General features: G+C 48.9%; 1 protein-coding gene across 2 annotated transcripts; it reads left to right on the top strand.

Moving 5' to 3' along the window:
• The first annotated feature begins 40108 nt into the window (after positions 1 to 40108).
• WNT7A (Wnt family member 7A) lies at positions 40109 to 104602 on the top strand. 2 transcript variants are annotated; one of them, XM_016940526.4, is made up of 4 exons: positions 40109 to 40441; positions 45014 to 45240; positions 66021 to 66292; positions 101335 to 104602. In XM_016940526.4, the coding sequence occupies exons 1-4, from the start codon at positions 40371 to 40373 to the stop codon at positions 101812 to 101814; spliced, it is 1050 nt and encodes a 349-aa protein (XP_016796015.1). In that variant the 5' UTR covers positions 40109 to 40370; the 3' UTR covers positions 101815 to 104602. The 2 variants fall into 2 exon arrangements, with proteins under 2 accessions (XP_016796015.1, XP_016796016.1); XM_016940527.4 differs by lacking the exon at positions 40109 to 40441 and adding an exon at positions 40486 to 40688.
• The last annotated feature ends 23894 nt before the right edge of the window (positions 104603 to 128496 follow it).

Here is a 128496-nt window from a genome sequence, read left to right as displayed (position 1 = left end):
AATCAAACATCCCTTCATGATAAAAACCATCAACAAACTAAGCATCAATGGAAAAATACCTCAAAATAATAAGAGCCATCTATGACAAACCCACAGCCAATATACAGAATGGGCAGAAGCTGGAACTTTTTTCCTTGAGACCTGCAATAAGACAAGGATACCCATTATCACCACTTCTATTTAACCATAGGTCTGGAAGTACTATGTCAGAGCAATCAGGCAAGAGAAATAAATAAAAGGCATCCAAGCAGGAACAGCATCAAACTATCTCTCTTTGCTGATGATGTGATTCCATACCCAGAAAACCCCAAAGACTCCACCAAAAGGCCCCCTAGAACCAATAAACTACTTCAGTAAAGTTTTGGGATACAAAATCAATCTACAAAAATCAGTAGCATTTCCATATACCAGTAACATTCTAGCTGTGAGCCAAATCAAGAACACAATCCTATTTTCAATAGCCACAAAAAAATACCTAGGAGCACAGCTAACCAAGGAGGTGAAAGGTCTCTACAAGGAGAACTACAAAACACTGCTGAAAGAAATCAGAGATGACATAAATAGATGGAAAAATATTCTATGCTCATGGATTGGAAGAATCCACATTGTTAAAATGGCCATACTGCCCAAAGCAATCTATAGACAACAGTATTTCTATCAAACTACCAATGTTATTCTTGACAGAACTAGAAAAAAACTATTTTAAAATTCATATGGAACCAAAATATAGCCTGAATAGCCAAAGAAATCTTAAGCAAAAAGAGCAAAGTTGGAGGCCTCACATTACCCGACTTCAAACTATACTGTAAGGCTACAGTAACCAAAAGAGCATCGTACTAGTATGAAAACAGATACATAGACTAATGGAACAGAATAAAGAACCCAGAAATAAAGCTGCACACCTACAACCATCTGATCCTTGACAAACTCAACAAAAATAAGCAATGGTGAAAGGACTCCTTATTCAATAAATGGTGCTAGGATAACTGGCTATTCATATGTGGAAGAATGAAACTGGACCCCTACCTATTACATAGAAAAATCAACTCAAGATGGATTAAAGACTTAAATTTATGACCTTGAACTATAAAAATCCTAGAAGAAAACCTAGGAAGTACCCTAAATATCCTTGTTGATATCAGCTTTAGCAAAGGATGTACAGCTAAATCCCCAAAAGCAATTGCAACAAAAACAAAAATTGACAAATGGAACCTAATTAAAATAAAGAGCTTCTGCAGAAAAATAAAAGATCCATCAACAGAGTAAACAGACAACATACCAAATGGGAGAAAATATTCATAAAATGTGCATCTGACAAAAGCCTAATATCCAGAATCTATAAGGAACTTTATTTTATTTTATTTTTTTATTATTATACTTTAAGTTTTAGGGTACATGTGCACAATGTGCAGGTTAGTTACATATGTATACATGTCCCATGCTGGTGTGCTGCACCCATTAACTTGTCATTTAGCATTAGTTATATCTCCTAATGCTATCCCTCCCCACTCCCCCCACCCCACAACAGTCCCCAGAGTGTGATGTTCCCCTTCCTGTGTCCATGTGTTCTCATTGTTCAATTCCCACCTATGAGTGAGAGTATGCGGTGTTTGGTTTTTTGTCCTTGTGATAGTTTGCTGAGAATGATGGTTTCTAGTTTCATCCATGTCCCTGCAAAGGACATGAACTCATCATTTCTTATGGCTGCATAGTATTCCATGGTGTATATGTGCCACATTTTCTTAATCCAGTCTATCATTGTTGGACATTTGGGTTGGTTCCAAGTCTTTGCTATTGTGAATAGTGCCGCAATAAACATACGTGTGCATGTGTCTTTATAGCAGCATGATTTATAGTCCTTTGGGTATATACCCAGTAATGGGATGGCTGGGTCAAATGGTATTTCTAGTTCTAGATCCCTGAGGAATCACCACACTGACTTCCACAATGGTTGAACCAGTTTACAGTCCCACCAACAGTGTAAAAGTGTTCCTATTTCTCCACATCCTCTCCAGCACCTGTTGTTTCCTGACTTTTTAATGATTGCCATTCTAACTGTTGTGATATGGTATCTCATTGTGGTTTTGATTTGCATTTCTCTGATGGCCAGTGATGGTGAGCATTTTTTCATGTGTTTTTTGGCTGCATAAATGTCGTCTTTTGAGAAGTGTCTGTTCATGTCCTTCGCCCACTTTTTGATGGGGTTGTTTATTTTTTTCTTGTAAATTTGTTTGAGTTCATTGTAGATTCTGGATATTAGCCCTTTGTCAGATGAGTAGGAACTTTAACAAATCAACAAGCAAAAAAGCAAATAATCCCATTAAAAATTGGGCAAAGGACATGAACAGACACTTTTCAAAAGAAGTCATAGAAATGGCCCCCAAACATATGAAAAATGCTCATCATCTCTAATCAGAGAAATGCAAATCAAAACCACAATGAGATATCATCTCACACCAGAATGGTTTTATTAAAAAGTAAAAAAATAATAATAACAGATGTTGGCAAGGCTGCAGAGAAAAAGGGACATTTATACCCTGTTGGTGGGAGTGTAATTTTAAGACCAGCCACTGTGGAGAGCAATTTGGAGATTTCTCAAAGAAATAAGAGCTGAACTACCATTTGACAAAAACACAGAATCAACCCAGGTGACCATCAATGGTGGACTGGAAAAAGAAAATACGGGACAAATACACCATGGAATATTACACAGCCATAACAAGAATGAAATCATATCCTTTGCATCAACATGGGTGCAGCCAGAGGCCATTACCCTAAGCAAACTAATGCAGAAACAGAAAACCAAATACCACATACTCTCACTTATAGGTGGGAGATAAATATTGAATACATATGGACATAAAGATGGGAACAATAGACACTGGGGCTACTAGAGGAGGTAGTGAGGGAGAAGGCAAGGGCTGAAAAACTACCTTTTGGGTACTATGCTTTCTAGCTGGGTTACAGGTTCAGTCATACCCCAAACCTCAGCATCACACAATATACCTTTGTAGCAAACTTGCACATGTACCCTCTGATTCTAAAATAAAAGTTGAAAATAAAGTATCTCTCAGTAAATTTGGCAGTTTTCAATCTAAATATCTTACATGTTTTGTTAAATTGCCCCTAAGTAGTACATGTTTCTTTGATGCCATTTTAAGAAGGTGTGATGTGTATTTTTATATATTGGTGGGTTCAGTATCCTAAAATATTCACAGAGTTGTACAACCATCACCACAATCAATTTTAGAACATTTTGATAACCTTAAAAAGAAACCACATATCATTCAGCAACCATTCCCCAGTTCCCCTCAACCCTCTAGGCCTCCAACTACTAATCTATTTTACATGTTTATAGATTTTCTTATATGGGACATTTCATATAAATGATATTATACAATAAATGGACTTTTGTGGCTGACTTCTTTCTCATAACGTTATGTTTGCAGGTCTATCTATGTTGTAGCATGTACTTCATTCATTTTTATTACTGAAAAATAATGATTCAGATAGATATGCCACATTTTATTTCTGTATTCATCAATTATTACTTATTTGGGTTGGTTTCACTTTTACTACTATAAATAATGCCACTGTGAACATTCATGTACACTTTTTTTTGAACAACTGTTTTCAGTTTTCATGAGTATATGCTACGTGTGAAATTGTTGGGACATATAGTAACTATTTAACACTTTTGGGGAAATCTCAAGAATGTTTTCCACAGCAGTTGCATTGTACATCCTCATATATGAAAGTTCCAATTTGTTCACATCCTTGCCAACACTTGTTATCTTCCATTTATTTTTATTATAGTCACCTAGTGGTTATGAAGTGGTATCTCATGGTTTTGATTTGAAATTTTCTAATGGCTAATGATATTAAGCATCTTTTTTTGGGCCATTTGTATATATTTTTTGGAGAAATGTCTACTCAGATACATTATAGATTGAATGTTTGTGTCCCACCAAATTTTATATGTTGATATCCTAACCTCTCCTGTGATCGTATTAGGAAGTGGCACCTTTAGTAGGTGATTAGGTCATGAGAGTGGAGCCCTCATGAATGGGATTAGTGTCCTTAGTAAAGAATTCCTAGACAGCTTCCTCACCCCTTCCACTATGTGAAGACACAGTGAGAAGAAAGGGACCAGGAAGTAGACCTTCACCTGTCCCTGAATCTACTGGTGCCTTGATCTTGAACTTCACAGCCTCCACAACTATGAGAAGTAGATTTCTGTTGTTTATAAGCCACCTAGTTTATTGCATTCTGCTATAGCATCCCAAACAGATTAAGATGAGGTTCTTTGCCTATTTTTAAAAACTAGGTTATTTGTCTTTTTATTATTGACTTGTAAGAGCTCTTTGTACACCTTGGATACAAGTCCCTTATCAGATATATGGTGTGCACATATTTTCAGTTATATCTTTGGTTGTCTTTTCACTTTTTAAAATAATGTTCTTTAAAGCACAAAGCTTTCGATTTTTATGAAGTTCAATTTATCTATTATTCTTTTGTTGTTTATACATTTTATATTGTATCTTAGAAGGCTTTTTCTAGCCCAAAGCCATGAAGGTTTACTTCAATAGTTTCTGCTAGAAGGTTTGTGCTTTTAGATTTAACATATCAATTAATGATCCATTTTGAATTCATTTTGCTTATGGTATGATGAAATAGTTCAGCTTTATTCTGTTGCATGTGAATATCCTATTGTTTCAGCACTATTTATTAAAAAGATTTTTTCTCCAAATTAATTATATGTTACACATATTGGATATCCTTAATCATCTCTTAATGATTATAGGATGTCTCCTCTCTTGTTACTGATTGGTGATCTGTGCTTTTCCTTTTTTTCCCCTAATCAGTCTAATTAGAGTTTTATGTATTAATTTATTTATTTCAATAGTTTTTGGGGAACAGGTGGTTTTTTGCTTACTTTAGTGGTGATTTCTGAGATTTTGGTCCACCTGCCACCCTAGCAGTGTATATTGTACCCAATGTGTAGTCTTTTATCCCTCACCCACCTTCCACCCTTCCCCCAAGTCTCCCAAGTCCATTATATCATTCTTATGCCTTTACATCCTCATAGCTTAGCTCCCACTTACAGGTGAGAATATGATATTTGGTTTTCCATTCCTGAGTTACTTCACTTAGAATAACGTTCTCCAACTCCATCCAGTTTTCTGCGAATGCCGTTACTTCATTCCTTTTTACAGCTGAGTAGTATTCCATGGTGTATATATACCATATTTATTTATCTACTCATTGGTTGATGTGCACTCAGGCCAGTTCCATTTTGTTTGCAATTGTGAATTGTGCTGCTATAAATATGTGTGGACAAGTGTCTTTTTCATATAATGACTGCTTTTCCTCTGGTAGATACCCAGCAGTGGGATTGCCGGATCAAATGATAATTCTACTTTTAGTTCTTTAAAGAATCTTTATACTGTTTCCTATAGTGGTTTGTACTATTTTACATTTCCACCAGCAGTGTAAAAGTGTTCCCTTGGCCAGGCGCAGTGGCTCACACCTGTATTCCCAGTACTTTGGGAGGCTGAGGCAGGTGGATCACGAGGTCAAGAGATCAAGACCATCCTGGCCAACATGGTGAAACCGCATCTCTACTAAAAATACAAAAATTAGCTGGGTGTGGTGGCACACGCCTGTAGTCCCAGCTACTGGGGAGGCTGAGGCAGGAGAATCATTTGAACCTGGGAGGTGGAGGTTGCAGTGAGCCAAAATTGTGCCACTGCACTCCAGCCTGGTGACAGAGTAAGACTCTGTCTCAAAAAAAAAAAAAAAAAAAAAAAAGGGTTCCTTTTCACCACATCCACACAAACAACTATTTTTTTTTATTTTTAAATTATGGCCATTCTTGCAGGAGTAAGGTTGTATCTCATTGTGATTTTCATTTGCATTTCCCTGATAATTAGTGATGTTGAGAGTATTTTTTTTTCATATGTCTGTTAGCCATTTGTATATCTTCTTTTGAGAATTGTCTATTCATGTCCTTTGCCCACTTTTTGATGGGATTATTTCTTTTTCTTGCTGATTTTTTTTGAGTTCCTTGTGGATTCTGAATATTTGTCAGATTTTGTGGATTCTGAATCTTTGTCAGATGCATCGTTTGTGAATATTTTCTCCCACTCTGATTGTCTGTTTGCTGATTATTTCTTTTGCTGTGCAGAAGCTTTTTAGTTTAATTAGGTCCCATCTATTTGTCTTCGTTACATTTGCTTTTGGGTTCTTGGTCATGAACTCTGCCTAATCCAATGTCTAGAAGAGTTTTTCCAATGTTATCTTCTAGAATTTTTATGATTTCAGGTCTTAGATTTAAGTCCTTGTTTAATCTTGAGTAGATTTTTGTATAAGGTGAGAGATGAGAATCCAGTTTCATTATTCTACATGTGGCTTGCCAATTATCCAAGCATCATTTGTTGTATAGGGTGTCCTTTCCCCACTTTATGTTTTGTTTGCTTTTTAGAAGATCAGTTGGTTGCAAGTATTTCACTTTATTTCTGGGTTCTCTATTCTGTTCCATTGGTTTACATGCCTATTTTTATACCAGGACTATGCTGTTTTGGAAACTATAGCCTTGTAGTATAGGTTGAAATCAGGTAATGTGATTCCCCCAGATTTGTTCTTTTTGCTTAGGATTGCTTTGAGTATTTAGGCTCTTTTTTGGTTTCATATGAATTTTTGGATTTTTTTCCTAATTCTGTGAAAAATGATGTTGGTATTTTGATGGGAATTGCTTGGATTTGTAGATTGCTTTGGATAGTATGGCCATTTTCACAATATTGATTCTTCCAATCCATGAACATGGGATGTGTTTCCATTTGTTTGTGTCATCAATGACTTCTTTCAGCAGTTTTTTTGTAGTTTTCCTTGTAGAAATCTTTCACATCATTGGTTAGATATATTCCTAAATTTGTTTTGTAAAAGGGATTGAGTTCTTGATTTGTTTCTCAGCTTGGTCACTGTTGGTGCATAGCAGTGCTACTGACTTGTGTACATTTATTTTGTATCCTGAAGCTTTACTGAATTCATTTGTCAGATCTAGGGGGGTTTTGGATGAGTCTTTAGGGTTTTCTAGGTATAGGATCATTTCATCTACAGAGATAGTTTGAGTTCCTCTTTACCAATTTTGATGCCCTTTATTTCTTTCTCTTGTCTGATTGCTCTGGCTAGGACTTCCTGTACTATGTTGAATAGAAGTGGTGAAAGTGGGCATCCTTGTCTTGTTCCAGTTCTGAAGGGGAATGCTTTCAACTTTTCCTCATTCAGTATAATGTTGGCTGTGAGTCTGACATAGATAGCTCCTATTACCTTGAGGTATGTCCCTTCTATGCCAATTTTGCTGAGAGCGTTAATCATAAAGTGATGCTGGATTTTGTCAAATCCTTTTTCTTCATCTATTGAGATGATCATATAATTTTTGTTTTTACTTCTGTTTTTTGTGATGTATCACATTTATTTACTTGTATATGTTAAACCATCCCTGCATCCCTGGTATGGAACCCACTTGATCATGGTGTATTATCTTTTTTATATGCTGTTGGATTTGGTTAGCTAGTATTTTGTTAAGGATTTTTGGCATCTATGCTTATCAGGGATATTATCTTTAGGTTTTTTTTCTTGTTATGTCCTTTCCTGGTTTTGGAATTAGGGTGATACTGACTTCACAGAATGATTTAAGGAGGATTCCCTCTTTATCTTTTGGAATAATTTCAGTAAGATTGGTACCAACTCTTTGAATATCTGATGGAATTCCGCTGTGAATCCATTTGGTCCTGGACTTTTTTTTGTTGGAAATTTATTACTGTTTCAATTTTGCTACTTGTTATCATTTGGTTCAGAGTTCCTATTTCTTCTTGATTTAATCTGGAAGGATTGTATATTTCCAGAAATTTACCCATCTCCTCTACATTTACTAGTTTGTGTGCATAAAGGTGTTCATAGTAGCCTTGAATGATCTTTAGTATTTCTGTGGTATTGGTTGTAATATCTCCCATTTCATTTCTTTTCTTCTTCTTCTTTTGAGATGGAGTCTCACTCTGTCACACAGGCTGGAGTGCAATGGCACGATCTCAGCTCACTGCAACCTCCACCTCCTGGGCTCAAGTGATTCTCCTGCCTCAGCCTCCTGAGTAGCTGGCATGTGCCACTATGCCTGGCTCATTTTTTTGTATTTTTAGTAGAGGCGGGGTTTCACCATGTTGGTCAGGTTGGTCTTGAACTCCTGACCTCAAATGATCCGCCTTCCTCAGCCTCCCAAAGTGCTGGGATTACAGATGTGAGCCACCGTGCCCAGTCTCCCATTTCATTTCTAACTGAGCTTATTTAGTTATTCTTCTTTTCTTGGTTAATCTCGTTAATGATCTATCAATTTTGTTTATCTTTTCAAAGCACCAGCTTCTTGTTTTATTTATCTTTTGTATTTTTTGTTGTTATTTAGTTCTGCTCTAACCTTTGTTATTTCTTTTTTATTCTTTGCAATTTCTTTCTATTCTTTGCTATTTTCTTCGGCTGGATTTGGGTTTGGTTTGTTCTTGTTTCTATAGTTCCTTGAGGTATGACCTTAGATTGTCTATTTTTACTCTTTTCGGACTTTTTAATGTAAGCATTTAATGCTATGAACTTTCCTCTTAACACCACTTTTGCTATAACCCAGAGGTTTTGATGTCACTATTATTGTTCAGCTCAAGAAATTTCTTAATTTCCATCTTGATTCTATTGTTTACTCAAAGATCATTCAAAAGCATTTTATTTAATTTCCATGTATTTGTATAGTTTTGAGGGTTCCTTTTGGAATTAATTTCCTGTTTTATTCCACTGTGGTATGAGAGGATACTTGATATAATTTCAATTTTCTTAAATTTATTGAAACTTGCTTTGTGACCCATCATATGGTCTATCTTGAGAATGTTCCATGACCTGAAGAAAAGAATCTACATTCCGCAGTTGTTGGGTAGAATGTTCTGTAAATATCTAGTAAATCCATTTGTACTAAGGTAAAGTTTAAGTCCATTGTTTCTTTGTTGACTTTCTGTCTTGATTCATGTCTAGTGCTGTCAGTGGAGTACTGAAGTCCCCCACTATTACTGTGTTGATGTCTGTCTCATTTCTTAGGTCTAGTAGTAATTGCTTTATAAATTTGTGAGTGCCAGTGTTAGGTGCATAATATATTTAGGATGGTGATAGGTTCCTGCTGGACTATTCTTTTTATCATTATATCATGTCCCTTTTTGTCTTGTTTTACTGTTGCTTTTTTAAAGTCTCTTTTGTCTGACATAAGAATAGATAATCCTGCTTTTTGGTTTCCATTTGCATGGAATATCTTTTCTCACACCTTTACCTTAAGTTTATGTAAATCCTTATGTGTTAGGTGAGACTCTTTAAGGCAGCAGATACTTGGTTGATGGATGTTTATCCCTTCTGCCATTCTATATCTTTTAAGTGGAGCATTTAGACAATTTACATTCAACATTAGTATTGAGATGTGAGGTACTGTTCTATTCATCATGTTGTTGCCTTAAAACCTTGTTTTTTTTTTAATTGTATTATTGTCTTATAGGCCCTGTGAGATTTATGCTTTAAGGAGGTTCTATTTTGGTGTACTTTGAGGTTTTTGTTCTAGATTTAGAGCTTCTTTTAGCATTTCTTGTAGTGCTGGCTTAGTAGTGACAAATTCTCTCAGAATTTGTTTGAAAAAGACTGCCTTTCCTTTGTCTATGAAGCTTAAGTTTCACTGGATTCAAAATTCTTGGCTGACAATTATTTTGTTTCAGGAGGCTAAAGATGAGACCCCAATCCCTTCTGGCTTGTAATGTTTCTGCTGAGAAGTCTGCTGTTAACCTGATAAGTTTTCCTTTACAGGTTATCCGATGTTTTTGTCTCATAGTTTTTAAGATTCTTTCCTTCATCTTGACTTTAGATAACCTGATGACTATGTGCCTAGGTAATGATCTTTTTGTGAAGAACTTCCCAGGTGTTCTTTGAGCTTCTTGTATTTGGATGTCTAGATCTCTAGCAAGGGCAGAGAAGTTATCCTCAATTATTCCCTCAAGTAAGTTTTCCAAACTTTTCTCTTCTTCCTCAAGAACATGAATTATTCTTAGGTTTGGCCATTTAACATAATCCCAAATTTCTGGAAGGCTGTGTTCATTTTTTTCAATTTTTTTTTCTTTTTGTCTTTGTCTGATTGGATTAATTTCAAAGCTTTGTCTTTGAGCTCTAAAGATTTTTCTTCTACTTGCTCTAGTCTATTATTGAAACTTCCCACTGCATTTTTATATCTCTGAGTGTGTCTTTCATTTCCAGAAGTTGTGATTGTTTTTTCTCTATGATATCTCTTTCTCTGGTGATTTTTTCAACCATATCCTATATTTTTTAAAATTTATTTAAGTTGATTTTCACTTTTTTTTTGGTATCTCCTTGAGTAGTTTAATAATCAACCTTCTGAATTCTTTATCTGGAAATTCAGAGATTTCTTCTTGGTTTGTATCCATTACTGGGTAGCTGGTGTGATTTTTGGAGAGTGTTATAGAACTCTGTTTTGTCATATTACCAGAATTACTTTTCTGGTTCCTTCTCATTTGGGTAGGCTATTTCAGCAGAGAGGTTTGAAACTCAAGGCCTTCTGTTCAGATTCTCTTGTCCCTTTGCGTGTTCTCTTGATGTGGTACTCTCCCCCTTCCCCTAGGAATGGGGCTTCCTGATAGCTGAACTGCAGTGATTATTATTTCTCTTCTGGGTGTAGCCACCCAGGGGGGCTACCAGGCTCCAGGCTGGTGCTGGGAGATGTCTGCAGAGTCCTGTGATGTGATCTGTATTCAGGTCTCCTAGCCATGGATACCAGGTTTCTCAGGTGATGGGTGGGGCCATGAAACTCCCAAGAGTTTCTGTTTTGTGTTCGGCTACCAAGGCAGGTAGGGGCAGGGTTAGGCAGGTCTGGGCTCAGACTCTCCTTGGGCACGGCTTGCCACAACCACTGTAGATAATGGGGTTGGGAGTGGTTATCAGGCCAATGGGGTATGTTCCTGAGGGGATCTTGGCTGCCTCTGCTGTGTCATACAGTTCACCAGGGAAGTTGGGGATAGCCGGTAGCAAGAGGCCTGACCCAGCTCCCATGCAGTTGGTGAGGCTGGTGTCACGCCCACAGTGCCCCACTCAGACCTTGCCCCAGGCCATGAGCTACCCTGCTGAGAAAGCACGCACAACTGTCGGACCTCACCCCTCTCTGTCTGCCCGCTCTGTTGGCAGCAGCTCCTGTGTTCCTGCACGCATTCATACCCACAGCAGCTCCTGCTCATCCCCCAGACTCTGTTCAAGAAAACTTGTGCCCAGTCGAAATCACTACCAATTTAAGTTGAGAACTTCTTTTGCCCCACAACCCCTCCCCAATTCCACTGTCTGCCTTCCCCAAGGGTCCCTGTGAGATATAGTCAGGGATGGCTTCCCTGGGCTTGGCTGCTTCCAAATCTTGGTTATTGTGATGGTGCTGCAACAAACATGGGAGCGCAGATATCTCTTCAAAATACTGATTTCCTTTATTTTATGCATATACCTAGCAGTGGGATTGCTGGATCATATAGTAGCTCTATTGTTAGTTTTTTAAGGAACCTCCAAACTGTTCTTCATAATGATTGTACTAATTTATATAACCACTGACAGTGTACAAGAAGTTAAATCCTTCTCTCATGATCTAGATTTTCAGATTCCCCAATGGGGATGTGTGTTCAGAGGGAGGTTTTCCCCCTCTCACACTTTGGGAACCTATAGGTTTTCACTTGTTGCACAGAATTTGCAGTGGCATGTCACTTCTTTCAAAGGATCTGTGAATTCTTATGGTTTTCCTGATATGTTCCTACAATGGTTCTTGAGCAAAAGATCACAGTGTAAGTCTCCACATGCTGTTCCGTCCATCCATTTGGTAGCTGCCCATTAGCCCTGTCTCCTACCCACCATCTTTGCCTTTGATGTATAATACTTTTCATGTTCTGTTGAAACTGTTTGCTAGTATTTCATTGAGGATTTTTGCATCCACATAAATCATGGATATTGGCTTGTGAGTTTTTTCTTGTGATGTCTTTGGCTGTGGTATCAGGGCAATGGTGGCCTCATAAAATGAGTTTGAAAGGTTCCTGCTTTATTTTTTGAAAGAGTTTCAGAAGCATTGGCATTAATTCCTTTCTGAATGTTTGTTAAAATTTAGCTGTGAAGCCATCTGGCCCTGGGCTTTTCTTTGTTGGGAAGTTTTTCGTTGCTAATTTAATCTTGTTTGTTACTGGTCTGTTCAGGATATCTATTTGTTCTTGATTTGGTTTTGGTAGGTTGCATGTTTCCAGGAATTTATCCATTCCTTCTAGGTTATCCAATTAGTTAGTATATAATTCTTCATAATAGTCAATTATAATATTTTTATTTCTGAGGCATCTGTTGGAATATCTCATTTCTGATTTTTAATAGGATTGTTTGTAACACAGAGATAAATGCTTGAGGTGAGTGATACTACATTCACCCTGGTGTGATTATTATGTATTGCATGCCTGTATCAAAATATCTCATGTACCCTATATAAACTGTAACTATTATGGATACATAGTATATATATTAAAAAACTGAAACTAAAAATATGTTACAAGATGAGTTAGTGCAGTGTATTCAAAATAATTAATCATAGTACACAGGGTATCTCAAGATTTATGTGCCAGGACTGAGGACAAATCACAAAGTCTAACTATAATTCAAAATACTCAATATATGAGAAACCAGGAAAATGTGATCAATTCTTTTTCTTCAAGTTCAAAGGGACATGTTCCAGATGTGCAGGTTTGTTACATAGGTAAATGTGTGCCATGGTGGTTTGCTGCACAGATCATTCCATCACCTAGGTATTAAGCCCAGCATCCGTTAGCTATTTTTCCTGATGTTCTCCTTCCCCCTGTCCCCACGACAGTCCCCACGTGTCCCCAGTGTGTGTTGTTCCCCACACCCCATGTGTCCATGTATTCTCATAATTCAGCTTCCACTTGTAAGTGAGAACATGCAACATTTGGTTTTCTATTCCTGTGTTATTTTGCTGAGGATAATGGCTTCCAATTTCATCTATGTCCTGATCCTTTTCATGGCTGCATAGTGTTCCATGGTGTATATGTATCATATTTTCTTTATCCAGTCTATTGTTGATGGGCATTTACGTTGATTCCATGTCTTTGCTATTGTGAATAGTTCTGTAATGAACATACACGTGCATGTATCTTTACAATTAAATGATTTATATTCCTTTGGGGATAAACCTAATAATAGGGTTGCTAAGTCAAATGGTATTTCCGCCTCTAGATCTTTGAAGAATCCCCACAGTTGAACTAATTTACACTCCTACTAACAGTGTAAAGGCATTCCTTTTTCTCTACAACCTCACAACATCTGTTGTTTTTTGGCTTTTTAGTAATAGCCATTCTGACTAGCATGAGATGGTATCTCATTGTGGTTTTTATGTGCATTTCCCTAACGATCAGTGATGTTCAGCTTCTTTTTCATATGCTTGTTGGCCATGTGTATGTCTTCTTTTGATAAGTGTCTCTTCATGTCTTTGCCCACTTTTTAATGGGGTTTTTTCTTTCTTATAAATTTAAGTTCCTTGTAGACTCTGGATATTAGGACTTTGTCAGATGGATAGATTGCAAAAATTTTCTCCCATTCTGTAGGTTGTCTGTTCACTCTGATGATTGTTTCTTCAGCTGTGCAGAAGTTCTTTGGTTTAATTAGATCCCATTTGTCGATTTTTGCTTTTGCTGCTATTGCTTTTGGCATTTTCATCATGAAATCTTTGTCTGTGCCTATGTCCTGAATGGTATTGCCTAGATTTTCTTCTAGGGTTTTTATACTTTTGTGTTTTACATCAAGTCTTTAATCCACCTTGAGTTAATTTCTGCATATGGTGTAAGGAAGGGTTCCAGTTTCAACTTTCCGCATTTGGAAAGCCAGTTCTCCCAGTATCACTTATAAAATAAAAAATCTTCTCCCATTGCTTGTTTTTGTCAGGTTTGTTGAGGATCAAATCACTGTAGGTGTGTGGTCTTATTTCTGAGTTCTCTATTCTGTTCCATTGGTCTATGTGTCTGCTCTTGTACCAGTACCATGCTGTTTTGGTTACTGTAGCCTTGTAGTATAATCTGAAGTCAGGTAGCATGATACCTCCAGCTTTGTTCTTTTTGCTTAGGATGATTTGGCTTTTCAAGCTCTCTTTTAGTTCCATACAAATTTTAGAATAGTTTTTTGTAATTCTGTGAAGAGTGTCAATGGTAGTTTAATGGGAATAGCATTGATTCCACAAATTACTTTGGGCAGTATGGCCATTTTCACTGTATTGATTCTTCCTATCCATGACCATGGAATGTTTTTCCATTTGTTTGTGTCCTCTCTGATTTCCTTGAGCAGCCGTTTGTAGTTCTCCTTGAAGAGGTCCTTCACTTCCCTTGTTAGCTGTATTCCTAGATATTTTTTTCTTTCTGTAGCAATTGTGAATGGGAGTTCATTCATAATTTGGCTCTCTGCTTGCTTGTTGTTGGTGTATAGAAATGCTAGCAATTTTTACACATTGATTTTATATCCTGAGACTTTGCTGAAGTTGCTTATCAGCTTAGAAGCTTTTGGGCCAAGACAATGGAGTTTTCTAGATATAGGATCATGTCATCTGTAAACAAAGACAATATGACTTCCTCTCTTCCTACTAGAATACTCTTGATTTCTTTATCTTGCAGGCTCATAGCTGTGGCCAGGACTTCTAAACCTCTCTAAAGGAGAGAAACATAACTGGCTATTCTGGTTGTCAGCACCTGTATTGTCTTATCATGATTCCTAGCTTCTTTGCATTGGGTTATAACATGCTCCTTTAGCTCTGTGAAGTTCATTATTACCCACCTTCTAAAGTCTACTTCTGTCAATTCAGCCATCTCAGCTTCAGCCCAGTTCTGTGCCCTTGCTGGATAGGTGTTGTGGTCATTTGGAGGAGAAGACACACTGACTTTTTGAGTTTTCAGTGTTTTTGTGTTGATTTTTTCTCATCTTTGTGGGGTTATCTACCTTCAATCTTTGAGGTTGCTGACTTTTATGAGATCTTTGTGGATGTTGTTATTTTCTGTTTGTTTTAACAGTTAGGCCACTCTTCAGTAAAGCTGTTGTGGTTTGCTGGGGTTCCACTCCAGACCCTAGTTGCCTCGGTTTTTCCCATACCTGGAGGTATCACAAGTGATGCCTGCAAAACAGCAAAGAGGGAAGCCTGCTCCTTCCTCCAGAAACTCCAACTCCGGGGCCACTCACTTGTTGCCAGCCTGAATGTGGCTGCAGGAGGTGGTTGAAGACCCCTGCTAGGAGGTCTCACCCAGTGGGAAAGAACAGGATCAGGGACCTACCTAAAGAAGCAGTCTGACTGCCCTTTGGTAGAACAGGTAAGCTGAGTTGGGGAGGACCATTCCTCATCTGGACCATTTGTATTCTCCAAAGCCAGCAGGCTGGAACAGCTGAGTCTACCAAACTGCAGAGATGGTAGCCACCCCTCCCCCTGGAGCTTTGTGGGACAAAGCTCTCCCTGGGGGAAGAGATCAGAGCTCTGTCTATAGAACACTTGCTGGAGTGGCTGAAGCCCCTGCAGGGAGGTCTCACCCAGTGAGAAGAAATGGTTCAGGGTCCTGCTTAAAAAAGCAGTCTGGCCAAGATCTGGCAAGGCAGCTGTGCTGTCCTGTGGGGATCCCCTCCTTGTTCAGACCACCTGTATTTTTCAAAGCTGGCAGGCTGAAACAACTGAGTCTACCAAACCACAGAGATGGCAGCCACCCCTACCCCTGGGAACTTGGTCCAGACTCAGGCAGACGCCAGCCTACTGCTGCCGGCTGGCTGGAATTCCAAGCCATTGGGTCTCAACCTGTGAGATGCCATGGAAATGGGGCCTGCAGAATGATGCCACTTGGCTCCCCAGACTCAGCCCCCTTCCTAGGGACATGCACAGATGAATCTTCTGCCTTGCCACAGATCCTGGGGCTGGAGTATGCAAAACTCCTGGGTGTCTGTGTGTGCCTGAGTGGCCACTCTGCCAAGACTCCACACAGGCCATGTATCGAGCCCAAGACCCTGGTATTGTGGGCTCATGAGGGGATCTCCTGATCCACAGCTTGCAGAGATCCATGGGATGAGTGTAATTTCTGGGGAAGGGTCACGCATTGACTCACCACTTCCCTTGGCTGGGGGTGGGGGTTCCCTTGGCTTGGTGCTGCTCCCAAGTGGGTCATCACCCCACCCCACTTCTTTTCATTCTCTGTGGGTCAAGCTATTTGCTTAGTCAGTCCCAATATGAGAACCCGAATATCTCAATTGAAGGTGCTGAATTCACTTGCTCCTTTCATTCCTCTCTGTGAGTGCCACAGACTGCAGCTACTTCCAATCAGCCATCCTGGCCCCTCAACAACCAAATGTGATCAATTCTTAGTATACCATCCATACAGATGCTGAAATACCAAAAAAGATTTCTGAAAAGAAAGCAAAATATTACAGAAATAAGTGCAATTACTATTTCAGCACAAGATTTTTGGTAGAGAGGAAAAGATTAGATTTTGTTAATTTGGGCTCAAATCCAATGCATTTTTCCCTCTACCTAATGAAATATTACTGAATTATCATATGGCTTAGAGACTCCATTGTAGGGTTCACTTATACCCCCACATTTCAACACCTCTGAATCATGATGCATCTTATAATCAATGAAATACCATAGTCTAGGAGGTTTTTTAAGTCTTAGTGGTACACAAAATAATGGCATATCTCACAATTCATTACAAGTTTGATTTGATAAAACATGGTACATGACCCTCATAAATAGGTTTCCCTTCTAACTTGTTGGTTTAAAAAATAAAAGTAAGGTACTACGAGAGCAGGGACTCTGAATCATACCCTATCATATTCCTATTCCTTTCCAGTGTATTTGAATTTTTATTCTGCTACCTGAATTAATTTAAATTATGCAAAAAATTATAAACACTATACTGAAGAATCTTAAAGCTTATAAGTTTTTCTTTTTAGTTTGGTATCTGATAATATCAATTTATTAGAATATGTTTACATGAATTCCAAATTTTCCAAATTAATAGAATAATTCAGTATGTACTCAGGATGAATTTAGTGATTTACAAAGTTTCTTTTCCAGGTGATTTTCCCAAACTGGCTTTTCACCTGTATGAGTTCTCACATGTTGTTTATCCACGTGCATGAGTTTTTACATGCCAAGTAATTAATGAACTCTTATACATTCTGATGAATGTAATAAATTGATAATGTTTTCTCCAGTGTAAATTATTTGCTCTCTAAATGAGGTCTTTATAGCTAAAGGCTCTGTGACATAATCATGAGGTTTCTCTTCAATGTGCATTCTCTGTGGTTAATGAGGTATCTAAAGAATTTAATACATTGACTATATTAATGAGATTTAGGAGTATTAGGAGTTTTTACATAAGTAAAAGAGAAGTTATTTTGAAAAGTATTTCCACACTAATTACAGTTTATACTGTATTCTCTCCAGTATGAATTCTCCAATACTAATGAAGGATGATTTATAGTTAAAGAACTGCCCACATTGCTAGCATTCAAAGGACTTCTTACTATTGTTGTACAGAAACTGAGCTACAGGTACAAGGTTACTCACATTTACTACATTCATGGGGTTTGTAGTGGGTTGAATAGTGTCCACCTCCCCCTCAAAATTCACATCCACCCAGAATCTTGGAATGTAACCTTATTTGGAATGGGGTCTTTGCAGATGTAATTATTGAAGATAAAGTCATACTGAAATTAGGATATGCCCTAAATATGATGACTGGTTTCCTTACAAGAAGAGTAGAAGAGACAGAGACACACACAGAGAAGAAAGCCATGTGAGGATGGAGACTGGAGTGATATAGCTACACATCAAGCAATGCCAAAAATTACTGGCAACCAGCAGAATCTAGGAGAAGGGCATAGAACAGTTTCTTCTTGAGAGCCTCCAGAAGGAACAAACTTCCCAAATCCCTTTATTTCTGACTTCTGGCCTCTTAAGCTGTGAGAGAATAAACTTCTGTTGTTTTAAGCCACCCAATTTGTGCTTATCTGTTTTGGCAGCTATAGGAATCTAATTTCCCCTCCTGTGTGATTCTTCTGATATACAATAAAGTATTACCCACTGAAGAAAGCTTTGCCATATTTGTTATATTGATTAGGATTATCATTTCTACAAATTTTGGGTGGCTAAAGAATTTTAACCCCTGGTACTGTGGCTTTTTACTTTAATTAAAATCATAGAAATTCTCTCCAGTATGACTTCTCTGCACAATGAAGTGGAATTTTCTAGTGAAGGCCTTCCTACATTTATTACACTTATAGGAACCTCTACACTATGAACCTCTTGATGTCTTATGAAGTTTGTTATAACTGAAAGTTGTCCCACATTATTATATTAAAAAAAGTTTTACACATGCATAGGTTGAACTAATAATTTCCCACATTTTTATGTTTATAATATTTCTTGCTAGCACAGTTTCTCTCAACTGTATCAAAATTACACTTCAAATGCCCTCAAATAACTATGAGATGCTGCTTTCCTTGGAGGAATTAGCTTTGAGCTCAGATAAAAACTGGCTTCCAATTTTACTATATTCATTTCCTTTCTCCACAGTCAATTCTTTATTGAAGATGAATGTACCTAGCTTCAAGTCTCCCTCCCCTCCTTTTGAAATAAATTTTACAAAGAGCTTTTCCTTGTGAATATTCTTTCAATCAACTTAGGAATACCCTTGTTCAGAATTGTCCTATTGTATGTTTCATGTCTCACCTTCTAGAACTATTGAGAGCTCAATTGCAAATGACCTCTTCCCTAGCTGAAAAAGTACTCATTGTAAGACAGCTGGTGCAGAAATAAACGATTCAGGGAAGATAACATTTGAGTAATTTCAAATATGATCTTGCATTATGCAGAAAGCCAATAAAATAATCAGAAGGAAGATGAAAAGATGAAAGAGAAAGTGTATAGAACAGAGAGTAAGCACAAAGAGGACTGGACAGGAAACGGAGTTACTAGAAATAGCAGCTAGAGTGATGTCAGAAGGGAATGGCAGAATAAGGACCTCCAAAACTCCCCTACTCCATAAAAGCAATGGGAACACAGGCAATAATTATTGAAATCAAGTCTTTCAGAACTCTAGAAATTAACCAAAATCTTATAATAATCCAGAGAGCATTTATTCAAGAAAATGGCTGAATATTGGTAAGGACAGCATTTCTTTTGGCATATAAATTGCTCTATTCTTACTCACTTTATCCCAACTGCACAGCACCTTTGAAAATCAAAAATCAGTAATCACAGTTAAAATCTGCAACCTAGCAGCTACTGGAGAGGAAGAACAGGTTGAAACACATCCAACACCCCAATCCTAGAGAACTGTCCTTATTTAATCTGTCTGGAGCTTCCTAAGAAAGCACCACTCAAAGGTCTTCTCTTTATTTTACCTCACTCAGATTTCCTGCAGTGTGAAAGGCCTTTTCTCCACAGGCATTCATCAAAAATCATCAATGGCAAGTGTTTAATACTGCAGCTGCCTGAGGTAGTGATAAGAGTGGATCAAATAACAAGCTAACCAAAAAAGCTTTTAAAAAGTAAAATCCAGGGAACAAAGTGTCCATGGGGGGCTTTAAGCATGCATAGGAATAGCATGCATACTCAGGACTATAAGTATGCTAGGAAAGACATGACAAGGCCCTAGGTTCTCACCTGAGGCTGTCCAGGAAGCTCTGCACGAGCCAGAAGTAAAATCTAAGACAGGGTCATGAACTGCCTCTCCAAGTGTTGAGAGCATGCCTAGACACACACACACACACACACACACACACACACACACACACACACACAGTGCCCCTCAGCAGTCCAAGAGTCTTAGTTCTATACTTTAAAAAAATATATCTCCAATTCACAGCTGATTTGCATGGTAGCAAAACAGAGAGTTCAGTGGCCACAAATGAGAACAATATACAGACTTTCCTGAATGAGCCTGATCCCATATCTCAGAGCCCACCAGTGTTAATACCCTGGGTGGGTATCCTTTCATCTCATTCTCTTTAGTCATAAAAAGTATCTATCTATGGTTGTTGCCTCCATTTCCTCAACTCCTATTCTCCCAGAACGCATTCAACTGGCTTCTGTTTCCTGCATCTGAAGGAAAGGACACTGGTTCCACTGAGAGCCTCAAGTAACATTCATGGTGCCAAATCTAATGGTTCCCTCTTAGTCACTCTCCTGCTCACTTTCTTAGTGGTCTTCAATGCAAGGTGGCCCCACCTTTCTTCTTGAAATCATCTCTTCTCAGATATCCATGTCATTACATTTACCTCATTTTCCATCTACCTAACTGGATGTTCTTTTCTGTCTCTGTCATAGACTTCTCCTCTGCTCCATCTCTAGATATTGATGTGCCCCAGGACTCACAGAAAGGCTCTCCATGCTTCTCTATCTGCACCCTCTTCCTGGCATTCAATATTGTCCACATGCCTATGCCTCCCAAATGTAGATCTACTTCCCTGTCTTCTCCTGTGGCTTGCAGACCTCTCCACATGAATATCTAATAGGCAATTCAAACTTAACAATGGAAAAATAGAACTCCTCCCACCAAAACAAAACAAAACAAAACAAAAAAAACACCAATAATACTTTTCCTGCTCCAAGTCTCTTTTCCTCTCTGTCAAGAATCCAGTGTTACAAACCCCCATGTTGCACATGCCAAAACTCAGGAATCAGATTTGGTTTCTTTTATCCCTTATCCCCCATGTATATCCATCAGTAAGCCCTGCCTACTCTACAGCCAAAATAATGTATATCCAAAATTCAACCACTTTTATTCTACTGCCTACTCATGCCATCATGTAATACAATATATAACCTATTGATAGGCACGACTATTATGGCAAGATCTGCTTGATGCTCACAAATCTTCCCCACATAAGAATACTACATTTCCCAGTCTCCTTTGCAGTTACTTTAAGACAGTGTGACTGAGTCCTGGCTGTTGGAATATGCAACACTCAGTATATGCTACCTCTAGCTGAGCCCCTAAAATGTCCCACTCAATCTTCCTGCCACAGGTTAGAAGCAAGGGATGAGCATTACTTTGAGCCTAGACCCTGAGACACCTTCTGGAACAGCTGCCCACAGTCACCTCCCGACCACCACTGTGTGTTGAGCAAGAGATAAACTTTTTTGTGTTAAGCAACTGAGATTTGGAAGCTTTTCTGGCACTGCAGCTAGCATGTATACTAATAGACATATAAACCACATGCAGACATTGATCCACTTAGAACAGCAGATACCTCTGTGAAGGCTGGATTTCAGCCTAATCTGCAATTATTTTTATTTTTCACAAGGATAAAGAATACGTGTAGTTCAGGTGTAGATAACAAATTTAAAAGACAATTCCTGCATTCCCCTCCTCTTGCAGCTGGAACACCCTGTCTGTATACCAACTGCTCTTCCCTCACTCACTCCCAGAGTTCCTTCATCTCCACGGCTTTGGTTCACAGCTAGGGCAGGAAGGCAATTATGAGACACAGTCAGTAAATCAGTCCACAGTTACTTACCAGCACCCAACAGTCAGGCCCTGGGCATGGTGCAAGCCAGGCACCAAGAGGTGAATAAATCATGCTGTCTGGCCTTGAGCAGCTCCACAGTCTGGCAATTTCTTCCCAGAGTGACCGCTCTTCACAAGAAACTGCTGTGTTAACAAGCTCACATGCTGAAGATGGACTTACCTGAGATCCAAGGTCATCCAGTCTCTAGATTTGTTTCTTCATCTTTGTCCAAAACTAGCAGAAGAAGCAGAACAGAAACGATAATTGCATCATGGCTAGGATAGAGGAGTGTACTCAGATGGAAGAAGAGGAGGGACATAAAAGGAGGTTATCAAATGAGATAGACTTGAAGACTTGCTTAAGTGGGGTCTTAACGACTGAGTGGGAGTTCACCAAGAGCACCTAGAGTAAGGGAAGGTGCATGCAAGGGCACAGAGGGGTGAAATGATCTTTTGCTTTCAAAACACTGATGGCTTCAGTTTGGTAGAAACACAGGGTGTGGGAAGGGGAGAGGCAGTCAGGGTAGGCTCCTCTGTATGAACTTGGACTTGATCCACAGGGTTGTCACAACCCTGTGCAGACTTTGCCTTAGGGTGCCTGGTCAAATGGGCAAGTGGGACTGAAATCCGGTAAGGCTCAACTCACCAAGTCATGTACCCTGTCACGGGTTTGGATCCACCAGGAGAAAGGGGTGCCATTTCCACCATGCCCAAAGATGGCTGTGTGCTCTAACAGGAGCCCTGTTTATCCTGCCCCGGCATCACAGCTTTCAAAGCCTTTTTACACACAAGATCTCACTGTGTTCTCACAACTCCATGAAGAAGGCATTGTGAGTACCATTTTATAGATGAAGAAACTGAGGCTGAGATGTGAAAAGACAAAACCTACAGAAGACATTCCTAGAGAGGTCCCTTCAGGTTCCAGTGATTCCCCTTTGGCTAGAAGATCCTGGGAAAACCAACAAAGCTCTTGGCATTTGTCCTCTAGCAATCTTTTCGTCATGGAAAAACACAGGTTTGATGTATACAACTGACTCATAGTGTACACTACATTACACGGCCACAAATACAAATTTTAAAAAGTGAGGTGAAATACTAACTACTTCTATCGTTCTAAGAGTTTTCCCCACCCCAACAGATTGTCTTTGTAGGAAACTCATCTATAAAGGATGCCAGCAGAGACCAGGTCACATCTGTTTTAATTTTGGATGAAATTCCATTTCGTGGCCTCTCCTCAGATGGGGAGGTGCCTGCAATCTCACACATTTCAAATAAATTTTGCTGAGAAACCAGGGCAGGTAATATCTGATTTTTACCTAATACTAGCTTGGGGAGAAAATGGGACTTTGGGGAAAATTTCCCCAAATTTTTGGTTTACAAAAATCATTCTTGGTTTAAAAAATCAGAGCCCAACCAAGAGAAGGGAATTTCCCCTACCTTGGCCAAGTTCCCTAAAGCATCCCGGCAACAACACTGTAGGAAGAGATTGTGAGTGAATTAGGAACCTTAATGAGCTTCTGAGTAAAACGGCCTGGCTTGCTCTCTGAGGAGTAGATGATGGTACCGAAACCCTTGGGGCAGTAAGTTTCATAATATTCCCCTTCCTTTTTATATCTAGAAAATTTATTCAATACATAAAATTCATTGAGAATTATACTAAAAAATATATGGGCTGTCTATAAAACAAATGCTAAGGGGCTTTCTAAAGGTTCCAATAACCAAGCCAGTTAACAGGTAGGGGAGTACTCCGCGGCCATTAGAGAAAGCCTTCAGTACAGTTCTGGCGCCATCTCGTGTCTAACATTGAGCTCAGCACTTAGAAAATACACAGCAGAGGAATGTACTGGGAAGAGTGAGTGGCCAGGTGTTCCTGAAAATTTACAGAAGGGATGGGGAGATGCAACTGGAAAAGTAGGCTAGGGCCCGCTCCTGACGGTCTTTATCTCACAGGCGCTGGCAACTAAGCCACATGATCAGATCTGTGTTTTAGAGCAATTCAGCAGTAAGCACAGAGGCACGGTGGGTGACAACGGCTCAGATACCTAAGGGCTCAGTGCTTCATGCCCATGTTCACTGCCTGAAGTCTTGTGCCAAACCACTGGATCAGCAGCTCCTACTAGAATGTATGCAGGCATTACTGGTTGATTTGTTCACGTCTATATCCCCACTGCCTAGAACAGTGCCTGGTACCTAAATGTTTTTATTTTAAAATAAAAGGACATTTTTTTCCATATATGACTACATGATAACACTGTCAAAATACAGAGCCCCCACCCCATCCAGCTGCACAGCAGCCTGAGAGGAAGGCATCGCTTTCCTCATCTTACAGATATAAACAGTGGGGCTCAGTGAGGTTGCCCTGGTAAGGGCAGAGGCGCAGCCCCCCGGGTAAAATTCCTTCACAGCCAGGCTGCAGGGACCTCCAGCCTGTTGCAGGTAAACGAGCTGGACTTCGGGATCCAGACCAGGCTTCCCCGGCGTCCGCTGCGTCACGCACTGACCCTTTCTAGACCTCAAGTGACAGCATCTACACAGGAGGCGCCAGGACCGTTCCCCAAAAGCAAAGTCTTTAAAGTGACATTCCCCAGAACCCCCACCCGCTCCCAGGTGAACTGGAGCCGAGGGACTTCAACGGAAGACACCACATCCGATCCTACCCGAATATACGAAAAGCGGACCCGAGCGGGGGGCCTAAGGCTCCGCACACTCGTCTTCGGCCGCCCTCCCCGCTCTCATTTTATAAAATGCCGACGCCGAGGCCGCCAGTGAAAAAGATTCTCGTCGGTGGTTACAACTCAGGTCAGGGGAATCCAGGAGCCCCAGTTTTCCGTTGGGAAGGAAACGGCGGAATCCAAAAGTGGCAGTATGACAGGATTTCCAGAGCCGACAGACCGGCCCTCAGCAATCCCCACCTCTTCAAGTCGGCCCGGCCCTCTCGGCCTCCGGCTTCTCACTCGCTCGGCTCCGCTCGGCTCCACCCTGCCCCGCTCGGCTCCACCCTGCCCCGCTCGGCTCCACTCATTTCCGCTTGGCACCACCCGACCGGCGCCTCGTCTCTGTTCGGCTTCACTCGGCTACTTTCGGCTGCGCCCCACTCCCTCGGCTCGTCCACTTGGCCCCATCCGCTCCACTTGGCCCCATCCGCTCCGCTTGGCCCGCGCGCTCGCCCTCTTTGGCAGGTGGAACAACGCGGGATGTCCTGTTCGCCCCGCCGGGCTCGGGTTGGGGGTCGTTTGTTCCATCTGGCTTAGCTCCCATTTCGGCCCACAGCGGGTTGCGTCGGGTACAGGTCGGCTCCATCGGGCCTGCTTCCCTCCCCTTCTTCGGTCACCTACGACGTCAGCTCGTGCACCTGTCTCCCCCTCACCTACCCGACAGCTCTAGGGCAGCTCGGTTCGAAACGACCCAGGAGGGGTCTTGCAAAGTCTTCCATTATCGTGGGCACCGCTCAGGCTGAGGAACGAACTGAGCTCCGGGATATCTTGACTTGGCGACGCGTCTCGGGACCCCCACATCACACCTGGATGCCCTGGGGTTGCCCTCGCACATCTGAGTCTCCCCATCTGCAAAATGCAGCTGTTGCTAATTCTGCTCTCCCGGGCCCGGCGGGAGGATTAGGGGCCAGTGAGCACTTGTTGAGAGCCCTTTGTGTGTAAGGCGGAGTGTAGACGCAAGGGACACCCGAGTGAGCGGACAGCGAGGTCAGGACCCTGTGTATGGAGGCGCACACAGAGGATTAAACCAGCATGTTTGCAAAAACGCCTGGCCCTCTGCTTTTTCCGCTGGCTGTGTGGCGTTGAGCACGTGGTCTAGCCTCTGGAGCCGTTTCCCCTCCCTAAGATGGGCAGAGCTCCTTGGCAAGCAAGAACTGTCCGTGTGTGCCTTGCCCTCCAGCTCCAGACATCTCACAGAGGCAGCACAGGTATCTGTCTCCTGCTCCATCCTTCAGGAGGTTGGGTCGCAGGAAGGATGGCCTGTTACAATGACCCTCCGCATGACTTCAATTCATTCCACAAACTTCTGAGGGCCTGGAACTCAATGTTGGGGAGACAGGGCAACAGTTGGGTACTTAAGTTGCAAGCTGCAGAAACTGACTTGGCCACTTTAAATAAAAACAATTTGTTGGAAGGATACCGGGGAGGTGGTGGAATACAGGAAGCCTGAAGACAAGGTTCAATAAAGCAAGAGTTGGGCTGTGCCAGGTAGTCTTGGTGCCAAAGACCTCTGAACAGTTACCCTTGGACACTGCTGCTATGTGAATGCACGCTAACCCTTTCTGCTGTCCCCGTTAAGTCTCCAGAGAGAGGGTCTGATTGGCTGGGTGTAGGTGTCAGGAACTTCTTCACGTTGAACTAGGTCCTGAAGGATGAGTAGAAATTTGCTAAAGGGAGAAGGAAAGAACATTCCAGGTAGAAGGACCAGCATGTACAGGGCATGTACATCACTGGAAAGAAATCTCGGGGCCATCTTGGACTTGTGCTTGCCACAGTGTGCCAGGTGCTTTCCTGGTCATGTCATTCAGTGCTCAAGAGAACCCCATAAAATGGATATGAATAATTTTTTGGAAAAAAGTATTATATTGTCTTTATTAAAATGATAAGTGCTTTTATAAACCATTCAAGCTATATAGCAAAATGTTGCCAAAATGGAGAGAGGAGGGCAATCATTACAAACCCTAGTTCCCCAAACCCTAGAATTAATATTAGGCAACATCATTCCAGATGTTTGTCTAGGTATATATTTGGAAGGTGGAGTGGGAGTGGAAGAAAGGATGGGAGACGTAAGAGAGGGAGGATGGGTAACAGGAAGGAAAGAAGAGAGGCAGTGTGCAAGGAAGGAAGGAAAGGAATTTTATTAAAATGAGATTATACTGTATATGTCAATTTAAAAAATAAAATACATGAAGCATATTTCCATATGAATTTAACCAAAGGAAAGTAAATTTGAGTGAAATAAAAGCAGTTGTTAACTTTACATATTCGATTTGTTAGCAAAATGAGTATTTTTTACAAGATCACTCCAGGTTTGTGGAGAACATTAAGAGATTAGGGGCCATCTCCCTGCTAAATTACATGTTTAAATCCTAGCATTTATTTTTCCCTGTTATGAAGAATGAGAAAATTAAGTCCTTCACACTTTCTATCATGCTCACACCTGACATACTGCTGTTGGGCTATTGATTCTATTTATTTATTTATTTATTTATTTATTTATTTATTATTTTTTGGAGACAGAGTCTTGCTGTCTCCCAGGCTGGAGTGCAGTGGCACAATCTCGACTCACTGCAACCTCCGCCTCCCAGGTTCAAGTGATTCTCCTGCCTTAGCCTCCCGAGTAGCTGGGATTATAGGAGCCCACCACAATGCCCAGCTAATTTTTGTATGTGTTTTCAGTAGAGATAGGGTTTCACCATGTTGGTCAGGCTGGTATTGAACTCGTGACCTCAAGTGATCCGCCTGCCTCACCCTTCCAAAGTGCTGGGATTATAGGCATAAGCCACTGCCGCACCCAGCAGTGCTATTGATTTTATAATGCCAAGGTCTGTAATATTCACAGACCTTGTAATATTCTGCCACCTCTCTTCCCTTGAATATTTAATCGTAGTTCTGGGTTGGTTTGTTAGCATTGCTCACCTCTAGTCATACCTTGACTTTTCCCTTTCCTAGTTTCTTTTTTTTTTTTTTTTTGAGACAGAGTCTGGGTCTTTCACCCAGGCCAGAGTGCCAGTGGCATGATCTCAGCTCACTGCAACCTCTGCCTCCTGGGTTCAAGCGATTCTCGTGCCACAGCCTCTTGAGTAACTGGGATTACAGGCATGCACCACCACACCTGGTTAATTTTTTTTTTTTTTTTGTAGAGATGGGGTTTCACCATGTTGGCCAGGCTGGTCTTGAACTCCTGGCCTCAAGTGATCTGCCCTCCTCGGCCTTCCAAAGTGCTGGGATTACAGGCAAGAGCCACTGTGTCCCTTTCTGAATTTCTTATTTAGATTTATCTCTTGATTGCCATAGACCCACCTTATGGATAGGAACATTAAGGCTTGTTCAAAGTCACATTGCCCATGGCAAATCAGTGCAGAGCCAAGATTCTGACAAATATTTGCCTCTCCAGCGGGAGAGCTCAGGAGACCCATGGCAGCTGTGAGATTTTGGACTTGGGTACTGGCATCTAGGGAAGGAGGGAGTCACTCTCTCTTCTTGAACTTTCTGGGGCTGCCAGAGGAGCCTGGACAGGACTCGGGGCTAACTCTGCCTCAAGGGGTCAGATTAAGGGTTGGACAGGTTTCCTGTAGTGCCTCTAACCCAGCCCTAGAGATCTAAAGAAGGAATTAGTGATTCAGGTGACTGGTTCTAGATTTTTTTGGACACGGAGGACTAAGAACAGAAAGTAGGACAATGAGGAGGCCCAATGCATCTGTTTTTCTTCCACTAGAAACAAAAATCCCCCAACCCAGAGGCCTAAACAATAATAGATTTTTCTGTCACTTAAAAAAAGCCCAGAGGCAGGCTGCGGGGCTGCTATGGCAGCTCAACCATGCCATCGTGTCCCTTCTTATTTTCCATTTGGCCGTCCTTCTCAAGATGGCTGCCAGAGGAAGGGGAAACTCAAGGAACTGAAAGCCCAGGGGCTTCCACCTACATCTCTTTCAACAGAACAAAGTCATGGCTGCCCCTAGCTGCAAAGGATGCTGGGAGATGTAGTTTCTAAAGTCAGTCACAAGACAGAAAAAAGTTTATCTTCAGGATAATTGAGATTTTTCACTACTTTTTAGTCTACAATAATGAAAACAGCTACACTTAGTCATTTACAGATATTCATTTGAAGTGCCATCGAGGGACCAAGCACAGAGCCAGCTGCCTTGTGTAAACTGGTGAACGAAGGGCTTGTCCTCTCCTCACCTGACTTACTTAGGGAATAGTCACTGTGTGCAAAGTACCTAGTATCTATTACTTCATTTAATGTTCATAACAGTACTAGGAAGTAATTACTATTATCCCCATCCTACACACAAGTAAACAGAAGCTCTGAGAGGCTAATAATCTATCAAGGCTCCATAATTATGTAACAGACCAGAATTCAAATCCATGTTGGTCTAGTCCAGAGCTTCAGCCATTAACTATTCCATACTAGTGGGTTCCATCCATGGCTGTGTCTTAGAACCTCCCTGAAAGCTTTTTATATGCTCCACAGAGATTCTGATTTAAGTGGTTGGAGGTAGGGTTCAAGCATCAGTCTGTTTGTAATTATCTTATTTAATCCACACAACAACTGGAGATGGAGGTATTTATCTTTCTATTTAAAAATCAGAGAAACTAAGACCCAGAGATGCAGACTCACTTGCCTAAAGTCACACAGCAATTCCACAGTGAAACTGGGATATATGATCAGATCTATCTTCTCCAAAAAGCCATCCTTAGCTCCAGAGAAAGGCAGCCTCCCTAAAGCTGGGGGATATACTGGCCAACCACTCTGCTCCAGCCCCAGAAGCCTCCCAGGGAATGTGTGTGCATGAGGGGCAGAGCGCCAGGTGGCAACTAAGTGATAAACAGGCCAGGACATGCCAGGATGTGTGCCGGAAGCCCAGCCCACTAAAGGCAGAGGTGTGGCTGGGCCAGGGTGGGGGCCGGACGTGGGGATGCACTTTTTCCCCAGCACAACAAGCTGTGGGCTTCCTCCCTCCCAGCTGAGCCCTGCCTGATATGGCAGGCCCAGAATGGGTCACTAGCTAGAGACTGGAGGGCTGGCAGGAGGGCAGGGGCCCAGGGCCAGTCCCCAGAGGAAGTCACATGGCTGGGGGCACAGGCATGACCCAGGAATGGTGAGGGGAGGGAGATATTTCAGGCCCGAGAGGAAGGGCCCAGCCCATGAGATGAATCACCCGGGCCGGAGATTATCCTGAGGAAGACCTTGGGGGTGGAATGGTGATAAGTGCTCTCCTCCCGAGGTGACCAGGAGCCCACGGGCAGATGGCCAGCGGCCGGTGAGGCAAAGTGTGGCTGGGAGCGCACAGATGAGTCTGAGAGGGCCCACCAGATCCAGGTGCTTTCCAGAAGGGACTTCTCAGTGACCCTACGACATGAGGGGAAGCCCTGGAGACCAGTCACTTGCACAAGGTCACAGGGCCAGAGATGGGATTTGGAGTGGGAGTGTGCCTTTCTGTTTCCGCAGCTTGTCTCCCCAAAGCAGGGAGCTAAGACTGCCACTGCCCTCCTGCTCCAGGGGCTTCCTGGGTGGACATGAAACTTCGCTGATAAGACACCAGGCTTTAGACTCCGAATGGCAAACCAGGTGTCAGAGCTTATGCTTGCTCCTGGATGAGGCACTAGACTTGTCCCAGCTTCTTATTGCAGGAATGGGAAGTAGGGAGTCCAGAGGCTCACCCAGAACAAGGGGCTTACCCAGGATTCCAGAGCAGGCTGGACAGAGGCCAGTGGACCTGAGTCCTGCCTCCCAGCCCACAGATGATGATCTTCTGGATCTCTAAGGGTGGCCATCAGCATCACCTGGGAACTTGTTAGAAATGCACATTTTGGGGTGCATTTCATTCAGTCCCAGATGGACTGAATGTGAACCTGGGCAGTGGGCATCCCTCTGAGCATTAACAAGCCCTCCTGCAGGGGATTCTGGTGCCAGCAGAACCTAAAGTACATACACACACACACACACACACACACACACACACATATTCACCGGGTGGTATTTGGTATAAAATGGCCTCACAATGGTCTTTACCTCAAATTCAATTAAAACAATCCCATCCACCTGATGATCCATCCATGGGCTCACAAACCATGAGAATGCAGAGGTCCTTCAAAATCAACAGGGATTTGCTTCTCAAGCTTGAGGGATATGTGGGCTCCTTGAAAGGGGAAACTTGTACACTACTCCCCCTGGCCAATAAACACACTCAATGGTGGTTTAACTAATTTTTAGTACACCATTGCTTAGATATGTACTATTATAAAACTAAGCGTAGGCTCTTATGCTATTAAAATCTGCAAGTTCCAGATGAAATATAAACTAACATAAACACCAGAAAATCTAACTTTTAAATGAATGATAATTGACATATGCCAGAGAATGTTACTTTGCTGAAGCCAAGTGGCAGCTTGTAGCCTGATCATGGTGTCAATTGTCACCATGTAGGGCCCATTAAATTTGGCACCATCTATCACCCTCTGTCATGAGATGAATCAAACCTCCCAACCCCTTTCCTCTAGCCCACCTCCTCCTAACCCTTTCTTCACACAGGGCAGGGGCTTCAGTGAATTACTGCTTTCTTCTCCTGGGCTCCAAATCACAAAAGTGGTTTTCCTGGGAACCTTATGACCATAAGCAAAAATGCAAACTCAAACAGCAAAGTTAATTAGAGGACAGTTCTCAGTTATAATGAGGTCATCCTAATAGTTTGAAATATGAGGATGTTAGATTCATGTTAAAATGAAAAAAAAAAAAGACCATTTGAAATTCTCATTCTTGGAGCCCTGAGCATTCCTCTCTGGAAACCTGGGAGTCCATAGACCCCTTTTGAAGAGACAGAGACTTAGAGCTGGCATGCCTTACTCCATTTCTGAGCTGGAGAAATCAAGGCCCACAGAACAGTGGGGACCCACTGTTCCCTTCTCTGATCCCTCTAACCTCTATCAGCTGATTTCTCACTGGTATGAGGAAGAAGTGTCCCAGTCACCATTGTACCCAAATGCAAGGGGCTCCCCTGGGATGAGTGAGCCGCTCTCCCTGAGAGAGGTTTGAGCACAGTTGGCCACTACTCAGTGGAGATGGGATAGACTTCCCTCCACCTCTGCCAGGAAGTCCAACTTGGGAGGTCTTGAGGGGGACCTGGGCATCTGTTTCATACCTAAGTAATTTGGATGCACATAGTAGTTTGAGAAACAGTGGCCCTGATCATCTTTAAGATTCCTCTGATCCTAGAGGGCTGGATTCCAATACACATCTTTATCGCCATAATCATCATCCTCAAATAACTATCATGTGTTGAGTGCATGCTATGTGCCAGTTGCTCTGCGAAATGTGAATGTGTTATATATATGATTGCTGTAACCTATGAGATGGCATTATTATTATCATCATCTCCATACAGATACGGAAATAGGCTAAGGGAGGTTCACCATTTTCCTAAGGTCACACAGCAAGAGGCTGAGCCGAGACTCAAAGCTGGGTGTGTTGCCCCAGTGCCCTAGCAGTATTTCATATCCAACTCTGCCCCTAGCTGGCTATGTGCCTTTGGAGCCTCTCGGGCCTGCAATGGGGCTCAGTCTCCCCACCTGTAGGATGGATTGTCTCTTTGCAGCCTCTTCCACAATCTTGGCCCCCAGATTCACAAACAGATTGATGGTTCAGCAAGGGAGTCAATAGGACTTTGGCAGCAGGGGGAGGGAGACATCAATTTTCCAGCCCCAAGGCCCATGTTCCAGCTCCTCCCAGTCAGGATGCTCTGGTCCTACCCATTCTGCCCCCAACTCCTGCCCCCTTGATAACACTGAATCACTGGCCTGGGTGAGGCCTACCTCGTGCATAGCAGTGGGTATTAGGAATGCTGGGATGGAGATGAAATCTATGTAGGCGAAATCAGTGCAAAGGAGCCTATTATTAGCAGGAGTGAGGAGATGTGGGAGAAGACAAAAAGGGAATGGAGACACGTGTTAACATAAGTGCCAGACACTCAGCTAGACACTCAGCTAGATGCTGGGTAAGCAACTTAACCCCTCAACATCTCAATTTTCTCTTCCGGAAAATGAGGTTTTTATGAGGAGTGCATGAGAATCATCCAATTATTCGTGTGTCTAACAATTATTCATCAAGGGCCGCCCATGTTCCAGGCATCATTCTATGAAATGCAGCTGTTAAGTAACAAATATTCCTACTTGTGGGGCAGACAGTGCAATGAGGAAGATAGACAAACAAAAGTCAATAAATACACAATGTAAAGTTGGGGGGTGCTGATACATTCTAGGCATATAAATAAAGCCAGAGTAAGAGGTGGTCTAGACAGTGCCATGAAAGCGCAGGGTACTCAGGAGTCACCCCCATGGGGCAGCGATGTGGGAGGTGATATTCTGCTTGAATGAAGTAATGGGTGAACCATACAGCCATCTGGGAAAAGTGCTGCCAGCAGCAAAGAAACATAAGGCATCCATCAGACAGCCTGGCACATACTAGGTCCTCAGTAAATTGTGCATGCTATCACAGTGCAAAGAGAGAGGCTGTTTCCTTATTTGAGCAGATGGATGGTCTCTGTGTTCCTGCTGCTCCCCAGCTGTAGGAATGTAGTCTTCAGACCCCAGCTTTTTGCCCTGCCTGCTCTAATCCTGGGAGAGAGGACCTGGGGGCCAACAGCTCCAAGGCAGAAGGAGGAAGAAGAGATTCCATCGGAGGCAGCACAACCTCCTACCAGCCTGGCGCACAGAGGGGGGCTCCCCAAGCAGACACCATGGTACCAGTCACAGGAGTTGAATGCTAGATAGCCACAAAATAATAGAGGCTGATCTCACTGGTGAAAACCCACATGGGACTGGATAACAGCCCTGCTCTGACAATGTGGGTGTCTTCCCATCTACAGGATGAAGGCTACAGGCCTTTACAATTGACACCCTAATGGCTTCTGCCACCTCCTTCCCACCTCTCCTTCTTTCCAGCTCCTCTGCTCTCCACGGGCTGATTACCCGGGGTCTGGTGATCATCACTGGGTGTGCAGCTCTGGGTGCCCTCTGGAGGTGCCCATGTCAGGGGATGGGGAGCAAACAAACACACAGATGAGGCTGTGGTGTTTGTGGTGTTTATGGTGGCTGCTTGAACAGGGACTAGCACAGAGGCTGTGGAGGTCAATATCCTGTTGGAGGAGTTGGCCAGGGATGGCTTCTGGAGGAGGCAAAATGAAGCTTCAAGGGTGTTTTTCATTGTTCAGTTCTCAGCTCTTCAGAGCCTTCTCTGGTCACACTACCTGAGGTTCCCCACGGAGCTGTTCTGTGTCACAGCTCTGAATTTCATTTTCTTCTGAGAACTTTCCCACATGAGAGTATTTCTTTCCTTCATCAATTCATTCAACAAAAATGATGCTCCCGCTGGGTGCAGTGGCTCACGCCTGTAATCCCAGCACTTTGGGAGGCCGAGATGGGCGGATCACAAGGTCAGGAGATGGAGACCATCCTGGCTAACACGGTGAAAGCCCGTCTCTACTAAAAATACAAAAAATTAGCTGGGCATGGTGGCGGGCACCTGTAGTCCCAGCTACTCGGGAGGCTGAGGCAGGAGAATGGCGTGAACCCAGGAGGAGCTTGCAGTGAGCTGAGATCGAGCCACTGCACTCCAGCCTGGGCGACAGAGCGAGACTCTCTGTCTCAAAAGAAAAGAAAAAAAAAATGCTCCCAGTACAGGGCTCCCAGCAGCTCCAAACACTTACTGAAAGCTTTGGCTATGGTTTATGCTGCTGAAGTTTTCTTCTAAGCATCAATGAAGAAAACGGAGGGACCAAACACAGGTGGAAAGTCTCTATAATCTCACCCTGGGGGACCCGCCATTAGAGACCACCTTAAACACAAACACCCTTTCTTGATCCGTGGCAGCACAATGGTGGCGGTGGTCTCTCTCTTAATTTAATTTACAAGCGTGTACACGGCACTGGCTATGTTCCTGGCAATGTGCTAAGCACTTTACTTGTAGTATCTCAAACCTCAAAACTACCCAAGGAGGTAGAAACCATTACTGTTCCCAGTTTACAGATAAACTGAGGCAACGAGGGATTTAAGTAACTTTTCCAAGGTCACAAAGATAATAAACGGTGGAGCCAGGATGTGGACACCTCTAGAGCCCTCACTGACAGCAGTGTCTGGTATACAGCAAGACTCCATATCCCTTAGAGATTATTGCTGTGGCCGAGATCTAAGCTGATCTCCTTCTGTATCCAGCAGGGGGCGACAAAGCACCTGGCTGACTGTGCACCTGCCCCAGGTATGGTTGATTTGGCTTAAAGAGGAACAGTACCTGCTGAAGAGGTATCCTTCTCACTTCTTAATCCAGGCAGAGGGAGCTAAATGGGGAGAAAAATTCTGGGCTAGCATGACTCTGCCAAAGAAGAACTTTCTGCAATGGGTCCCATTGAAACAGTCATGAAACCGTTATTCACACTAGGTTCCAGGTTTTGGAATGAATCCTTGGAGGAGCTCCCAGTCAGGTGAAGGATTAAATTACCTGAACATTATTAGGCCCACAGAAATCCAAACAAGTTAAAAATAAACCGTTCTGGATCACGAAGCTAGTAGGTCTCAGAGTTGGGATTCAAACTCAGACCTATCTGACCCAAAAGTCTGAACTCTTTTTACCAAACCATGGTCCTCATGTTGATGAAAGCCCTGTCCTGGGTGCTGGAGACAGAGATGAAGGATACAGCGTTTTTCCCACAAGGAGATTATGTTCTGATGGAGGAGGGAGGGGAGTGAGGCCATACAACATTTGGGGTGGGAAGGGCTCTGCCAAGATCAGCACAAGAAGGGTGAGAGCACAGAGGAAGAGATGCATTAAAAGGTGGTCCCTTTGAAGATCATATCTATTGTGTTTACTGCTGTACCCCAGCAGTGAACCCAGCCCAGGGCCCAGCACAGTTTAATCCTCAACGAATGTTTGATGACTGAATAAATGAGGAAGACACCAAGTGCCTAGGATAGGAGTAACGTAGATCAAGGAAGGCTTTTCAGATGAGTTGACATTTGGGTGGGATTTGGAGGATAAGTTAGAAGTTTACCAGGTAGAAAAGAGCTAAAGGCATTCTAGACATATGCAAAGGAAAACAGGCTGCAGTAGTAGTCTCTCAACTTTTTAAAAAATCCTAACCCAAAATGTATACACATACACATCCAATACACACACACACACACACACACACACACACGCACACACACACACAGTTGGAACCTTATGCATAATGCCCTCTGTTATTTTCTGATCTATTTCTTTTTGTAAATGCTAGTGGCAACCCACTAATTTGTTGTGATATGTGCACAAGTGTTTGGGGAAAGTGGAGGCTGTAAAGGTAATTTTGAGCTAGACCATAAAGATCTCTGGATGTTAGGCTGGTAAGATGGAACCCTTTTTAGTTCTGCCTCTCCTTCCTTCCCTGTGAAGCCAAACACTACAAATTCCTTTTCCTTCTCTCACTGTCTGATGAACTCCCTGCCTCTCAGGCTTGTCTTTGTTACCTTTAGTCCCTCCATTTCCCCAGCTGGTTCTTTAAATCATGCTGAATTCCTGGGGCTCTGCACTGGGCCTTCCCCACTCATCCTTCTTGGTCTCCCAGGGTGTCCTCTCCTTGCCTTGATTTGAATGTCTGCCCACTTCTAGCTGGGGATATCCAACCTAGAAGTGACAGCCCCAAGCCTCTCCCCGAGCACCAGTCACCCTTCAGTGACCTACAGACACTTCAGACTCAGCATGTCCAAAACCAAGTTTCACTCCCTGAGACCTCCTGCTCCCAGGGTCCCCAGTCTGTATTTTTCTCACCAGCCACACTCTCACAGGACAGGACACTGTCCTGGAGGCCTTCCTCATCCTGTCTACCCTGCCTTCAAACTCGGTCTCAAATCCACCCCCTTCTCTCCCCACCATCTGTCCAGGGTAAGCCTTCTCTCCCACAGGTAACTATTGAGACCTCCTGACTTGCCCTCCTCTCTTGCTCCCTCCTCTGTTGGCTCCCATGACAGCCACCATGAACCTTCTGAAACAAAAACCTGATCATGTAACACTGCTGCCCCCCTTAATATGCCCTGTGTCCCTAGACTCCCTATTGAGCCTCTTCCCTGCATATCTCCTTCCCTCTAACGCCCCAATATCCAGGCACCTTGAACTTCCGTGGCCCTGTTTCCTCTGGTTTCAGAAACTCACTTGCTTAATACCGACTCACTCTTTCAGGATCCCATTTTAGGAACACTTCCTCTAGGAAGCCTTCCCTGATCCTCTGAGACTGGCTGAGGAGCTACTCTGTGTTCCAACAGCCCACTGTGCACCACACATCTTGGTGCCTAACACCTTTTTTCCTATTGGAGTGTCCCAAGTCCTTCCCCCTCCTCCATTAGATGGGCAGCCTAATGGGGCTGGGGGGTGGGTTAAGAGCAGATGCTGAAGTCAGTATTTTCTAGGTTCGAAGCTCAGCTCAGCCATGGCCTGGCTGTGGGAATTTGATGCTTTATTTAATCCCTCCCTGATTCACTTTCCTCATTCTATCAAATAATGATGGCTGTGATAATGATATCAACAAGTGGAGTACCTACCCCTTGGCATTTTCAGGGGATTCACTGAGTTGATATGCTGAGGCTGTAAATGACAGTGCCTGGCATGTAATAGTGCTACCTATGTGTTTGATCATGAAATCGGTCCTCAGATGGGTTGCTCCAGGAGGGGCAGAGACTGGATTTATTTGATATACTGATCTGTCTTGGCCATATTCTTCCCTCCTGTGTTCCTCCTCTTCTTCCTCCTCCTCCTCTCTCATCTTCCAATGTACCCAGCACCTGCATGGAGCTGTTGGTATGTGCCTAGCACCTGGCCTGACATCCGGTCACAAGTACACCCCAGCATTCATGACATGAGTGAAACTTTGGTCTAGGAATGATGGTGAATGCAGAAAATAAAGGTCATATTTGGAGATTCTTTGGAGGTAGACTGCTCAGGGCTTGTGCTGACTTCATCTGAGGGTGGAAGAGGAGGAAGAGGAGGAGGAACAATGCAGGAGGGAAGAACATGGCCAGGACAGACCTTGTGATTTCCTTTACCAAACTCTTAGCTCCTCCAACCATCTCCAGATCATTACAAGCCACCTCCATTCACCCAAATACTCCAGCCAACATCGGGGTCACCTATCATTCCTCTTTCTCTTTCTCTACCCACCCCCACCGAATCCTTTCAAGTCCTGTCTGTGCAAGACACAGGCCCCGTATCCTGGGTCCTTTTCTCCTCTCTGCACCCCACTTCTACCCTTATTGTCCTAGTTACAACTGCTGTGTAACAAGCATCCCCTCCAAACTTATTGGTAAAATAATCATTATATTCACAAGTTATAGGGCTCAGGAAGTTGGGCAGGGTACACTGGGGATACTACATGGCCACTGTCCACCATGCTTTAGCTTGGCAGACACAAAGCCAGCATGACACAATGGTGGAGGTACCTTCACCCACATTTCTGGCACCTGGGCAAGGTGACTCCAGTGCTGAACTCACCTGGGACTGTGGACTGGAGCAAGCACAGGTGGCCTCTGCCTATGCCTGGGCTTCCCCACAGCATGGTGGCCTCTAGGCCTCTTGCATGGTGGCTCAGGGCCCCAGCACTGGTGCGCCAGCCAACAAAACAAAGACTGCATTGTTTTTTATCGTGAAGACTTGTAATTTTTGAGCATCACTTCTGCTACATCTTATTGGTGGAAGCCATCACAAGCCCACCCAGATTCACGCAGGCAGAGCACAGAGAACCCACTTCTTCATGGGAGGAGTGTCAAATAATTTTGTGGTCATGTTCTAAGAGCACCACCCTAACCCAAACTACCAATGTCTCACCTGGACCCCTACTGTCATCTCCTTTCTGGTCTGCTTGATGGCGCACTTTACTCACCTGTCCCCATTCCCACAGTGTGTTCCCTTAGGACAGCCACGGGGAGCTTTTGAACACACAAATTAGATCAGTCACCCCCTTCTTCATCCCTCCAATGTCTCCAGCTGAACACACCACTGAAATCCAAGCTCCTTGACGTGCCCACACAGCTTTGTGGATCTGTGTAGCCCCATCTCCCTTCAAGCTCAGGCCTTCTCTCTCTCTCTATTGCAGCCCACCATCTCCTCCCTGGGGCTCATGCCCACCTCTGAGCTTTTGCACCTGCTGGTCCCCTTCCTGCAGTGCTGGACCCCTGATGCTGTGTCCTTCAGGCCTCACCTCAAATGCCACCTCCTCAGACCTAAAATTAACCCTCCAACACCCAGTATTCCCTCTCCCATCACCCTGCTTAATGGTCTACTATCTGCAACTCTGTTCTTGTTCACTTATCATCCGTCTCCTTCCTGGCCCCAAGAAGAAAGACTGTTGCCTTTCTTCTTCCTTGTGTCCACGGTGCCCACTATCGTGGTTGGCACAGAATATGGAATATGAATGAATACCTGAATGGTGGCTTTCGGGTGTGTGTGTGTGTGTGTGTGTGTGTGTGTGTGTGTGTAATTTAGAAAGGCAATCTTGAAGGATAGTCAGGACTGGGTGCAGGAGGTGACTACAGTTGGGCATACTTTGTTTCCCATATGGTTGTGCCACTCGCTAGCTGGTTACTCTGGGCAAACACCTTCACCTCCTTGAGCCTCAGTGTCTTCAGCTGAAACCTGAGTTCAGATTTGCCAGACCCGGGCATAGGGACAGCAGGTCCAGCAGGAACACCAAGCCAGGACCACAGCCACTCCCAGGGAGCTCAGTCCCTGGAGCCCGAGAGGAACACTTTCCGGAGGCGCAGGCACAGCCGCTCCTAGAGACTGGGCAACCCCCAGGTGGCAGGCGGGACCGGTCCGTGCAAACAGGGGACAGGTACCCGGAGGATGGACATTCGCTGGCAAAAACATAAACTGCCGCTCGGAGTCTTGGCACCATCCAATTTCCAGGGACGGTTAGACTCCCCCTAGCTCACTGGATGAGGTGTACACCAAAGAAGGGGGTTAGCCCCCTCGGGTCGGCCAGGGCACTCAAAGCATTCTGTTCCCGGGAGCGAGGCCGAGGTGCACCACCCGCCGCGTCCGCCTGGTGTCGCCGCGAGCGCGCTCTGAGCGGCCAGCTGCGCCCCTCACGCTCCCGCGGCTCAGGCGCCCCACTGCTGTTCCGCGCGGGGCAACTGGGCCTCAGCCCGACTCAGTCTGTCGGCTAACAGCAGGATCCCAGAGGAGGCTGCCCAACCTGGGCACCCCCTGCCGCCACTCTCGAATAGGTGGGGGTAGGGAAGAAATACGCTGAGCCAGTCAGCCCGTCGCTCCGCGAAAGGGGGCGCCCTCCCCTGAAGCTGGGGTTGGGGAACTGGGGTGTGCCCTGTCAGCCCCAGCTCCCTGTTCCGGGCTGGAGGGAGCAGGGCAGCAGACCAAGGCACTAGGCCTCTCGGCCGAGTCTGGTCCACTCCACCCGAGGGCAGCCTCTGGACGCCCACTCGCCCTGCAATCTGCAAGTTAGTGACGGGTGGGGGGCGAGCGGGCTCCTACCGCCTCCAACCGGGCTGTGCTCCCCAGCCTGCCACCTGCACCCCGGAGCAGGGAGGGGGCCCCCGGGAGCGCGCAGGGAAAGGCGCGAGCGCGCGCCTTGTGCAGGCGGCCCTGTCCCGCGGGCGCAGGGGCGCTGGGCGGGCGCTCCCGGGAGGCGGTCGGGGGAGGGGGCGGGGGAGGGACGGGGGAAAGGAGGGAGGGGCGGGGGCGGGAGGCAGCAGCGCCCCCGCACTCCCCGCGTCTCGCACACTTGCACCGGTCGCTCGCGCGCAGCCCGGCGTCGCCCCACGCCGCGCTCGCTCCTCCCTCCCTCCTCCCGCTCCGTGGCTCCCGCGCTCCTGGCGAGGCTCAGGCGCGGAGCGCGCGGACGGGCGCACCGACAGACGGCCCCGGGGACGCCTCGGCTCGCGCCTCCCGGGCGGGCTATGTTGATTGCCCCGCCGGGGCCGGCCCGCGGGATCAGCACAGCCCGGCCCGCGGCCCCGGCGGCCAATCGGGACTATGAACCGGAAAGCGCGGCGCTGCCTGGGCCACCTCTTTCTCAGCCTGGGCATGGTCTACCTCCGGATCGGGTAAGGGCTGCCTGCGCCCTTTCCGCGCGTGTCTCGACAAAGTTGGCACGGCCCGGGGAGGGAGGTGTGCCGCCTGCGAGCCTCTGCCGGCCAACTTCCACAGCTTCTCTGAGAGGCCGGGTGGGTGCGGTGTGGGAGCGGTGGACGCACAAAGACCCCCCGCAGGACACCCCAGGAGATATAGGCAGGGGGACTGGCCATCCTGAGGACGTCTGAGTCTGGAATCCCCCAGGACCAGAGACAGCCGGTAGGGACGCTCCAGCCTGAGGGACTCTGGGGGAGGGCTAGCTGCTGCAAAGGTTCAGCCCATCCCGGGGACCCTTCGGACCCGGGCATAGGGACAGCAGGTCTAGCAGGAACATCAAGCCAGGACCACAGCCAATCTCGGGGAGCTCAGTCCCCGGAGCCCGAGACGAACTCTCTCAGGAGGCGCGGCACAGCCGCTCCTAGAGACTGGGCAGTCCCCAGGTGGCTGGCGGGGCCGGTCCGTGCAAACAGGGAACAGGTACCCAGGAGGAAGGACATTCGCTGGCAAAAACATAAACCGCCGCTCGGAGCCTTGGCACCACCCAATTTCCAGGGGCCCTTAGACTCACAGAGCCCCTTCCCGGGCCAAGGGGACAGCACGTCCCACCCCCAACAAACACACACAAAGGTGGGACGAGAGGCGGCCTGAGACACAGAGGGAGACAAGCGCTAGAGAGAGGCGGGACACCCCGCCCCCTGGAACTGGGCAGCAGAGGCGGCCGGGCGCGCGAGCAGCCCTCCGGCTTCACCTAGCGTTTCTGTGGAGGTGGGGCTCGGGGGCGCTCTGGCTGGAAGGTGGGAAGGGGCAGCTCGGGACGCGTCCTGGAGCTGCTTGTGCAAAGCCGGTCACCCTTTGTACTTAAGACAACGCGTGTGAGGCTCGGAGCGGTGTGGGGGCGGGGGGGTCTGGGCATGGATAGAGGTTCTGGCGCTGAAGGGCCCGCTTGGTAGGTCTCACACACCCTGCCCCTCCAGCCCCCAGCAGTGAACCCATTACCATCCCTTTTGAGGAGGGGTGGACCGCAGGGGCTGCGGCGAGGGGATGTGCGTGGCAGACCCTTTGTGTTTTGTCACTACTACCCCCCTACCCCGTCACTTCCCCAGTCCACGTCTCTGGAGCGGGGATTTCGCAAGTTGTCCGGCCGCGGCCGCTAGCAGGTGCGTGCAGAGCCGACCAGGGGCCGCCAGCCCGACCAGCGGCGGAGAGGCGGCTGCGGGGCTCGCGCCAGTACCGCCAGCCTGCCGGTGTGTTTTAAGTGTTATTGATTCGCCCGCGTCTGGGTGGCTTTCCTTTTTTTCCCCTGCTTTAATCTTCATCTTGGCCCGCGCCCCGCCGCCCCGCGCACATTCAGCATCCAGGAAGCCAGTAGGGCCGATGGGCTGGAGCCGATTGACTCGGGCCGCGTGCGGCTTTATCTCCTTTTTAATTAGAAACGGGGAGGAGGGACCCGGGTGGCGGGGGAGACAGAAAGGGAAAACAGCAGAAAATAACCTCCCCTGGCCGCCCCGCCCGCCCGCGGGCCGCCCTCCGGCCGGCGCCGCGGCCTCCCCGGATTGGCCCTGCGGGGGCCCAGCTGCCCGGCAGGGAGGGAGGGAGGGAGTCCTGCAGGGCGCTGGCTTTCCGCCCCAAGCTGCCCTCTGGGGTAGGGAGAGGTCCAGGTCGGGGAGGTGGGAGTTGCAGGTGACTTCGGGCCAGGCCCTGCTGCTCCCTGCGCCTCGGGCTACTCATCTGTATAGTGGGCATGAGGGGTGAAGTCTCAACGTCCCTAAAAGGTTTTTCCATTTCCCCAGACGTGACGGCTCTACCCGCTTCTGGCTGATGGTGGGGCATCTGCGGTATTCTTATTTTGCTCGGATAGTTCAGGTGACTCCGCACTAGCCTATTGCAACAATCAGATCCGATAATAATAATGATAATTACAACAACAACACCACATTTATGGGGCACTCACTATGTGCCTGGCACCTTCTAAGCACTTTCCATGTTCTAGCACATTTGATTTTCACAGCAGCCAATGAGGTGGGGACTAGTTATCAATACCCTAATTTAGCCATGGAGAAACTGAAGTGCAGAGGGAAGGAAACTTGCCTAAGATCGCACAACTAATAAGTGAAGGAAGCTTGGATGAGAACCTAGGCCAGACCCTTAGGGGCTAGTCTATTGCACCTATGAATTTTTGGCCCCAGTATGCCAACCTATCCACTCTCTGCTGGTGTAGAAATTTCCCGGTGGCCAGGTAGGTGCTCAGAGGGTCCTCCTGACAAATGATGCCAAAACGTCTCCACTTAATCTTCTCATGCTGCTTCTTCCTCAGACATTCCCAGCATTCTAGTGTGTGTTAGACTCGGGTTTAGCGCTGAGATGCAGGTGCAAAGCCAGGCTGTCCCACCTCCAACACCTGCTAGCTGAGAACCTTCCTCCAGGTCCCAACCTCTGTGAGCCTCAATTTTCAAATATGTGAAACGGATGTGATGATTCTTGCCCCACAGGGCTGTGTGGAAAGGTCACATGAGCTGCTGTTTGTGGCAGCACCCACCATACTGCCTTGGCACATAGTAGGGACACTGCCCAAGTTTACTGATGCATTTGATGCATATTTGGGGGCACCTGCCATGTAATAGGTACTCACCCGGAGCCACATCTTTGAAGTGCCACAATCCATTTATTCAGCAGTCATTTAGTGAACCAGCAGACAGCCTCCCTGCCCTCAGGGAGCTCATCCTCTCAGGAGGAAGACAAGTGATCAAGTGAGCATGCAAATTAAAAACACAGACATGAAAACATTGCAGTAGACCATGAGTAATCAAGAATATCCAGTAAACAAAACAGAGATTGTGATGGGAATTTATTAGGGGTAGGGAGGGGAGGGAGGAGCCCTTAGCTGGGCTGGTCAGGGAGGTGACCCTTGAGGTCATGTGAATAATGGCAAGAAGCCAAGCTTGTGAAGATCAGGGGTGAGAGCGCTTCCAGGGAGAGGAGCCAGCAAGGACAGAGTGCCTACTGCAGGGAGAAGGCTGGCACGTGGCAGGAGCCTAGGGAAACGGCAGGAGTGATCAGTTGTGCGCTTGGAGGGCATGGGTCCATGTCACGTCCTTGAGTTATTGGTACAGGAGAACCTCACTCTAACAAATTGCAACTCCAGAAAACTGCCCACAGCTGAGCCCCAGGACGAGGCACTTGCCCAGTGGCTCTACCTGCAGCCCTACCACTGCCACCAAGCCAAGCCACCACCAACCCTAACCTGCCTAGTCCCTCTGCTCCTGCTCTGGCACCCCACAGGTCTTTCCTACATGGAGCGGGGACCACCAGGTCATGTCAGTGTCCTGCTTACACCCTTCAGTGCTTCCTGGTGCTGCCTGATGCACCTGAGAAAATGCCAGCCCTCAGCCATCTCCTCTTCCCAGGATCTCCCTGCATCTCAAGCCCTGGCTTTGTAGCAGTTTCCACGGGTTCTTTCTATTCCTTGAAGACCCCGAACTTGTCTCCTAGAACTTTGCATTTTCTGTTCCCTCTGCATAGAATACCCTTCTCCAGATCTTCCCACAGATGCCTCCTGGCAATTCAGATCTCTGTTCTCTTCTAATGTCAACTCCTCAAGGAAGTCCTCTTGATCACCTCAGCTAAAGTGGCCCTCACTTTCCTCACCACCCCCACACCCCAGTTGCCATCCCAGCATCTTCCTTTACTTTCTTCATAGTACATATCACTGTCGAGATGGCCTGTTTTATTCATTTGTGACATCTGTGTTGTCACCCTCCCTAGTTCCTTGAGGGCAGGGCATTGCCTGTCAGGTGCACAGCTGTCTCCTAGCGTGGTACGTGGCACATGATGGGTATCCGATATATATCAGTGAATAGTTGAGGAAGATAGTCCTCCTCCTCATAATAGTCGCACACATCCTCTAGGCCAGTCATGCCCGGAGTGGGATACATGTACTCCATTGACAGCAGGAAGAAAATGCCAGGACTTCTACTTACAATTACTTTTTAAGTTTTTTTTCCAACAATAAAACATATACATACATGAGAGTATATGTTACATATACATTAAAAAACAGATTTTTTTAATGAACATCTGTGCACCCATCACTCCTTCAAAGGCACCTGCTGCATGAAACTTTGAAGTCATCATTTCCTTGCTTGCCTTTACAATTTTACCAAAGAGATGATTCCCTAGCAATATAGAGCTTCTTTTGCATGTTTTTGAACTTCATCTCAATTGCATCCTACCATAAACTCAAAGGCAACTTGCCTTTTTTACTCCATGTAATGTTTGTGACATACATCATCTTTTTTTGTTTCTAAAACAAAAATCAAGTGTGTGTGTGTTTCACTGATATTGGGTATACGCATTGATTCAAGAGCCTATGTAGAAATTATAGGGTTTCTATTCGAATGGACATGAGTTAGGGGTGCAGGATCAAAAAAGTTGGGAGACCACTGCTGGGGGCAGTGGGGTGGCCAGTGCTGGACACCTACGAAGGGTTCCCAGGCCATGCCCCCTTGCTGGCCTAATGCTCCATCTCTCTGTGTCTCTCCCTCCAGTGGCTTCTCCTCAGTGGTAGCTCTGGGCGCAAGCATCATCTGTAACAAGATCCCAGGCCTGGCTCCCAGACAGCGGGCGATCTGCCAGAGCCGGCCCGACGCCATCATCGTCATAGGAGAAGGCTCACAAATGGGCCTGGACGAGTGTCAGTTTCAGTTCCGCAATGGCCGCTGGAACTGCTCTGCACTGGGAGAGCGCACAGTCTTCGGGAAGGAGCTCAAAGTGGGTATGTGCTCACCCAAACACCCCCGCAGAGTCTTACAGGCTCTAGGGACACCAGAATACCCTCAGGTGCCCTCTGGAACTCCCTCACCTGCCCCTGCTAGAATATCCCTCAGTATGGGGTCCTGCAGGTGCATTGACTTGCATTCAGGACTCTCAGTGAGGGTCAGGTCTCTGGTTGAATCTATACCCCCTCAATCGTTTATTGACAGAGGTGCAAACCAGCAACCAGTGACCCAAATGTTAACCTCTGATACAGTGCTGGTGTTGTGTTTTGAATTGAAGCCCAAATTTTAAAATTTGTTGTTTCACCTAAAATATAGGAATTTCTGGTTTCTTTTGAAAAGTTGGCAGATCTACTCTTAATTTACATGTGTGCCCATGTGGTTGCAAAGACCTTAAACTGAGAACACAACTCCCTTTAGTTGCAGCAGTGAATGGGCAACCCATTCACTGCCGCAGTCCCCACCACTCCCTACTGCTGCCCGTCCTGTGCATTCCTGTGACATGATCCGCTTGACTCCTGTGGGCTTTTGACTTTGCAACTGTTTTATGGGAATGGTGCGTGCAGACACATACATACACACAGAGTTTTGAGCCACACATTTGACTTCTGAAGCAACTATAACAAAAGTCTGGTGGAAAAGGGTCAGAGAGAGCGATGCTGGTCTCCAGGAGGCCCTGGTCAGTGGCAGGAGGCCGTGCTGTGTGTCTTCTGGCTTGTGTGCGTGTGCATTAGGGGACCAGAAACTGCCACAGGCTGGCTTCTGCACTGTGAACTTCCCTGAAAGCCAGGTCAGCCTTGGATATCTTTGGGTATCCTGCCGCCTCCTCCTCAGGTCACACTGCTGTCACATCTGGGCTCCCAGGCTGTCCCATGCTCCCCCATCTCATTGCCCTGTTGCTCCTGGCCATCCTGCAGTCCCTTCTGCACCCAGCAGGCAGGATCATCCTTTTACATGGAAATCAGATCATGTCACTGCGCTGCTTAAACCCCTCTGGAGGCTTTCTTGCATCAGAATGAAATCCCCACTGCTCATCTAGCTGCTGCTGACCTCTGCTGCCATCTTCCCCCTTCACCTTGCTCACTCAGCCTTGTCCTTTTTCCCAAACACACCACACTGGACACCAGCTATTTCTTCTGCCTTAGCTCCTTTCCTCAGCCCCATGCCCCTGACCCTGTCCAGGTCTTCTAGACCTTTTCGACCTTGTCGAAAGTCCCCTCTCACCTCAAAGCTCCATCCCATCAGCCAAGCACTTCACACTGTCTGAATCCATTCCGAACTGGTTTGCAATGTCAGCTTCATGAGGGCAGGGGCTCTACTCCCATGCTTACCACTGAACGCTTTCTTCCCCTTGCCTTTTGGAAGGAAGCACAGCCTTACCCATCCCTGCAGCAGGCCTGGTTTTGTCACCATATTCTGTGAGTGCCTTCTTATTTGCACCTTACAGAACTGTAGACAGGATCTCAGTATGGGGTCCTGCAGGTGCATTGACTTGCATTCAGGACTCCCAGTGAGGGCCAGGTCTCTAGTTGAATCCATACCATCCCAATAGTTTATCAACAGAGGTGCAAACCAGCAACCAGTGACCCAAATGACACCTGGTGACAAATGTCACCAGGTTACATTTGGGCCACTGGTGAAGTTGGCAGAGGATCTTTCCAGAGGCAAACCTTTTCCAGGGTCTTTGTTGTGTAGACTTTTGCCTTGCACCGTCTGCCCTGCTTTTCCCTCTTCCCAAGCCCAGGGCTCACTTTTTAGGTGGAAACAGAGGCCCAGAGAGAGAATGGGACTGTCCCGGGTCACATAGTGAGTGGCATCAACACTGAGACTCCAGTTTAGGTTGCTTAATCTGTCTTGTGAGCCTCCCCTTGCTTGTCGCTTGTGGTTTTTGTGCTTTCTTCTACTCAGATAACACACACAGACACACACACACACAAAATTCCTGGGACCCAGGCATGGGCTCCAGCATTGTTTTAAATTTGTGGCTTCTGATATATAAGATGTTATAGATGAGGAAACTGAGGCTCATAAGGGACTTGCTCGAAGTCAAGTCAAATGAGTGGCAGGGCCTCTCAGGACTGGGTTCATTCCCGTATAATTTTCAGTCTCAGAACAGTCAGTATATCAGCTGGCATTGGAATAGTCCCCACAGAGGTCTGGGGTGGAGCAGGAGGGCTGCAGTGCAGGGCAGTGCCTGGACAAGGATCCCCTCCTGTTGAGGAGCCCCCAGCTGGCCATGGTTGTAGAAGAGAGGCTGAGGAGGAATACTGCCAGCGCACACCAGGGAGGAGCAGAGGCCAGTGGCAAGAGGCATTCTAGTGGACTTGGCAGGCAGAGGTGGCTGGGGGAATTCCAGCAAAGAGAGGTGCCCAAGAAAATCCTTGGGACAGCGATGCAGGGCAGTTGGTCGGAGGAGCCTGGAAGGAAATAGGAGCTGGAGCCAGGAGGTATATAGGGTCAATTTAACAAGTTTGAATTTCTGAGTGGGAGTCGTTGGAGGATTTTGAGTGTGGGAGTGACTGCCAGAGGATAGGTTGAACTTATGAAATTGCCACTATGAAATGATTTTTGGCCCACAAAAGTGGCAACATAATATATGTTGATATACATATATTATGCATTGACTTGCATTCAGGACTCCCAACGAGGGTCAGGTCTCTGGTTGAATCCATAGCCCCTAATAGGAATAGGAATCCATTCAACCTTATAGGAATTTTAGAAGATTCATGAAAGAGTGAGTATAAGTTCATTGATTATAATACTTGTTGATTTATTCATGCATTCACCAAGTTATTTGGTGTCCACTGTGGCTGGAGGCTCCTGTTCCAGTGTGTGTGTCCAGGGAATGGCTCTGGATTTGTGAGGGAGGTGAGCTATGGGCATGTCTGGGGAAAGAGCATGTCGGGCAAAGGGAACAGTAAGTGCAAAGGCCCTGAGGTGGAACGTGCTTGGGGGTGGCTTAAGGAACAGCGAGGGGCTGGGGTGGCTGGAGTAGAGTGAGGAAGGCTGAAGGGGAAGTGCCAGGAGCTGGGTGGTGCAGCATCCCTCAGGCCAGGGCAGGGGGTCTGGATTTCCCTTCATGGGAATGGAGACCTTCTGGAGGGGAGACAATAAGGGAGGGACAGTATCCGACTTTGGGTTTAGCAGCATCACTCTGGCTGCTGGGAAAAGCATGAACTGCAGGGTAAGGTGGCAGTGGGGGTCTGGAGTCTGGTCGAGTCTTCCAGGAAGGAGGTGATGGTGGCTCAGCCTCAGTGATAGCCATGGAGACCTGCTTTGAAATCCACCAGCCAGGAAGGAGGGAGAGTGACAAACTAAGGGCCAGCTAGGAAGAAGGGAGGGTGACAAACTAAGGGCCAGCTAGGAAGGAGGGAGGGTGACAACCTAAAGGCCAGCCAGGAGGGAGGGAGGGTGACAACCTAAAGGCCTGCTAGGAAGGAGGGAGTCACTCTGGTCTAGACTTCTAGGGTAGTGGCAGTGGGAAGAGGAAGATGAGTCAAGATGAGAGCCCTGAGAGTCTGAAATGCCCCTGAGCTTAGGTTTCCTCATATATAGACAGGTGTCCTGCTCCAGGACATCAAGAAGCAAGCATCACATTTAGGGTCACTGGGCTCCTCCTCAGTGCTCTCGCCCCCATGGGGTTGCCACTTTCTGGGAATGACCAGCTAACAAGGGCTGTCTTGCAGGGGTAAAAATCTGACCTTTGGAGCTGTGGCCATTAAGTCCTGACTTTGAGCACCAGGACCCATTGTCTGCCTTTAAAGAGAAACTTTCCAAAGCTTCACCCCATACTTCTGCTTACATATCATTGGCCAGAACTTAGTCACATGGCCACATCTAGCTGCAAGGGAAGCTGGGAAGCGTAATCTTGTATTCAGAGTGGACATGAGACCAGCTGGACTCTGTGACTGAAGAGGAAGAGTTCTTCATCGCATGCCTGGCTCCCTTCTGAGTGTTCAGTTTTCCTGCATAGAGCTGAGAGGCAGCAATGGGCAGGTACCAGGCAAGGTCCCCTTGCATGCTAGAAATTGAACCCCAATTCAAGCCACCTCTGGTGAAAGGGGGACTTATGTATGCCTAAGGAACTGGAGAGCCAGGGCATGGTGCTGACTTTCTAAATGGACTGGACCAGAGGTAGCGTTGGCATCCAGCAACCCCAGGGCCACCTCTTGGGGCAGCGGGACGGCCTTTGCACCTGCAGTGCCACACCTTCCAGATTCAAGTACCCCCAGAAAGAGCCTTGGCCTTTCTCTAGCAGCACTTGGAGAAGTTCTAAGATTCACTCGGATTGGACCAGCTAATGGGGCTTTACTTTTGGTTGTGTGCCCATCCCAAACTAATCACAGTGGCCAAGGGCAACAGTGCTTTTTCTGGCCCAGCCTGGTAGCCCCACCCAGACCATCTCTCAGGGGAGAGGAACTGCTCACGAGTGTACTAGTCTGCTAGGGCTGTCAGAACAAAGCCCTGCAGACCAGGTAGCTTAAACAGCAGAAATGAATTGTCCAGTTTCAGAAGCTGGATGTCTGCCATCCAGGTGTCAGCAGGGCTGCTTTCTCAGAGGCCTCTCTCTTGGGCTTGCCACCTTCTCCCTGGGTTCTCACATGGCCTTTCCCCTTGTATATGTGCCCCAGGAATCTCTTGTGTCCTGGTCTCCTTTTTTATAAGGACACGAGTCATATAGGATTAGGGCCCACACTAACAGTCTCATTTTAACTTAATTATAATACTTCTTTAAAGTTCCTATCTCTAAATGCAGTCACACTCTGAGGTACTGACTCAGTTCACAGCAATGAGTGACCAGAGTGCAGCATGGTTCAGGCTTTAGGGAGAAGGCAGAGGGAGTGTGGCGGGCTCTCAGAAGTGAGACCTCAGGATGGAGGGAGGAGTCTGGACAGTGGAGATGGCCCTTGATCTGGGACTTGGAGGGTGGGGAGAAATTTATCAGTGAGTGGGATCCCAGGCAGAGGAAACAACAGAGCAAAGGCATGGTCATGTGAGAGCTATGGAGGGAATGAGCAGGGGCCTGCAGCCTCAGGAGATGGTGGCTCAGGGAGTCCCCTGTGAGATGGCAGGCTAGCTGTCAAGACCCTTGAATGCCAGGGATTGTTTGAGTGGAGTGTGTGGCCCCACATCAGTTTGACCAACTGCTACCTTGGGCGGGGGGTGTCTAAGAAGGCCTTCACTTCCCTCTAGACTTTTCTTTCTTTCCTTCCTTCCTTCCTTTTTTTCTTTCTTTCTCTCCTTCTTTCTCTCTCTATCTTTCCCTTCCTCCCTCCCTCCCTCCTTCCCTCTTTCTTTCTACTTTTCTGTGTCTTTCTTTCCTTTCTTTCTCTTTCTCTCTTGCTTCCTCCCCTCCTTCCTTCCTTTCTCTCTCTCTCTTCATTCCTTCCTTCTTTTCTTTCTTTTTTCTTTCTTGCTCTCTTTCTCTTTCTCTCTCTCTCCCTTCCTCTCTCTTTCCCTCCCTCCCCTCTCTCCTCCCTTTCTTTCTTTCTTTCTTTTTCTTTCTTTTCTTTCTTCTTTTCTTTGTTTCTTTCTTTCCTTTCTCTTTCTCTCTTTCTTTTTCTCCCTTCCTTCCTTTCTCTCTTTTCCTTCCTTCCTTCCTCCCTCCCTCTCTCCCTCCCTCTTTCCCTCTTCCTCTCTTTCTTTCGTTCTCTCTTCCTTTCTTTTCTTTCTCCCTCTTTCTTTCTTTTCTTCCTCTTTCTTTCTCTCTCTCTTTTTCTTTCTCTCTCTCTTTCTCCCTTCCTTCCTTGCTTCCTTCCTTCCATTCTCTCTTTTCCGTCCTTCCTTCTTTCCTTCTTTCTTTCATTCATTCCTCCCTCCCTCTCTCTCCCTCTTTCTCTCTCCCTCTTTCTCTCTCTCTCACTTGCTTTCTCTCTCTCTTTCTCCCTTTCTCTCTCTCTCTCACTTTCTCTCTCTCTTTCTCTTTTTCTTTCTCTTTCTCCCTTCCTTCCTTGCTTCCTTCCTTCCATTCTCTCTCTTTTCCTTCCTTCCTTCTTTCCTTCCTTCCTCCCTCCCTCCTTCCCTCTTTCTTTCTACTTTTCTGTGTCTTTCTTTCCTTTCTTTCTCTTTCTCTCTTGCTTCCTCCCCTCCTTCCTTCCTTTCTCTCTCTCTCTTCATTCCTTCCTTCTTTTCTTTCTTTTTTCTTTCTTGCTCTCTTTCTCTTTCTCTCTCTCTCCCTTCCTCTCTCTTTCCCTCCCTCCCCTCTCTCCTCCCTTTCTTTCTTTCTTTCTTTTTCTTTCTTTTCTTTCTTCTTTTCTTTGTTTCTTTCTTTCCTTTCTCTTTCTCTCTTTCTTTTTCTCCCTTCCTTCCTTTCTCTCTTTTCCTTCCTTCCTTCCTCCCTCCCTCTCTCCCTCCCTCCCTCTTTCCCTCTTCCTCTCTTTCTTTCGTTCTCTCTTCCTTTCTTTTCTTTCTCCCTCTTTCTTTCTTTTCTTCCTCTTTCTTTCTCTCTCTCTTTTTCTTTCTCTCTCTCTTTCTCCCTTCCTTCCTTGCTTCCTTCCTTCCATTCTCTCTTTTCCGTCCTTCCTTCTTTCCTTCTTTCTTTCATTCATTCCTCCCTCCCTCTCTCTCCCTCTTTCTCTCTCCCTCTTTCTCTCTCTCTCACTTGCTTTCTCTCTCTCTTTCTCCCTTTCTCTCTCTCTCTCACTTTCTCTCTCTCTTTCTCTTTTTCTTTCTCTTTCTCCCTTCCTTCCTTGCTTCCTTCCTTCCATTCTCTCTCTTTTCCTTCCTTCCTTCTTTCCTTCCTTCCTCCCTCCCTCCTTCCTTCTCTCCCTCTGTCTCTTTCTCTCTCTCTCACTTTCTCTCTCTCTTTCTTTCTTTCTCTCTCTCTCCCTTCCTTCCTTCCTCCCTTCCCTTCCCTTCCCTCCTTTCTTTCTTTCTCTTCTTTCTTTCTTTCTTTCTTTCTCTCTCTCTCTCTCTCCCCCTTCTTCCCTTCCCTTCCCTCCTTTCTTTCTCTTTCTTTCTTTCTTTCTTTCTTTCTTTCTTTCTTTCTTTCTTTCTTTCTTTCTTTCTTTCTCTCTCTCTCTCTCTCTCTCCCCCTTCTTCCCTTCCCTTCGCTCCCTCCCACCTTTCTTTCTCTCTTTCTTTCTTTCTTTCTTTCTTTCTTTCTTTCTTTCTTTCTTTCTTTTGTTCTTTCCTTTTCTGACAGGGTCTCTCTCTGTCACCCAGGCTGTAGTGCAGCACTGCAAATATAGCTCACTGCAGCCTCCACCTCCTGGGCTCAAGCAATCCTTCCACTGGGATTACAGGCACACGCCACCTCACCTGGCTAATTCTTTTCTGTTGTCTTATAGAGACGGGTCTCACTGTGTTGCCCAGGTTGGTCTCAAATTCCCAGCTTCAAGCAATCCTGCCTTGGCCTCCCAAAGCAATGGGATTACAGGTGTGAGCCACTGCACCTGGTCATTTTTTTCTTAAATAATATTGTGAACTTCCTCGAATTTACCCCCAACACAACTTGTCATCCACGTTTGTGAGCCTCCCTCATGTCTCCCCTGCCTCTCCCTCCCTGGCTACACTTTCCCTACCTTGAATCTTGAGTTTCCCATTCCCTTGCTTATTTATGTTTAATGTATCATATGGAGATCTTCCCCAAAAGTAAATGACTTCATTTTGGTTGGATTGAATTGCTATTGTGCCAAGCTCCTCCCCCGCTGGAAGCACAGCTCCAACACTGGGACTGGCCAGCTGCATGTCTGCCCAGTGAGTGGGTGAGAAAGACAATCTAACAGCATCCTGATTTGCACTTCCCTGAGAAGTGATGAGGTTGAAATATCTTCCTGTATTTACTGGCTGTGCATGTTCGCTCTTCCACGAGTTACCTCTTCATGCTTTTTCCCCATTTTTCTGTTGGGTTGTGGGTTCTCCCATTGGGTTTGGCCAGTGTGGTTGTAGTCACAGTGCAGGGAAACCAGGGTTAGACCAGGTAATGCCTAGGGATGAGTGGGTTCCTTGGGGTGAGCGGGCTCCTCAGGGTGAGTGGGCTGTGGGAGGCTTCACTCTATCTTGTATCTTTTCACTGAGGATCAGTGTGGACCAGGAGCCAAGATAGCCCTTTCTCATCCGTCACTTCATTGGGTCCTTGGCACCCTTGAAAGAAAGTGTGTCCACCTCCGTCTCATTCCTGGGAGACAGGCTTAGAGTCAGGCAGAGGCTGACCAAGATCATGTGGCTGTTTTGTGGCAGAGCTGAAATCAGTTGTGAGTCCCCCCTTGCTAGAGGGATTCTTCTGTTTGTGTGATCCTGCCAGAGATTCTCAAGTCTGCCATGTATTTGAGAACCCCTTGTCTTGCTGCAGGTGTGGGGCTGCCAAGTGAGTACTGAAATCAGAGTCACATGGCCGGGTTTGCATCCCAGCCCCACCCTTACCTTGCAGATGACTTTAAGTGAGTACTTCACCTTTCTGACAGTCTGCAGAATGGGGGAGCCACACACCCACCTTGCTAGGTGGTAGTGGCATTACATGATACGGGATGTAAGAGCCTGGCACATTGTTATCCATTGGATGACATCCCCTGCCCGCTTCCAGGAGGCCTGTGTGCCCGTGTCATATGAACACAAGCTCAAGGAACCCGGGACCCATGCTCTAGATTTTCTTAGTGATTACCAGCCTAAGCTGACCATTTTGACTCTACCTCCAAACTGTATCCCCCAATCTGTCCAGTTTTCACCACCTTCACCACCACCTCCTGATTCAAACCGCCATCTTCAGATACTTGTTGCCTGGACAATGACATCAACCTCCAAATGCACTCCACCTCCTCCCTTTCATCCTGCAACCCACGTAGCCATCCAGCATGACATCTTCTCCGTGTTGCTCTGAGTGTGGCATCCTGCTGTGTAAAACCCTCCCGCGGTTTCCTGTTGTTCTGAGAATAAAACGCACACCCATCCCCTGCTCCTTTATGGACCTCTGCCAAAGTCCCTCCCACCTCAGGGCCTTTCCCTCACTGTTCCCTCTGCCTGGATGCTCTTTGCCAGCTTGGCTCGCTCCCTCTGTCTTTCTATCCTCTACTCACCTGTCAGCCCCTCGGAGAAGCCTTCATTACCCCCTCTCTAGTGTACACTGCCTGTCCTTGTCCGCTCTCACTGTGTAGCATTTTCTTTATGTCACTTTGTTACTCCAGGATGTATTCTCTGTAACTTGCTCATCTGTGCAGCGCTGTGTAGTGGTTCAGCCCTGAAGCTTCCTGCTTGGTCATTTACCAACAGTGGGCCTTGACCAAACGGGAGTGATAATGGCACCATTCCCACAGGTGGCGAGAGGATGAGGTTAATTACTGCACTCAGAACTGTGCCTGGCACACAGGAAGTGCCCCATACATCGTAGCTGTGTTGTTATTATTGTCTGTCTTTCTGGCCAGAAGGCAGCTCTGTGAGGGAGCAGGGGCCTCGGACCCAGTGCCTAGCACATGGAGGGCACAGTCCCTGTGGAGGTGCTCAGTGGATGTAGGGACATCACAGGTACCAGAGCAGCCCCCTGCCCCAACTCCTCTCTGCAGCAGGAGATGGCACAGAGGGTACTTGGGAGATGCAGCTGAGTGATAGTGGGCAACCTGTCATATCCTGCATATGCAGGTCTCCACTCAAAGGCCACCTCCTCCAGGAGGTCTTCCTGGACCATCCCGTCCAAGACAGCACCCTCCACCCTTCCCTGACAGGGCACCCTGCACTGTTGTCTTTGCAGCACTTACCACTTTTGGAAGTGACTTTGTTTACTTTTGCAAGAACCCATCTGACATTAGTCTTCTCTGCCATCATGAGGCTCCATGGGGCCCAGATCTGCTGATCCTCTTCTCCCCAGACCGCCAGCATGTGTCCTGGGGCCTGGCACACAGTAGGTCCTCATGGAACACGTGAAGAAGTGTACGGCCCCCAGGCAGGCCAGCTCCTTTCTACCTTGTGTGGCCCCAGTTGCTCCGAGCCCTTGAGGACAGGCCTGGCCTTGTTTATCTTCTGAATGACGGGTCTGGGGAGCACCTCATGCACAGCAGGTGCTCCGTTTTCTCTGTTGCGTGAGTGACGGCTGTTTACTTCTCACCCCAAATACAAAACTGCACGTTCATGTCTGCACATTTTCATTGAGCTCCATTCTAGCTGGGCAGCCTCACTCATCAAGATCTTTTTAATGTCAATTTGATCAACCATCCTGTTAGCTATCCTGTCCATCTCTGCATTGGCTCAAAATGGGATAAAAATGTTGACTAGGTCTAGTGCCTAGGAAAGACCCCTATGGCATGATTCAAGAGGAGCTGTGCCCAGGGTCTGCTCAGCAAATCACCAGTTCCCAGGCTCCACCCGCCGCCTACTGCCAGCTGCCCTGGGGAGAAAAGGACATTCCCTTGGACAATAAAATGGGGGAACTCAGCATGTTATACTCCCTGCTCCTGGAGAGTCAGGGTGCCTGCCGGCATATTAAAGGTGCTGAAATGTCCTGTAGATAAGACAGCAGCTTGAGCTGACTCAATCTAGAGGGTCCACTCATTTCCATCCTTGGACTCACTGACTGCCCAGTGGAGCTGCTCTTAGGGGCACACACACTGGGGAATATCACCCTGGAGACCCTCACAGCTTGACCATACTCAGAATGTGGTTTATAGGTCAACTTGGAATCTACCAAAAAGTATATCCACCCACCACCAATTTCCATATCTTTCCCAAAGGGTACAGAAGAGGCACATCCTCGCTTCGGACATTGCCATGGGCAGCGAAATCCATTCTAATCCACATTACCATTGAAAGTCCCTTCAATCATGCATAAAATTCAGAATGCCTGAGTTTCCATACAAGTACAGGAAAGCATGCACATACATGTAAAATGTATATGCGACAACACAGTGTATAGAATGAAGAGTATATATCCACAATATAAGTATATAATATTTTAATTTTTTTCTGGTACATTTGGTTCAATTTATGGAAGTTAAATGTTCATGGGATAAGACTCCCCAACTTGTATGTCCACTCATTTATTCACGTCCTCATCCCACAGATATTTACTAGAATCTCTGCAGTAAATGCTGGGGTGCAGGCTCTGTCTGGGGCACTTGCTATCTGGTGGGGACAAACTGGGAAGTCAAGGCTGAAAAGTGCTCTGAGGATCTAGTGGAAGAGAAACAGGCACTGGGAGATGAGCACAGAAGCTGCCCGCATGGGTCACCTGAAGTAGGGGCCGTCCACAACCCAGGAGGGGAAGGGGAATGGCAGCAGGAAGGGCTTGGCTGGGCGACGCAGACAGGAGCCCTGGGATCCAGAGTGGCTTGGCACGAAGGACTGCAGGGCGTAGCGTAGGGAGGGTAGAAGAGGCTGGGGAAAGAGGTGGGACCAGGCATCCTGCAGGGTTTTGGGACCAGACTCAGGGGGTTTGCTTTGGAGGGAAGTTGTCAGAGGTATTTAATCAGAGGAGAGACAGGATGTAGGAAGATAATCAAATTCTTTGCACACACAGAACATTGCTATGTCTCCAGCATTATCATCGGCAAAGAAATGGTGATTTCCCGCCATGTGCTCCTGGGGATGGGTGCATTCTTTTCCACATGCTCACGACCTCCTGTTTGGTACCCCCCTGCCGGAATTTTTCCAGGGATGGGCACAAATGACCTAGGAGTCAACCCCTGGAGTCCACCCTCCTCTGTCTACAATCTGGGAAACTCTGATGCATTTCTGGGCTTCTGCCTCTGTAGAATTTGTCACCACTTCTCTTGGGCAGTCACTTGAGCAGCTCTCTCCTCTCCCCAAGGTGACTGCCTGGGCTGAGGGTCCCATGTCTGGGGATCCCCACACTCTGCAAAAAGGACTCCATCATTTTACCCATCTAGGGCTGTGAGAGTGCAACACATGTCTGGTGAGCTGGTGAATGCTTAGAAGGATGGATTTGAAGACCTTTCCAGTGAGAGAGACAGAAGCAAGGGGCGGGCCAGCTCCATTTTCTCTCTGCCATTTCTTAACAATGCGCCATCTTGCCCAAGCAAAAGACCCATTCTTTCCTTATTCTTGCTTAGAATGCAGCTAACAAAGGACTTTTTGTCTCGTTTGCATTTTTTTTTTTTTTGCAAGCCTCAGTTCATCCTGGGTTTTAGCTCTCCTGACACTATTCTCTGAGATGACTCTTTTGTTATAATGTTCTCTTCCCAGCTTTCATATGGTAGACAGGCAGGCAGGCAGGCGTGCATGCGCATGCAACATGCAGACACACACACACACATACACATACACACACACACACACACACACTTGCTTTCACACGCACATTCATTCATTTCATTCAACTGTTGAGGCTTCACAGATAAATAATCCAGGTCCCCACAACCTAGTGGCGAGAGACTGATCATTCAATTCAATACAAAGTAAGGATGGACAGGGTGCTGGGCCACAAGTGGAGGGAGGGGACATCTGGGAGGCCCCTCAGAGTAGGGAACCTGGGAGCCATGGCTTGATGGATAAGGTGCTAACCAATAATGCATCTAGTAAGAGCTACTGTTTATCGATCCCTTACCAAGTGCGGGCTGAGCTTGTCATGTGCATTGGCTTATTTAATCCTCCCAACAACCCTGGGAGGTAGACATTTTGTATTCCCACTTTACAAATGAGGAAACTGAGGCCTTGAGAGGTGAGTTAGCTCATTCAAGGTCCCGCTGCCAGGAAGAGGGAGTCAGGATGTGAACCCAGATTTATCCACCTCCAGGGCTCTGTTTTAAAACTTCCTGGGATACATTCACTGCCCCTTAGCAGGCAGATGGAATAAGAAAGACAATTGCAGGCTGAGGGAACAGCATGTGCAAAGGCGTGAAGCCAGGAAGGAGTAGATGCTGACCATTGGCAAGTGGTCAGCAGTGTGCTCTGGCCTTGCTCAGTGGGAAGAGAGACCCTTGGATGGAGAAAGACAGAGGCTGGGGCTTGCACACACCCCTCCCCAGTTTCCCTAGCTGTGGGCCTGTTACCTTACCAAGCTCCGCCCAGACACAGCTCCCTGCACCCCCAAATCTTCCAGTTATTCATTGAGAGGCTCCCTGGTTCCTCTTGGTGAGACAGCCCAATGTGGCATTCTGAGCCCAGAGGGGCTATGAACTGCCATGCCACGGGGCTGGCAAGCGCAACCTTTTTCCATCTGTATATTTTCCAAATCATATATTTCAGCTTGTGTCACTGCAGATTGCTTGCTCTCTGACCCATTGGCTTTAAATAGCAAAAGAAAAAAAATACAATGCACTTTGTGGTTTCCAGTAAGATACCGTAAATACACCCAGATAATATTCCGGTGCAAACCATTTACAGTGGCTACACAGGGCGGTGGAATGGAATCTTTTGGGCAGGCTTGGACATCAGTTTATTTCCTCTGTACCCGCTGGGATCGTTATGGAGCTGGAACCACAGAGGGCGTCAGCTGGGCTCCCCATTTTCATCTCAGTGATAATATGTATCATTCTTTATCCAGCACCTTCTGGGAGCTCCATAGAGGCTTCATTCCACAGTGGTCTCATTTAATTTTCACAACTTGGCAATGTCCTCCTAAGGGTTCCCACTTCACAGATGGGGAAGCTGAGACTCAGAGAGGCAGAGTCCTTGCTTGGGGCTCCCCCAGTGAATGAGAAGTAGACAGGAGGGACTGACGGGTTTTGTCTTATCTGAGTTCTGAGCTGAAGTCACCTGGGATATCACAGGAGGGAAGGTCTCTTGGCTTCTGGATGAAAAGTTTACCTGGAGATGTGGATGGATTGAGAGGTAAGGAGGGCATGGGGGAGGTGAGGGAGCCAGGGGATCTTCTGGTCTTGCTGAGTCACTGGTGACCTTGAGCAAGTCTCCCATTCTCCTTGAAGCTATCATTCCAGTAGGAGCCCCCTGGCTTTGTTTCTGTGGCTCTAGGAATCTCTTCTCTGATTCTGGGGAGAGGAAGGGCTGGCAGAATCCACACCCGCCCACAGCCTCGCCTCCTCCGGTGCCGCCCTGGCTCACCTGCTCCCGCCACTAGCTGACCACACCACACCAGGGCCATCACTCAGGCTACCCCTTGGCCTGATGCCTTCTTTGCCCCTAGAGAGCCTCATGACCTCCCCACTCAAGGTGCCACCCCAGATGTCCCCACTCCCATCACTGCCCTGTGTCACCTTCTTCAAAGTCCTCAGCTGCCACGGAGTGGCATGATCCTACTGCCTGTCCTTCTATGAAGGCAAAGCCATGTCTGAACTCCTCATCTGAGTTTCCTCATGCCCTAGAACAGTGCCTGGCACATAGTAGATGCTCAAGAAATATCTGATGAGTGAAGGAACAGACGGCTTGGTCAGGGAGGTGGAGGGGAAGGCAGGATTTGAGGGAGGTTCTTCCTCTGCTCCTGGGCAGGAGGGAGGGGCAGGTCCTTCGCAGCAGGCTGTCCCCACTGCCAGGGGTGGAGGATCTGATCCTGGAGGGCACACAGGCCATGGTGGCCAAGCCCAGGGTTCACTCACAGGCTCCACATGGATGATCTGGGCAAGAATGTAGGCCTGGAGTCAGTAGGACTGGAATGGTTTTCAAAACCTTGAGGCAAGGGAGTGGGTCAAACTCTGGGGCCAGCTGTACGAGTTTGAATCCTTACAGGTTGTATCACATGGGCCTCAGTTTCTGCATCTGTAAAATGGAGATAATAGCAGCCCCCACCTCCCACGTTGTTGCCATATATTGTAGATCTATATTCAGTGCTTAGAACAGAGCCTGGTGAATAAGAAACATTTTGTATGTCTTTGCTCAGCTTTTTATGTACTATATGTCATTGGACATATGATCTCATCCCATTTCCACAGCAATAGAACAGACCACCCTTGCAGGTGTCTCCTGAGATAAATGAGATGGCATTCGGGAAATTACCCACCTGAATGAAGGGGCTTCCCCATACAGCCGAGAGAAGGGCTGTTCTCGGAGCAGTGAGCATGACCAGGGTCCAAGGGAGTTCTCTGGAGTGGTTAGGCACAGCAGGTGACCTCCAGATTTGCATCCTAACTCTTCCTGTGCAAGTCACCTCATCTCCCCAAGCCTCAGTTTCCCTATCTTACCTAGGATGAGTAAAGGAGGCAGACATGGATGGAGTCTGAGATTTATTTTAAGATTCCAGGAGGCTTTTCTGCTTTCTACCATCAAACCCTGTTCTCAGCTCAGCAAGCCATCCGATTTGAATGGTTTTGATAAATTATTTATTGATAAGTTTTAATTGATAACAACTGAATGCCATCTCGTTTTAGAAGTAAGTGCATTCTGACAAGAGTTGATGTCTTAAGCCAGAAGAATCTCTAACCATGGGGTTTCCACGCACTGGTGGGCCAGGAAGGGAGCTGGGGTGGGGCTGAGGAAGGACACTGACCAACTTGGGCCTTGAATCCCAGTTCTGGCCAGTTTCTAGCTGGGCGATCTCAGCAAATCACTCTAACTCAGAGCCTCCATTTCCTCAACTGTAAAACCATGGGGAATGACATCTACACTGGGGAATGTTGTGAAACACCTTCACAGAGGACCAAGCATGGGTCCGGAACCTAGGAGGTGCCCAACAAATGTTACCTTCTCTCTACTCTTTCCCATCTTCCTTAAAAAAAAAACCCAAGTGTCTGGCTAACTCTGGGCTCATGCCTTGGGGCAGTCTTGATTTGATGAATGGGCTAGGAGATGGGCTGTAAGGGGCTGGAGTTTATCACAGGTTCCACACCTGCCTGTTAGATCCTCTTGGAGCCTCAGTTCCCCCATCTGTAAAACAGAGAGGCTGTTATTACCTCCCTTGAGGGTTGCTTTCCTAGGGAATAGATGGGCATTCTCTTCTAACATGCTGAGCATGGAGTCTGGCAAACAAAAAGCACCCAAGAAAGACCATGTGGTTGAAGGCACACAGTCTGTGGAGACCAAGTCAGAGCTTTCTTTCATTCATTTATTCATTCCACTGCTATTTACTGGGTACCTACTGTGTGCCAGGCCCTGAGGACACAGCAAGGGCCATGACAAAGTGCTTATCTTCAAAGCAATTATATCCGAGAGGGACAGGGGTCATGGTGGTAGGGCTGGTATGGGGAACAGATAATCAGCAGCTAAGTCTAAAATGGCAGGGAGCAATAAGGGCCATGGATAAAATAGATGCAGGGCAAGTTCTTCTCTGTACCACCCAGTGGCACCTATAATTTCATCAATTATTATAATTATAATGCTCACTACTATTTGTTTAAGTACCTGCTAGGTGCCAGGTGATGTCTACCTCTTCCTACAGGGTAGGTGCTAATAACAGATGAGGAAATGGAGGCTCAGAGAGGTTAAGTGACTTGCCCAAGGTCACACAGCTTTTGGCAGGGTTGAAATTAGAACTCAGGTCTGTCTCACCCCTCACACATTTTGGAGGAGGTTGGAGACAGTGGGAGTGACAGATATGGTCCCTGTCATCTTGTAAACCTTAAATTTGCCTGGGCAGACCAACACTGGATCAGCCTCACATACTTGCCTCTCTGTTGTGACCTTCAGGACATTGTGAAATGGGACTCGGTGATAGTAACAACAACAAAACTACGACGCAACGGCTGATGTTTACTGAGCACTCACGGCATGCCAGGCACTGTGCTCAGCACCACTCAACACCCCTTGTTTTGTAATTCAGTTCACTTAGACACATAGGTGCTGTGTAATTGTACCCATTTCACAGAGGAAGCAACGAAGGGTCAAAGAGGTTAACAGCCCTGACGTTAGTCACACAGCCAGCTGGATGCCCAGGGTAGTTTCCTCCATGGTAGTGTGGGGGTGGAGTGGGATTGGATCATCCCAGTCTAATGTGGGCAGGTAAGGCCAACGTCAAAGTTAATGGCAAGAGTCAAAAGTGACTCTTCCACATCCAGAAGGACTGGACTTTACCAGCCAGTACTTGGGTCCCTGAGAGCTCTGAAGCCAAGAATGACTGGCCCTCATCGGTGTCTTGACTACAGCCTTCGCTTGTCAGGGGCAGTGGGTGCTGAGGAAGCCCAGCTTGGTGGGGAGGGGAAGGCCATGGCACTTGATGAGACCTCACTCTGGGCTGTGGGGAAGAAAGCTCTCCATCTGGAGCTCGGGGGGGTGAAATGCGCCCCAAGGTGCAGCTGCCCTTCCCCACCTCAGGGGTGGGATGGAAATGGTGAGTGGGTGGAAGCCATCTGTGGTTAGCTGTCCATTTCTCACCATCTGCACCATCATGCACTGCTCCAGAGACTGAGAGACCCAGGGACGCTCACCACTGGGCTGTAGAGCAGAGGACACACGAAATTACCACAGGATTCTTGGGCTGACAGCCCCCTCCTCTGCCTCCTGCCCCTCCCCCAGGGAGAAACCAAGGGAGAGGGGCCAGTCTTTGAGGACAGGCCAGGCTTTCTGCCCCGCCTTGATTCGCAAACTCCATTCTTGGTCTGATAAAGAGGACACAGTCTCCCATCAATGGCTGGAGCCTGCCGGTGGTGCCTGCCCAATGCACCTGGGAATCATTTCATCCCTGGGGGCAGTTCTTGGTCTATATGGGGTGCCCAGAGGCTGGGTCTGCAGCTCAGCTCTGCTGCCCACATGTTGGGTGTCCCAGGCAAGCCAAAAGCCTTTGTGTCTTCGATTGTAAATGAAAAGCCCTACTCCTTACCTCTCAGCCCTCTTGTACTTGTAGAGACTTGTTACCTCCATCATAGATAAGAATTGTTATAATTGGAGCATTTGGGGCCACTTCCTCATGCCAACCTCTGTGCTAAGTGCTCTACCATTGTTAATTTTTATCATCACATTTTACAATGGGGGAACTGGAGCACAGAGAGGTTAGGTGACTCACCCAAGGTCACACAGCTGGAAAGCAGTGGAACAGATTTCTTCCCTGCCCTCCATCTGATTGTCCTTTTCTCTCACGTCCTTGAGGGTCTATTCTTGATATTGACTGTCTCCCTGAGGGTTTGGTTTTCTTGTGAGTTTGATACTCTTGAGTGTGAGCTGGTGCCTGGGGTTGGAGAGCTTTCTCTTTGCTCCTCTAGGCTCCCGGGGAATCACTGGACCGGGGGTGAGTCTTCCCACTTGCCTTGGAGCCCTTGGAGCATGCAGGGGGATATATTTGAGCCTCAAATCTATGCAAATGCAGGAAGTGGCGATCAATTTCCAGGAGATTCTGGCTTCCTCCAACCCCGCCTGCCCACCTCCTGCGCTGGCTGGTGTGGACCTGCGTGCCTGTCTAGCTTTGCTGGAGGGTGGGGACAGGTGCAGACTTTTCCTGTCTGTCTGCCGTTTCTTTGCCCGAGGATCTATCCATGAGGCTCTATCTCTTTACCAAGGCCCTGCCTCAGCAGCACTCAAAGCCTGGTCTCCTGACACCTCATGGGCTTAATTCCAAAGCTCCCTCCTTGGCAGAGCTCAGCAACATGCATCTATTCCCACCTATCTTGCTGGCAGTTCTGTCTTCAACCTGTGGCTGAGACAGCTTCCCTTGTCCTTCTATGGCCTGGTCCAGCATGCAGATCTTACACAGCATTTCTTGATTTCATGCAGCAAAGGCATTGTTGGGTTTTATTGCTGGACCAGAAATCGAGCCTGTGCCTGTGCCCCATGGCTCCCCTGTCCTTGCTGCCCTGTGCTAGTCCCTCTGGTGGGCGTGTGTTACTCAGAGATGTTTTCCTTCTTCTTCTCCTTCTTCTTCTCCTTCTTCTTCTTCTTCTTCTTCTTCTTCTTCTTCTTCTTCTTCTTCTTCTTCTTCTTCTTCTTCTTCTTCTTCTTCCTCTTCCTCTTTCTCTTCTTCCTCTTCCTCTTCTTCTTCTTCTCCTTCATCTTCTTCTTCTTCATGGAGTTTCGCTCTGTCACCCAGGATGGAGTGCAGTGGCACAGTCTTGGTTCACTGCAACCTCCACCTCCCAGGTTCAAGCAATTCTCCTGCCTCAGTTTCCCAAGTAGCTGGGATTACAAGCATGTGTCACCATGCCCAGCTAATTTTTGTATTTTTAGCAAAGACAGAGTTTCACCATGTTGGCCAGGCTGGTCTTGAACTCCTGACCTAAAGTGATCTGCCCACCTCAGCCTCCCAAAGTACTGGGATTACAGGCGTAAGCCACCATGCCTGGCCCCCTCAGAGATGTTTTCTAGTACTAAGGAAATGACTAATGCAGAGAGTTGCGAGCCCGGTAGGTGCTAAAATAATATCCTTTCCTGACCCACAAAGTTGAGCTGAGTTCCCCAGGGGCTTCATTCCACTTGGTGCCAAGTTTCATGTTTGTGGAGCCAGGCACTGGCTATGCATTTCTGCATTTGACATGCCCCCTTCTCCTGTACCTTCTCAGCAGCTCCTGTCAGGTAGGCACTGGCACTCTCCAGACTGAGATGCGGAGAGGAGAAGGAGCTCGCCCAAGTCCCAGTCAGTCAGTGGCGGAGCTGGGACTTGAGCCCAAGCATTCTGGCTCCAGAGCCTCTGTGTTAGCAGGGACGCCATGGGTGGGCTGGCATGGCACGCCACGGCAAAGACAGCCCTGGCATGGGGAAGCTGTCCAGTCCAGCAGGTGGACAGGCCTACCTTCTGCAGGGTGGGAGGGCAGCGATGGGGTTGGGGGACAAGTTGTTTGTGTCTGTCTCCCCCTCCTGGGGAGGGAGGTCCCAAGGCGAATGAGAAGGTGGGTGGGGAAGGACCTCCCTGAGCATGGGACAGAGTGACCTGAGGCTGGAAGCAACTTGGAGCAAGTCATCCGCCTCCTCACTCACTGCTTAAGCCGTCTCCATCCTGGCATTCTGAAACACCTTCTCTGGCCCCCCTTTGCCTGCTCTGGGTTCTAGGGCCTCTTCTTCCAGGTGCCTTCCCTGAAACCCACCCAGGCTACATGAGAGTGAACTTGCCCAGTGCTCCTCAGGGCTTATACCACGCACAGGGCTTCCCATAGGTTGCTTTGGTCAGTCTTCACCCTGTAAAGCAGACGTAGCCCTTGAACCCATTTTGCAGGTGAGGAGACTGAGGCCCAAAAAGGCTAAGAGGCGAGGTGGCAGCACCATATTTAGGCCAACTCTGAGTGACTGCCTGTCCCACGCTGTCTCCTGCACCCCAGCTGCTCAGGACCCTGCCCCACCACTGGAGATACTCACAGTCCAGTGAGGGGGCCACAGAAGAAGGGAGGGGATGGACATCTGAAATAGCAGGTGACACACAGAAAGAGTAGTAGTGGCCACGAAAACAAGAGGTAGGGTGCAGTCAGGTTCCATGAATGAAACATGGGGCCAAGAGCTTTCCATGGACAAACTCTTGTTCTCCCTCATTGCCATGAGAAAGGTACCAATGATATGTCCCCATTTTACAGCCAGAGAGACTGAGATGCAGGGAGGAGTAGTCCTTGGCCAATAGTCACAGATCCAGGGATTGATGTTCCTGGGATTTAAACTCAGGCCTTCTGGCCCCAGAGCCAGTGTCCTCCGTGGGTGTTGGGGAAACGCTGCTTTACGATGCTGTGAGCTTTATGCACGTGTGCAGTTTACATGGTTACGTCAAGTGTGCTCGGGAGTGGGGAGTGGGGGCTGATGGGCTAGAGGGGTCCCCCACATCTGGCCTTCCAGATCCTGGGCAACCAGCCCACATACCTTCCTCCTTTACTGCCCAGTTGACTCCCCAGGTTCTGGGGTTGAATGGATGTGTGTGTAATGGGAGGTGCTCAGCTCATCACCCTAAAAGGGAGCTTTGTTGGAAGTTAGGAACGGGTACTCAGTCGAGCTTTGGAGAGCCATTGCATTGAGCTCAGCCTCACTCTTCAGTCAGGCCCAGCCTCCTCTCAGATGCTTGGGACCTGACCCCAACTTGTCTCCTCTTCTCTCCTCCTCGCAGGGAGCCGGGAGGCTGCATTCACCTACGCCATCATTGCCGCTGGCGTGGCCCACGCCATCACAGCTGCCTGTACCCAGGGCAACCTGAGCGACTGCGGCTGCGACAAAGAGAAGCAAGGCCAGTACCACCGGGACGAGGGCTGGAAGTGGGGTGGCTGCTCTGCCGACATCCGCTACGGCATCGGCTTCGCCAAGGTCTTTGTGGATGCCCGGGAGATCAAGCAGAATGCCCGGACTCTCATGAACTTGCACAACAACGAGGCAGGCCGAAAGGTAGGAAGCCAGGGAAGGCAGCTGGGCGGCGCTTGCGGAGATGCTGCAAAATGGCTTGTTTGTAACATCTGGTGCTGGGTGTCTGCTGAGGAGCCACAGGGCTCTGCCCTCAGCCTTATTCTGCTTGGTGCTGGCATCAGCTTGTAGCTGGTCAGGATTTGTGTGTGGCACGAAGCTTGTCAGTTACTGAAGAGGTTGGATAATTGAGTCTCGCTTAAGACGAATTGAATGTTACTCAGCAAGATGGAAAGAGGGACAGATGTGAACTCTTATCCTTGGGAGGGACCAAATTAGCCTTTCTCCCTTGCTCCCTTCCTGCCTCTCTCCCTCCTTTTTTCTCTCCCTCCGTCCCTCCTTCCCTTCCTCCCTCTTCTCAGGCTTCTGGCCACATCCTGTGTGTCAGAGCCTCACAGGTGGCCTTGGTGAGTCACACAGGGGAATTGCTCACCTGGTCTGCCCCAGGATGGTGTCCTGGGGGAAATTACCAGGCCCTGCCTGTCTAGTCTCATGGCTGGGAGCTCCTGCCCAGGGTGGTGCATCCCTGCAGTGGTCCCAGCTGCTCCCTCCTCCCTGTTTTTGTGGTCCGATCACCCTGCAGGTCCCAGGTCCCAGGCTCCCTCCTGCCTTGAAGCCCTCACTTCCTTGAGGCAGACAGGAGGAGGACACGTGGCTTCCCTCTCCCAGCCTCAGTTTCCTCACCCACGGCTCCCTGGCTGGGCCATGGTGAGAATTAAAGGAGAGAATAGCACATGGCCCGCAGCAAGTCAGGGTCAGGGTGGATCCCGTGGGAGTGTGTTCTGTGAGCCACACAGCTCCACTGGGCATGAGGCTTGTGGCTGTTGCTCTGTCATACTGCCATGAGCCCGTGGGCAACACAGACACTGGGAACTGTCAGAGGCTGTAAGACCAATCTCAGTGGGCTTCCTGGAGGAGACAGGCCTCGCGAGATGAGCAAGGTTTGGCTAGGCAGGGAAAGGAGGTGGAAGCAGCCAAGATCCGGTGAGTGGGGGAGGAATGGACACAGACCCAGAGGTAGGGGCAGGGGGCCAGTTAGGGACCACACTGGCTAGTCTGTGAGGCCCTGAAAAGGGAACCCCTGCAGGATGGGGCCGAAGAGTGCAGCCTTGTGTTCTGCCCCCAGATCTGCCTGTGGCTGCCATGTCCTTGTCCTTCAGGTTTCAGCCATGATGTCCTCTCCCCAGAGAGGTTTCCTTTACATTCCTTCCTAGCCTTTTCTCTGAGTTTGCCTTGTTCCGTGGCTTTCTCCCCTCTCTAGACTTTAAGCATACTGAGGACAGAGGCCTGGGCTGTCTCAGACACAGCAGCACTCCAGAGCGTGGCACACAGTAGGCACTCTACAAATATGTATGGAGTGAATGGATGAGTGCCTTGTGGTTGCTGGGGCCACTGATTGTTCTGGGGCAGAAGAGGGGCAGAAGTCATAGACCCTTGTGAGGCAGAGGGCTACCTTGAGTGGGGTCAGGAGCTGGGTGTGAGTGGAGTGCAGGCCGGGCCTGACCTGATGTTTTTGAGCAGGAACAGCCCTCCCAGCTCAGGAAAGCTCAGTAGAGGGCCATACATCCTCCTGCCTGCCCAGTGCTCTCTGGTTAAGGAGGACCTTTGGGGATGGCTTTCTAGAAAAGCACTTCTACAGACACTATGTATTTCCTGAGCCAAGAGGTGGGACTGTGGACTCCCCGGTGTATGCAGAGAAAGGGCTGAGTCATACCCGTCCTGCCCCTTTGTGCTACAGGGATGGAAATGGAGGCTCAGAGAGGGTACCAGCTGACCCGTGGGGACTTAGGTCAGTGACCACACACACCACTCAGCCAGAGCGCGGCGAGGTGGTCTTCCAGCCTAGCCCCGAGTGGCCAGACCCTCACTTGCTGCCATGGGACACCCCAAGGGCCCGGACGAGGGCAGGAACAAAGACAGCCGCCAGCTGCTGTGGGTTCTAGCCCCTCTTGCGACCTCAGTTTCCACATCTGTCGATTGGGACTATGACCCACTCCTTGTTCCGACCGGTGCCAGTCAGTTCCCCAGGATTTTGCAACACGCCATTTACTCAAAGGCATGGGACCCCACCCCAGAAGCCCCCTCCCAACAGGCTGCCATGGGCTCCACGCATGGCAGGGCTGGGAAACCGACAGGAGCAATGGGGCCAGCCTACCGCTGCTCCTGGCTGAGAGCCTCGGAAAGGCTCGCAGATGTGTTTATCACCCGCTCCCTCACTCCTGCCATGAGGAAACAAGACTCAACCTGACCACAGGCTCTGGGGCTTGTTGGCAGCTGGTGTGAGAGAAGGGGAAGCGGGGAGGCCGGGGTGGGGGGGTGCACCATGTGGCTTCTGCAGACCTGATGAGGGGCTGCCCCTGGGCTGAAGGGGAGCCCCCAACTCCCCTGGCAGTCGAAGGAGAATAAATGCTGCAGGGGCGTCCTGCCCTCACAGGTCCCCAGTTTGAGTCTAAGCCCAGCAGGATGTGGGCCATGGGGCAGGGGCAGCATCGCAAGGAAGCTGCAGGGCATCCCCCCCTTTCCCTCATTGTCTCGTCAATTGTGTGGTCTGCAGACCGAATCAGAATGGTTAGGTGCCAATATCTTTTGGCGAGGTGATTTTAGAATTATAGTTTCCCCTATTGGCATTTCGGGGCCTTTGTACTTTGGATTGAAATCAGTGGCCACTCAGGTCGGGGGTCCCAGAATACGAAGTTCACATCCTAGCGTGTGATATGTGGAATCATAGGCTCCTCAGTTGGGAGGAAGGGAAGAGTCAGAAGCATTGTGCTGAAATCTTTGGATGGTGGAATCTTTGTGGCTTTGGATAATTTCTTTCCAGCCTTTTGGCCGCAAGGAAATTAACTACCCACAGTTTTTGCCCTCAAGACTAGACGCTCAGTCTAGTGAGAGAATCAGGTACAAGAAGCAAAAATTGTGATTCAGGGCTACACACTGTAGGAGAAACGTGATACAGAAAGTGAAGAAAAGAGGTCAGAGGAAGAGTGGTTTGTTTCCTCTTGAAGTCTAAGAGTGCTAGGCAGAAGAAGGGAACTCTTAGCAGGGCTTTGAAGGATGAGGAGTCCAGGTGGACGAGGCATCAGGAAGGAAGAGGGCAGTTCAGGCAGCACAGGCATGTTCAAAAGCATGAAGTCCTAACAGCATGCTGTGGGGGCTCCGTGTGGCTGAGGGTGGGGAGGACGAGAGACGAGGCTGCAGAGGGGCTAGATCCTAACACACAGCCTTGAATGCCAGAACAAGGAGTGGGACTTTGTCTTAGGCCAGAGGTGCCCAGAAGAGACTTTGGTGGGGCAGTGCTTGGGCAGGTTTCTGGCTCTGTCTGGGATAGAGTGGAGTACAGAGTGAAGGGGCTGTGGCCACGGTTGGTGCCTAAACCCTGCAGGAGCCTCGGGGCGCATGGCTGGGGAGGCTGTTTAGGAAGCATAATAGGTAGGAGCTGTGTCAGGTGTGTTTGGCATGGAGGAGCAGGGTCGTAATGGAAGCCATGGTGTTTGTAGGATTGCCCGATGGGAGGGTTAAAGGGGGAAAGCAGAAGAGAGCCTGGGCCACAGCCTGGGTAAATGGGTACTGGGACCGGAGGGCTATGGGAAGGGAAGGACAGTCAGGGAGGTTGGAGGAGAACCAGAAGAACCTGGGCCTTCTGGGTGCATTTGTGAGTGCGTGTAGACATCCCCCTGCAGGACTGCAGAGAAGCCTGGGCAGCTGCGAAACCTAGCCAAGGGCCAGGGGTCTCCGAGCCTCCATGATAATATTGTACCTGGCAGGCCAGGCTTTCGAGTCCTTACTGAACAGAGAGAGAAGTGCACCAGGGAGCTCCGGGGGCCTGGGGGAGGGTGGAGGCCCTCAGCAACCCCTTCATGAGAGTGTGGTGACTGAGCCCAGGAGAGGCAGCCCTGGGGATGGGGGCCCAGCTGGGACGGGGCTGGCCCCTGCTGGAATGCGCCGCTTGCTCCAAGGGAGGTGAGCTCAGGGGGATGGAATTCCGCCGAAGTGAAAAGTCACCTCCCAGTCCCTGCCCAGCCTCTTGCACACGGAGGGGTGTCGGTCTTGTCCCTTCCTGCCCTGCCCCGTCTGGTCCGGGTGCTCCTGGGAGCTGGATTCCCACCCCTGCCCTGGCCGCAGGCAGGCCTGTGAGTCAGGGGACACCAGGGACCAGCCCCTGGCAGCTGGGGCGGAGCCCAGATAAGGCCTGCTCAGCTATGCTCCTCTCTGCTGTCCCGAGGGCCACTTGCATATTTGACCAGATAGAGTGGCCAGTGGTGGCATGTCGAGGGCCTGAGGAGCCAGGCCCCGCCCAGCCCGAAGCTGACTGGCCAGGCCAGGCTGGGAGGAGGCATCCTCAGTCTGCCGTGCCCTCCATTCCTGCCCCGCCCCTGGGCACAGGTGTGGGTTCTTGCCCTTGCGAACGGAAAGGCTTGCAGCCAGGACTCAGGGGACTTGGAGCAGGAATGGTCTTGGACACATCTCAGCCTTTCAGGGACTTGGTTTCTTCCATGGCAGGGGCTTCTTTCCTTTGCTCCTAGGAGGGTCTCCAGGTCTGACATGTGGGCTGGGGAATGACATGGGGTTCTTGGGACCATTGTACCCCAGCCCTGTCTGCAGCTTCTCTCCCACACACACCACCTTCCAACCACACACTTCTGCAGTCAACCAAGCTTGTTTGCACCTCAGGGCCATTGCACAGGCCGCTTTCTCTGTCTGGAAAGCTCCTTCCTTGAATCTTTGCAGAACTAGCTCCTTGTATTCCTTCAATTCCTGGCTCAGATGTTGCCTTAATGGGGAAGTCCTCCCTGACTTCCCTCCCCTGCTGTCTGTCTCATCCCTCTCCATCACCCTACTTTACTTGCATGTGAAACCACCACACAGAATGATCTCATTTGCACAGCTCTTTGTGTCTTTATTGCTTGTTGCCTCCCACTGCAGGGTCAGCACCACAGGGTAGTGATGGCCTAAGTTCACCCCTAAACCTAGAACAGTGCCTGGCACATCGTAAGTGCTCAGGAAATATTTGTTGAGTGAACAAATGATATGGCAAGTGCTTGCTCTGTCTTAGTGGGATTTCCAGGAGCAGGGTTGCAAGGTATAATACAGGACTCCCACTTAGAGTTGAATGTGAGATAAACAAAAGTACGTCCAAACTATTGCACAAGACATACTAAAAAATGATTCGCCATGTATCTCAAATTCAGATTTAACCAAGTTTGTGGTTTTGAATTGAGCTGATATTGAGATGATTGTAGATTCACATGCAATTGTGGAATATGAAGAGATCTTGTGTACCCTTTGCCCAGTTTCCCCCAATGGTGACAGCTTGCAAAACTATAGGACGAAGGTCACAACTAGGATGCTGATGCTAGGACAGTCAAGATGCAGAGCACACAATGGTCCCCAGGTTGCCCTTGTATAGCCACTTTTACTTCCCTTCCCCTTCCGAATCCCCAGCAAGCACTAATTTGCTCTCCACTTGTATGCTTTCATTATTTTAACAATGTTACATAGGTGGGTCTTACAGTATAACCTTTCCAGACGAGCTTCTTTTCATTCAGCACAATTCCCTCAAGCCTCCTTCAAGTGTTGTGTATCAGTAGCTGGTTCCTTTACCTTGCTGAATAGTATTCCAGGGCACAGAGTCTCCACAGTTTGTTTTGCCATTCACCTGTTGAAGGATGTCTGGGTTGTTTGCAGGTTTTGACTATTACAAATAAAGCTGCTGTGTCCATGTGTGTACAGGTTTTTTCTGTGTGTGTGTGAATGTAAGGTTCTATTTCCCTAGAATAAATGTCCAAGAGCACAAATGTTTGATGGCTGTATGTTTAGCTTTATAAGAAAGTGCCAAACCATTTTCCATTTTGTGGGAGAGTGGGTGTGTCATTTTATATTCCCACTAGCAATGTGTGAGTGGTACAGTTGCTCCACATCCTCACCAGCATTTGGTGACATCACTGTTTTTAAAATTTTTTTGCCATTCTGATAGATGCATGTTATACCTCACTGTGGTATTGATTGGCATTTCCTGAATGGCTAATGATGTTGAATATATTTTCATGTGCTTATTTGCCATCTGGATAGCCTTTTCAGTGTAGCATCTGTTAATGTCTTTTTGCCTATTTTCTAAGTAGGTAGTTTACTTTTTTAACTGGTGAGTTTGGATATTTCTTTATATATTCTAGCAGCCAGTATTTGGTCAGACATGCGGTTGGCAAATATGTTTTCCCAGACTGTAGCTTGTCTTTTTTATCATCTTCATAGGGTCTCTCACAGAGTAAAAGTGTTTAACCTTGATAAGTTTTAACTGATAAGGTCCAATGTATCTATTTTTCTTTGAATGGACTGTACCTTTGGTATCATCTAAAAACTCTTTGCTCAGCCCTAGATCCCAAAGATTTTGCCATATTTTTTTTTCCTAAAAGTTTTATGTTTAGCATTTAACTCTGTGACCTGTTTTTTTTTAAAAATTCATTAATTTAAAAAAATCAATGAAAATTTCTTTTTTAAATTGTATGTTACATTTTTATTTATTTTTAATTGTGATAAAATATACTTGGCATGAAACTTGCCATGTTAGGCATTCTTGGGTGTGCACCCCAGTGGCATCAAGCACACTCGCACTGTTGTGCTGCCATCCCCACCTTCCATCTCCAGAACTTTACCATCTTCCCAAACGAAGACTCTGTCCCTGTTAAACAACCACCTCCCATGTCCCTCCGCCCCACCCCAGCCCCTGGCACCCACCTTTCCACTTTCTGTCTCTTTGAATCTGACTGCTCTAGGCGCCCCACATAAGAGGCATCATATAGTTTTTGTCCTTTTGTGTCTGTCTTATTTCAGTTAGCGTAATCTCTGAAAGGTTCTGTGATTGCTTTGAATTAACTTTTCTATGAGGTGTAAGTTTAGGTCAGGGTTCATTTTTCAGCCTATTTATGTGCTAAATCCGGGAACCCTCCCTAGCCTCCACTGTCAAGGACGGTGGCCTCGGGACAGTGCCAAGGAAAGCTGTAGGATTGTTTTAGAGCTGGAGATTCTCTCTTCTGTGGGCATTTAATCAATGAGAGACTGAGACCCTGAACTGGAGGGGCCCCGCCAAAGCCACACACCAAGGGAGTGGAGAAACAAGAGCTGCACCTAGGGCCTGGCTCCTGGCTCAGACCTCCCTTCCGCTCCCTAGAGCTGGCCAGGGTCGGGGAGCTGAGCTGGATGAGAGGCTGAGGTAGGGACCAGGAGGTCCGTGGTGGGCTTGAGAAAAGCTTAGTGGGATGACCAGGTCAGGGTGTCTGGGCCTAGAGAAAGGAGCCCAGACTAGACCAGAGAGGAAGCTACCAAGGATGGGTTGGAGGGGGACCAGCCCAGGCTGGGGCGGAGGGTGCCCACGAGGCCTGAGGTTTTGCCAGTTTTCTCTGATGACACAGCAAGGGCAGAGCCCAGCCAGGTCCCGTCAGTGATGCCACAGTGATAGCAGTGGACAGTACCCGGGGAGGAAGGGGATGAGATAAGAGAGGCCGCATGGGTAGGGGCAGGGGCGGCCCTTCCCACAGAGACTGGAAACGTCTGTGACCCCAGCTTCATGTGGCCTGGTCCCTGGCATCCCACTTTGCTCTGGGCTGGTAAGACCACCCCACCCCCAACCTGGATGGACGTGGGCAGCTGGGGCAGGCCCTGAGGAGGCGCTGAACACCCAGGCCTGGGAGGAGTCAGGTGGCTCAGCCATGAGTGGAGCAGCCTCAGGAAGGTGTCACCATCCTGCAGTCCCTGAGGACTGGGGGTGCTGTGGTTAGGAGGGTGGCAGGCAGGACCAGGACCTATGGGATGGAAGAATATGGGGAAAAGGCAGCTCAAGTGAGAAGGAACTTGCTATCAGGAAGCAGGATGCAGTCCCTATCAAAGCAGGTGGTACAGGTGGAGGGAAGGTTTTCATTTGCTGGGAGAAAATGGACATGATTCTAATATCAGCACTTGAAATATATGTACTAATTTAATCCCCACAGTAGTCTTATGAGATTAACATTCCCTGTTCTCTCCGTTTTACAAATAAGAAAACGGAAGCACAGAGAGGTTAAGAAAGTTGCTTAATGCCACACAGCTGGCAGGTGCTGCGCTGGGATATAAACCCAAGCAGCCTAGCTCCAGATCCAGGTCTTAACCTCAAACTATCCTACCACCCTCAGGAGTCTTGGACTCAGATGCCTTTATCCCCACAGTCTCCTGATCCTGAAACCCTGTGATTCCAAGATGTTAACCTAAGGTTCACAGATGCTCTGATTTGAGGAATTTGGAGACTACAGTCCTCAGCCCCTAGAAGGCCCCACTATGTGGTCATTTGGGTTGTGGGTTATCCAGGCACGCACACATGCATCCTCTCCTACTCTGGTCACTGTGGCCTTGGGGCAGTCCTTGAGCCACCACCTTCTGCCTGGGAGAGGACACATCAGGGCCAGGGAGGAACCCGGTTGTGAGTGAGAAGAGGGGATTCTGTGTGCCACCTTGGCAGGTGAGGGGCCCCAGGCTGTCACGGGGGTTCAGGATGAGACTGGACAAGGAGATGGCCAGACAGAGACCCACACCTGGTGCAGGGACCAGGGCATCTCCTGTTTTAGCAGAGTTCTGGACTTGTTCAGCCTGATGAACAGCAGTGGGAGAGACTTCTCTTCTCCCCCGATCCTTCCAGGCAGTCGTGAGACTCACCTCGGTGTCTCTCAGAGCCCAGCCTGGGCCTGGCATACTCTTGGTGACATAAAGTGGCACACATCCTAGGCCATGTCACAAGCAGCCACCAGAGCACCACAGGCAGTAGGGCTGGGTGCATCTGTCCCTGCCTCTCATTCCCAGGAGTGTACAGGGGGCAGGCAAGAGGCAGGTGCTCCCTGTGCTGTGAGGTGGGCTCTGGAGTCCACTCCTGGCTTTGCTGCTTGCTAGCTGTGTGGCCTTGGCCATGTTACTCTGCCTCTCTGTGCCTCAGTTTCTCCAGGGACACTTAATAGCACTATAGAGTATTATGAAGATTACATGATTAAAAGAATTTAAACTGCTTATAGCTGCACTGTCCAATATGATCACAAGCCACATAGGGCTACTTAAATTTAAATGAATTACAAATAAATAAGATTAAAAATTCCATTTCACAGTCCATGTTTCAAGTGCTTGGTAGCCACCTGTGGCTCGTGGCTTCCTAGTAGACCATTCCGTGGTGGCAGGAAGATCTGTTGGACATCACTGTCTTAGAGTGGCAGACACGGAGTAAGGGCTGAGACGTTGGTACTACTACTAAGGGACCTGAAAATGTCTTAGCTGTGGTGGAAGCTCATCCTGTCACCTCCCTGGCCTCCTGCCAGCCCAAGGGGGTCTCAGATGCTGGCCATCTGATTTATCTTGGAAGGAATTCCCAGTGTGGCTGCTGGCCCTGCAGCTGGGAACTCATTTGAAACTCACCTGAGATGGGGAGGGGGCAGCATGGCAAGGCCCTGAGAGCCCCCTAAGTGAGGTAGAGTCAGGGGCTCAGTTACACCACGGTGAGATCAAGTCAAAAGACGCACACCGGGGACAATTGCCACCTTTGTCCTCGGGAGGGGGACTGGGACTCCTGGGTGTTATCAAATCTGCCGGGAAGAGGGAGGGAGGGGAGCCAAGTGATGGGAGGAAGGTGGGTGAGGAGAGGGGCAGGAGTGGTCCTAGAGGGAAGGAGAAACTAGGTGTTCTGGAGGGTCTGGCACCAGGAGTTGGCAGCTGTCACTTTTCCTAATCCTCAACACTTGTGTCTTTTGAAGAGAAATCCAGGTGCAACTGTGTCCCTAGGAAGGACTCCTTGCCTGACAAAGGCACTTCTTTAAATTACCTCCTTTCAGTGTGCGTTGAGACACTGTCAAGGCTGCTCACAGTGGCAAGCACTTGCTCTCGCTCTGTCCCAGGTGGGGTTCTAGGTGCTTTCCTGGGGTTACTCCATTTGATTGGCCCGACATCCTTGGGGACCCTTGGTAACTCCATTTCTCAGATGGGCAGCTGAGGTCCAGGCAGTGAACGTGAGCAGCATCCCAGGCTCCTGGACAGGAGAGCTGGACTCAGGGTCTCAGGGCCTCCCCAGGCCATGGTGGGGAAGGGACAGATTCCCAGCCAGCTGGGCATGGGCAGTGAGGCCAGCACTCAGCTGCTCACTGCAAGGCACTGTGTGCCCCTCTCAAGGCCTGCCCTTCCATGTGCTGGTCCCATCCCAAGTGCTCTTTCTAAACGATCTCACAGGGAAGGGCCTATTGTCATTCCTGCTTAACAGATGAAGAAAACTGAAGGCACAGAGCAGTTCAGTGGTGTGCTTGAGGTTGCCCAGGTAAAAAGCATCTGAGCCAGGGTTCCCTCCAGCCATCCCAACTCTGCAACCCAAGCTCTGTTCATCCTTGGTGCAGCCTCTTGTTAGCTCTCAGTCGTGTGTCTGTGTATTTTTGGACCTAGATGGATTGGTAGCATTTTGAAATAATAAAGATTCCAACAAGGCCGGGCACGGTGGCTCCCGCCTATAATCCCAGCACTTTGGGAGGCCAAGGGTGGGTGGATCACCTGAGTTCAGGAGTTTGAGACCAGCCTGGCCAACATGGAGAAACCCATCTCTACTAAAAATACAAAAGTTAGCTGGACAAGGTGGCGGGCACCTGTAATCCCATCTACTTGGGAGACTGAGGCAGAAGAATCAATTGAACCCAGAAGGCAGAGGTTGCAGTGAGCTGAGATTGCACCACTGCACTCCAGCCTGGGAGACAGAGTGAGACTCCTTCTCAGGGGGGAAAAAAAGATTCCAACATGACATTGGTAAAATACTTTATGATTTGCAAGACCTTTTTTTTTTTCAACATCTTTTCCTGGCCAAGTCTCACAGCTGTCCTCCAGGTGAGCAGTGTAATTGTGCCCGTTTTGCAGGTGAGGCAGCTGAGGCTCTGGTTGGGTACTGCTCAGTCCCCCGGAGGTGTTCTCTGCTGGGCTGAGAGTTTTGGATGGGAGGCAGGTCAGGAGCTCCTGGCCAGACCATGCGGGGAGGTGTGAATGACCTGGATGTGGAAAGAGCTCCGATCAGAGCCCCGACTGTGCCACTTGTTTGCTGTGTGCCCTTGGGCAGTCACCCTTCTCAAGCCTCAGTTTCCTCATTGAAAAAAAGGCAGTGAGGATTTGTACTTGTCAGAGCTGTTGTGCAGATTGCATGAGATAATGCCCCTGGCGTGCCTCGTCCTACGCTCTCAGGCACGATGAGTGCTTGGAAAGCAGTCATTGCTGTTATGAATATCATTGTTAGTATCAGTAGTAGTAGTGATTTTAAAGCCACAGTCAAGTTTTAATTCTTACATCTTATTCCTAAGGACTGTTCTAGCTTTAAAACTCTGTTTTGTCCATTCGCTGGCTGTAGAGTGTGCTAGCAGACTCAAGAGAAGGAGCGGTCCAGGTCGCCATTGAGATTTTTTGCTGCACTGAGCAGGGAGGGCCACAGGACACCAAGCCATGGCAAGGCCACGCTGGTCCTCCTTTATCCAAAATAGGTGATGTCCACCTAGGTCTTTCAGTCCTTGTGAGCAGCCACTTCCAGAGGGGGCCTCTGCCCTTGTCCTTTCAGCCCCATGCCACACATACCCAAGTACACACCACATTCCAGGACCTTTAAAGTTGTCCATAAAGTCCAGTCTCCAGCCCAGACCTGCCTCCCAAACACAAGTCCTGTGCATCCAGCTGCCATCCTGCCTCCCTGCTCCAGGATGTCTACTGGCCCATGAGCACTCGTCTACCACAACCTAACTCCTGATCTTACTCCCACAAACTTGCTGGTGCCTTTGTCTCCATCCCCTGGTTCAGTAAATAGCATCTGCATCCTTCCAGTTATGTAAGCCAAACGCTGGCCCTGGCCTTGGCCATGACACTTTTCTTTCTTTCACACCCCACATCCAACATGTCAGTTCTACCTACAACATCTGTCCAGAGTCTGTCACCTAATAACTTATACCCCTGAGCTCATGATCCAAGCCACCAGCATCTCTTCCCTACAGTGATACAACAGTCCCCTGCACCAGAGTCCTATTCACCAGCATCTCTTCCCTGACATTGCACAACTGTCCCCTTGCCCTAGGGTCCTATCCACCAGCATCTCTTCCTTGCAGTGGCACAACAGTCCGCTTACCCCAGGGTTCTACCCACCAGTATCTCTTCCCTGCAGTAGCAAAACAATTCCCTTACCCCAGAGTCCTATCCACCAGCATCTCTTCCCTGCAGTGGCACGACAGTCCCCTTACCCCAGGGTCTTATCCATCGGCATCTCTTCCCTGTAGGAACACACCAGCCTACTAACTTGGGCCCCTGCAGGCTTTTCAAATGTCAGTTAAACCCTGCCTCCCTCACTTATAATCTCACCATGGCTCCCATCTCACCCAGAGTAGACGCAGAAGCCTTCACGGTGGCTCACAGGCCCCTCCCTCACCCCTGTCTCCTTCCCCTTCGCTCTCTCTGTCCCCCTGCAGCGGTCTCCCTGCGGCTCCTCACACACACTGGGTATGTCCCTGCCCCAGGTCCCTTGCACTTACTGTTCCCTCTGCCTGGAATGCTCTCCCTGCAGACACTCACCCTCTCACCTCCTCAAGTCTTTGCTCAAATATCACCTCTCAAGGAGGCCTTTCCTGACCACCATATTTGAACTTGCCCTCCAGTCTGTCTCGCTGCTTCCTGTTCCCTTCCACGTTTTGTTTTTCTGTGTAGCACTCATGGCCACCTGACATAATATTGGTACTTTGCCAAGTGATCCCAGTGTGGCTGGGAAAAGTTAGAGTGCCTGCTGTAGAAGGCCTCCTGTGGGAACAGCACAGGCCCAGACAGAAGCTTCCCTCCCACCTTTTCCCCTCTGTGCCTTCGATATTTGTTCCAGTGGGCCAGCAGCACATGGATATTTTATACCTGTACAGCTTTTGTCTTACTCCAGGCACTGTTCTAATTACTTCATACGCATGAATTCCTAAAATTCTCATAAGAACTCCATGAGGTCAGCCTGGCATTGTCTCCCTTTTACAAATGAGGAAACTGAGGCACAGAGAGGTTCAGCGACTCACCCAAAGTCATACAGTTGATAAGCAAAGAGCCAGGATATGAACTCAGGCAGTCCAGCTCCAGAGGCTGCACTCTTGCTCTACTTCCTCTCTTTTGTGTATTCATCCACTTATTCGTTCATTAAGAATTTATAGAGTGTCTTCTTTGCCTTAGGTGCGACGTTTTAGAGACCAACAGATGACTAAAAACTGGTTCCTGCCATCAGGAAGCTCAGTCTAGTGGGAAACGCTGAACAAGTAAATAAGGGAAAAGGAAAAACATATTCATTCAGCAACCATTCACTGACGCCTGAGATTATTTCCCAGCCTTTAAAAAGTTAGAGGAGGCCAGCCCCTGGTGTATTCTCTGATTGTGTTCATTTCTAAACCAGAGAGCCGAATCCCTATATGCCAGCTCTGTTTTAGGCACTGAGGTCTGAGATAAATAATATACCATTTCTGAATTTGAGGGGGATTACATTCTAATGACAGAAGGAGAAGAGTGAATTACTGCATGTAAATATGACAACATGAACTGGATTTGGTAGAGGAGTGTGTAGGGGACTATGGGACCCCAGGATAGGAACTCTAACCATTTGGGGATTGGTTTGGATGAGTGCATGGCTGACTGGTAGGATGAATGGATGGATATATAGATGGATGGATGGATGGATGCATGCATGCATGCACGAATGGATAGATGGATGGATGGATATTTGCTAGATAGATAGTAATGGGAAGGCTGGTTGAATGAATGGAATATGAATGAATAGATGGATGGATGGTTAAACGGACAGATCTTAGAAGATGGCTGGATGGATGTTTGGGTAGTAGGATAGATGGATGGCTGAATGGGTGGATGGATGGATGGATGGATGGATGAATAGCTATTTGGAAGGATGGTTGGGTGAATGGATGAGTAAAAAGCTGAGCTCACTGCTGGAAAGTTGGACATTTTCCCAGTGAGATCACCAGATCAGCTGAAAGAAAGGATGGAAATCCATGCATTCGTTCATTCATTCATTCAACAAATATTTATTAAGCACCTATTTATGCATCTGGTACTGTTTTAGGCTATGGGATTAGACATGGTACTTGCCTTTATGGAGCTGACATTCCGGGGGAAGGGAGACAACAAACAAATAATAGAATATATATATGGAATCTATTGTCAGAGAGTTATAAATGCTATGATGAACAAACAAAGCAGGATGAGAGGGCACAGATGTCAGGAGCAGGGGCGTTTTATTTTAGGCGATCAGGAGAGGCCTCCTGGAGAAGGTAAGTTCTGAACAGGAAGTGAGGAAATGAGCCATCTGGGGAATTGCATTTGAGTCAGAGGGAATTGCAAGGTCAGAGCCCAGAGGCAAAGAGGCCAGTGTGGCTGTCAGGGAGGAGAGGAGGTCACAGAGAGATGTGTTAGAGAGTGGGGAGTGCAGGGCCCTGCTTCCCTGTGAGAGAAGGGTTTGCCTGCATCTTGGAAGCCTGCAGAGGACATTGAACCTGGGCTGATCAGCATTAGGAAGGGCACCACCCTCCCTGCACCCCTGCTTGCTGGTTCCCAGCCCTGCTCCCTCCTGGCTGCTTGGCAGTTGGGAGGCCGTCAGCATTTTAATTACAGCTCCACGCTCTCAATGGTTTACAACTCAACCGTAAAACAGGCCCTGGGCAACATGTGGCACCTCTGAGTGATTTACTTGCTCACCATTTCTATATTTAGTGCCATTTAATGCTTGTTGGCCAAGTTTTCAGAGAGAAAAAGAAGGAGGAATTTGGTGGTGGAGTGGGGAAGGGGTCGGTTAAGTTTTGTTTGTTTGTTTTTAAAACACACAGATGTATTTTTCAGTTGTTTTCTGAGATTATTTCCCAGGCTTTAAAAAGTCACAGATGGACCAGCTCCTGGTGTATTCCCTGATAGCGTTCATTGCTAAGCCAGAGAGCCGAATCCCTTGCAAAGTTGCCCTTTTCTCCTTAAAAGCTGTGTGCACTTCCCGGTGAGGGTTAGGTTTAAAGGACGCCATGGGCTGAGGGTATGACTAAGGGCCAAAGGCATCAATGACTTAATATTTCACCTGTTACGGGCTGGGCTTCAGGCCATGTGCTCCCACCCCCTATCTGGGCTCCCCTCTGAGACCCCCAGCCTCAGGCTCTTCAGAGCTTCTCAAAATTCACCTGGGGAATGTGTGGAAATGCAGCTCCTGATTCCATGTGTGGGTCTGGGGCAGGGCCTGAGATTCTGCATTTCCGAAAAGTTTCCAGGTGATGTGGATGGTGCTGGTTGGTCCAGGAACCACACTTTGAGCAGCAAGGATTTCAACCAGCACTGTCCAGTAGAAACATAATACCAAACACATGGGTCATATGACATTTGCTAGTTGCTACATCAAAAAGGTAAAAGGTGACATTAAATTTAATAAGATATTTTATTTCATCTAAGATATCCCAAATATCTGTCTGATATTGATTACATAACATTTCAATATGTAATCAATATGCAAATACTGAGATACTTTTTAATTTTTCTGTAATAAGTCTTTGAAGTCTGGCATTTGTTTCACACTCATAGCACATCTCAATTCAGACTAGCCACAGTTCAAGCACCCATATTGCTCGTGGCTCCCGTTTTGGAGGATGCTGATCTAAATCCAGCTTGAGTACCCTGGTGATAGGGAGCTCGCTACCTTCTGGAAAGTCCACTCCATACCTACAGAATCCGAGCTGAGAGTTGCCCTTTGAGACTAGCTGGGGAGACCCAGCTTTACTCTCTGGGTCCCTAAGCCAGTTGGCATTCTTGGTCCAGAGCAGTCCTGCAAAACTTTGGGGGCTCCAACCAGGTCCCCTTGAGCCCTCTCCCAGCTCCCTCCTGTGAGTCGGGTACCTCCCGTTCTCTGCCTGAGCCAGCCCCAGCAGCAGCCCTGAGATGGCTTTTTAGGTAGTTCATAATCTCTGATTTTCTTGTTGAAGGACCAGGCTCAGAGAGGTTAAGTGGTATCCTGAGGGTGACCCAGCCAACAGGTGGCAGAGCTGGGGCTTGAAGAAGGGACTTTAAAAACCTCTTCCTCTGCTGTGGGAGGCTTCAGTTCCTTCCGCACACCATGGTTTCAGGGGACCTTTCAGGTCCACTGTTGCTTCTGCACACGCACCAGCCAGCAGGCCTACATGGTGCTGATGGAACCTCAGGGACAGCAGGAGGGTGAGGACCCAAAGCCGCACAGCTGAGAGAGAAACCCACGTCCTTCTGGGCCCTGGGTCTCCACTCCTGCAGCAGCTCCTTGTAGCTCAGAGCACTGAGAAACTGGTTATTTCTCAACCATGCCCCCCACCTGCTCTGCCCAGGGGAAGAGGCCCCACCGCACCCTCAGCTGGGAACTGCAGACACATAGAGATAACCGGGGTGTATTTCCATTTGCCCGACTGGAAAACCTCTACCCCACCAAAGGCAGGAACAGAATATCTCAGAGGAGGTGTCTTTGCACACACATCCGGGGGCTGTTGCAGGGCAGCGTGGAACCTTGGTTCAGGCCAGTCCAGCCTCCTGGACACCAGCTCCTGCACGCTGGATGCCAACACAGGTCGAGAGAGGCCAGAGCTGCTCCTCATGTCTCAGGGAGCTCCTGTCTGGGATGGGAAGTTCATAGGGCTTCTTTGGTAGGCGGCCACCTGGGCAGGGCCTTGCTGGGGCCCAGGCAGCTCAGATGGAGGTGGTCAAGGGCACAGAGGATGTTCAGCCAGGTGTGACCCGGCTCCTGGGTCCTTCCTCCATGTTCCGGAGCATCGTCGCCTGTGTCCCTGCGCCAGAGACTCTCCGGGATGCTTCAGCCTTGATCTTCTGTGGACTAAGTCAGGGCCTCTTCTACAATAACCCACCATGAAAGAATGGCTATCTAGACTCCTGAGCAAAGATTCATTCATTCATTCGTTCATTCATTCATTCACTCACCCAGAAAATGCTTGCTGGGTGTCTCCGGAGAGGCAGACCTCCTCTAGATGCTCCCGAACACAGCAGATGGGGGCTCTGTGTTTCTGGAGCTGACATTCAGGAGGGGAGGGGAGAGCAAGCAAGTCATCCCAAAGTACCTCAGGTGGCCGGGGGGATGTGAGACAGGGGGATGTGAGAGGGGCTGATGCGGGGCACTGTGGAGAGGGGGCCATCCAGGGTGGCTTTACGTTGCTGAGCCGGAGCTGAGGAACTGGAGGAAGGGTGTCACAGGCAGAAGGATCAGCTGCTGTGGAGTCCTGGGGCAGGAATGGGCTTGGTGTCGTCCTGGAATACCTGACATTAAGTGTTCACAGAAGGGTTTTGGTGGGGCTGAGAGGCAGTGGGTGCCCTGGGGCCTCAGAGGACAGGGCAGAGGATGGTGTTCTCATCAGAGGCTACCACTTGGCCTCCGGTAACTGCCCACACCCCCACAACCAGACACCCCCAGTAATGCCCTGCAGTGTGCTGGGCTCCAGCCAGGAGGAGCAAGGCCCCTGGCTCTCAGCACTCAGTCTCATGGCAGTTCCATCTAGGCCTCCCTTCAGGTCCCAACTTGCCTTCCTTTCCTACCTGGGGCTGTCACTGCTGCACCAAGCTTCTCTTCTGCACCCACACCCGCTCCCTTGGTTTTTCCAGCCCCAGGGCATTGCACTCCTGCTCAGGCACAGGTGATACCCTTCCCTCGAATTTCCAGTGGCGAACTCCTCTTCATCCTTCAAACCCCACAGGTCACTTCCTCCAACTGCTATGGGCCCCATGGCAGTACATACAGGCCTTTATTTTGGACCAGTCTTCCTTCTACCGGTCTGGTTGTCTCCCTATCTGGGCTTTTCTTGAAGACAGAGACTTTGTCCAACCACCCTCACTTTACTGGTACCCAGCACAGGCCCTGCAGTGGGAGGTTCCACTGGAGGGTTCAGGACTGCCAGAGTGGATGGAGGACATGACCAGGGCTCTCCACCCCTGGCCACATGTGAGAATCCTGAGAAGCTTTTTAAAATAGCAGACACCTGGCCACACCTGAGACCAGTGAAATCCTAACCTCTGGGGGTGGGGTCCAGGCATCAGCAGATTCTGAAAGGCTGGGATTCTGCAGATGACTCTGAAGCAGAGCCTGGGGAGAGCGTGCGGATGCTGCTGTGCCCATCTGGAGGCCAGGGCTGAGCCCTGCATGTCCACACGAGGGCTGACACCCCTGTCATTGCACTAGCAGCTGTGCTCCATGGCCCAAGTTCCTAGGGACACCGGCCCAATGGGGTCTCTTGTCTTTTTTTTTTTTTTTTTTTTTTTTAAACCAGCTTTACTGAGATATAATTCTCATGCCATACAATCCATCCTCTTAGAGTGTACAAGTCCAAGGTTTTTAGGGTATTCACAGTTGTGCAACCGTCACCATAATCAATTTTGAAACTTCTCAGCACCCCTCAAAGAAACTCTGTACCTACTAGTAGTCACTCCTCATTCCCTCTCTCCCAGCCCCTGGCAGCCACTCCTCTGCTCTCTGTCTCTATGGATTTCCTGTTCTGGACATTGCATACACCTGGAAGCATACACGCTGTGGTCTTTTGTGTCCAGCATCTTTCACTCAGCATAAAGTCTTCAAGGTTCATCCATGTTGCAGCATGTGTCAGGACTTCATTCCTTTTTATGGCTGAATAATATTTCATTGTATGGAAAGACAACATTGTGTTTACGCATTCATCCATTGATGGACATTTGAGTTGTTTCATCTTTTGGTTGTTATGAATAATGCTGTTATTGACATTTGTGGACAAGTTTGTGTGTGAGTGTGTTTCTGGTGTTAGTGTTCCCCCAGCCTCGTGGGGAGGTCCCATCCCTCTTTGAAGTCCACCATCTTTGGGGTTGTCCCTGACAGAGCCCAGGTCTCTGGCCAAGAGAGGAGGATCTGAACTGATGTAGGGGGCCCGTGCTCTGGGTCCTCTAGCTCTGTGTCCCATTGCTCTGCATCCCCATGGGGCTGGCCAGAGCCAGGCAGGCCAGCAGGAGCTGAGGACGCTGGCTCAGCCCTCATCAGATGCACAGTTTGTAGCTGATTTACCACCAAAGGAGTTCACAGCGGTCTTGCCCTGGGAGCTGGCCAGGCGGGCGGTCCTCTGGTTTCTGCGTGCTTTCCCGTTCTCTCTCTGGTTCTACCTGACTGAGCCCCCACCCTGCGTCTTCCTGCATCGCAGGACCTTTCTGCTCAGGTCTCTAGTCTGTCCTCTGCGTGGACGCCTGAGAGAGCTTCTCCAATGCCATTCCACATGTGCTCCTCTGGCCCCCGCAAGAACCATCAGGACAAAGACCCCGCCGGCCCTCCAGCCTGGCCCACTGCCCTCCTTCCTGGCCCACTGCCCTCCTTCCTGTTTCCTGACTGCTCCCTGCTTCCTTCTGCCCTCGGCCTTTGCCCATGCTCTTCCCTCTGCCTGGCCTGCCCTTTCCTCCCTTTTTGTCTCATCGACTCCTCTTCAACGTCTGGTTCTCAGCTCAAGGTCACTTCCTTAACTGATCACTCCAGTCGCTTTCTTTCTTACTGCTCTCAGTCATTCATTTGCAAGTATTTACTGAGCACCCGCTATATTCCTGGTCTAGCTGCTGGGGACACCGCAGGGGATGGACAGACCAGGTCCTTGCCCCTGGGCAGTTGACATTCTGGAGGGAGACATGATAAACACAACTAAAATGTGTGCTGTGTCACATTTGACGCAAGCTAGGGAGCAAAACAAGCCAGGGCAGGGGTGGGAAAGACCAGGGCAAAAGTCAGGGAGAGCCTCATAGGGAAGGTGAGATTTGAGCAAAGGCTAGAAGCACTGAGGAAGGGAGCCATGTGGAGAGTGGGGAAGAGTACCCCAAGGTAGAAGGGCAGCAGGTGCAAAGGCCCAGAGGCAGGAGCATGCCTGGGGTGCTGGAGGAACAGCAAGGAACCCACTGTGACCAGCATGGAGTGAATGAGGGCATAGGAGATGAAGTCAAAGAGGCAGCAGGGGATGCCTGGAGGACAGATGGAAAGAACAGTAAAAGGAGCCCCATACACCCGACTCCCAGCATGCACCCAACCCACAGCGTGCACCTGACCCACAGCGTGCCCCTGGACCTCCAGTGTGCACCCGACCCCCAGCATCGGCAGCCCCAGCTTGTGGTCCAAGTCCTCTACCTCGTTTTCTCTCCTCAGCTCCCCACAACTGGAAGGGTTTAAGGAAAACCCTAGACAACTTGTTATTTCACCCACACATGACTGTGTATCTCCAATCAATAGGGACTTCTAAAAAAAAAACCATGGTGCCATTATCACCCTGAGCAAAATAAACAATTGCTCAATGCTGCCTAATACCCTGCCTGATTCAGATTTCTCAAATTGTTTTAAAAACATTTTCCAGCCAGGCTGTGGGGGAAACTTCTGGGAGCTGTGACCACAGGAACGGGAGCAAGTTTGCGCTTTCCTTCAGGGCCACCATTGGTGGAAGCTGATATCAGCCTTATGCCCGTGTGACAGTTGACAGCACAGCCACCTCCCCCTCCAGAGCTTAAGCTTCAAGGGAGTCGGGGGCTTGCCTCTTTCTGCCCACCTGGCCACCAACCTCAGCGCCTGGCCAGGGAAGGGATTAAGTTAGCGTGTAGTGGAAAGGTGAATGAGTGAATGAATGAATAAGTGAATGTATGACTGATTGCCAAGGCCATTTCAGGGTTCTCCAGCAGTTGGGAGAAGCACATAGGTTCAGTGGCTCCATGTCCCTGCTGTCAGCCTCCCTGCCCCTCATGCTGTGGTTGGGGTTACCCAATTGCCTCACCCCAGGTCACAGGCCACAGTCCCCACTAACCTAGACTCTGGGACAGGCCTGCCCAAGGCAACCCCTGCCCTGTAGTCAACCTAGCAGCCTGCAGAAAGGTCACTTATGAGAGAGAGGCACCCAGAATGCATCTAGGAGAGGCTGCACTGTGTGGTGCTGCACTGTGTGGGGCTCAACTATTCCACCTCCAAATGGGTTTGCTACTTTAAATGCCCCAGTTTACAGGGGAGCAAAACTGAGACCTGGCCCCAGGCCCCCCATGCCAGTGTGCAGTGTGTCCATCTGCTAGCCACCACCATATGGGCTCCCTTCATGTTTAAGGGTGTGTGTGTGTGAGCTTGTGTGCCGGGAAGTATGTGGGCAGGACTGTGTGTGAAGGGCTATCTGTGCATATGTTGTGTAGGGATGGACAGCATGAGAAGCACCTGTGTGTGAGCATGTGGGTCGTGCATACCTGTGATGGAGTGTGTGACTGTGTACACAGGCGTAAGAGTGTGTGCTTTGAGTGTGCTGATGAGTGTGAGGGTGTGAGCCTGTGGGGGGTTGCATGGGGCCATGCCTGGGGAGGTTGTGTGTGTGTGAGCACATGGTGGGGTGTGACTATGTGCAGGCCACACAGGTTACTGGGGGGGTAGGAGCCTAGAAAGAGATGAATCTGGGGTGAGGGGCTGTGTGTCCACAGTTCTCGGGCTCCTACGATACCCCAAAGTTGGGCAGAGACCAGTTCATGGAGGGTCTTGAAAGCCAGGCAGAGGAATCTGGGCTTTAACCTCAGGAGCCATAGAGAGCATCTAAGCAGTTGTAACCTGGCAGACACTGAGTTTCAGAATGCCCCCAGTATAGACCAGAAAACCTCTCTCTGGCTTGAGTGGAAACCTCTCTTCCTGTACCTCCCAGGCTGCATTCCAGGGGCCCTGTCCTATGGGGTGCACCTTTTCCCTGCCATCCCCTCCATGTCAGGCAGGAATATTTGCTTGAAGTCAGTGCATCCAGAATGAGTTAAAGAATGCACCAAAAAGAAAATACCTCAAATGTTTACAGAAAAAAAAAGCCATTTTTTCTGCTCTTTCATCTGAGTCGCCCAGAGGTATACAGCTGCAGCTGGCTGAAATGCAGCTTTCTGCTAAGATGGATGGACATGGGGAGGGAGAGGAGGAGCAGGAGGAGACTGAGAAGCAGGAGGAAGAGCAGGAGAAAGAGTAGGAGGAGCCTGAGGAGGGGGAGGAGGAGGAAGAGCAGGAGAAGCTTGGGAAGAAGGAGAAGCTTGAGAAAGAGGAGGAGCCTGTGAGAAGGAAGAGTGGGAGGAGCCTGTGGAGGATGAGGAGCAGAAGGAGGAAGAGTAGGAGAAGCTTGGGAAGAAGGAGAAGCCTGTGGAGGAGGAGGAGCCTGCAGAGGAAGAGGAGGAGCAGGAGGATGGGAGCAAGAGGAGGAGGAGGGGGAGAAGGAGGAGCATGAAGAGCAAGAGAAGGAGAAGGAGGAGCAGGAGGAAGAGCAGGAGGATCCTGAGGAGGAGGAGGGGGAGCAGGAGGAGCCTGAGGAGGAGGAAGAGGGGGAGGAGGAGGAGGAATATCATCAGGAGCAGGAGAAGCAGGAGCAGGAACAGGAGGGGAGCAGGTGGTGGCAGCTCTGGATGGGAGCCTGTAGCACCTATCCTGGTGTGGGTATCCACACTTATTGTCTCCCGGGGTTGGGGGTCCAAGGCTGCCTGCCCACTGACCTCCACATTGTCTTTATTCAGTGCCTTGGAAAGGGTCCCTGGTTTGGACATTTGCAAGCAGGACAGGTCCTGGGCGGGACTCTGGGGAGATACACCTATAAGGCAGTGAGGAAGGCAGCCCTGGGCATCGAGAGAGGTTGGCCAGTGATGCAGCAGCCACAGGGACTTATGCTGGTCCCATGAGAAACCTGGAGCTGGCTTAGCCCCATGGAGGCAGGGAGATGGGCCTTTGTACCCAGCACCAACCAGTCTTTGGCTGGGGGGCTGCCCAGGGAGGGGGAGTGGTCTTGGGTGAGACAGCTCCCATCAGGGGAGGGCAGTGCCTAGGGAGGAACTCAGCTGCTAGCCATCAGCAGCAACACTCCCTGCAGCTGCAGAGGGAGTGTCTGGTCCTGAAGGACAGATCCCAGTGGCATGCGACAGTGTCCACTACACAAGCCAGCCCAGGTGACCATCACCGAGGGAGCAAGGCCATCCTAGCCCACCCACCTTCCTTCTGTTCGGCCACATCACAGCTCTAGAGCCAGATTGCTGGACTCCAATACCAGTTCCACGCTTCCTGACTGTGTGACTGTGGTCCGCACTGCCACCCCTTGGCTCCCGTCTGCTCATCTGTGAAATGGGCTGATGATGGTCAACCTTCCTCATAAGGTTTCTGTGTGCATTCGTGTCAGGCACTGGACACCGCAGCTACCTCGGAGGCAGCGGCTTTTATTAGAGGTGGGCATGGATCCTGCCCTTGTGCCGCTCAGTCTGCTGAGAGGTTTGGGCATACACGTAGGAAGAAATGACACTGAGCAGTTTGGGCTTGAGGCCGGCATTGAGCCCTAGGCCGAGAAATTGTCCTCACTCTGATCCTGACACCAACACAACATTTCCTGCAGATCCTTGAACAATGGCACAATCCTACATAATTACAGCAGTGATTATGAGCGCCTCCTTCCCCTGGAACTCCACCTTCGGTCATTTAACCCAGCTGCTGCATCACCAGGTGTGTTCCATTGAGCCCATGTCATGAGGAGACAAAGCTGGAGCTCGAGGAGGGACTCACTTATCCAGTGTGCCCACCAGAGTCTGGGAGATGGCGTAGTCAGGGGTAACAGAGGAAAGTTTAAGTAAAGGATGACTACAGGGATGTGGCAGGATTTAAGGAATCCTAAAAGGGCCTTAGGGCTGGCAACATTGGGGAGCTCTGTCTGCCCTGGAGGGCAGTGTTAGTGGAGAAAGTGTGCTTGGGGAAAAGGGGCCTCCTGGCAGGCGCTGTGGTTCTAGGCAGAGGGAGACAGTCACAGCCACCATGTGGTCCATGGACAGGGAGTCCAGGGTGTAAAAGTCCTGCCTGTATCTTCTCCTGCCCTCCAGTCCTGTGGGATCCCCCACTGGGAAGCTGGAGGGCAAGGAGGGACACAGCTCAGCCTCCCAGGGTAGAGCAGGGGTGAGCAGCAGCCAGGGACACCTTCCGCCACACACAGAGGATGATGGACCCGTGTTTCACTTGGTTGGTGCAGGGTGGGTGCTTGGAGACAAGAAACATGAACAGATGGGGCATGGGGCACAGGAGAGGAAGCCAGCGGAACTTGGTGACCATCTCCTGCCTCAAGTCTCTGGAGTCTGATCCAGGCATGGCTTTCTGTGAAAACTAAGCCATCAGCCCTCCAGCCTGAGGTTGAGGGGCCTCCACATCCAGCAAAGCTCCCACCTGCTTTCTGTCCATCTTTTTGACCGGGGCCCACCTTTACCATGTGATCAGCTGGCTTGGATCTTTTTGGAGAAGGTTCAGGAACGAGCCTCCTGCTTGGGGGAGGGTGGCTGGGGTCTGAGCATGGGAGATAGCAGTACCAGCAATGTGGATGGGAGAAGACGCTGCGGGGACCAGGAGCACATTGTGTGAGGGGAGAACAAAGGCAGCCATTGCAGGGGCTGCTTAAAGATGCCCTGGGGTTGCCATGCCAGGCAGCAGCAGCACAGACATGCTTCCAGTGCTGGGAGGGTGTTTGCAATAGGACAGGGGTTCTGGGGTGAGTTGACCTGGGTGTTGGAGAAGGCAGGAGAAAGGATGAAGGGCTGGGGCTTCAACAGCAGGGCTCCCAGGAACTCCTAATGACCTCTGGGGGAAATGGTCACTTCCTGTCATCTCTGCAGCTGCTGCACTGCACAGAAATGGGCTTTCACTCCAGGGACTTCTGGGAGAGTGTGGACAACTTCAGCCAACCTGCTTCTCTCCTCCCCCACCCTCCTTGTCTCCCTCTGTCCCCATCTTTTCTCTCCGAGATCCCCCTGTGGTGCCTTCATTGGTAAGGAAAACTGAGACTCAGAGAAGGAAAGGGACTTGCCTGCAGGCACATAGCAGTGTACAGACAGAAGCAGGACCTCCATCCGACGACTCCTTCCGCCCCACAGCGCCGCTCTCCCTGCCCTGCCCTGCCCTTCTAGCCTTGTGCGCACTCATCCCAGCATCCACTGCTCAAAATGAGAAAAGTTCCCACAGGCTGGGCACCAGTTCTGTGAGATACGTGGTGCCAGGCCTCAAAGAGCCTTCTCCTATTTAATCCCCACTGTTCCCTTTGAGAGGACTTGTCCCTACTTTACAACGAGGAACAAATCTCTTAGGATGCATTTGGTTGCAAGTAACAGAATGCCTTACTAGTACCAAAAGTGGTTTTGATGATAGGAGTTTGTTTTTTTCCTGCAGAATAAAAATCTGGATATGGTTTCTTTCAGAAGCTCAACAGTCTTTTCTTGGGCCCCAGCTCTTTTCACCCTTCCATTCTGCCATTGTCACCTTGTCAGCCTCATAGGTCTTGCCTAATGGTCACAAGATGACTGCCTAAGCTCCAGGAATCACATTCTTACACCACAGCATCCAAAGATAGAAAGGGAGAAGTTGCTTTTCCGGGTCTCTGTTTTTTTCAGGCGATGTGTTATGCTTTTGGCCTCCGTGGTCAGAGGTAGGCCAGCAGCAATGAGGAAATGGAGAGCCAGAGAGTGTGCCATGTTCTCTTGGGCCATTTCTGCCATCACCAGCATGTGGTGGCAGGGATGGGATTTGAACTGAGCTTCTTGGGTGACCTGACTCTGCCACAGTGCCTGCCCTTCTGCTTCAGGCTGCCTTTGGCCACATCATACTTTCGTGGAGACTGATTCTGGTTGCCCAGGTCACTGCTTATAACCTGAGGTACAAGTAGTCCAGAACTGACCACTCCCTGCAGAGGAGCCAGGCTGGCCAACCTCAGAGGGGTTTCAGAGGGGAGGAAGCAGCAGATACTCAACGAACCCAGAGTCTCGAGCTCCAGCCCTCGAGGTCCTGGCCTTCCAAAGGCCTTTTTAGGCAAACCAGTCCTTGGCTCCCCAGACCTGCGCCATGCCATGTGTGGCTTAAGACCCATCAACTTGGGGCTGGCTATCTGTTTTACAAAGGGCACCTCCACCGCCCAGATGAAAGGATTTCTGTTGCAGTTAGGGTACTTTAAGTTGTAATGGGTAGAAACCTAACTCAAGCTTGCTTAAGAGCAAAGGGTATTCATTAGTTCCTGGAACACAGTGGTCTTGGGTTGATGAATTCAGGTCTGGCTTGATCCAGGGTGCAAATGATATTCCCAGGACCCAGCTGCATGCACCCCTTCCTTGCCCCCTCTCTATTTCTCAGCTCTGCTTTCCTAGTTGATGCCATCCTCTGGCCCCATGTGATTGCACGATGCCTGTCCACAGCTCTGGCCCCTGCATTCCCTCCTGTTCGTATCTGGTGGGAGATAACCAACAGCTCTTGTCTTCTGTGTGCACAGAATCCCCAGGACTCACCTCAGTTTGGCCCTGACTGGTCTGAGTCACCCATCCTTAGCAATGACCAGTGGGGCTACTTCAGTTTCGGGGGCTAGGAAAGGCCTCATTGAGGACTCACTGTTTGCAAAGCTCCAAGGTCTCACTGGGCTTGCTAGAAAACAAGGCGCCAAGATAAGGACTGGGGTTGGGTGGGGCTGGGACAGGTGGCTCTGTGGAGGAGGTGGCACTGTGGAGGGCTGTAGAAGGCTGGGTTGGGCTGGGCCTGCGGAGATGAATGGGGGCACATTCCTGGAGTAGGGCAGCGCAGGATCGATCCTGGAGCGCCCAGTGCTTCAGAGTGCCTGCCATGGGTGCTGGGGGCAGGGATGACAGCGAGCAGTGTGTTCAACGCTGGGAAGCCTTTGGTTTTTAAAATTCGATGCCCCTCAGAATGCTATGGAGGGTGGCAGACACTTCCAGTCATAGGAGCACCATGTGGCATGGACCCTGTGGGAGCCAGAGGTTGCTGTCTGATGTCCCCTCCCAAGGATCCTTCCTTCTTCCAGGAAGTTCACCCCTAGGTCCCCTGGGCAGCCTGAGGGTCTGGGACAGGCCCAGAAGCACCAAATTCGATAGTATCTATTTGGCATTATGAATCAAGGAATTTTCTGGAGCCAAGTTTCTCCCCAGTCCCCTCCCAGGCCTGAGAACCCCACCCTGAGTAATTCCGGGCTCTGGGCAGCACCTGGTACATTGTTGGCACTTCCTGGGGGACCTGTCAAAAAGAGATTGATTTTTCTCCCTCCAGTGGTGCAGAAAATCCTTCCTGCTGCTCCAGACAGGTTTGGGGCATGGCTGGCAGGCAGAGGAGGCTCTGGATTGCAGCCCCACCCAACCTGGTGCAGGAGTCCCCTTTACAGACCCCAGCTGCTGCTTACATACATTCCAGGACAGGGAGCTCATTACCTCACCAGCAACCCTCTTGAACCCTGGTGAGCTTTGTTGGGGAGGTTGCCCTCTGACTGAGCAGGAATCTACTGCTCTCTGACTCCTGCCAACAACTGGGGTCCCAGCTCTGTGCTCTGGGACACAGTCCTTCCTGCTCACTCTGTCCTGGGTCAGGCCTGCAGACCCTGTGGAGTAGTGACTAGGGATCCCAGAAACTACCTTCTCCAGGCTGAGCAGCTCCAGCTCATTCACTGTGGGTCCTCCAGCCCTCTCCTCTAGACATCCTCTGTTTCTTTCCATCTGCTGAGGCATAGTCCAGTTCTGAAAACTGTATAGGAAGACCATCCCCTTCTTTATTGTGGGCATTAGGCCTTAGTTAATATGGCCCCAGAGTGTTGGCTTTTCAGTAGCCTCCTAGCTCATATTGAACTTGTGGTCAATTTCAATCTTTCTCAGTCTCTCCCATACTGTGATTTTGCAATCAATTTTTTAGATATCAAAAATTGTAGATGTTTAGCCCTCTTCTGGCTGGTTTCAGCCACTGTTTTATTCTGTGGAAGGGACTGAAGTCTGCCTGGCCCTGCACTCACATTATCCTCTGTAGATGCCTGAGCTGACTGGAGTCAGATTTCGGTAGCACCAAAAGACCCTTTTACTCCCGAGATTCCCCTCTTTCTGGCCACTCACCATGCCTGAAATGTCCTCATTATGTGCTCAACATGTGCTCTTCCTTAAGCCTGCTCCCTCTTTCAGTTCTCTGTGTCTGTTTCCCAATCTGAAATGCCTTTTCCCCATCTACCTGAGTTTGGCCAGTTCTAATTTATCCCTCCTGTTATCTGACTCCAGCTCAGCCCTGGCCTTCTTGGGGGAGGCTTCCTTGAGATGCACACAGGAGCATCTCACGGGTTCAAGTTTCCTTCTCTGTTGCTTTCACTCCTTCATAGCACTTACCAATGTATGATTAGATTCAGGGGAATTATTAATTCCACAGCTACTTCTGGTTTGGAATCACAAGCTCAGAGGTGGCAAGGACTGCAAACTCAGGGAAGGTGGGGACCGGAAGCTCAGAGAAAACCGGAGCAGCACCTCCTTGTGTCATAGTGTTCCTGGGAACTCCCCAGCAGGGGTGACGCCAAATACCACACAGTAGGTCCTCACTGTGAAACAGGTGCGTGAGTGAATGCCTACGTGAACAGACATGCCCTAGGTCCTGTTCCCCTTGCAAACACCGGGCAGCACCGCTTGCACACAAGGCTCTTCATCAGAGGCGGGGGATTTCAAGGTGAATGACCTGGCCCGAGGAGTGTGGCCAGTGGGGTTCTCTGGAAGCAGAGGCTGAGATGGAGTTTCAGGTCCCAGCTATTTATTGGGGATCTTTATAAAGGAATAAAGGGGAAGAGGAGGAGCAGGCTTGGGCGGATAGAGGACTCACACTTGGATGCTGGCCCAGCAAAGCCTTGATGGGGAGCACTGGACTCGGTCCTGCCCATTACGTTGGACTGCCTCTGGCTAAAATGGCCAGACCTTTATACCCTTGCCTCTCTTGGTCCCCAGATGCAGGGCCCCACACCCTGAAGGATCTGACAGCTGGAGGCTATGCACTAATCACACTCCCAGGCCAGTGGTGTGTTGGAACCCACTCCTATGGGCTGGAAGACCCACTACTAAATATTCAGGATTTGTCAGTTGTTAAACTGCTGGTAGCTTAAAGTCAGCCATGGCGGGAACGTTTAATTTATTCCTCAGAAATTGGGAAACACTACGTAACAGGGCATTTTGCTTTTTCTTTTGAGAGCCAGTTTGAGCAACATACCACTACTTGTAGCTATGAAGCAAGTCCTCCCTTGGAGGGCAATTGGCCTGGGGGAATGCTGACGTATAGGCAGGTCATTACAGTGCTAAGGAGACAAGGACTCTAACAGCACAGGCCAGCCATGGAAACCATGAGGGAGTCACTGTCTATCCTGACAATCAGGGAAGGCTTTGTGAGGAGCTGACTTTTTTCCTGACATGGCAGAATATTCAAACACTACAAAAGACAATCCCATGAAAAGTAAGACTCCTGTTTGTCCACCTGGTCCCCTGGCACTGGTGTCCTCCCCAGAGACAGCTGCTCTTACCAATTCCCCTCATGTAATTCCAGAAATACCCTGTGCTCTTACAAGCATACATGGATGAGTCTTCTTTCTCATACAAACAAGCTCCCAAGCTGCAAGCCTTTCTACACCTTGCTTTGCTCTCTTAACCATGGACCTTGCACAGTGTCCTTGGTTAGTGAGTAAGAGCCATTTCATTCTCTTTAGCAGCTATAGGGCATTCCAACTCATAGATGTGCCGTAATTTACATAACCAGTCCCCACTGGTGGATCTTCAGATTCTTTTGTCCTTTGGATATTTCAGATAAGGTCCCTGTGAGGCTCTTTGACATCTTGCACAAGCACAAGCCTCCCCGCAGGTTACATATTCAGTAGTGGAATTGTTGGGCCATCGTCTGTCATGGTGATAAAGATTGGCCTTCCAGATAAGGAACAGCATGTGCAGGGCCAAGAGGCATGGAAGGGGTGAGCTTGCTCAAGCGGAGGCCGCTGCTGTGGAGAGAGCACGGGCCTGGGGGCCAGGAGGGTGGGGCTCGGCTCGGCCCTGCTGCAGAGGAGCCAGGTGTATCCACTGTGGTCATGGCTGGATGCCACAGGCACATTCAGACTGGGGAATTAAGGAGAGTTTAGAAAGAGACCACTGTCCAATGACCGATGGATGCGTGGATAAAATGTGGCATACCTGTACCATGGAATGTTATTCAGCCATGAAAAGGAAAAGAATTGTAACACATGCTACAACATGCACAGACCCTGAAAACTTTATGCTGAGTGAAGGAAGCTAGAGACACAAAATGCCACATACTATGTGATTCCATTTATAGAATAGATCTGTCTAGAACAGACAGATCTACAAAGACAGCAGGTAGATTAGCAGCTGCCTGGGACTGGGAAAAGGGGAAATGGGGAATGACTGCAATGGGTATGGAGTTTCTTTTGTGGGGTGACTAAAATGTTCCAGAATTAGATTGTAATGATAGTGGTACAATTCTGAATATACTAAAAACCACTGAATTGTACACTTTTGATGGGAGAATTGTGTGGTATGTGAATTGTACTGCAGTAAAGCTGTTTTAAAAAAGAAGGAGTTTGCTAATAAAAGGACCAAAGTAAAGGAATTCAAAGAGTTGGTGCAGCACCCTGGGGCTGGCTACACTGGGGAGTGGTTACTCCTTACGCCTGAAGACAGGGGAGGCTGAGCTGCTAGAATCCGGGGGCTGTATAGAGAGGACTTCCCAGCAGGAGCTGTGACCTTTGATAGGGGTGTGCAGACATCCTGAAGGGCCCAGCAGGGAGCAACCAGGGGGAATAACTTCCAGAACTTTCCTCCTGCCCTCTGATTTCCTGCCAGTGCCTTCCACAGGCCAAACCATCTGGAAGGGCCTACTGAGGCCAGACACCAGATTCACAGATTTACTTCCTCATTTATTTTTCTCATATATTGTGAAATCTCAGCATCACAAGATGGCAAAATGGCAAACTCTAGCAGTTTCATGCAGCTGGTCTTTAACCTGCAACCCAATGGTGCAGCCACTAATATAAAATACTGACATTCTGCCAGCTGCTCCAAGCCCCTCGATTGTCCCCCACCTTTGCCATGGCTTTTCCTTGAATCCTCTCAACTTCACCTATATCCGGCAATGGAGGGTTGATGCCTGGCTAGCTTGGCAGGGCCTGTGGGACCCTGAACATTCAACTGACAATTGCTCGGGCCTGGGGCATATTGCTTGTGGAGTGATTTGAATGCACCCCCTTGGTGAATTACCTTCTGGCGTTTTCTGCGCACCGGCTGTATGCCAGGCACTGGGAAGCTGCATGGAGCCGTGTCATCTTAGAGCCTGAGCCTGAAAGCCCTCAGACCTCCTGACACTGAAGCACAGAGCCCAGGCTCTTCAAGTGGGGAGGTGAGCTCATAAGTCCCCTCGGGCAGCTCAGAAGCCTGGCCTCAAGCAGTAGGGTGCAGAGTGCAGCTTTGTCCCTCACACACTTCCTCTGCTATTGTCCCCTGCCTCAGGGAGAGGGCTGGGTGCCCGTCTGGTGACCAGCCCTGGCCAGGCGGCTGTGATTATGCCTGGCTTAATGTGGACATAATGCAGTCACTGCAGCTCTCAAAATGCAGAGTGTGCAGGGCTAGCAGGCTGGATGTCACCTGATCGGAGCGCATTCAATACCACCATGGCATCACGCCATCAATGGCTTCAGAAGAACAGGGAGGCCACATTCAGGGGTCCAAGAGGGGCAGAAGGAGCAGTGACCCCCATCCAGGACACAGGAGCCATTTTCTGCACTAGGGCCATTGCTTAGGGCCCACCACGGTAGTAGCCCTCAGTATCACACACATGGAAATACATGCAAGCCTTGGTATTGCTTTCCCACAAAAATCTTCCAGGGGCTTCCCATTGCCTTTTTTAAGAAAACAACTTTACTGAGGTATAATTCACATGCCATACAGTGTCACCACTTAAAGTATGCAATTCAATGGCTTTTAATATATATTCACAGATATGTGCAACCATCACCACAATGAATTTTACATTATTTTCATCACCTCAAAAAGAAATCCGTACCCATTAGCCATCACTCCCCATTTCCCTTCTTCTCTGCAACCACTAATCTCCCATGTGTCATTATGGATCTGCCTATTCTAGGCATTGCATGTAAACGGAATCACACAATATGTGGCCTTTTGCATCTGGCTACTTTCACTTAGCATATAATGTTTTCAAGGCTCATCCACGTTGTAGCATGTGTCAGTACTTCATTCCTTTTTATGGCTGAATAACATTCCACTGTATACCTCATTTTGCTTATCCATTAATAGTTGAGGGAGTTATTCCGCTCACTTTTTGGCTGTTATGAATAATGCTGCTATGAGCAATCATGTACTCATTTTATTGTGGACATGTTTTCATTTCTCTTGGGCATACCCCTAGGGGTGGAATTGTTGAGTCACACATTCTGTGTCTAACATTCTGAGGAGCTGCCAGACTGTTTTCCAGAGTGGCTGCCTCATTTCAGATGCCCACCGGCAGTGCAGGAGGGTTCTGATGGCTCCACACCCTCGCCGACACTTGTCATTGTCTTAACCTCCTAGTGAGTGTAAAGGAGCATGTCGTTGTGGTTTTGATTTGCCTTTCCCTGGGGACCAGTGCTGCTGAACACCTTCTCATGTGCTTGTTGGCCATTGATTGTATCCATTGCATTTTTATAAATTGAGATATTGCTTATGTGAAAAAGGTACACAGAGCATCCCTGTTCACTTAAAAGAATAGTTACAAAGCATGATCCATGTAACCATAAACCATATCAAGGAGCAGAATATTGCCAGGACCCCCAGAAGACCGCTGGGTGCCCCTGGCCAACCACAGCCTCTCCCCGCCCTGGGAATAACCTTGTCTTGATACTGGTGGATGGGCTCCTAAACAATACTATCCAGTTTTGCCTGCCTTTGACCTTGATCCAAATGAAATCACTCTATGGAAATCATTTCTGGCTTGCTTCTGTCCCTCCACACTGTGTTTCTGAGTTAGTCCCTGTCAGTGTGGCTTGCTAGAGCTGTTCATTGTCATTGCCCTATTGTGTTCCATTGAAATGCACACGCTGTGGTTTATCCACTCACTGTGGATGGTCATCTGGATGGTGCCCAGGTCAGAGCGATTATGAACATTGCTGTGTGGACATTCTTGAACCTGTTTCCTTTGCACACACAGTGTGATTCTCTAGGATATGTGTCTTGGAAATGGAAGGTCTGAGTCATAGGCATGTGCATCCTCAGCTTTAGTAGATATTGGAAAACGGGTTTCTAACATATGTGTACCAGGTTGGCATGCCTCCAGCAGTGTCTGAGGGCTCCAGGTGCTCCATATGCTTGCCAACACTCAGTATTGTCAGAATCCATTTTGAGCATCCCCCAGGTATCTCTGTCAAAGCCTCCAGCTCAACTGGGCCTGAGTGCATCAGAAACACCTGCCTCACTCTGCCCCCAATTGTGTCATCACACCTCCAAGCCTTTGCTCTTTCTCCTGCTTTTTAAGCCAAGGCAGAGAGGCAGGCTGGAGATTTGGGAACTATCCCCTCACTGACAACCTGTGTTGGGGATATCTGTGTTGTTTTGGGGACACAGATTTGTGGGACGCAGCCTGCATTTGAAGGGGCTGCTCATCCAGCATGGGCTGCGTGGGGCTGGGGGGTCCTGGGAGACTGCTGCCTACAGGAGGTACTCTGTGATGCCAGGTGTTCTGGAACCAGAGCCTTCAACCAGCCAGTCCTGTTCCTGAACACTTTGGATGCCTGTGGCATCACTGGCTCATTTGATTGCAGATACTGAGGTTGAAATGTGGTGGCTCTCCCTCCCTGGTGGTTCTGTTGACCAAACACTGGTCACCTCTCCTGGAAGCAGAGCTCTTAGGGCTAGGAGGACCCTGAACATGGACCCAATTCTCAGAGACAGGGACTTAATCTTGTCACCTCAGTATCCCCAGCATCTTGAATGGGCCCAGGGCCAGAGGCAAGACTAGCGAGTTTTTTGAATGTCTCATTCTCTTCCAGCACCCTGATTTTCTCAGAAAAGATGGAATTGTCTTCACTATATGTTAGAGTTAAGGAAACTGAGACCTGGAGAAGAAGCATCACATGGGAACTAAGTGGCCAGCAGGCACTCAGTTCGCCCCTCAGCTCCAAGCCCCTTGCCTCAGAATGTCTCACAGACCAGCTCTGAGACTTCTGTAAAAAGGAGTCAATCATACTAGCTTCATGGAATTAATAAGATGCCATACATAAAAGCATGGGCCCAGTGTGTGTGCAGGGGGTTAATAAATGTCCACTCACTTACCCCTTCCTCCATTCATTCTTTCATGATATAACAAGCAAAAGCAATTTGACAGTCTGAATGAAGGAGAATAAAAATGCTCACACATGGTGAACCAGCAACTGTGCTCACTGGGAAATCCCCATCTCTGTGCCTGTACACAGTAGGAGCTCAATTCATGACTTAGGATGGTGGAGGAAGGAAGAGAAGCTTTAGTCCCAAAGATATTTCTTTATAGTTGAAAAAGGAAGAAAGGGGTGGAGGGAGGAAGGAAGGAAGAAAAGTGACAGAAAGAAATAAAAACAATTTTTTAAAGCACACTGAAAATAACCTGAATATGCTGTACTCTGGGTGTTGGGTAAAATGTTGCCTTCTCTTATTGCTAGGCTATTCTAACACAAAGGTAAGCAAAATATGGCTCATGGCCCAACTCCAGTCCACTGTCTTTGTAGGTGAATAAAGTTTAAATGAAAAACATCTGCCATTCAATTCTTGAACTTCAGATAAATGGAATCATAAAGTATGTCCTCTTTGGTGTCCAACTTCTTTCCCTCAACATTACCTCTTAAAGATCCATTATTTGTGCATGTGTGAGCAATTCATTCTTTCTCCTTGCTGTATAGTATTTCATTGTATGAGTACAGTTAGTCACTATCGTTATCCCCATTCTACATATGGGGAAACTGCTGCACAGAGGGCTGAAGTGGCTTGCACAGCACAAAGGCTGGAATGAGAGGGCCTAGAATCCAGGTCTGAGTTTCCTACACCAGAAAGAAAAAACTAAAGCCAGACCCAGATAGGTGGGGCAGGGGTGGGGGGCGGGGGGGGGGAGCTGGGGGCTGCACTTGGCCTTGGCGTGCAGTGACTTGTGCTGTGCTCTTCCCCGCCCTCCCCTGCAGATCCTGGAGGAGAACATGAAGCTGGAATGTAAGTGCCACGGCGTGTCAGGCTCGTGCACCACCAAGACGTGCTGGACCACACTGCCACAGTTTCGGGAGCTGGGCTACGTGCTCAAGGACAAGTACAACGAGGCCGTTCACGTGGAGCCTGTGCGTGCCAGCCGCAACAAGCGGCCCACCTTCCTGAAGATCAAGAAGCCACTGTCGTACCGCAAGCCCATGGACACGGACCTGGTGTACATCGAGAAGTCGCCCAACTACTGCGAGGAGGACCCGGTGACCGGCAGTGTGGGCACCCAGGGCCGCGCCTGCAACAAGACGGCTCCCCAGGCCAGCGGCTGTGACCTCATGTGCTGTGGGCGTGGCTACAACACCCACCAGTACGCCCGCGTGTGGCAGTGCAACTGTAAGTTCCACTGGTGCTGCTATGTCAAGTGCAACACGTGCAGCGAGCGCACGGAGATGTACACGTGCAAGTGAGCCCCGTGTGCACACCACCCTCCCGCTGCAAGTCAGGTTGCTGGGAGGACTGGACCGTTTCCAAGCTGCGGGCTCCCTGGCAGGTCACTGCCTGGATCTTCACAGGGAACCGCAGGAATGCTGAGCTTGTCTTTTCTGCTGAGGAGGGTACTTTTCCTGGGTTTCCTGCAGGCATCTGTGGGGGAAAAAAATCTCTCAGAGCCCTCAACTATTCTGTTCCACACCCAATGCTGCTCCACCCTCCCCCAGACACAGCCCAGGTCCCTCCGCGGCTGGAGCGAAGCCTTTTGCAGCAGGAACTCTGGACCCCTGGGCCTCATCATAGCAATATTTAACAATTTATTCTGATAAAAATAATATTAATTTATTTAATTAAAAAGAATTCTTCCACCTCGTCGGGATCCGTTTTCTGCAATCAAAGTGGACTGCTTGCTTTCCTAGCAGGATGATTTTGTTGCTAGGACAAGGAGCCGTGTAGAAGTGTACATAACTATCCTTTATGCAGATATTTCTACTAGTTGATTTTGCAGGTACCCACCTTGCAGCACTAGATGTTTAAGTATAAGAGGAGACATCTTTTATACATATATAGATATATACACACACACATTTATATTTTTTTTGCTGTTTGCTGCTACTTATCCAGAAATTTAAGCTGGTCCAGATTTGGAGACGTTTTTCCAGAGTATGTTTTCCATCCTTTTGCCCTTCCCAGTTCAAACTTCACCATTAGAAAAATCCAGCTTGGAATACATAGAGAGGAAAAATAATAAATTCCCAGCAGTTTCCATCTTTCGGAAAGTGAGCCACCGGATAAGAGAGAATATTTTGTAAGAGACTATTTTTATATGAATATTTTATTTATATCGAGTCTGCTGTATCATTCCACGGCCTGTGCTTCTTCTTAATTCTGGTACTCACTTAGGGGTAAGGAGGGGTGATGCCTGGTTGTGGCGTCAGGCCCCACGGGGCCCCTTGCACAGCTGGATTCTTGAGTTCTGTTTGCCAAGTGGGCACAAGCTGCCCCTGGATGCCTGGGGTTGAGGCATCATCTCATCCATGTTAGCCGGGAAAGAAATCAAATCCCCAGCCTCAGCCTGTTAAGCTCAGGCCTTTCAAGCAGGGCCACTGAGTGGTGGCCTCGAAATGAATCACTGTGGTGGGTGGTCATCATGCCCCTCACAGGGACTTGACCGTCATCCTGCAGCAGAGGCCAGTTCAGGGAGCCCCACACCTCACCAAGACACTAGCCATTGCCTGCGTGTCCTGGAAGGTGAGATGCAGTCCTCAGGTGAGGGGACCCAAAGCAGATGGGGTGAGGGGCCGATGAGCAGCCGGGCCCAGCGGGGCTTCCTGGATATCCTGCTCCCAAGGCCAAGCAGCAGAGAGAGGTTCAAGTGAGGCCACTTTGCTTTGGGTCCAGCTACACCCAGAGCCTCAGCCTAGAAAGCTGTCCTCCAGCAGGCTGGGGGTGTTCCAATATGTGTCCGTTTGCATTTCCGGGGTGTGTGTGTGTGTGTGTACTGTATCTTCTTAGGGACTTTAGTGTAGTCACGTGACTTTGCGCCTTGCAGCGCCTCCGCCGTACTCGTGTGTGTATGTGTCTGTGTGTTTCCATGCTACCCAAGCGCCTGTTTCTCTCCATGTGCCTGGGAGATCAGGTCTCAGGCATGGAGCTGCATGCCTTTGCATCTGCTGCTCCCCAGAGTCTCTGCTTGCATGTGAGGCCTGGTGGTATGAGGCAGACAGCAGAGATTGTGTGTGATTGTGTTGAACCACCAAGAGAAGGCACCTCTGAACTCTGTCCCCACACCCATGGGTGAAAACCAGACACCTCTGAGACCACAGCACATCCCCATGGCCCCACCTGCTGGGAGCCCCTCAGTATCTAGGCTGTGTCTGACTCCTCAGCGTCCACACTGAGCCTGGATCACAGCATGGGCAAATAAAAGTGACTGGATGGTTGCATGGTTTCTTCCCTTGGACCTTTTTTTCCATTTTTCTTTTACTTGGGTGTCTGGAGGAGTGGGCATGTGAAGGGGCCATGGAGTGAATGGATGGAGGGATGGATGAATGTGTGAGTAGGTAGGTAGGTGAATGGGTAGATGTGTGGATGGATAAGTAGGTGGGTGGGTGAATGGATAAATGGATGGATGGGTAGATGGATGGATGAAGGGATAAACAGATGGGTGGATGGATTGATAAGCGAGTGGATGAATGGATGAATAGCTAGGAAAGTGGGTGGGTGGATGAGGTAGGTACACCTACAGATAGGTAAGAGAGCAGTTTCTTGGGAGTCCACAGGTCACATTTTATCTTTGCTTTGGAAAACCTACCAGATCTGCCATGAGTAGGATGGCTTCCCAACCTTGCAACCCTTCTGCTTCTGGCCTCCTTGGCACCTGGGAATGGGGAAGATTCTGACCAGCCTCCCCAGATGAGTGTTCAATGATAGTTACATAAACACAGTCTCAGAAGAGTCATCCCTGTGTCCTCCCTCACTGTGGGTTCCCAGCTCTGGGGCCTGCCCTCTCTCTGGTGCCCTGTTCAGCTGTGCTCTGAGCCCCAGTTTCTCCACCTGTGAAATCAGAATAATAACACCTACCTCACAGGGCTGTTGTGAGGATCCTCCCAGTAATGACTGTATGGCACTTTGAGTTGCAAAGCAATGGATGAATGCTAAATATTATTATTAATTATTATTATCACTATTCTCTCCACAACTATGGGATTCTTCAAACATGGCTTGTGGTAATAAATATTTGGTTCTGCGTTGGGCAGAGGTATCCACCAGCCCCTTTGGTCTATTCCTAAAGTGGCTTTTCAAAAAAACTGACGTTACAAAGGCCAAAATCGTTAGAGGCTGAACCAAAAACATCAGAAAGCCCAGGACTATAGTGATGAGAAACCAGATGCCTGGGGTCTTGGCAGGAACCCAGTCTCAGAAAGTAAGCTGCTCAACACAAGGGCATTTTTGCCACATGGGAATGTGGGCCTCTTCATGGTCAGATCCTCTGATTTTTCAAGAAAGGACAAACATCCACGTTCTTAAGTAAAATATCCCACTTTTTCAGTACATTGACAAACACCATGAGGATGAAGCAAAACATGACTGCGGGCTGAACTTGGCCTTCATGCCACCAGCGTACAGTCTCTGACTTGGACCCATCTCTTGTTTTAGAACTGGAGAAACTGAGGCCCAGAGAGGGCCGGGGCTCAAGGCCACACAGCAAATTTGGCAGTGAGAAAACAAAGTCCAGGATGTCTGCCTCCCAGGGATGGCCTTGCACCAACATAGTGCACCAATGGAGGCAGCAAAATAATTTGAGGGAAAGGGTTAAGAGGGATAAAATTCCTATACACACACACACACACACACACACAGACACACACACACACACAGCCTCTGGACTTGAGTTTAAAACTAGCTCAGGGCTTCACGGAGCAGGAACTGGACTTTCCCAAAGGCCCTGAGGAGATGAACCAGTGCCTGAACCTCTCTGCAGAGGGTGCCCTGCCAATTGGCAAGGGAGCCCCTCAGCAAGACCTGAGTCAGAACAGACCTGGGGAGGCTTTTCCCACCAAAGGTCAAGACAGTCCTGGGGAGGATTTTTGACCTGAGGTCAGGACAGTCCTGGGGAAGCTTTTCCCACCTGAGGTCAGGACAGTCCTGGGGAGGCTTTTCCCACCTGAGGTGGGGCTGTCCCCTGCACACTTCAAGGCAAGTCTAAGACATGTTTCCTGAGACCCTAGGAAGCCTCTTGCTCCCACTTCACAAATGACAACCAGTCTCAGGGAAGAGAAATTACCTCTTCAAGGCCTCACCACCCAGAAGCAAGGGCAGGAAGGCTATAGTTTGGGCTGTCACACATCATCTGAGCCATCATCACCTGAGCCTTCCACCACCTCAAACAGAGAGGCTTGAGGAAGATGGAGATAAGAGGTTCAGGCTGTGGACCACACAGGCTGTCCATGCCAGACACAGATTGCCATTGTCAAATTCCTCCCCTTCACCAGGCACATTCAACAGGCTGCCAAGCTCTGGCAGTTTCTCCCTGGGGCATCTCATGAGTTTTCTCACTGCCCATCACCTTCTTTGGCCACCATTGTCTCTTTCAGGTGAGAATCTGAAAGAATGCCAAGGCCTCCTCCAGGTCTCCCTGCTTCCACCCATACCCCATCAAGCCAGCCTCCAAGCTCTGGCTAGACCAACTCACACCATACCTACCACCAGCCATGGCTCCCCATTGTCCTGTAGGTAAAGTCCAAGTTCCTTATCCCACAGTGACCTTGCACCTGCCATGCTGGCAGCATTTTGCACAGCAGTAGCAATGGTGCCACTTAGGAGATAAGCACTCTGCCAGATGAGGTTCTAGCAGTTCTCATGCCCTCTCTTTCATTACCACACCCTATTTGTCTCCAGCACAGAATTACTGTGGTCCCATTTCTCTGTACATCTTGTCCTTTGCTGTCTCCTCTGCCCAGAGCACTCACCTTTCTTTCCCCCATCTGACAAACTCTTCTGAAGACTCCTCTGAAAAGTCTGTTCATGCTGCTGCAGGGAGGATGAGACCCAGGGCCACCCACACGCAGCCCTTGCCCACATTCTTTTCCTGGCCTGCTAGAATCAGAACCACACTCCTTGATGGTGCTCCAGAGCCTGCTACAGGGCCCACCCACATGAAGATTCACTGACAGGCACAGGACTGGAACTCATGTCCCAGGCTCGATGACCAGGCTCCTTTCCTGCTTGGGGAATTGTGTCAGTGAGCTATGGCTGAATAACAAACTACCCCCAAACTAACTGCCTCCAGACACTATGGATTGATCTTTGCTCATGAGTGCATGGGTGCACTGGGCACTTCTGGTCTCAACTGGGCTCTCTCACACACCTATGGTCAGCTGTGGGTCAAGTAGGTGGTGCTGCTGAGCTTAGCAGAATCTTCCACATATTTTGGGGTCAGCTGTCTATAGGCTGCTCTAGGGTGGCTTCTGCTAGGACAACCAGGGCCTCTTCCACATGGTCTCATCCTCCAGCAGGCTGGCCCAAGCTGGTTTACATCAGAGGGGAAGGACTCCAAAAGTGGGCGCAGATGCTGCAAGGCTTCTTGAGGCCCCGGCTTGGTACCATCACTATATTAGTTCTCCATGTCCTACCGGCAAAAGCAAGTCCAGGCCAGCCCAGATTCAAGGTGTAGGGAAGCAGATGCCACCTCTTCCCAGCAGGACCTGCCCAGCTACATAGCAAAGGGTGTGGGGAGAGGGAGGGGAATGATTTCCCAGAACTCAATCACGGGACAAAAGGAGAGCTCCTTAGCACTGATGCTATGGTGGGGACACAGCCATTCTGCTGTGTGGAGACCTCGAGCCTCAGCTGCTCACCCTGCCAGTTGTGCAGTCCTGGAGTCAGTCATGGGTCTTGTCTTCCTCTACTCCATCCATCAACAAGTCCCATTGATTCAACCTCAAACTATACCCAAATCTGAGCTCTCTCTGTCTGCACAACCACCAGCCATTTATGGGGCTGAGTCTGGCTGGGTTTTTGCCACTCCCAGATCCTCTTGTTCTGGGCCATGTGACTGGGTTCTGGATGATGAAGTAGAGGTGATGCACTCCACTTCCTGGCCTGTCAACACCCCCAACGCTCCTTACCTATGTGGACCATGGGATGCCAGCTGTGAAGCCACAGAAGGAAGGGCTCTGGGTCCCTGACTGTCCACCTGGAGGAAAGTCAACCTGCTGGTCAGGAATATCCGCAGACAGGAAATACATGGCTGTGGGATCTGGGAGTTCATTTGGTACAGCACAGAGCCCCTTTCTATCCAGGATCCAGCCTATCCCTCCTCCTTCTGTTCCTCTAACAAGCCAGCTTCCACACTGCCTCTGGGCCTGTGCACATGCTGCTCCCTCTGGTCATCGCATGGCTGACTCTTTCTTGTTAATAGGGCTCATGTCAAATGCCAACACTTCAGGACATACTCACAACTAACCTGGCTCCCAGCACCCCCTCACCCACTATTTTTGTTTCTTTGTGCCTCTTACCACTATCTGAAATGATGCTTCTCATTTGTTAGAGGCTATACAGTATAGTGATTAAGAGCATGGACCCTGGAGCCAGATGCCCTGGATTCACTCCTGGCTCTATTTACTGGCTGTGTGGTTTGGGGCAAATAACTTAACATCTCTGTGCTTGTACTTCATCATTAGTAAAATAGGAAGAGTAATGGGATTATCACAGTGATTAAATGAGTTAATATATGGAAGTTGCTAAACATAGTGCCTGGCATGCCGTGAGGCTGTGGAAGTGTGAGCTTTGCGTATTAATATGGTCATTAAGTTTCATGAGAGCAGGACTTTGTCTGTCTTTGTGGCTGCTGGGTTCCCAGTGCCAGCACACAGTTGGGGTTAATAAATATTTGTTGAATGAGAATGAATGAGATCGGAGCCTGTTCCCAGACTTGCCAGGCCCCCTGCCTGGGCCCAGCCAGGCTCAGAGGCGGTGGGCTTGGACAGGCGTCTGAGTGGAGGAGCTGGAGGACAAGCGGAGGGTCTGTCCTGAGGGCCGCCTGCTTGCCCAGGGGCCAGTGGGGGAGTGGACACAGATCAAGCCCCCTCGACGTGGTCACAGGCACATCTGCCCCATTGACAGGGCAGCCACCAGTTGCCACAACAACGCTTCTGGCCCTAGAAGAATGTGCTGGAGACAAAGGGAGAGCTCTGCAGCCACTCCCCAGCTTAGCCCCCGAAATGGCAAGCTGCCCTGACCCAGAGAAAGTGTCACACCACGCATGTGCAGTGCACACACACAGAGAGAGAGAGAGTCACCGAGCAAGAGACCCAGAAGGAGTCACACAGCCCCGGGAGTGAGCAGACGCTCACAAAAGGAGGGACAAAGCTCTGACAGACCCCGCGAGAGGCTTCAGAGACACACACGGGCCACCCCCAGGGGTAGAGGTCACATGCACATAATGCACACCCATCCAGACCCAGGCCACAGACCAGGGCTCAGGGAGGCCTGGGCAAACCTGTCTCACCCAGGCACCCGTGGCTTGACCTTCATCATTCACCTGCAGTCCCTGCACCTGCCTGGCAGCAGGCCCCAGTGTGTGCATTGCGGGGGGCTGGTAGGCAGGCGGATGAGGGTGTGTTGGGTGCAGGGTGATGGGGTGGACTTGGGGATGTGTAGGTTGGAGACAGACCCAATGCCACCTCCCTTAAGAGGCCATATCAGGCAAGAGGTACCTCAGCATGAAGAGAGACAACCTCTGAGGCCCAAGAGAGCACCCTTCTGAGGCTCCCTCCTGCCTCACGCAGAGCAGCATGCCCCCTGCACAGCCCCCACTCTTGGCCCTTCCACCCTCTGAGCCAGAGCGTCCTCACTGTAAAGTGCAGGGAAGTCCCATGCATGCCTCCCCAGTGCTACTGGATCAGAGAGCAGCTGCAAATGCACACCATCAACTAACCATGCCGCCACCACTAGATTCTGCAAGCCTGGACTCAGCCCCGGGCCCAGCAGGTGCCAGGAGGGCATCAGGGGCTGGAGAGGCCCCTGCCTGAAATAGACCTTAGACAGTGATTCTCAAAGTGAGGTCCTAAGATGTCTCTCAGAGGATCAGGAGAGCAAAAGGCCAAAATTATTTTCATAGCAATAGGAAGATATTTGCCTTCTCACACTCATGCTCTCACAGGTGTACAGTGGAGTTTCCCAGGGCTACACGTGGTGTGATATTGTAGCAGAATGAAGGCAACAGTGGATGTGAGAGTCCAGCTGACTTCTATTAAGCCAGGCAGTGAAGAGATTTGCAAAGATGTAAAACGAGGTCACTTCTCACTTTCATATTATTTTATTGGTTTTAAAACATAGAGCTATTTTTCATGAAAAATGTATTATTTATGTAAACAAAATAGATTCATTAACATTTTCAAATGAATTAATACATAATTTTTTCACAGCTTTAATTTCCACTATTGTAAATATGGACAGATACGGCAGACCTATGCACAACAGCTCAAGGCCTGCACTAATTTTTCTAAACGTTAAAGGGTCCTGAGATCCAAAAGCTTGAGAACTGCTGCCTTAGACACCCTGCTAGCAAGTAATTATAGTTCCCCTGATCACCCTAATTTAGTAAATAATAAAAACAAGGAGCACATACTCAGGTCTTCCCCATGCATCAGGCCCTGTTCTGAGGGCATTAGAAGAGTTACTGCATGGAATCCAGCCCTGCAAAGTAGGTGCTATTAAGATACCTGCACACACATGTGTATAGCAGCACAAGTCACAAGTGCAAAAATATGGAACCAGTCCAAATGCCCAGCAATCAACGAATGGATAAAGAAAATGTAATATAGATATATACACCATGGAATACTACTCAGCCAAAAAAAGGAATGAAATAATGGCATTTGCAGCAACCTGGATGGAATTGGAGACCATTATTCTAAGTGAAGTAATTCAGAAATGGAAAACGAAACATTGTATGTTCTCATTAATAAGTGGGAGTTTAGCTATCAGGACACAAAGGCATAAGAATGACACAATGGACTCTGGGGGCTCAGGAGAAATGGTGGGAGTGGGGTGAGGATTAAAGACTGCACATTGGGTACAGTGTACACTGCTCGGGTGATGGGTGCACCAAAATCTCAGAAATCACCACTAAAGAATTTATTCATGAAATCAAACACAACCTGTTCCCCAAAAACCTATTGAAATAATAAATAAATAAATAAATAAATAAATAAATAAATAGAAACTATTAAATTTATTATTTAAAAAAAATATGGAGGAAGAAACCAAGGCTGAGTTTCCAGCAACTTGATGAGGTCATGGGCTTGGAAGTGGCAGAGTCAGGACTCAAACCAAGGCAGTCTGAAGTGAGGCCATCCCCGCCCACCCCACCCCAAACCCCACCAGCTCTTGTCTCTCCCGGTGCCTAGGAATGCCCAGTTATATTAGAATTTCTGATAAGCAACAGTAACAAAATATAGTATAAATATGTTCCAAATATTACACAGGACATACCTATACTAAAAATCATTCATTTGAATTTCATCTGAACTTCCCATTTTCACTGGTGTCCTGTATTTTTATTTGCTAAATCTGGCAACCTTAACTGTGCCAGGCTGCTCTGGATGCTGAATAAGATAGGCAGGCCCCTGCCTTCTAGACTTCTGGTCCAGGCAGGACTGCCCAGCTCTTTCCAGCTGTGCACCCTGCAGCCAGTGCCTCCACCTCTCTGAGCTGCAGGGGGAGGCATTCTGGTCCCTCTCTCTAGGGCGGAGATGGGGGCAGGGTGGGCAGCTGAGATGTGTGGTGATTATGGGCACTTTTCTTTCTGGCAACACTTTCCCCCAAATTCAGCCTCCCCTCATAGCCAGTGAGCCCTGCTTTGAGAGGTTGTCCCTAGAGCTGTGGAATCTGCATACCCCACCTCCTTCCCCTCTGCCATCCCCCAAAAGTGACCTCTGTCTTCCTTCTGCCTCCCCACCCTGGGCGACCAAGGAGAGCTGTGTGCTCTGCAGCCCGGCTCTGACCCTCTCTGGGCACAGGTGCTCTCCAGGAGGACTGGGCTGCAGAGATTCCACTTGACAACAGGATCTGGAACATCTGCAGGTCCCAGAGTTTCCCCATCTGTAAAATAGTGACTCCCATTTTACAGCTGAGGAACCTGAGGCTCAGCTCCCAGGATGTGTCCTTTAGCATTTAATTATGTGCCAGGTGGGCCCTTCTCTCCATAAGGACATCTGCTGGTCCCCACCTGCAGGCTGGCACACCTGGACAGTGGCAGAGTTCACGTGGCAGACGCTCTGACATAGCTGTTGCCCTTGGAAGGCAACCAGAGCCACACATCCATCAGGGATGTGGGTGGAGAATCAGTGAGCACTCGGGTGGACTTTTTCACTTAATATGTAATTACTTCCTTGAGTAACATCCTTTTCCCGCCAGCCTGGGCCTCTCTCTGCTATTTCATTTTTTCCTTTGATCTCTCAAAGGATGTTCAGTTAACATGGTTGAGCACCAACCAAGGGCACGGAGGGCATAGGTGGCAGGGATCCTGGCAAAGTGTCCTCAGGAGAGAGCCGGGACTAGAGTGTAGACAGGGCAGCAGAGTGGCCAGGAGCACAGCATCAGGGCTCACACACTGCGTGCGGTGTGATCCACACACTGCCGCTCAGCCTCCCTGGACCTCAGCCCCCTCATCTTTGACTGCATGCTAGGGCGTGTCAGGCCTTACCCCAAACATTTTGCACATATGCACTTCTGTAATCCTCACAGTAACACCGCGGGGGAGGCGCTACTGTCAGCCTTGGTGCATTTGTTTGCTAGGGATGCTGTAATGAAGTATTGCACACTGCGTGGCTTCAACAATGGAAATTTATTTCCTCACCGTTCCAAATCAAGGTTGGGCAGGGTTGGTTTTTCTGAGGGCCGTGAGGGAGAACCCTTGGCTTGCAGAAGGCTTCCTTCTCCCTCTGTCTTCATCTCTTCACATTGTCTTCCCTCTGTGTGCATTTCTATGTCCACATTTCCTCTTTTTATGAGGATAGCAGTCATATTGAACTATGACTGATATCCTTGTAAATGACCTGATTTTAACTTGATTAACTGTAAAATTAATTTTCGCTAGATTAACTCTAAATAACTTGATTAACTCTATCTCCAAATAAGGACACTTCCTGAAGTACCAGGAGTTAGGACCTCAACTTGGGAATTTTCTGCAGGGGACGCAATTCACCCCATAACACCTGGGCATGCTGAGGAATCTGAGGCAAAGAAGTCAAAGTGGTGGGCTCAAGGTCATCCACATCAGGGAGCTAGAGGCAAGATTCAAACCCAGGCCACTCTCAATCACTCTGCAGTATTGCCTGCTCAAAACTGAGCCAGGCAGTCGTACTTGGCAGGGCTGTGCTGGGCATTAAATGCCATAAGCCCTATGAAGTATTTGGAACAGTACCTGTTAGCTGTTAATATGAGGGTCTGCCAAACCTAGGTTCAAATGCAGCCCTGATCTCTCATGGCTCTGTGGCCTGGGGGTTGGGGACTTCATTCCTCTCTCAGATTGGGTAATAATCCTTCCCCAGATGTCTGCTGTCAGGCTCCGATGGGCTCCCAGATGTCCCTCTAAGCACATGCCACTGGGCATTGGGACAGCACTGCCATATGAGTCATTCTTCTTTCTTCCCAGTTGCTGGGACCCTTGATGTCCAAGGCTCCCCAAACCTTGTGATCCCGCCTTCCTGTGGCCTCCCTTGAGACGCAGTGGAGGGCCTGAACCAGGGGACCTTTCAACCTCAGTTTGCAGAAGGGAAGAGGGAGGAGAGGAGAATAATTGAATTTAATTCAGGTGAACAAGGCACAGAATCACTGGGGAAGATGGAGTCATGGCAGTCAAAATCAGGCTCTTACGTGAAACAAACAAGCAAAGCAGACAAAATCCCTGAGACAGTGATTTTAAAGGAACTGGACTTCAGGCAACAAAGAATGTAATGGTCACACAGTTATGGCCTTCAGAGCTTCCAGGTGGTGGCCCGGGGAGGTGGGGCTACACAGAGCCCAGAGAACTCCTGGGAGTCCAGGAAGACGGGGGCAGCTGTGGTTCAGAGAGCAAAGTGCCAGCGAGGAAAGAGGGAGCTCTGCAGACCTGCAGGGGGTCCCCCTGAGTATTTGGCAGAGAACTGGTCAGGGCATGTGTGTGAGGAAACTAGTTGAGGCCAGTGAAGAATCATCTGAAAGGATTAAAGAAAAGGTTGCCTGTAGTGTCCCAGGGCTGGGGATAGTACATGTTCCCACCAGTCAGACCGAGAAATCTCACAATTGCCAGGGCAGCAGGTAGACTGTTCAGGAAGGTGTTGCCTCAGTAGTGGGGAATGATTAGTCCTAGCCTGGGCACCTGAAAAGGTTTCAGACTTCTCTGAAAGAGAAGACCCCAAAGCTCAAGGAGATTCACAGGAACTCAAAAATATCCAGCACCCAACAAGGAAAAACTCACAATGTCCGGCATTCAATCAAGGATTACGAGGCATGCACAGGAAAACACCATTATAAGAAAAATCAAAACCAACCCAGGTCCAGCTTCAGTGATTCATGCCTATAATCCCAACACTTTGGGAGGCCAAAGGTGGGCAAACTGCTTCAACCCAGGAGCTTGAGACCAGCCTAGGCAACATGGCAAAACCCTGTCTTTACAAAATATACAAAAATTAGCCAAGGGTGGTGGCTTGCACCTGTAGTCTCAGCTACTGGGGAGGTGGAAGTGGAAGGATCTCTTGAACTAAGGAGGTCAAGGCTGCAGTAAGGTATGATCATAGCACTGCCCTCCAGCCTGGATGACAGAGAGAGACCTTGTCTCCCCTCTCCCCCCACCAAAAAAACCCCAAACAAGCCAGAACTGCCACAGACAGTAGAATTAGCTGTGAAGGACATGAGCAAATGTCATTGTAACTGCATGCCATATGTTCAGAAAGTTAAGCTGAGGTACATATAATATGAAAAAAGCTTTCTAGAGATGAAATTTCTAAAGATGAAAGCTACAAGTTCTGAGATGAAGAAATATACTAGACAGGGCTACCAGTAGATTAGACATTGTAGAAGAAAAGATTAGCAATTTGAAGACAGAGCAATAGAAACTATTCAACATGAAACATACAGAGACAGTGTAACTTTTAAACAAAAAAGTGCATCAGTGATCTGTGGGAAAACTTCAGGCAGCCTACCAAGCAAGCAATTTGGATCTGGGAAGGAGAAGGGGCTAAGGGAACAGAAAAAGTATTTGAAAAATTAATAGCCAAAAATGTTCGAAATCTAAGGAAAACTGTAAACCCACAGAGCCCAGAGCTCCACAAACCCCAAGCACAGAAACATGAAAGAAACCACACCAAGGCACATCATAATCAAATTGCTCAAAACCCAGTGAAAAAGAGAAAATCTTAAAGACAGCCAGAGGAAAACAAGATGTTACTTCTATAGACACAAAAGGTGAAAGAATTCATTATCAGCAGACCCACACTACCTACAAGAAATTCTAAAGAATGCCCTTTAGGCAAAAGGAAAATGACACCAGCTGGAAACGTGGATTTATGCAAAGGAACAAGGAGCATTGGAAATGGTAATTCCATGGGGAGACGTAAAAGATGATTTTTATATTATTTAAATATCTTTCAAGAATTGACTTTTTTAAAAAATGTAGTTTTAGAGATAAGGTCTCACTATTTTGCCCAGGCTGGTCTTGAACTCCTGAGCTCAAGGGATCCTCCTGTCTCAGCCTCCCAAGTAGCTGGGATTATAGGCACGCCCCACCACATCTGACTGTTTAAACCAGCCTATTGCAGAGGTTATCATTTAAATGTGGAGAACAAGAGACAGAAAGGGTAAATCACCTGCTGCGCAGTGTGGTGGATGTGAATCCAGGCTTTAAGAGTCTCGTTTCATTTTTCGTGGAAATAAAAATATAATAGTTATAAGTATAGTTGACCCTGGAACAACGTGGGGGTTGGGAGCACTGGCCCATCTTGCAGTTGAAAATCTATGTATAACTTTTGACTACCCAAAAACTTAACTATTAATAGTCTACTGTTAACCAGAAGCCTTACTGATAATATCAACAGTCATTTAATGCATATTTTGTATGTTATATGTATTATATACTGTATTCTTACAGTAAAGTAAGCTTGAAAATATAAAATTTTAGTACAAAAATCACAGGGAAGAGAAAACATATTTGCTATTCATTAAGTGGAAGTGGATCGTCATAAAAGGTCTCCATCCTCATTCAGTTAATGCATATTTTGTATGCTATATGTATTATATACTGTATTCTTACAGTAAAGTAAGCTTGAAAATATAAAATGTTAGTAAGGAAATCACAAGGAAGAGAAAACGTATTTACTATTCATTGGAAGAGAAAACATATTTACTATTCATTAAGTGCAAGTGGATCGTCATAAAAGTCTCCATCCTCATCTTCCCGTTGAGTAGCCTGAGGAGGAGGAAGAGGAGGGGTTGGTCTTGCTGTCTCAGGGGTGGCAAAGGCAGAAGAAACTCTGAGGATAATTGGCCCCAAGGATTTCAAACCCGTGTTGCTCAAAGGTCAGCTGTGAGTGGATATACTTACATACACACACACACACACACATATATGTCTATGTGTGTGTGTGCATATGTATATATGCCTAGGTAATGAATCTATTTACATGAAATTTGGTGTATACAGTAGTTTTCCCAGGTTGTGGGCCTATGAGTTTTGTGAGTTTTTTGCTTATCTGTATTTTGTTGTTGTTGTTGTTGTTGTTGTTGTTGTTGTTATTATTATTATTATTAAGACGAGTCCCACTCTGTGACCCAGGCTGGAGTACGCTGGTGCAATCTTGGCTCACTGCAACCTCTGCCTCCTGGGTTCAATCAATTCTCCTGCCTCAGCCTCCCAAGTAGCTGGAATTATAGGCGTGCACCACCCACCATATTGGCCAGGCTGGTCTCGAACCCCTGACCTCAGGTGATCTAGCTGCCTCGCCCTCCCAAAGTGCTAGGATTACAGGCCTGAGCCACCGCGCCTGGCCTATATTTTGTAATTATACTTCATCTTGATTTGGGGCAAAACTTTTTTGTTTGTTTTTTTGAGACAGAGTCTCGCTCTGTCGCTCAGGCTGGAGTGCAGTGGTTCGATCTTGGCTCACTGCAAGCTCCGCCTCCCGGGTTCACGCCATTCTCCTGCCTCAGCCTCCTGAGTAGCTGGGACTATAGGCACGTGCCACCACACCCAGCTAATTTTTTGTATTTTTTAGTAGAGACGGGGTTTCACCATGTTAGCCAGGATGGTCTCGATCTCCTGACCTCGTGATCCACCCGCCTCGGCCTCCCAAAGTGCTGGGATTACAGGCATGAGCCACTGCGCCTGGCCAGGGAGCAAAACTTTTAAATTACCTAGAGAAGAATAAAGCCCCTAGTTTCACGGGGGTTGTGGAGACTATTTTCACAATCTATTTCCTTTGTTACCCATTTTTGAGCAGGTGTCCACAGGGCCCCCTTCTCAAAAAGCCCCAAGGCAGCATGACTCCCACTTGGCAATGTAGTGGCCCACATGATGGGAGATCAGGGGTCTGCAGCCACCAGCAGGACCTCACTCCAGAGCTAGCTCTCTACTTGCCTCCAGATGTTGCTGTCTGAATAATAGTACAAGAAATAGTAGCATCAAAAATAAAAATAAAAAAGCAGCTCCACTGATCAGGCTCCCTAGGTGCACCAGGCACAGCAGATGCCACAGAGGTCCCCAACCTTGGCTGCACACCAGCCTCGCAGTGGAGCTTGGGGAAGACAGAAACCCAGAACCCAGCCCCACCCCAGAACTAGGATTGAATTGGGCCTGGGAGCAGCCAGATATGACCACAGATGCAGCACTTACTTGACCTCCCTAGAACTGCCCTCTTCCCCTAGCACTCTGCAAGGCAGATATTCGTCATTCCCCAGTTACAGGTGATAGAGTAAGACCCAGAACGGGATTGAGTTCTGACTTGTCACAGATCACATAGCCAGGCAAGGGCAGACCTAGGTTTGAACCCCCTTCCCTCTATAATGCAGCACACTCTCCCACCAGACTCCTCACTCCCCACATGGCCGAGTCTGGACTCAGCATTTTCTACCAGAATTGTTCTGCATTTCCTATTTGTGATCCCAGAGAATGGTCCTTTCTCCAGATTTTCAGAACCCAAGGTGGGATTCCCCCCCACACAAAGTCAATCTTAGTTCCCCCTTCTCCTCCCAGCACGCACATCCAAGCTGTCACCAAGTCCCGCTGATCCCATCTCCAAAATCTTCCTGCTCCATCCCCACTGTCATCACCTACTCAGGCCTCCCCAGTCTTTCCCCGAAATGTGGCCAGGCCTCCCAGCTCTCCAAGCCACAGTCCTTCTCTGGGCTTCTCTGACCGCTGTGCCCCTCTCTCTCTCCCATTGGCTAGTAGCTGCCTATCTATTCCTGCCTCCCCCAACCGGACTGGGGGCTCCTCAAGGACAGGGACCATATCTGATCCTGCAACAAGGCCCCAGCACCCCATACAGAGACGGCACACTGTGGATACCAATAAATGCTTAGTGAGTGAGTCAATGAATTCAATGAATGAGGGAATTAATAAATGACAAATTCATTAATGATCAGGCCTTTTTCTTCTTCCCCATTGGGCTCCAAGGATTCAAAGTGAAAGATTCTTTTATTCTGCTCTGTGTGCCAAGCTCTCAGCACTGGCCTTGCCTGAGCAGACCCTAATAAATGTTTGTTGATTGAATAACAGAATGGGCCTTCTGTTTGGAATGCTCTTCCTCCAAACATCCCCATGGCTCTCCCTTTTGCCTCCTGCAAGTCTTTGCTCAAATGTCACCTTCTCAAGGAGGTCCGACCACCCTATTTGGAACTGAAAGCACCTGCTTCCTTCCAGAACTCCAGTCTCCCCTCCCTGCCACTTTGTTGTTCCCGCCTTCCCACTTACGATCCCTTTCACTTGCTTATTATGTGTTTATCACTTATCATCTGTGTCCCACCTGCCACCAGCATAACAATTGTCTTAAACACAGATCTTTGTTTTGTGTAATTTCCCCAGTGCCTAAAACAGTGTGTGTCTAACATGAGTGTCCAATAAATACTTATTGAATGAGAAAATGGCTCTTGCTCTGTGCTGACTGCTCTGTGGTCTGGGGCCAACTCCTCAATCCCTCTGAGCTCCTGCATACTCATCCTTAGAACAACAATAATGTCATAAAGGAGGTTGGGCGGCGTGGCCGTCATTGGAACTGCTCAAAGATATTCTGTCTGTCCAACTTCCAGGCATATAATTGAGCTGTGCCTCCTGCCCCACTGGGGTTCAGCATGTGACACACCTTGGCCAGTTTGAACGGAAGGGGAAGTGATGAGACACCATCACTTAACTGGCTGTTAAGCCAGTGTGTGACTCACCATTCTCTTCTCCCCTCTGCCCAAAGATTGGCGGTGTTCCCAATGGTGGCTGCTCCATCAGCCTGCTCCCCGAGTGAGGATGGCACAAAGCAAAGCTGCTGCTAGCCCATTTGGACATGTGGCATGCATGAGAAATAAGCTTTTGTTGTATTAAGCCACTGGGATTTGGGGCCTTTTGTTACTACAGCATAGCCTCACCTCTCCTGACTGATGCCAACAGAATAAGCTCTTTGGTCCTGATAGATCTGAATCTGCAATTTTTGTCTATGTGTTACCCTGAGAGCTTGCTGCCCCCGCCGCCCACTGCTGGCACTGGGGAGGGTGGCCTCGCAGGTGTCACAGTAACAGTGGCTTATCTGTGTTGTGTGTAGACCACCCCGCAACTGCCCCACTTCATCTTCAGCACAATCCAGCAAGCAGTTACTGCTGTTGTCCCCTTGAAGGCACATAGGGGGCAAGAGGACTTGCCCAGGTGCATAGCTGTGAGATGGCAGGGCCAGGACTTACCCCATGCAGGCTAGCTCCAGGGCCTGGACTCTTTTAAGTGAGCCCCACATAGGGTGGCTCTGTGTTTCTGCCTCTCTCACTATTCAGGTTCTCGCCATCCCCATCCCAGCTTCCAGCTTGCTATCCAAGGAAGGCTTGCAGCTCAGTGCCAGGCTTCCCTGTTGGATATATTTGGGCCCAGGTGGAGGGCAGGGCATGCTAGGCTGCAGCTAGCTTTGCTAAGGGGGTTATGTGGGAGAGGGGCGCTGGGTCAGAGCAGGGCTGGAGGTGTAGCAGGCACCAGGATGCAGCCTCTGGCTGCCTGGAACCCTTCAACATGTCCCACATGAGTCAATGTGTAGATCATCCCACGCTTCTTTGAGATTCCCCTCTTCCCCACTCTGGGCAATTTCTTCAAGAGCATCCAGTGCTCCTGGTCCCTGAGCAAGTAGCATTGGTTGGGTCATAGAGTATCTACTCACCTGGACCAGCTGGTCCAGCCCCTGCATTTAACAGTGGGTGGGCTGGAGGCCCCGAGATGGATGGGCACTTAGCAGAGGCTGCACAGCAGGCACAAGTGCTCAGTTTGCCCAGATTTCACTTTTGCAAAACTGGCTTCCATGATTAGACACACCCAATCTGAGAACTCTTCCTCATTTAAATGTGGTGATGGCTGATGTCCCCCTGAACTTGGGAAGTGGGGAGAAGGGAAAGAAACATATTTCTTATGCCAGAAGCTTGGCATAAGAAACCTCACCAAAGCCTCTGAGGCGGGTCTCATGAGGGCCCACTTCACAGGTGGAAAGCCTGAGCCTGCCAAGCACTGGCTGCTGAGTGGCAGAGCCAGGATTCAGACTTGGGCTCCCAAAAATAGCCAGGGTGTGTGCTACCAGACCACATTCCACTCGAACTTACAGCCTCCATCTCTGCAGGAGCTGTCCCCTTAATGGGGAGCAGAGTAAAACCACTGAGGACAGGGCTCCTCTGGGACCTTGGCTGCCTTTGATGAGGTAGAGTCACACACCTTAGCCACTGACTCTCTACATGACTTGGGCCAGGGCTTCCACCTGCTGAGGAGCCTGTCTCCTCACCAGTCAAATGGGGATTAATAAGGGATTCTTTCTTCAATGAAGGAATGAGGTAACGTGCCTTGCCCTGCACCCAGCAAGTGATGGTTGGTGAGAACAGGTCCATCTGCACCTGAGTCGTGGGCACCCAGCTGCCTGCAGAGCATATCCTCACTCACTGCATGTGGCCTAAGGGACCTCAGAGAATGTCTCACGATAAATATCCAGAAGCAGAATTGTTGCTTCTTCAGTGTGTAACTTCATGTGCATAAGAACCAGGAGATTAGGAGATGGCTTTCTTGATTGGTTCCACTGGTGACCACTCCCACTCAGGACACCAGAGGTTCTCTATGCCACACCCATGCCAGCACTTGGCATAACCCAGCTTTCTAATTTCTGCCCGTCTAATCAACGTAAGGTGATAGCTCATTGTTATTTTAATTTGCATTTCTCTGGTTACTAATGAGCTTGCCCATCTCTTCCTGAGCTGTTTGGCCTTTTCTGTTTCCACTTCTATAAATTGCTGGTTTATATATTTGGTGCATTTTTCCACTGGGTCCACTATCTGAAAAACCTCCTCTGAGCTTCCCATCTGGCCAGCCTCCTTGGCTCCTTCAGAAGCCTGCACTAACCCATCGTGTCCTGGGCTCTCTGCACTCCCATAGTTCCCTGGGTATTACCTCCCCAGCCGGAGGCAGGGACTGTGTTGCATCCTCACCCCTGCTCACCTGTCTGCCTCACTCATTCACCCACTGGTTTCCCTTCACAACTGGGATAAAATTCAAACTCCTTACCACGGCCAGAGGGTCCACTCTGGCCCAGCAGACCCTGAGCACTCTTGATGTCCCTGCTCACTTGCTTAAGCCCCTTGGGCTTCCTGGCTGGGTCTGACCTGCCATGCTCCTCCCCACCCTCCCTTCCTCCAGGCAAGACCTCGTTTAGAAGTTACCTCCTCCCAGCTGCACAGTGGCTCACGCCTGTAATCCCAACACTTTAGGAGGGTGAGGCGGTCGGATCACAAGGTCAGGAGTTCTAGACCAGCCTGGCCAATATGGTGAAACCCCATCTCTACTAAAAATACAAAAATTAGCCTGGCATGGTGGTGGGCCCCTGTAGTCCCAGCTACTCGGGAGGCTGAGGCGGGAGAATCACTTGAACCCGGGAGGCAGAGGTTGCAGTAAGCTGAGATCGTGCCACTGCACTCCAACCTCGGTGACAGAGCAAAACTCTGTCTCAAAAAAAAAAGTCACAAGTCACCTCCTCCCAGAGGCCTTCCCTGACCTCCCTGCCTGAAGTACCAGTGCAAGGATACCTGCCTCCACTCCACTCCCTGAGCTAGCTTTGTCTTTTCCTGGCCCTTACCAATCTGGTCATTAGGTCGTGCATGTTCTGTGGGTTTTTGGAGGTGAGGCAGCTGATGAATGCCAAGTCCATAATAAAAAGGGTAGCCCCCATACGGGAGCCCAGGCCCCCGGGTGCGTTCCCCACCCTGCCCTGACGTAGTGCCCAGGGCTGTTTAAACTCTGGCATTTATGAGATTCCACCTAATACCTCTCCACTGGCTGCTCCTAAGGCATGGCGGCTTAATCAGCACCAGAAAAGATGTTGGCAGTGGAGGCAGACAGGCCAAGGACATTTGTGCTCGCACCTCCTCAGAGCATAGCCACTTCCTGCAGGCCCCAGCATGGATCTCCCACCCACCCCCAGCCCCGTGCACCTAGACAATGGTTCTGTAGGACGGCTTCTTTTCAGGGAACTGTGAGCAGGAGTGGGGACACGCCACAGCCAGACCTGGGTGGAGAGAAGCGGATGGACCTAGCCCGCCTCTATTCTGGATAGTCACCTCAATAGAGGAACCACGGGTGGCAGGAGGCTGGGACCCACCTTGCCCATGGGGACCCCCTTCCTGCATGCTCTCCTGGGCTGCTGAAACACAGGAAACCAACCTCCATGGTGTTAGGCCACCAGGATACCTCGGTCTAGCCGCAGCTGGAATAATCAACTAAAACGTGGATTGAGGCATCGAGGCAGGCCCATCACATTCTCTGGAGGAAGAAACCAGAGTAGGCCAGTGCCCGATCGATCTCGGTGAGTGAACCCATAGATGGGATGAACTGAGCCAGCCCTTGCCTCTCTGTGCTCCCTCCAGTGTAAAGAGGTAATATCCATATATGTGTGTGTGTGTTTATATATATATAGTTATTGTTGTTGTTGTTAGACAGGGTCTCACCCTGTTGCCCAGGCTGGAGTGCCATGGCACAATCTCGGCTCACTGCAATGGCTGCCTCCTGGGATCAAGTGATTCTCCTGCCTGTCTCCCGAGTAGCTGGGATTACAGGCACGCACCACCACACCCGGCTATTTTTTATATTTTTAGCAGAGACGGGATTTCACCATGTTGGCCAGGCTGGTCTCGAACTCCTGGCCTCAAGTGATCCACCCGCCTCGGCCCCGCAAAGCGCTGGGATTACAGGGGTGAGCCACCGCGCCCAGCCATATCCTTTATATTTTTATTAACAAAAGTAATACATGTTCCATAGTTTAAAAACATGCAGAAGTATCTAAAGGGAAGGGTTAAAATACACTCATCTCCTCCAAAATCCTGCTCCCCAGAAGTAACCACTATGATCAGTTTTGCCTACGTGAATTATAAACATATACATACATATTCCCATTGTATGACTGTTTTACAAGTTGTTTTCTGAACGTCAGAAGAAGCACAAGTAAACACTCCTCATTCTCTTTAACAGTCAGAGTATTTCACAGCCTGAAGGTATCCAAATGTATTTCATCAGTCTCCTATTTATGGACATTGAATGAGATTCTATGTGTTTGCCACCACCACAAACGACATCGTAGCAGAGATCCTTGAACATATCTTTTGCACAAGTGTTGCTGTAAGATTGGCTCCTCAAAGTGGGGTTTTGGGGCCAGACAGTGGTGGTTTTTACATTTTTGTTAGATTCCCTGTCAAAAGAGATGCCCCCTCTGACTCTACTCAACAGAGGGTGTCAGCACCTGGGGGCTGGAGCATCGTGCATTCTATACCAGGGCCCTGGATAAACCCCATAGAGCAGGGGAGGTAGTGAGCTTTCCTTTGCTGGAGGGATGCAAGGGGCTTCAGACAACCACCCAGGAGGATGCTGCAGGCGGCGTTTCTCCATCAAACGGCGGGTGCCCAGGATTACCTGACATTTGTTCCCACTAGCAGATTTTATTTTCATACAAACTTTTAGGGGCCGATCCTGGCTGAGAGCTGCGTGAGGTTCCTTCGCAGCTGAAGTTCCCTCTCCCAGAGCCTGCTTGGGGGAACTAGAGCAACCCTGAGCCAAACAAACAGCTTGAAGATGAAATTTCCCCATCCATCCCTCAGAGACGGCCCTGTGAAATCCATACAAGAAATACACAGCCTTTTAGAATCAGTGCCACTGTTTGTCACCAGATGTTCAGAGGCTGGGTGCTAATTTATGCAGGCAAGTAGGAAGAGGAGAGATGAGCAGAGGGGGCTGGAAGATGGAAGGGGGGCTGTGGAGGAAGCAGGAAGACAATTCTAACCACAGCGCCATAGGATGGGCGGGCTGGGGGAGCCCTGTGCTGGGGGTTGCAAGGAAATGCATTGGCAAAGGGGCGGAGAAGGAGGGGTGATCATAGAACATTTAGGGTCTCTTTTGACAATGAAATGTGATGAGCCAGATAATCTAAGAATCTGATTTCATTACAAGATCCTGTAATACTGTTGAGAATTTCCATAATCAGATTCCTGGATTCTGTGATTCTGTTTTTCAATGCTCTGATCTGGTGATTCTGAGCCTCTCATTCTATGCTAAAGCTCCAGGGCGGCCCCATAGGGCAGGAGTTTTCAGAGCGAGGCTACTGAAGACCAAGTCTAACTCTGAGTAGTTTGCAGAACCTGGGCACATTGCCTGCCAGTTCCCTGCCTCAGTTTCCTGGGTTGCAAATGGGGAGAGAATGTCTGGGCTCGTGGTGTCGTGAGAGCATTCAGGGAGCACTGAAGCGGGGTCCAGCACACAGTGGGTGTGTAGCTCATGCTGGCTTTGGTGGCTTTGTCCTGAGCTTCAACTGCGATGAGTCCAAGAGTCAATCCTGGGAGCAGAGGCCCGGGACAGAGCTGTTGTTCTGGGTGTTTCTCCAGGTTTGGAAGCATCCGGGGCCCCAGGGCCCAGGTCCACCGGGCGGCCAGCCCTCCACAGCAGGCAGCCGCAAGAAAGCAAAGCAAAGACGCAGAGGGAAGGAAGCTCCTAGGGTTGCGGGAAAGCAAACAAGGGCCACTTCCTTCAACCACACGCTGCAGACAGCCAACCTTTCCCAGGGCCGATCCTCGGGAGTCCTCCTTGGGCGCCTGGCCGGTGTTTGGACAGCTTGAGGGGTGCGGGGGCAGAAAAAGTGAAGATGCCGAGAGCCAGGCCCGGCCAGGCCCAGCCCAGCCCCCTCCTGCCCTGCTCCTCTTCAGGGCACCGCTGGGCAGCCCTCCTGGCCACGTGCCCAACCCTGAACCTCGGGCCCTTCTGTCAAAGGGACAGGCCTGTGTGGGGCCTCAGCATGGGGTACTGGAGCTGGGAATAAAAGGACACCAGTGATAATCAGTGTTGACAAAATGCCTACCAGAGGCCAGGTGCTACTCTTAGTGCCACGTGCAGATTATTTCCTTTGGTGATCATTATATCCTCTGTTATTACCCTAATTTAAAGAAACTGAGGCAGGATTGAGTAATTTTACAGCCCAGATAGTCTGGCTCTGGGCAATCCACGCTCAATAAACCACAGATTTCCTTCCAAGAGATAGCAATACTGAGGCCAGCAGGGAGCGTTTTCGGAATAATCCACTTGGTTTATTTCCTTCAAGTCCCATAATGACCCTATTAGGTGGGTATCATTATGTTCCCCTTTTCTTAGATAAGGTAAACTGAGGAGCAGAGAGATGAAGCCACTTGCTCAAGATTATCCCATTAGACAAGGGAGTAGCTGGGATTCAAACCTGTTTCTATCCCTTGCCAAAAGCCATGATTGTCACCTCTATGCTAGTGCATGACTTCCCTCTCGCTGTTGAAGCAAATGACCATACACTCAGTGGCTTAAAACAACACAAATGTATTCTCTTACAGTTCTGGAGGCCAAAAGTCTGTTATCAGTTTCACCGGGCTGAAGTCAAAGTGTGGGCAGGGTCAGCTCCTCTGAGGGTCCAAGGGGAGAAGCTGTGTCCTTGCCTTGTTCAGCTCCTGGACACCTTGGCTTGAGGTTCCTTCCCCACCTGCAGAGCACATGTCTCCACTCTGTACTTGCATCATCACTGCCCCATCTTCTCTGACTCTGACCTCCCACATCCTTCTTGTAATGACCCTCATGACTATGCCATGACTATGCCTGGCTCTATGCATAATCCAGGTGATCTTTCCATCTGAAGAGCTTTCATTCCTTCACATAATTAAAGACCCTTTTGCCATATAAGGTAACATAGTCCCAGGTCCCAGAGACTAGGCCATGGTCATATTTGGGGCCCATTATCCTGCCCACCACAGCTGAGCCAGTCTGCGTTTTGCTGGAGCAGAGGTAATGATCTCCTCCTTCCTGGATGTCTATAGGCACATTTTGGGGCCACTGGAAACCCTGGTGGTGAAGCTCCTGGATGCTTAACTCAGAACTTGAAGACCTGGGAACTCATCCTCAGCCCGTCTGGAAACACTGAAGCATCCCTGGCCCCACCTGGGGTTACTTCTCCTCCACGGGGACCCCAGCACTTGGCCTGCACATGCAGGTTTGTATGACTGGGATCCTTGCCTTCGAGCTTGCTGAGGGCAGAGCTCAGCGCCCCTCCCTCTAGCGCCAGCCCACCCCACCATCATGTTTAATAAATGAGCATGGAAGGAGCAAGCCATGGAAGCTCAGAGGGCTCCTGTGACCGTCACGTTCATGCGACATGTCATACTGGAGACGCTCAGCAGTGTGTTGAATTAATCCCCCACAGCCTGCAGAGTGGCACAGTCCAAGTGAACTTTCTATGATGATGAAAATATCGTATTCTGCATCCTCAAGTGTGGCAGCCACTGGCCACGAGTGGCTACTGAGTACTTGAAACATGGCTGATGCAACTGAGGATCTGGATCTTGCATTTTTCTTTTTGTAAATTTAAATAGTAATTTACAATTTAATTTAAATGTAGCTAGTGGCTACAGCATTGGACAGAGCAGCTCTAGCATCTTCCCAGGACCTGGGCTCTCTACAGACTCACACTCGGTTCCAAGGGCAGGTCTTAGCTTAGAATGATCTCTCCAGAACCCTAAATCCCTGGAGCCTCTTCAAGTTACCGCCCCACGACACTCCACTGCCCTGCCTGAGAGGTGTATTTGTAAAGGTCTCAATCCCAGTTTTAGGACCTGGGCCCAGTCCTTCTCCCCATCCCTGCATAGAAATCCTCATCCCTGACAGCCCTACTCTTGTTCCTGTCTGTTGGCCATGGCCAGCATTAACTGAGGGACTGCTAGGAGCCAGGTGTGCACAGGGAGAGAGGAATCATTATTATCCCATTTTGCAGAGCAAGAGGGGAAAGATTCAGCAGGGGCCAGAGGCTTCTCCAGGTCCCCCAGGAAAGCAGAGGCCACACAAGACGACAAACCCAGACCTCCCATGTGCTGCTACAGAGAAACTTCTAGAGCCAAGGAGCCCAGCTTCTTGCCGCAGAGACCAACCAGGGTTATCTGGGGCAATAGCAGCACCCCCGTCACCCTGCTCACCACCGCCAACCTTATTCCCTGCCCGGAGCTGGTTTTCCACCAAGAGTGGGTCAGGGCAGATGGCTACATTGGCAGAGACCCCTGCGGTGCCAGCTTCAGTTTCATCCAGGGCCGAGGAACAAAGGGCTTTTACGGGGTGTAATCCAGGCCGAGGGGAGAAGAATGGTCAGGTGTATCGAGAGCAGGTTCACATGGAGGGAGAGAGCGAGCCTTGCGGGCCTGGCTGGCACAGGGGCCCGGGTTCCGGCTCACACTCCCAGGGCGGCAGACGGTCGCTGGCAGCGAGTAAAGGCCCCCATTTGTGTGCTATGTCAGCAGAGAGGGCAGGCCTTTTAAGGGGCAAGATCATGTGGCCCGATAGCATGCCGGGGCCTCTCCCTGGGGGGGCCCGGGCCCCCTGTGAGGACTGTCGGCCATTGTTAACTGCGCCGTGTGTGAAGGAAAACGGGACACAGGCGGTCAGCTGATACCTGTGTGATCTGGCCACCGGGGGACTCAGTTCCAGTGCCTGCAGCTCCAGTTACACGGCCAGCCAGGCAAGGGGGGTGCGCCAGCCCTGGGAAGGGCCCACGGAGCTGCTGGCCTGGCTGACGTGCCCCCATCTGCCGCATGCCCAGGGCAGGCGACAGACAGGGAGCCAGCCAGCAGAACGAGAAGGTGAGAAGCTGAGACAAATGAGGCCAGAGGTGATGTGAGGTGTGAAGAGGGCACGGCTCTGTGAACCTTCCCCCAGGTGTGAGCTCACCTCGGAAGGAGGGGCTGGGAGCACACTTTCGGGACTGCTTGACTGTGTCCAACTTCCAAAAAGAAGGGGAAGTTGAGGAGAACATGGGGAAATAAAACTGTGAGTGGAGACTGGAGATGAGCAGGCAGGAGGCTTCCAGCCGCGTTGGGAACCAGCTCTCGCATTTGCCATCCCTGCCGATCCCCACGGGGTAAATCTCAGAGGTACTGGCTGCAGCACGCCGCTGAGACTCCACTTCTAACCAGCACACGTGGGGACTGTGGGTCCGCCAGGTAACAGTGGTGGACTGAGTGCTTATTTAAGGTTTACTGAGTGCGTGCCAGCGCTTGCTGTTAATGTGTTTAGTGATGTTAAAGTGTTTAATCCTCACAACAGCCCCGTGTGATGAGTGTTATGGTAACTCCCACGGGGGAGGCACACAGAGGTTGAGCAACTTGCCCAGGGTCACACAGCCGGGATGCGGCAGAGCCGGGATTTGAACCCATCTGGCTCTAGAATCCATGGTTTTAACCTCTACCCTACCCTGCCCTCCACAGCATCGTTAGTAACAGCCATTTACTGAGCACTAGCAATGAGCCAGGTGGGCTGCTGGGTGAATTCTCTCACTTAACTTGCTAAACCGCCCTTTAAGGTGGTTACTCCTGGTGAATCAGGAAGGGCCCTGGCAGGAAACAGCACAAATGGGTGATGAGAA

Source organism: Pan troglodytes, chromosome 2 (assembly GCF_028858775.2).
Source record: "Pan troglodytes isolate AG18354 chromosome 2, NHGRI_mPanTro3-v2.0_pri, whole genome shotgun sequence".
Lineage (NCBI taxonomy): Eukaryota > Metazoa > Chordata > Mammalia > Primates > Hominidae > Pan > Pan troglodytes.
Note: the sequence above shows the minus strand (reverse complement) of the source record. Positions and strands in the feature narration are given on the sequence as shown.

Bases quoted from the DNA above. Each gene is read 5' to 3' on its own strand.
- WNT7A (XM_016940526.4), top strand. From the start codon at position 40,371: ATGAACCGGAAAGCGCGGCGCTGCCTGGGCCACCTCTTTCTCAGCCTG. The intron at 40,442-45,013 runs GTAAGGGCTGCC...CTCTCCCTCCAG, and splicing joins ATGGTCTACCTCCGGATCGG to TGGCTTCTCCTCAGTGGTAG. The intron at 45,241-66,020 runs GTATGTGCTCAC...TCCTCCTCGCAG, and splicing joins CGGGAAGGAGCTCAAAGTGG to GGAGCCGGGAGGCTGCATTC.